At 45.4% G+C, this 128,979-nt stretch overlaps 2 protein-coding genes across 8 annotated transcripts in view; both read right to left on the bottom strand.

Moving 5' to 3' along the window:
- Positions 1–29,010: 29,010 nt before the first annotated feature.
- Positions 29,011–77,110, bottom strand: TFCP2L1 (transcription factor CP2 like 1). 2 transcript variants are annotated; one of them, XM_032763644.2, is made up of 15 exons: positions 77,018–77,110; positions 70,322–70,473; positions 49,093–49,169; positions 47,580–47,685; positions 47,206–47,312; positions 46,376–46,528; positions 45,043–45,153; positions 43,147–43,238; positions 41,581–41,629; positions 41,389–41,482; positions 39,551–39,641; positions 37,866–37,966; positions 36,496–36,638; positions 34,004–34,055; positions 29,011–33,059 (listed from the first exon to the last, which is right to left on the bottom strand). In XM_032763644.2, the coding sequence occupies exons 1-15, from the start codon at positions 77,077–77,079 to the stop codon at positions 33,022–33,024; spliced, it is 1,428 nt and encodes a 475-aa protein (XP_032619535.1). In that variant the 5' UTR covers positions 77,080–77,110; the 3' UTR covers positions 29,011–33,021. The 2 variants fall into 2 exon arrangements, with proteins under 2 accessions (XP_032619535.1, XP_032619536.1); XM_032763645.2 differs by lacking the exons at positions 49,093–49,169; positions 77,018–77,110 and having other exon boundaries at positions 70,322–70,434.
- Positions 77,111–127,390: 50,280 nt separating this feature from the next.
- CLASP1 (cytoplasmic linker associated protein 1) overlaps positions 127,391–128,979 on the bottom strand; it is a 325,682-nt gene continuing 324,093 nt past the window's right edge. For all 6 annotated transcript variants that reach the window (XM_032763657.2, XM_075070303.1, XM_075070304.1 and 3 more), the window contains one exon: positions 127,391–128,979. This exon is cut by the window's right edge and continues 2,068 nt beyond it. The gene's annotated coding sequence lies outside the window, so the exon portion shown is untranslated.

The following is a 128,979-nucleotide window of genomic DNA, read 5'->3' as shown; positions in this document are numbered from 1 at the left end:
TTAAGTCGATATTAATGACGACGTCGTGTGAACGGATACAGCGTTAAATCGGTATATCGGCCATTAAACCGATTTAAAGTCGCAGTGTAGACCTGGCCCTAGTTACGTTGGCATCTTGATCTGCAACTTGGTTCTTAGATAGGTCAGATTCTGATCTCAGTGACACCAATGTAAATGCAGAGTAGCTGCCCTGAAGTCAGTAGAGTTAGTCCAGATTTACTCTGGTGTCACTGAGATCAAAAATTTGCTTTGGGGGGTTCAAAAAATTCAGAAGATTTATAAAAGTATAAACAGCCTTAGGGACAGCAACATAGAAAAAGAAGGAACAGATTAGATCCTGGATAGCTATATGCAACAAAATGCTGGCCAGGGAAGACACCACGGAGAATAGGGGATATACACCTCTACCTCGATATAACACAACTCGATATAACATGAATTCAGATATAACATGATAAATCAGTGCTCTTGGGGGGCAGGGCTGCGCACTCCGGTAGCTCAAAGCAAGTTCGATATAATGCGGTTTCACCTATAAGGCGGTAAGATTTTTTGGCTCCCGAGAACAGTGTTATATCGAGATAGAGGTGTATTTATAAAACCATTAGCACAGTATTCAGGAGCAGTAAATACAATCCTAGGGATCTGTAAATGCTGGAATTTAATATAAGCTAGCAGGCCACATCATGCTGCCCGCACTTATGCCAATGCAAATCCCCACCACCCACCCACATCGCCTTCTCTGGAGGCTCCCCCTGCCCCACCAGCATCACCTTTGTTTAATCTGGATTCAACGTCATTCAGCTCAGTTTGCCACTGCCCCATGTCTATCCACATTGTTCTGAATTGTACTGCTCTCCTGCTTTGTACTAAGTGGACTGTGGCTTCCTCCACCCCATCACGCTCAGTTTGGTCTCATCAGACAAAGTACCACCTCATCACACACTCCTCCTTCTGAGCTAGCTGTATGTGCCCATCAGAGGTCTTTGTGGCCATGCACTAGCCTCCTCCCTCTGAATGAGCCAGACTTTGGGAAATAGCTTAGGTGATTTATAAGGCCAACTCTAAGCCCCCTAGGGCAGAGACTGTCTCTTTGTTTTGCGTTTGTACAGCACCGAGCACATTGGAGTCCTGGTCCATGACTATGTTCCTAGGAAATACAAATACATCAGATATCTTTGCTCTTATGTAGTGCCAATAATGTCAATTAGGGGTGTGATTTTTCATTTAATGGCTAAATTTTCTACCTTCAACCTTTCCTTGTACTATTTGTGGGTATTGGGACAGGTTGGTCTAGGCCTGCCCAAAACTAAATGCCCTCCCTTCAACTAAGGGGGTGGGACCGTAGGCCCAGTTCACAAGTGAGTACCTGGAACAATGAAACAGGAAACGTGCATGGGAGAGTGGTCAAAGGTTAAAAATCAGGGAACCAGAGGGGCCACTGAGCGGACAGCTGCAACCTGACTCACCCTATACAGATGCGCGCCAGGGTCTCCCTCTCGCCACAGAAGGGACAGGTGTCAAGGAGTTTGTGCACCACTTCAGGTACACACCCATGCTCACAGCTCCCTGGAGAAGCCTTAACCTTTTCTTGTATAGACCAGGGCTAAGGGGCTGGGCTTCACGATGCTCTCTGAAGAGCTGGTTGGATAAGCTGAAGCTCCCGGTGTTATTTCATAGCCTCACTTGCAAAGCTGCTTGGACAAAACAGTTGAAGGTGATTGCAAATGGCTTGTGCCCCTTTTGCTTCTTTATGAGGTAGAAAACAGACCTGGAATCCTGGTTGTAAATTGATTTTTCCCCTACTTATGTTATACATTGGAAACATCAGGAATTTCAAAGCCTGGCTTTACTGCAGAACCCCTAGGGGCCTCCAAGTCTGTTTATTAAGAGTTTTAATATCTTAATGGAAGAGGCTGGTGCGTGGAATCATTTAACAAACACTTACTTTCTGCTCAGTGTTAAGTAAGCATTGACATTAAATGGGTGGCAACAACAAACGATCCGACCAAAGAGCTCTTCAGTAGCTTGGCTTTCACTCCCTCAGTTCTCTTGGGACAAGTCCTGAATTATTTGTATTGTTTCAAAAAAAATCAGGAAAAAAAAAAGAGAGAAAAACCTTGCAGGACTCCTTTACTTATCACAAAGAAGACTGTTGAAACATGGAAAGGGTTCAGAAAAGAGCTACGAGATTGATTTGAGGGCTGGAGACCATGTCTCAGGGCTCACCTACACTTACAAGTTTTACCAGTGCAACTATGACACATGGAGTGTGATTTTTTTTTGCTGACATAGCAGACCAGTAAAACTGTAGAAGTTATCTCAGGATTATCCTGCCTTAGACCAGCATAGCTTATTTTGGTTTCCAGCTAACACAAGTTGGCTGATTGAGTTAAAGACTATGGGGAGAATAGGGCTTACTTTTACTGCCAACTCGTGAGGAAACTACACACTGCCTTTCCTTCCACTAGGTTTTTGCCTCATGTTAAGTCACTCAAGTTACGGACACTCCTTTTTCCTGGTGAAGACAAGGCCTCTGTAACACTGAGTCTTGTTTTGACAACAGTTGCTGGATGTGTGATAAGTCAATGTAATTGCCAGTTAACTTGAGTTAACTAACAGAGTGTTGAATGCTAATCTAGATACAAACCTTTGTTCCTGGTGATGGTTTACCCAAGAGTTCCTATCTCTACCATCCTTTGTCTCACAGATCTTATCTTTGAGATCCTATATCATTTTTGTTGCCTTTCTCTGCAACATCTTCCTTAAGATCAGAATTTCATGCAGTATTTGAGGGACAGCAGGACCATGCAGGGTAGTACCTCTGATTGTATATAGAATCCCTCAGGAAACACACAGAGCATACCATTGTCCATTTTGTAACAGCACCTCAGTGAGATCACATAGTTTATATGATATCGCCCCTTGGTCCTTTCAAGATCATGTCCACACTAGCCAGGCTTTGGAGCTGTGCTCCGGCTCCACTCCAGCTCCATGCAAAAACCTGCAGCTCCAGAGCTGCTCCGCGCTCCAGGCTCCCCTCCAAAGCCCTGTACACTAAGAGCACTTTATTGGTACAGGAATACCAATATACTATACCAGCAAAGCACTCCCAGTGTGGACGCAGCTACACCAGCACAACTGCACTTTGTACCAGCATAGAAAAACTCCCTATCCCTCCAAGAGAAACAAGCTATACCAGTAAAAGCCAGTATAGCTGTGTCTACACTATGATTTCTGCCACCAGAGCTGCCAGCACCTCTTTATTTATCTGACTGACAAAGCTATGCCAGCAATAGTCTGTAATGTAGACCTGGCCTCAGACCTCCTGCTTTCCAAAGCATTTCTCCTAGTCTGGGTGTATGCTATGCAAAACTCAGTTATGTCAGTTTGAAAGGGCTCACTGGAACCTTTCCTTTGATTCTGAGCTGTGAGTAGTTAATTTCACCTCCCACCCCGTGAGATTTTGTCCTGGGTGTGAATGAATACCAGTGCTCCCATGAAACAGCTGAAGATAACAAGATCCACTCAGTTTCACAAAGCCTTGAGTACCATCCGACTTTGATGTGAAACTAAATTGGCCCCAGGTTCATGAAGCTTTTTGTGAGCTCTATTCTCCTCTCCCCAAGAGTGTGACTATATATTTAGGACCATGTTCTGGCAGTGCATGAATATGTGTGAATGCCAGGGTGGGGAGAAAGGCCAAGACACTCACAGCACCACCAGAGATGCTGGACATCCCAAAAGAGGGTCAGGCCTGCTTGTAGATGGCTGTGATCCTGCAACCTCCCCTCCCCTATATACTAGCTGGCATCTGCAGGAAAGCAAACACTGCAACCTTTTGAAGAGTGGCGCAGCCACACTGCAAGATATTCCTCCACAGACAGGCAGGAACTAGTCCAGTGCTGAAATTCAGTACTCCTGTCTCTGGCTTTTCCATTCACTCCTTGTTGGAGGGCTGACAGTGCATTTTTAATCCTTGCTTTGGTATGCTTTAACTATTTGGTACTCATCCAGTATTTGTCTGAGTTTTCTTATGTGGCACTAAACTGAATGCCTGTCGGTGATCCAAATATATGCTGTCTGCTGTATTCCTTTAACTCCCAAGTCAGTAATTGCTCCAAAGGAGGCTATATGATTGAAATCAGCAGAAACACTTTTTTCTCCCCAGCCATTGTCCTTCAAGATTAAAAAAATGCTTCAGATGACAGTGTGGGGAATGAAAAGTGCTTGTAATGTGTGGGAATGGAAGGTTCTGAATACTGGCAAGTGCTTATCAGCCTGTGAGTTGTAATAGCATCAATTAAATCGCAATCAAGGTGGCCACATTAGACAGGGGAGGGGTAATATTACACAAAAGAATAGATTAGTAGATTTTACAGCCAGAATTACTCTGATAATCTAGTCTGGCTTCCTGCATAACATAGGCCAGAAAATTTCACCCAGTAATTCCTGCAGTGGAGGGAATTATTGTTCTACAACATCTCTAAGTACTGACCTGCCGTAAGGCATATGAATGGAAACACTGAGTATTGATTCAGGGTGGCTCATATAACCTCTTTCAAGCAAACTGTATCCCATTGTTAGCAACGACTGTTAAAAGGTTATGAAAATATTTTCATAACTAATTATTTTAATCTGCTTGAGGTCCAGGCTCTACCCCCAAGAATGAAGACGAGGCAGGTATCTATCATGGAGAGAGTATCTGATTAAAAATATAATGTGGAACTCTGCTTTAGCATGTGTGTGGTTGTACACAGTTTATCATCATGGGTCATAGAGTTTATGGCCAGACGGAGCCACCACATTACCTAGTTTGACCTGCACATCACAGGCCACCAAATCCCACCTACTGAGCCCAATAGCCTGGATTAGACTAAAGTATTGAAGACCCCAGAAGACTAAGCTATTGTGTGCCACAGGCAGAGAACACGATGAGCCGAAGTGCTTCTCATGTCCAAGGCTTTGCTATCAGTTTCAGGTCTGCAGCAGCCAGTGTTTTATCTGCAGTTATTCAGTTTAATTTATATGCACATTCCCATAGTATCTGAGCACCTCACAAACATTGCTGAATTTTGCCTCACATTTATGAAGTAGGGACATACTAGGGTGACCAGATGTCCTGATTTTATAGGGACAGTCCCGATTTGAGGGGCTTTTTCTTATATAGGCACCTATTACCCCTCACCCTCGTCCTGATTTTTCACACTTGCCCTCTGGTCACCCTAGGACATACTAACTCTATTCTACTAGAGCCTCCTGAAGACATGTTGTCAAAATGTGGCAGTGAACGATGTCTTTTCTACAAAAGGGAAGTTTCCATGAGACAATGTGTGTTTTGTCAATATCTGTCAAGTTTTTGATGTAAATATGAGAAAGCTAATAAAAGTTTTAACAAAAAAGAAAAATATGTATTATATAGAGCCTTCAAAATCTGTTGAAGTGAGCTGCCTTTCCCAACCAGATCTACATCTTACATGTAAGGGAAATGGGGGTACTGATGGGTTAAATGACTTGCCTAATGCCTCCCAGGAAGATTGGGGCAAAACTGGAAATCACAAGTCTCCTGACTCCTAGTCCAGGGTTTTAATCACTGAACCACCGAGAATAACATCTCTTTCCTTCATGCCACGGTGGATTATGAGCCTTCAGGTGCTTGTAAACTAAGTGGCCTTGGGTCTTTTAGTCATATTTGGATGGAAGAACAGACAGATGGTGGAGAATCAGTCAGTACAAAACCAGCACTTCCATGTGATATTAAGAGGCAGTAGTGGTGATCTCTTTCTAGTAAGGCATTTTAAGGTTGAAGTCCTGACTACTTGTGGGTCTTTAGATATCCTGTGGTCCTTTATGCGAAAGAAAGAGTCTTAACTTCAGTGACCTAGCTCAGGCCAAATTAATGTTTGGCCTGTCCTGTTTTATCTAAAATTCCCTACAGTTTCAACTAAATAGGAGAGATTTCTTCATTCCCTGTTCTAAACTTTCCTGAAGTGTTACTGTGCACTGATAAATAGCTCCCATATTCCACACCCCAGAGTGACTGCATTTCAGTGTGAGATAAATGGTCTCTATTTAAAGTGCATGGTGAACAGATCAGCTTGATTTTGTAGAGTACTTTATAGCATTGTTTAAGTTATCATTACCCACACTGAGTGTGGGAGAGATTTTTTGTTTTGATTTGAGCTCATGTGGTACATTAACTTGGCTCACAATAGCAGTCACATTTCTGCCAGCCTTATCCTGCCTTGCTTCTTGTGGTAACTGAGCACCTACCTTCAGAGGCAACTCCAGAAGACAGAGGACAAGAGCGTGGGCCTGAGAAGGAGACAATCAGATTACAGTAGGTCCTCGTTAGTCGGTGCCTTTGCTAGTTTTAGCACTGTATCATTCAGACAGCGGTCTGACTCCACATCTCAGCGAAGACTGAGGAGCAAAGGATACAATTCTGAGGCCTCATATTATTACAACTTTTGTATTTTTACAGAATATACCACAAAACATTAATTAACACTAAATGTCCCCTGCCAGAATAAATGAACAAAGAACACTCTATATGGCATTAACTTTTTGGGCGGGGGGGAGGTGAGAGGATTGTTTCAATTGACCCAAGACAATTTTTTTTTAGGGGTGGTGGCAGTAGACTTCTTTATGACCTTTAGTCCATTGGTTATGGCACTCACTGTGGGATGTGGAAGACCCAGGTTTGATTCCCCCTGACCCAGTGATTATTCATAGTCATTCAAAATGGCGGTTCATCAGGCCAGGGAAAGATAGTGAAAATGGTTATGGTGCTCCCCCAGAAGGTAGGAGCCCCAAGTCCATATCCATGCTCCAATGATATGTTATAAAAAGAGGAACAGCTTCAACAGGAGAAAAGCCTTGTCCTAAAACATCCTGTAGCCCACTGGTTAGGGCTGCCTCCTGAAATTTAGGAAACTGAAATTCAAATCCCTTCTCCACATCAGGTGGAGGGGCAGGGGGATTCAGCCCCAGGTCCCCTGCATTGTGGATAAGTCTTCTAACCCCTAACCAGTTATGGGGAGCGCATTTAGGGTGACCAGATGTCCCAATTTTATTGGGACTGTCCCAATTTTGGTTTTTTTTTCTTATATAGGCTCCTATTACCCCCCACCCCATCCTGATTTTTCACATCTGCAGTCTGGTCACTCTAAGGGCATTGCTGTGCAAAAGGAGTCTGAGTACTGAAAACAAGAATCTTGGTCAAAACTATTCAGCACATTTTTGTCAAATTTGAATACTTTTGGGTTAACCAAAACAGCATTTTTCAGTGATCAAACTATTCATCCAAGAATTCCATCCAGCTCTACTGCAAGCACAGAAATATGGATGGCTACAGTGCAGCTCTGCGGGGATGGGGGGGCTTCCCCCTCCACCCTGCTTAAAGCTCTATGGGCTGAAGAAATGACATTTCATATGACTGAACATATGACCACCTTGCCATGACGAAAAGGCAATTAAATAATAACACCTTATCAAATCATGATTTTTCATAGTTTTCCTTTGGAACTGGGTCAGCTCTTTCCAAATTCACGCGGCTAAATCAGCTAGCAGTAAACAGCTGTGGTTTTTCCCTTCAGTTAATATGGTGAGGTCCATCACCTTCACAACCCAGAGGGACAAATCCTTACTGAATCCTTATTCAGACAAATTCCCAAAGGTGCTAAGCTTTGACCAACAATACAAGTCTATGGGAAATCTAATCATGGGCAGATACATTGTCACTGCTTAATCCTGCACCTAAAAAAGGGATAGTAGCTTGTTTTCCCCAGATATATGGCAAAGCATCCTAGGGACCCACTTTGCAACTAGCCCTGTGCAGATGCACTAGAAGAGGAGAGGACATGGGAGTCCCTTCCCAAGGGTATCCATGCAGGAGGCTGTCAGAATCTGACTGCAAATCTCTGGGGAACAAAATGCAAGGACAGAACCATCAGCCTTACCAGGGGTGGCTCCAGGCACCAGCGCAGCAAGCGCGTGCCTGGGGCGGCAAGCTGCGGGGGGTGGCCTGCCAGTCACTGTGAGGGCGGCAGTCCAGCGGATTCGGCAGCAATTCAGCGGGGACGACACCGATGGTGTGGCACCAGCAGACCTCCCGCAGGCACGCCACTGAAAGCCGCCTGCCTGCCGTGCTTGGGGCAGCAAAAAAAAGAGCCAACCCTGGCCTTACGCATGGGAGCAGTCCCCAAAGATGTAGGGAGAGCCATCGCCCACTGCATGCTCCCATCATGAACCAGGAGCCATTCTGATTTATACAGGCACAATGCCTCTTTTCACTGCACTCAAGAGCTGAACATGCCCTCCCCACAGCTAAAAATGAACCCAACATACGCAAGGGCAGGACTGTGTAAACTGTTCTGCTCGTTTTAAAAGCCATGAAGTCATGTTCTGATCATGGCCACTTTGAAAAATGTCTCTTCTGCTTATATAGGAAGTAGGGTTTTTTTCCCTTTCATCCCTCTGCCCTGCCCATGATTGGACAAGTGTTACAATCACTTCACCTTGAAATGTGTGCTAACTCCTTATGCTAACCGATCTGTTCATCTTGTATTTATCTGTGATACACTGAGCACATTCCCCAGACTTGAAGAAGAGCTGTGTATGTCATCAATGGAAGTCAGTCCAATAAAAGATATTACCTTACGCATTGGGTTTTTCTCCTGCTTATGTTACATTTAAAGTGGCATAAATTATAGCTGTGTATTTAAAGGGAGAAAGGTATGTATCTTTCTACTTTTCTGCTTAAGAATATAATCATGGAACACAGGCTTTAAGAACTCTGTCAGAAAACCCTCCATTGAGGTTAGGGCACTGGCAGGGGACCTGGATTCAGATCTTTGCTCCACCTCAGAATTCCTGGGTGATCTTGAGCAAGTCACTTAACTTCTCCGGGCCTCAAATTTTCCATCTTTAAAATGGGGCCTTAGCACTTCCCCACCTCACAGGGGTTGTGCCATGAAATACTGTGAGGCACTTAGATATTATGGAAATAGGGTTCCCACAAGTATCTTTGATAGATAGCTATTACTATTTATTATGCCCACGATCCTCTGCAGTACAGAGACAGAACATGATTAGAGGTGGGCAGGAACTGGCATTTCCAGCTGTAAGAAATTTCACATTTTCAAAAAAATTCCCATTCTAATTCTGAAAGAAAAGTCAAAAATGCAAGATTTCCCAGGGACTGGGAATTCTCAAAAAATCCATTTCAGAAAAAGCAAAACAGAATGTTTCAAACATTATCTGGGCTGGCTCCCCACCCAGCTCCCCAGCGACTTTGCAGAAAGCCAGTTGCGCAGCCCACCCACATGCTAGGCAGGCAGGCCAGGGAGCCCTGCACCCAAGGGAGCACGGCAGACAGACAACCTAGGGACCAACCCTGCTGGGGATCCAACCTGGCACCCACCAGGGCAGCTGTGGTAGATTCAGGGAGCTGCAGACATCTGTAAGCTGCCATGGACCTGGGGAGCCTCCAGATCTCAAGCTCCTCAGCAGTCCAATTGGTGAGACCCTGGAAATCCAGGCCCACAGCAGCCTGCCAGGCAGGTTGTCAGTGCAATGGATTCTTCCTGACAATGTTTCAGTTCCACTGAAATCAGCATATTCCCATGGAAAAACGCTGCATCAGAACATTCCAACCAGCTCGAGCCAGTGACACAAAACTACCAGAACCAATGATAAGTTGTACTTTGGCCTGTCCTCAGGAGGAGGTGGGAGACAAGCCTTCCTTCTTTGAGAACCTGCCTGCAGCTCCAATAAAGTTGCTTTTACCAATCCGTCATTGACAATGATTGACTAGCTAGTCACAGGCTTTGCTATAGAATGGCAAGATCATCATGGCAGTAATCCTGTTCCATTTTAATTCACTAAAGTTTGCAGAAACATAAGTGTGTCTCCAATGAGGTAAAGAAAATTACCTCCCTGGCCTGATGCAAAGGCCCCCGTTGATTTCAATGGACTTTGCATCAAGCCTAGAGATTAGATGCTTTTCAAATGACACAAGTTCCTTTAGAACTCTAGCAACCTGCTTTCCTTGAGTGCAGCTGGTTTCACAACTTTTCCGAGGACAGGTGAGAGTCTTCTAATGGTGGTGGGGAGAGTAGATGGGCAAGGGAATGTGGGACACCAGTTTGTCAACAAAGCAGCCAATAAGCAATTTTTTTTATGAGGGCCACAAGGGGAGGCTCTGGACAGGAAGATCTAGACAAACCTGTTTGCCCAAAGTTCCTGAAGTTGTGTGAGCGATGCTCCTTGCCTTGCTTTTTATAGCTCTTCCACAGCTTAAGGCACAAAGAACCATCCACCCACCCTCTCCAAAAATATGTCCTTTCCAGGTCAGAACTTGTTAGAGTCGCAAATAAAATCTGTCAGGTACCCTGGTCAAGTCAATAGCATTTCAAGATGACAGTTTACATTTTGAAAGCAATGAGAACAAAATGTCCAGATTAAATAACTTAATAAGCAAGAATGTACCTTAGGCTATCCATGTTCTCCCCTGCTCCACTGCCCTTCTTGTACTGAAGTGAACAATGAATTAAATTAGGTCTTGCCAAGGGGAAAAAATAATCTGCTGTACTGTTATGTCATAAAAGCCTAGTTAGGAAAGGGGGCAGTAGTATTTTGGGATGGAAAAATGTGTACATCTGGGATTGTTACATGCATTTTTAAAGCGGCTCCTTCACCCCAGATTGATATGAGAGAGAGAGAATCTTTCCTTGAAAGGCTTCCTTAAAAAATTATAGTGGAAACAGGTGGATTATTTTGGGATATTTTAAATGGGTACACATTCCAGGGCAGCGTTTGCAACTGCAAAACTGACATTAATGGAGGGAAAATTGGATTATATGGGGCAAAATTAATTACATGTTTCAAAAAATTAAACTCCTCATCCAACCCCTCAAAACCAAACTATTTTATTATTTGTATTGTCGTGGCCCAGAATCCAATTGTGCTAGGCACTGTACAAACTCAGAACAAAAAGACAGTCTGTGCTCCAAAGATCTTACAATCTACCTACTTAAAGACTCTCATTCTTCAAACACTTACAGATGGGTTTCAGTGGAACTGCTTGCAGTAATGAAGTTAAGCACATGTGGAAGTGTTTGAGGATCAGGGTCTAAGCAACAACACAGCTGTGTTCTTAGGACTTGTCTTCCCCTCCCTTGCTCTCCCTCTCCTGTGTTTCTTTCTTTCTTTTTTTTTAAAAGACTCTGAGCAAATTGTGAACTCTGGGGGACAGGGTCTGTCTCTTAAATTTGGCTCTGCTCCTGCAAAGGGAGTCATCTCTGCACGTCCCCTTTGAAGTGAGTGGGATGCTGAATGGACATAAGAACCAGGCCTTTGCAGTCTGCAGAGTGAAGAGTGTTGTATATTGACAACTGTGTTAATTTTACAAGCTATCACTTTAAATTTAAGGGGTTTCTTGGTCCTGCTTGCAGGTCTAAGGGGCTCTGCAGGGAAGCAAACAATCTGGCTCTTGTGCAGTTAGACTGAAAAGAGCCAGCCTCTAGCAACGTGGGATGAGTTGTGCCTTTTTAGCTAGGGAGCAGCCTGCTTTCTCTCTCTCTGTTTTTTAGGTTGTTATGTTAGGGTTCTCGATTCTAAGAAATAAAAATAGTGTTACACTGGAACCTTCAAGAAAGCTAAAAACATAAAATACTCCAACTTCTCTGTTTGTATGCTGTGAACAATTTATAAAATAACCACCTGCTGGGGGATCATCACAGACCCCTGCACTCATGTGGAGTCCCCTTGACTTCAGAGGACAGAGGGCTGTGCTAGAGGATCTCAGGGCCTTTGAGGTAAGATTTGGAACAGATTAAAAAAATAGTTTAAATACCCAACAACTTAAATGCTATTTGATTTTCAAGCTGAACAATTGTTCTCCACATTTTAAAAATCAGTTATTCTATACATTTTAATACAAGGTGATAACCATCCTGTAGGGTAAAATCCCACTCTGGGTTCCCATATACACTTTGTGTATGTTTTGCAAGCTCCCTGGGACACTGGTGTTGGGCCCTGCACATAATGGAGTACATCAGCAGCACTAAATTAATAACACTAATAGTGAGAAACACACTGGAACTGACCCTCTTCAGTGTGCCTATAAGTAGGGCCCAGCCAAATTCATGACAGTGAAAAATTCATCACAGACCGTGAAATCTGGTCTCTCCTCATGAAATTTGGTCTTTTGTGTCCTTTTACCTTATACTATACAGATTTCATGGGGGAGACCCATGTTTCTCAAACTGGGGGTCCTGACCCAAAAGCAGGTTGCTGGGAGGTCGCAAGGCTATTTTAAGGAGGAGGGTCACAGTATTGCTATCCTTACCTCTGCACTGCCTTCAGAGCTGGGCAGCTAGAGGGGAGAGGCTCTTGGCCAAGCACTCAGTTCTGAAGCCAGCAGTGCAGAAGTAACAGTGGCAATACCATGCCATACCGTCTTTACTTCTGCGCTGCTGCTGGCAGCAGCTCTGCCTTCAGAGCTGGATTCCCGCCAACAGCCACTGCTCTCTGGCCGCCCAGCCCTGAAGGCAGCACTGCTGCCAGCAGCAGCACAGACATAAAAGTGGCAGTACCACAACTCCCCTACAATAACTCCCCAGAACTCTTTTTTGGGTCAGGACAACAACAGTTACAACACCATGAAATTTCACATTTAAATATCTGAAATCATGAAATTTACTATTTTTAGAATGCTATGACTGTGAAATTGACCAAAATGGACGATGAATTTGGTAGGCCCTACCTATAAGCAAGGCAATCATTTTTTCCTGAGACTGGGCCCTCCCATTGCTTTGGGATCTCTCTTCTGAGTTATGGCAACTGGGCCAAATTCAGCCCATCTATAAACAGATATAACTTGTGTTCTTAGCAATGTGGACTCCTGTCCATTGTAACATGGATCTGTTAGCCAACATATATGTTTGTTATGAATGTGGCACAGCACCCTAATATCTATTACATGCACAGTGTTAAGACCATGCATATTATATCGTGTATGAAGGTTAGCTAGTACCATTAAGCTGTATAAACAGAGGAATGTATTATGCTTTTCCCAGAATGCTGGTCACTCTTGTTCACACATGCTAAAGTATGTCCCATAACACTTTGTAATGCATGTAGCTGAACTCTGCTCTTGGCACAAATACAAAATCTGTCAGAAATAAGATGTATGAATAATATGTCCTGGTATAGTTTGGAGGTGTCTCCATGTCTCCATAGAAAACAAAGATAAGGAAGATAATGCAAAACAAGAAACTGATACAGATTGGTGGGTTGAGTCCTGGGTAATGTACAGAGTCCTTTTAGCTTGCAAACAAGTACAGTATAAAATACAGGTAAGCTGAACGCATACTTTTGAAGCAGACCTTCTGTATAAGGTGAACGCTGCAAGATTGCTTTCGAGAAAGGATGGTACGTATTTCTCTTTTTCACAATGTACAGCTTTGACTTTAACTAATAAACAGACTAAGCTTCACTATTTGGTTTCTCAAATATTCTTAATATTGAACCAAAAGTGTAATCAAGTAATTGGCTATACCAAGTTAACAAATCCAAACCACCAATATCCTTTCACACAGGTCAGAGTGCCATCAGAGAAAAATGACTTTCGCTCACATTGAATTCAAACCAGTGACTTAGAGTTGAGAATCTCTAGCTCCCACTAACACCAAGGTATCAGGTTCCACCCTCCCCAACCACGTATTCCTTTTCCAATCAAGAAAAATGCAAAGATGAGTTCGCTCAGTCATTAAGCCTGATGTTATTTCACATCTGTCATTGTATAGTGACATCACCAGTCAGTTCAACCATAGATTTTCCAGTTGCCATTAGCCTGTGTTCATGCTTCTGAAAAGACAAACTGCCAACCAATGACTGTGTCCTTACAAAAACTGCCAGATTTAGAATGAAGTGTTTGTCAAGTTACGTTCCTTCCATTTACTGAAGGAAGAAAATGAAGTAAGCAGATACACCCAGTTTTTGTTTTAAATGGTCATTGCTAAGGATAAGATTATGTCACAGAGATCATGGCTTCATCCCCCTTCCCCCGCACCCCCTCTCAGACTTCAGTCATCCCCCGCTCAGCCTGCCACCCCCCACCCATTATTTTTAGTAGAAGTCACAGACAGGTCACGGGTTTCCATTAATTTTTGTTTATCACCTGCAACCTGTCTGTGACTTTTCCTAAAAATAAACATGACAAAATCTTAACCTTAGTCATTGCCAAAGAATGAGCTGGTCTAAGTGATTATACCTAGACACTCTTATGTTGTTTTATCCTTTTCCTCCCACCCAACCCAGAAGATGCACAAATCTTCCTTAATTTTTATATTCCTAGATTCCTTAAGGCCAGAAGGTGCCATTATGATTATCGAATCTGACCTCCCGGATAACACAGGACGTGGAATGTCACCTAGTGATGACCTAGGCCATAACTTCTGGTTGAGCTAAAGTATATTGCCTAGAAAGACATTCAATCTTGGTTTAAAGATTCCAAGGGATAGGAATTCACCATATCCCTTGCTAGCTTCCAATAATTAGTGTTGTGGCTCAGCTTAAAATCTCCTGCATTCTATTTATGTTGTGTAGGGATATTTTATGGTGTTCTTCATTGTATCACAGTAAGACCCTGTCAATACCATTTCATGACCAACAGTTAGCAGCTCAAAGAATCAGAAGTCATCCAGAGACAAGAACAGCAGGAGATCCTTGCAGCTCAGTTGCTGGAAGGACATAGGTAGCAGCACACTGCATCAACTCTATCAGCCGTTCCTAGTCCCTGTGTTTACTGTGTTGGTTCTGGAAAGTATTTGGCTAGGTTACCATTACTGTCCCCTAGCCAATCTTGCAGAGGTACGGTTTTTATTGAGACTGGGTTGTTTGGGAATCATCTTTAGCTTGCAAGTCTAGTCATGGCAAAGTCTTACAATGTTAGACTTTGCTCAGACTGGCTAAGCCAGGCTTTTAGTAGCTACAAGGCAAAAGGAGAGATAGGAAAGAGAAAGAAGAGGATGGAAATTGACACACCAGGAAAAGATCAGCAGGAACCTTAGATGTTCTCATCTCAGGAGCTGTTCAGGACATAGTCCTGGAGACAACGATGCCATCTGGTTCCTTCTCCTCATCCGACCTAAACCTATTTCATGATGCAGAAGATAAGGCCCCATGATGTGATGGTAAATCCCTTGGAGAACAGTCAATAGCAGTGAGGATACTGCTGCCTCCTATGGAAATAGGGAGGGGGGGGAAGGACAGAGATTTTTTTTTTTAAACAAGGGTTTGGGATTTGTTTTGGTTTTTTTACACAAAAAGACAAAATAAAGACCAGCACCTAGTCCAGTCCCTCAAGGTACAAAGTAATGTCAACTCAAGAATACCTAAAAAACAACGCAGTTAAAGTTCAAAAGCTACCCACAAGTAGGTGACCCTCCTGTCCATTCCTCACAAGCTCTACCTGCCAGGACGTCTCACCATCAAGCAGCTGCCGCCTCTTGCTTTGGCACTGTCTTCTCTACATGAGAAGTGAACAAGTCGGTATTTTAAAGGCACCAGGATCCTCCCCTTTCCCAGCATTCTCTGCCATGAAATGAGTGAGAAGGCCAGGCCTTCCCTTCCCTGACTAATACTGGAGGGTTTAGCCAGCCTTGAATGATTTACTCCTGCCACTGCTCTGCACCGTGGTAGTAAATCCAAGAAAATAAAACTTTCCATAACCCTCTTCCCAGTCCTTTCCCTCCCACTAAAGCAGTCTTCCAGTTCTTGGGGGAAAGGGAGCCCCGACCCATCCTTCTTTCACAGTTCCAGTCTCAGGCCCCTAAAATAACAAAGATGGGGAAAACAAATGTCACTTGTAATTAAGCACAGAATCATTGTTTCCCAAGAATGCTCACGAAATTGGGGGTTGGGATGCAGGAGAGCATGGGCTCTGGAGTGGGGGCTGAGGAGTTGGGGGTGCAGAAGGGTGGTCCTGACTAGGACAGAGGGGTTCAGAGAGTGGGAGGGGGATCAGGGCTGAGGCAGGAGGGTGGGGCATAGGTGAAAGACAGGGGGAAAGGCTCCGGGCGGCACTTACCTCATGCAACTCCCGGAAACAGCAGCATGTCCCCCCTCTGGCTCTTGCCTGGAGGCCTGGCCAGGCAGCTCTGCGTACTGCCCTGTGCACAGGCACCACTCCTGCAGCTCCCATGGGCTGCAGTTCCCAGCCAATGGGAGCTGCAGGGGCAGCACTCGGGGTGGGGACAGCATGCAGAGCCCTGGCTGCACCGATGTGTAGGAGCCGGAGCGGGGAATGTGCCACTGGTTCTGGGAGCTGTGCAGAGTGGGGTAAGACCTCGACCCTGCTCCCTGGCTGAGGTGCCGGAGCGGGGCAAGCCCCAGACCCTACTTCCCAGCAAGAGCTTGAGGGCCAGATTAAAATGTCTGGAGGGCCGGATGTGGCCCCCCGGGCCATAGTTTGCCCACCTCTGAGCTAGTCTGAGTGCTGTCTGTGTCACTGCTGACCCACTGCTATTTTTAGGTGCTACCCTGAGCAGAGGTAGCACAGGAACATCTCCACGGGATGGGAATCCCAGCTCCCAGCTCATGCTCTTGGAGTCGAACACAGAGCCCAAAGCCAACCACAGCTATAGGAAACTACTTGCCCTGCAGACATATGTGTGGTGGAAAAAATCCCCAATGTTTTATTAGCAGATCAAAAAAGGATGGACAAAAGTAAAGGTGGTGGGTCATTGAGGCTTGTGGAATGAGGGGCTCTTCGGAGCCACAGCTTGAAGAGAGGTCTCATAGTAGGAGGGTTGCTGAGGCAAGGAGATGGCAGCCAAAAATGGAACAACCTGGCCATAATGTTCCCTCCATTTTTCTCTGTGTGAGACAATTAAATAGAGCTGGTTGGAAAATGAGGCTCTTTTCCCCAGCAAAAAAATTTAACTTTTTGTTAAAAAGCCAAAAATGAAAAATTTCATCTAATATCTGCCAGAAAATAACAAATTTTGATTTGCAGACCAAAATAGTCTATTTTGGGTTTTACATTTGCTGCCAAATATGTAAATTTTTCTAGACAAGTGGACACTTTCCCACCAAAAAAGTTTTGACAGATTTTTTTCAACCAGCACTACAGCTGAATAATTGCATTTGCATGAGCCCAGCCTCTCCCACGCCTATTCGCTCCCTCTTCCCATCTATGTCCCCAAATGCCTCTCCCACCACAGACTCCCTCCTTATTCACCCTGTCCGCTCTCCCCCTCTGTCCTGTCACTCATCCTCTGCTTCTCCCCCCTTTCTTTCACAGTGGAAGAGAAAAGAATAAGGGTAGGAGGGAGAGAAATAAAACCAGGAGAAGGAGAAAGTAAAAGAGAGGGAGGAATTAAGAGTATGGGGAAAGAGGGGGAAGGAGAATCAGAGAAAAGGCGGGAAAGAAAATAAGAAAGAGAGAGAAAAGTGGAACTGAGCCTTGGACACAGTTCCCCTCTCCTGCCCTCAGCCTGACAGGAACACCTTGGAAAGGAGTATCACCACACCCCTTTCCTACCTCTTGTTCGGTCTCGCCAGCAGCCCTCTGTCTCTCCTTTTGAAGTGCTCCACAGGGACTAAATCATAAGTCACTGGAGTGGAGGGACTGGCTCCTGAGTCTCCCTGGTGTGTGCACTAACCACCTTGCTTGCCCCTTTCTCTCTGATCCAGTGATTCCTTCAATAGTTATTCACAGTGAAACCACTTCAGCAGGAGAGACTGGGGGCTTCCCCACAACAGAATATCCCACAGGCCAAGGCACTCCCCTGAAAGGTGGCAGTGCCCTGCACAAATCCCTTCTCCTCATCTGGAGAAAGGGTTTGCATCCAAGAGAGGCAAAGACAGAATTTAGGCCTTGGCATCTCCCATTGGCTAGCTTAGGCAAGTAGCCACCTAGCATAGTGGCTTTTATGAACCCCATTCTGAGGCACCTATCAGAACATAAGAATGGTCAGACCAATGGTCCATCAAGCCCAGTATCCTGTCTTCCAGCAGCGGTCAGAACCATACACTTCAGAGGGAATGAACAGAACAGGGCAATTATTGAGTGATTGATCCCCTGTCATCCACTCCTAGCATCTGGCAGTCACTGTAACCTAGTCGCCTAACTCAGTCTTTGTGAATCTCGATGATTTTCTAGGTACCTAAAAGCTAGGCAAGGTCACACAAGGCATCATCTTGCCTACATTTCTTTGTGAATCTAGCCCTAACTCTCTGGTGTTTCTTGTTTCCCTAAAGCCACGTGGCACTATGCATGTTGAAGACAAACTCCCTGTTTCAGTGGGGAGAGTTCTATTTCAGAATCCAAGGCATGATCTTCAAACATCAGGAGATGCAACTAACTGCAAATCTTGCTCCACTTTTTCAGATCCTCTGAATTATTTTGGATGAAGGTCATCTCAAAGCAGTCTCCTCTTGTGCACCAAGGATGAACCCGAAGCCTTTGATCGTTTGTCATACCTACTAAGGTAGGCATGCTCTGTGAGAAAATGGACAAATCCTTTCACCTCTCTGTGCCTAAGGTCACCCAACAGACCATGAATAGAACTTAGGTCCCCTGCCTCTCAATCTGGTGTCCTGTCTATGGGGCTATGCATCTGAAGAAGTGGGTTTTTTACCCATTAAAGCTTATGTCCAAATAAATCTGTTAGTCTTTAAGGTGACACTGGACTCCTCATTGTTTTTGTGGATACAAACCAACACGGCTACTCCTCTGATATGGGGCTGGTATCATTCTTTTGCTTTGTAGCTGTGGGGAACGGAGAAAAAGAAGGAAGACCTTTGAGCCATGATTTTAAAAAGCAAGGTACCTGGGGCATGGACAAACTGATTTCAAGGAGACTAGACTGTAGTTTATCAGAAAACAAGATTTGGCAATATCCTTAGCTAAAATTTGGATAACTGAAAGCAATTGACCAAATTCTCCCATGATTTTGCAACATCATAGGATTCAGTGAGGTTATAACAAAATTGTGAGAGTTAGAGCAAAATTGTACTCAGTATTTTCAGCTACTTTTTGGTGTATTTTTACACGCTTTTAGATCACAGTGTTTTCATCAGTTATAAGAAAAGAACACTGTGTTAAAGTTTTGACAGCTCCACACATTCTGTTTAAGGAGTCTGCATCTCTAGGTTCTCCATCTGAGACCACATGCATACACAAGGAAGACAAGACTACGCATTCCTGATATTCCTTGGCATTTGTCTAAACTGATATGATAAAGCCAGCCACCTACCCTGACTGCAAAGTTGCAATCAGCATTTCATTAGCTAACGTGACTCTTCAAGGGCACATTCTAACTCAGAGTAATTTTCTAATGAAGGCAAGCCCCACAGTAAAAAACAAAAGCTCAAATCCTGTAAATTAAAAACAAAACATAAACCTTCCAGGTGTTCCTTATAAAATATAAAGAAGAAACAAAAGCGATCACAGATTATTTGCCTCTTCGGTTCACCTTTAATTCTGATTCTATCGCAATTAAAATTTGCCACAGCCTCATACCACTTTAAACTGTTTCCTGTTGGAATTACATGAATTAATTCCTAAGCTGGCACTAAATGCCCAGAAATTGCTTATTCTGGGAGATGTCATGACCCTCCAAGGTGACCTTTAAAATTCTTTCACATGGCAATGCTTCATAATTTTGCATTTGCGCAATCGCATCTAGCATGTTCTTACTCCAACCAAAAAGGTCACATTCTTAACCTCCTTATTTAATTAAACTTGAACCATAGGAAAGTGGTTTCTCAGTTACTCACTTTCTCCAATCATTCTATATTGTTGTTTAATCATCATGACTCGAGATACATATTTTTAAACATCTGACTTGAGCCCATGACTGCTCTTTATAATCTTCCTTTTCATGTCATATTTCATCCTTCTCCTTTCAAAAACAGAAGAGCCAGGAAAAATCTGGGAAGACAAAGACAGACATTTTCTTTTGCCATGTGGGAAAAATACTATACATTTTTATAATGCACAGAACTTTTCAAAAGAAGTATGATGTTCTTGGGCAATTTGTTTAGCTGCGCTATGCTGCAGTTCCCACACTGGTGTAATTGGGATAATAATGGTTAACCAAAGTTAACTGTCTTTTCAGCTAAATAGCACTATATAAATCATAAGGGTTAGTAGTAAGCCCATTTTTCTGTAATTCTTTCATTGCAATGTTTTGTGCACTGCCATTTACTCTGAGGGTATCATTCATCCAAGTGTTGAGAGCCAACATACCACCCTTAAGGACAAAGCCATTATTGGTGCCTAGTCTTTGTGCTGGTTCACAGGAGTGTCCAACCCTGAATGTATTAGCCCTGTCTTTTACCTATTACTGGTTTCCATTTTTCCCCCCTCCTTAGGCAAAGGCCAGGAGAAACACATTGTTAACGATCAGTCTTTAGGTTGGCCTTCAAACTGGGTTTTGTTTCTTTTCTGTCCTTTAAACAATGTGTATTAAAGTTGCAGCACATAGCATCAGATTTGCAGCCACTTGGCTTGAATTGTATTAGGCTTGTAAGAAAATAGTAGGAAGCACTGTCTTTTGGTTGAGGGGCTGGAATGAGCCTTGAGCACTGATTATCCATGCTGGGAGCTGCAGATGCTCAGCACTTTTGAAAACCAGGCCTCCAGTGGTTTTGGCACATTGCAGCCAGCAGTGTGAATGGCAGCTCATGTAACATACCTCCACTAATGGTACTCTAGTTAGCTCACTAAAAATAGAAGGGAGGATGCCAGGGTTGGGGATATAAATGAGTCCATACCCAGGCTTGTAAGCTGGCACTGAACCCCATATCATGCCATCCTTGCTAGATACACCCTCTATAGCTTAGTTCCCAATCTGTAAAATGAGGCTACTACTACTGTCTTCCTCCCACCTGTTGTATGTCTTACCTATTTAGATTGTAAGGTTTTCAGAGCCCACCTCTGATGTTTGTACAGCACCTAACCCCGTGAGATCTTTATTTGGTTAGGCTGCCTAGGCTCTACCATAATATCTATAATAATAGAAGGGTATAACCCTTCTTCTGCCAGTACCTATGGAAGCTGTTATTCTTGGAGAGAGAGTGAGAGGTTTCCATGACTGTGCCAGTAATCTCAGCTGAAAGACTACATTGTTCTATACGGTGGAAAAAGTCAATTAAAAAAATAGTTTGCTTGTTGTTGTGGATTTAAATGAGATTAGTCCAATGCTTTGACTAAGCCGTTCTAACCTCAGCACTTGGCTTGCCTCATGCATGAAAGGTTGTTTTCAACTCTTGTCCAGCCTTAACACAATTACAGGTATTGTTTTCTGGTGAATTTCCAGAGGGTTTTTTTGTTTTGGTTTTTTTAAATCTGTTCTTGTGGGTCATTTAGCAAAGACCTCAGACTTACCTAAGTTGACTCTTACTCTAGTTCTAAATCCTCCTTATTTAGCTAAAAGAGAGATCAAGAATTCATCTGTGGTTTTAACTAAACCCTTCAAATCTGAGCTTCGGTCTTATCACAGAAAAGAAATAGGTTTGCTTCAACTTGGTGATGTGAAATGCTGGTCTCAACTGAGCCTGGAGACATGCACCCCTCACCTTAATAATGTGGGTCATGCTCCATTTGACCAATTAGGCTGCTCTCCAACCATACTTGCCTTGTACCATACTTCGTTACTACTGCCAATATCTTACCTTTATGAGGCTCCTACAGTACGTTACAGACTTTATCTATGCAAGGAGGGATCATTTCATCCATTATTAACATGTAGTCACCTCTGGAGAAGGCAACAGTGCATTGCACGCTACTGCATACCTGTTCAGGACAGAGAATGAGGGGAAATATCTCCAAAGCCCAGCTACACTAAACTTTATTTTCATAGAGTTTCCCACCAGCATTACCTTCAGTGCAGCTCCACTGGTAATAGAACCAGGGGAGCAGTAGCCAAGAGAGGCTGCCATGTCACCTCAGGCTATGTCTATGCTACAAGCCAGGGCTGTGATGCCACTGCTCGTGTACATAGACTCAGGCTCGGTCAATGAGAACTAACGTAAGTACAAATAGCAGGGTAGCCATGCTAATGGCACTAGAGGCACTGCTGAGATGTGCCAAGTACAAACGTGCCTGAAACTGGGCGGGGGTATGTGCTCAGCACAACTCAGCCATGCCACCGCTACCCTGCTATTTATGCTCATGCTAGCTCAGTGAGAGCTAGTGGGAGTAGGGGACTCATGAGCAGGCGAATTGCACCCCTCGTGTGTAGTAGAGATGTAGCCTTAGTGTAACCTGCGCTTACATAGTGAGTTTCTTGCTTACTCACTCCTGGCTAAGTCATGGACAGGGGTTGGTGAGTCTGCAGCTGCTTATGGGCAAGTTGTTCTCATCCTTTAGCCGAGGCAATAGAGGCTTATGCTTTTGGAAGCAGAAGTGCTGGGTTCAATCCCTGCAGACAATCCAGCTGGGGATATTATGATTTGTACAGTATTACCATGTCACCTACAGCCGTAGGCATGGACCAGAACCCCACTGTGCTCAGAACAAAGAGCTGTCCACTGCCCAAAGAGCTGACAATCTACACAGAAGACAAGGGACAACGGATAGACAGACCAAGGGAACAATGAGACTGTCTTGCCTAAAAAGCCAAGACGCAACCAGAGGTAGGGGTCCAACACACACAGTGAACAATGTGGTGGCAGCAAAAGGGTCAGGGGGTTAGAAGGGAACAGGGGACAAGGCAGGAGAGAAAAGGGTAGGAGAACTGGGGTAGATGTTTAGGGAAGCTAAGATGAAGAGACTGTGAGGGAGGGGAAAGAGAAGGGAGTGAATAGTCAAACCTGCACAGGACAGAAAATCAGAGAACTCTCTACAGTTTTGACTGGGATGTGCAAGGATCAGACCGAAATTCCCAGCTTTGGCTTGTTTCTGTCATTCTAGGGAGAGTCTCTGGCCAGCTGCTCTCTGCAGCTCAGATGCTGTGGGGGAAGGGATGTCCTGCATGGATCCTAGCACCTGCAAAGTGCCTGTGGGGGGGTCTCCCCTGCCCAATTCTGGGGTCAGAAAGGTGCTGGGACGAAGAAGTGGCCCTTGCTAGGCCTCACTAGTGCAGCAGTTTCTGCTCCTGCTACATAACCCTGCTCCAAGTGGCTCGAACTTCGCAACAGTGGGAGCCATGCACAGACTAGAAGCTGACTCCATTGGAGTTGCACTCAGGGACAGTGTCAATGAGAAATTTTAAAGGACAAGATGGCTAGTATAGACAACCCTCTCCCTCCCATTTCAGAATGCACTGGTTACATTCATCTATTTCCAGTTCTCTTTAGAGAACTAATTGGGGCCTTATCATTTTCAGTTCAGAAGCTGCCATCACGGAACCTTGTGAAATGTTTTCTGTGCCACCACCCACACGCAGCCCTAGGTTTGTAATTTAAATACTTCTAACTGGAGGTCAAAAGAACAAATTGAAATTGCTCATGGATGTTGCATGACAAGATGAGTCATTGAGTGAGTCTTGGAAGTGTCTGCGGACATCAGAAATCCACAACCTTTGCAGAAATGTAACCAGCATCCCAAGCAGTATATAAATAACAGAACTCTACCAGGAATTATAATTGATATGCTTCATCAGGATATCTCCTTCCCCTTGATTTCTTCTTTCTTTGCCTTGATCTGGCACCTCGTGTTGGTGAAAAGTATTATTTGTATCCAATTAAGAAACAGTTTTCTCCAACTGCCTGTTATTAATATGTCCATGTTTCAATGTTAGCTCAACAAGTACATATTTATTAGAGATATGTATCAGCTCAGCTCATGATGTACATACTAAAAGACAGTATAGATCAGTTTCAGTTTCTCCTCTCTTGCCAACACTTCAATATGTTCCACCACATAAGAACTGTCAAATGTGAGATGGCTTTACAAGTGAAACAAATGCTTTTTCTTTGCTGGACTTTTATCTTTTAGGACAGAGGTCGGCAACCTTTCAAAAGTGCTATGCCGAGTCTTCATTTATTCACTCCAATTTAAGGTTTCGCATGCCGGTAATACATTAACATTTTTAGAAGGTCTCTTTCTATAAGTCTATAATATATAACTAAACTAATGTTGTATGTAAATAAGGTTTTAAAAATGTTTAAGAAGCTTCATTTAAAATTAAATTAAAATGCAGAGGCCCCTGGACTGGTGGCCAGGACCCAGGCACTGTGAGTGCCACTGAAAATCAGCTCGCGTGCCGCCTTTGGCACCCGTGCCATAGGTTGCTTACCCCTGTTTTAGGGCATAGGTTCTCAAGACTGAGAAAAAGCCATTGCATCTATTGATTAACAAAACTGAAGTCAAATGTTGTGCACTCCGGTTGAAAGCACTGATATGTTAAAGACATTGGTATTTATAATTATTTTTACATGAAAGAGGTATATATTTTCCTACTCCTCAACCCAGATTAGATGTGAATATTTCGCTACATTGTAGATTCACTTTATTTCCCTGGCCAGGTCTATGCTATAAACTTAATTGGTATAACTACATTGTGCAAGGGTGTGAAAAGTCCACCCGAGTAATGCAGTTAGACCAACCTAACCACTGGTGTAGACAGAAGAGCTTCTCCTGTCAACATAGCTACTGTCTCCCAAGGAGGTAGAGTAACTACATTGATGGGAGCAGCTTTCCCATTGGCCTATTAGTGTCTTCACTGAAGCGCTGCAGCTGCTGTATCATTAAGTGCAGACTTGCCCCCAGGAAATAACTTTGTTTGCAACAAACCAAAATGTCCTAGTGTAGTTTAACATGACTGTGATTCTCCAACACCTGCGCTCTGACAAATAGCGATGGCGCTTTGCGGGGGGTTCTAAGCTCCCTACCTTCAAGTTCAGTTCTGGAGGACTTCAATCCTCTCATCTTTAATGGACTGAGGACAGTCAGCACCTTGCAGGAGGTGGCTCCTGTTCGTGTGTTGTGTTGGGCACCCGTCTCTCAGTCACTTGGTTGTGCATGTGCTACTCCAACCTGCAATGGAGCTCAAACAGCTCCAAAGTGGAGGGTGCAGGCCCACACTCTACTGCAGGTTAGAGCTCACTAAGTAAATAGGAGCTGATGGACTCGGTGGTGCAACCAAGGATTTGGCACCTGATGCTCCTTTCAGTCACAGCATTTTAAACACACAGAGCATTAAGTCATCAGCATTAAATAGTCTAGCAAGAAAAGAGCCAGGCCATCAGGACCAAACTAATGGCTGTCCCATGTGGTCTCTTGACACTGGCTCCAGCTACTTAAAGTGGCATCCAACCACTCTCGAGTCCCCCTGGGGAGTTCCCCTGATGCAAGTATCAGAGGGGTAGCTGTGTTAGTCTGTACCCACAAAAAACAACAAGGAGTCCAGTGGCATCTTAGAGACCAAGGGATTTATTAGGGCATAAGCTTTTGTGGGCAAAAAACCCACTTCATCATGTGCTGACTCTGCACAACCACCACTGCCTTCTGCATAGAAGACATGTAGTTGCTCCTGGGAAGAGGAAGGGGAAGAGTGGCATGGCCTACAATCTTCCTATATATCCCAGTTATTCCCTGCTGCTGGAATGGGCCATAGGGACTTTTGGCAACCAGGTGAAGTTAGAGCCACCCCAGCAGAGGAGCAACCCTAAGCATAGCAGAAGAGTGAAGGTAACCAACCCAATTTTGCCCACTCCTTCCAGGCTCAATCCTGCAAACATTTTGGCCCTGCTCAGAGAAAGCACTGAAGGGCTAGAGCAATCAGCATGTAGCAGGATCAAACCTTTGGTCCTTACACAGAGCTGAGCTCAGGCAGGGAGATGAATCTAAGCCTTTGCCTGGCAAACTGATAGTGCCGTCTGTTAACAGTGCCGCAAGATATCCTTCTGCATCAAAAAGGACCATCCATCTCAACCCAAGTTTAAAGGACAATACATTTCTTGAGAAACAAAACATTTCTTACAAACAAGTTTATTTGCATTTTGACTGGAGCACAGATTCTAGATAGAGATTTATTTTCTTCTGCACAACAGTACAATAGCCAGTGCAAAATATGCTTTTTATTTCATGTACAAAAAAAACCAAGAAGTGTGGCAGTATTACTCACAACTGGTATGCCTCAGCCTCCATTCTACCCACCTCCATTTGCCCTTTGCTAATCACATAGGCTTACTGGTCAATGACTGCATTGTCAGTGAAGAGGAGGGATTCCAACAGCCCTTGGAAAGAAAAACACCTACCCCAATCAAACTGGGAAAACAAAGGATTACTTTAAATTGAGAAATACAAGCCATTAAAAAAATGGAAAAACCTTTGGGAAGGGGGCGAAGGGGGGGAGAAGAGCTGAACAAATTTTAGGGAATTACCAAAAAAAGGGTACAAATCTGAAATGCACAGAAAATTAGGCACCATCTTAACCCATTTTTAAACAGACGGGTGTATTAAAATAGATACGCCAAGTCTGCCTTTTCATATGTATCCATATAAAAGATGTCAATCCCAGCAGACAACTTTTGCCCCATTCGGAGTACATTGTGCTGTCAAACAGAATATCATAACCTAAGCAAAGTATTAAGGAGTATTGGCTTATTACACAGAAAGTTAACCATTTCATAGCTGAAGGAGGAGGAAAATAATTACAATCTGAGCAAGCATATCTTTGAAAGTACAGTCAAATTAAACCCCTAGCACTGTCATCCTTTGGAGGATTGTTGGAATTGCAACAAAACATTTAAGCAATACATCATCAAGCTACCATAGTTGCTGTGTGGTTGTTCTGCTCAGGGAATAGCTTTTATTTCAAAGCTTTGCCCAATTTTTTTATTTTTTATTTTTTAAACTGCCTTTAACTCAGTCTTCCAGAAGCTACAATAGAGTAAAAGCATTAGTGTAAAAATATGGTTGTCTTTACCAAGGCACTGTGTTTATACCATAGAAACGCAACAAATTTCAAGCGTACCAAGCTTAATTCAAACCACAGCAATGATTACATACTTTCAAATTTCTACTCGGTGAGATCAGTTGGGCCTCTAAGCTTGATCAACCAGAGTTCATTATAGTGAATAGAAATTAAACAAAGCAGAATGCCAACTAAAGCCAAAGGACACAGCAAATACCTAGCTCATATACATGTCAATATACACAGTACAGTATACATTGTTACATGATTAGGAAATTGCCCTCCATAGATATTTGTCAATGTGTTTAACATGAGATTTTATATCCAGTTATATCCCACTCAGTACAACTAGAGCTAAGTCTGAAAAGCATTAGGAGATATCTCAGACTGTTTAAATTCTGGCCAATTAACATAACAAAGAGTGGGTACCTGGGGAAGCAAGTGGAGTTTACATTTTGACTAACAGCAACTGTCTCATTTTAAGAGGATGGTACTCATTCAAATCAGCACATTTGTACCTTTTCCTCCAGAAGCTAAATAGATGCATATTTAGGTGCTTTCAAGACTTCTCTAACCACCACCAATTAGACACTAATTGTCCCAACACACTTACTCCTGTATTCCTGTTGATAAGGTGATTTATTAAATAATTTCAGCTGTTGCTGTGGCTCTGTTTTGGGAATATGTTCCTGCCTTGTAACCCACTGGGAGGTGTCAAATTGCTTTCATTCACACCCATCTATCCTGCTCTGAGCCAGAAATTGCATTGTGACTGTTGCAGATCCCACAACCATTCAGGATACAGTGTGTGTTTTCATTAGACCCTCCAGGAATCTAAAGTTCTACTGGACGAAAAGCTGAAGAGAGGCAAAGTACAGAAATCTCATTCTCCTGAGGGAGTGAAGCAGAGCTTTGGTTCTTCTGGTTTAAAAGCACATCAGAGAGGGCAAAATCATAACAGGTTTCAGACATTTAGGCACTTCTATAGATTCCAAATCTGCTATAAATTAAAACTAGGTTATTCCAAAGTAATTTGAGCATAGTGGAGATTTCTTCATTTAGACATTTAGCACACATAAAGAACAGCCAAGAGGACAAAACCTGAAGTCTTTACTCGGTCTTTACTCAGGCAAAACATCCATAACTGCAGTGGGAGGTTTGTCTGTATCATGCGCCTAGATTTGACCCAAAGATATTGCTCTGACCGGTGCCCCTATATGAATTGGCAGTGTATTGATAAGGATTTTTAGTCTATGCATCCATCACAGCACAGTCTCTGGATTATACAGCATGATCTTTTTAGTCAATGCAAACTCCCATATGGCCTTTAGGACATACTATATTAAATAACCTGCCTATGTAGGTGTTCTAAAAAAACCCAGTAGCCCTGAAATTAGGCAGCAGGAAGTTCTTAAAATGCACCATTATAGCCAGGATGCACCCACACAGATTTGTACGGCTAGGTTTTCATTACACAAGTGCAGTCTCCCAAGCGTCCCATTGAGTCAGTGTAATCCCAGTAGAACTATAATTATTCCTTCACAAGTTAGGGCATTTCTATACATAAAAAGTTTTATCACTAACTATATGAGTACAATTAAAGCAATATACTCCTCCCTAGTATTGTACTGGTTTAAGAGTGCTTCTGCCAGTATAGCTTGTTCCTGTATGAGAAAGGAACAAAGCTAAAATGGTGTATGGCACCTTTATACTGGTATAACTACATCCACATTGGGGTAGTACCTGTATATATATTTCAGCTTTAAAAAATAATAATCATACCTCTACCTAGGACGAAGGCAGAGTTGACCAGAATTTCTTACTACTTGGTAACCGTTTCTCCTACACTTATGGGGAAATTGTTTTTAAAATAAACCAGAATAATAAACCAATCTGCATTTCATTTAGTTTTTATAAATGATCCCTGTAAAAACACGAGTGAAATTTTCCAGAAAATTCAGAACTAAGGCCTCTCCAGCTCCTGCTCAGAGTGTTGTATTTAAGCATTGCTGTGGTCCCAGAGCTTTAGGACAGTAGGATTTCTACTGGAAAATGAGAAGTCCAATTAGTAATTTTTAAAAAAACAAAAACTATTCAGATTTGCTCAACTATTATTATTAAGAGAAACCAAATGGGAACTTCAAAGAGACTAAAAATTAACCCAGTGTGAAACTTCACACCAATTAGGTACCCACTCTTAGATAAAAACTAGAATGTTTTCCTCATTTTAGAACACAGTCTGAAGTATGGAATTGCTACCTGACATCTCCATGATTAGTGGAAGTTGTGCACCATTCATCAAGAGGAAACTAACAATGCAACACACAGAGTATGTGCTTTAAAACTAGGGAAGCTACATGTAAGTTAAGAACAGAACAAGAAACGTCAACTCTAAATTTCTTGGTCCCAGTTAGACTCTTGACATTCAAGTATCAGAGGGGTAGCCGTGTTAGTCTGGATCTGTAAAAAGTGACAAAGAGTACTGTGGCACCTTATAGATGTCGCATGCGTCTGACGAAGTGAGTATTCACCCACGAAAGCTTATGCTCCAATACGTCTGTTAGTCTATAAGGTGCTACAGGACTCTGTCGCTCTTGACATTGTTATTTATGCATTTAATGTCTTAGGATGTAGGGCAGTATTAACTTGCCAGGTGCCTAAACTGGTAGTTAAATACAGTAGTTTCAAATACAGGCCCTGATCCTGTGAAGTAGTGCCACTGAAGTCCGTGCATAACATTAAGCACATACAGAAGAGCAGAACTTACAAGTCTAAAGCTTCAGTGGCTCATGAACATTTTGGCTGAGATTTCCAAGACACCTCTGGGCCTTTTAAGTTGGATTTCTTTTCTGGCAACGCTAGCAGAATACCACACATTTCCTCCCGCCTCCACTCATTTCCAAACATTCACACACTGTAATGCAAGGGATTTTGCAAGCCCCAGAAGAATCTGATTGTAAAGTATTCTCAGGCTCTTTCTGATGAGTTAGAGGAGTAGGTTCTAACCCGTTACATCCAGATTCTTAGCTGAAGTCATATCTACTTTTAACTATAGCTTAGGATCCCACATCCCAGCAAGACCCGACTTTAGTTCTAAGAAGTTCCTAAACCCCCTTATCGAGCAGGAGAAAGTCTCAAGTGCACGGCACAGAGAATGGTTGTCTCTATGAGAGCTGAGCTTAGGATGACCCTCAGCATACAAATGAATGTCTTACCTATGCTCTCCCCTCTTTGGTCCCACTGCAGCTAGCAGGCACCAGTAGCCTCCTGGCCACACAGCAGAGCTCTTATACAAGGAATTTTCCATCCCTTGCCCCCTCCAGGAAAGAGTGTTTTTCATTTCAAAATCAAAGACATTCCAGCCCCCTGACTTGTGCCCAGAGAAGTTCTGTGGCACTGCCTCAGATTCACACTTTATTTAATCAAGGGGTCCATATAAGGGAGTGGAGCACTAAGACTGATAGAACTAAGTGGCTCAGATCTCGCACCCAGGAAACAAGGGGCACAAGCAAAGTGCCCTGCTGCAATTTGAATAAAATTCATTTAACCAGAGTTTTGGCCACCTTTCTGCACAAAGTTTCAGCTGCTGCAGCATACAAAGCAGCCAACTGGGCAAGAGCAAGGCCTGTATTTGAAATGTTAATTAGCAGAGGGGGCTGGGAAATATCTGTAGTAACTGTTTGTTGCGGGGGGGGGGGTGTGCCTGAGGGGGGCAGGAAGAGGCAGTTTCTGTTAAATCCTTCCATCGGAAAATATTGATTTCCCACCCCTCCATTTTATTTATTTGAAAAAAATCATAATTGTTGTGTGTCCATTAGAAATTAATCAATCAATCAATTTGCCAGAGTGCCCTGTATCCCCATTTTCTTCTGTGGGCTGGACTCCAGCCCACATTACATCTTCCATAATGCACTATGCCACGAGGCATACCTCCCACTTCCCCCCACCGGCTAGGCTACTACACAATGCATCATGGGAACTGGAGTCCAGCCCACAGGGGAGAAGTGGAGCAGGAGGCACTTGAACTACAACTCATTTTGACAATGTTTTGACACTTCCAATTTGAAACATTTGTTTCAACATTTCCAAAACGGCTGTTTTTCAAAACTTTTCATTCTGTGAAATGTTTTGCATTTCAACTGTTCAGACCAACTCAGGGCAGAAAAACAAATGGCAAAGTCTCAATTGCCCACAGGAAAGAAATTCTCATTTTCAATCAGCCTTCCTAATTAACCACCAAAAAGAGTGAAATGCAACAAGGACCTGATCCAGCTTCAACTGAAATCAATGGGAGCCAGATCAGGCCCATAAAGATGAAAAGGAGACTGGCAGATACAGGCATGCCAACAGGAAGCAAGAATGACACAGCAGATGTCTGTGAGGAGCACGTATTCTGAGTGCCCCCTTACCTGATCTTAGATTCAAATAAACTGATTGCATAAACTAACACGGCTACCCAGACACTTGATTGCATTTGCTACAGCAGATAGCTTATGTAGAAAACAGAAGCTACCACAACTAAATCCCAACATTTACAGCAAGTATCAATTACCAAAAGCTTTTGTTGAATGGAATAAATCCAGAGTTAAGTTGTCAAGAGATTTAAAGTCAGTCTACCACTTCAAAAGCACTCTCCCAAAATACAATGCACTTGACTGAAGCTATTCTAAGCTAAAAAAATATAACATGGTGTGAACAGTTTGCCTCAAGTTGATTTGTCCTTATTTGTATCCTCCAAAAAAAAAAAAAAATCATTGGATTGTATGTGCGTATATTTCCATCCATGTGAAGTCCTTCTGGGCAGCATGCTAAAATGGAACAATACACATTCACCTCTAATAGCAACAGTGGAACAGATGTAGCTACCAAAAATTATATATATTTATTTTGAAAGCAGGTCTTACAGCTGAGTGAAAAAAGAGAAGGGACAGATGGAGAAGAGGTCTAGAGAAAGCTTAGCAGGGTACCAAAAATGGAAATTAGCCCAGTATCTGCTGTATTGTCAAATTGACTGGGAAGGCAGCAGGACAAAATGCTCACCAGGAGCACTGAGACGGAGAGGAAAGTGTTGGTTGGTTGTTTAAGATGAAAGATGGAACAATGCAGTGTGAATCACAAACCGCCATGACTGACTGGTTATAGGAACACAGGATGGGATGCATGCAGATACTTAAATAGTAATTGGGCCAGAACACAGACTTAGGCATCTAAAGATTCCACTTTAAACAAACAATGGAACAACTTCAACAGGAGAAACTGAGGGAACACTATCTCAGAATTTTCCATAGCCTGGTGGATAGGGACCTCACCTGAGAGAATCTCCAACAGGGATCTTCCACATTTGTACTCCTCAGGATGCGGAGGCGGGGGCACACTTGCACTGAGGATCTCCCACATCCTGTGAGAGTATCCTATCCACTAAGCTAACGATAAGGGAGGTCTTCCTCTCCTTCCTCTCCTCCCCCCAGCTGTTATGTTTTGGGTCCCACATGAGCAGCCAAGCACCTGTGTTCCTCCAGTTTGTGGATCACTAGCCAAGACAGGTGACTCCATGCAGCATGTTGACTTTGTGGATCGCAGTCAAAGGTGCCTATCTCTCCCCATTCATTGTACAGGGAGCCGAGGTGTCTAAATTGGCTTTGTGGCTTGCGGTGTTGTTCCGGGGATTTTCTAGGCACTATGACCTTCAATGTTGTTACACCTACACCCGTTTGTGGATCCCACCCATAGTCCTCTGCCTAGAAAGAGGATAAGAGCTTGTATCTGAGATGAGACTGGTGCTGAATGCAAGAGTACTCAGAAGGCACTGTAGATAAACCAGTTCCAGCCATGAGAATTGCTTTTCATTTTGCATTTCCCTTTAGAAAAAGGCAGATGTATCTGAGCAATAAAGCAGGACCCTCAACAACTTAAAAGCCTAAATAGGAGAGAAGGGGTAGAAAAATACAGACTCTGAAGATATTCTCATCTCCATTCTCAGAAAACCACTTGTCTACAAAAGTTTCTTTTTCCTTAAGATCTTTGGTATTTTGCAGTTCATGGGAGCGCTTTATCCAAATGGGTCTTCATGCTTCCAGTCTGGGTTGCAGCAATCTTGGTGAGGCATTGTAGTTTTAGGCTGTTACAGTCCTGCTAGGCCGAGTGGTCATTTTAAAATGATGTGGTAGCCATCATTGCTTTCAGCTGTAATAGTGCAAAGATTATTGCAATTTATTTTAAGTAAAGAAGATGAAAAAATGTAACATTCTGCACTTTCCTCTAATGCAGCTTACATTCTGCTACCACAACTGATTAATAACGATTAATAGCATTCTAACAAAAGCATTTTTTTAAATGATTCTAATAGGAGATTAAGGCTAAATTCTGATCATTTACACTACTGAGGTCGACGGGCTTATGCCAAATTGGCATCAGTATAAACAGAGAATATGGGCCAGATCCTCATCTACTGAAAATTGGCTTCCATGGAGCTAAGATGGTTTACACCAATTGAGGTTTGGGCCTTTGAATTCAGTGGCTTTATAATCCACCTTAAATTCAGTGTAACAGAGCAGCATTTATAGTTTCAGATTTGCACTGGTGTAAGGGAGAGCAGAATTTGGCCCTAGTATTTATTTTTATGCATTCAGCTACCACTCCAGTTCTGCTTGATGCTAGAGATGCAAATCAGAAAAAAAGTCAGCCCTTTCCAGGTAGCTTAGAAGGGATTCTGGACTTCAAATGCTTCATGAAGAAGCTAGTCTGAGGATTCATTTACCTGTGTATTCACTTTCAGATTCTTATCTCAGAGGATACAGTGGTTGTTCATAAAATAAAATCCTTCATTAAGAGGAATAATTACTTTACACCTAAGTTATGTGTAGGCTTATCAGAATATGGATTTAAGTGTGGATGAGAGATTTTAGTCAATCAATGCATTTGACTTTTGCAGTGTTATTTGCTACATATTACTTAAATTTATATGGTCAACAAGGGAAACCAAAGTTTCATTTACAGAACTTTTGGTTATTTATATCTGCTATATTCCACCTTTCTATTTCTTAATTTTCCCCTCTATTTTTTCCCTGAAGTTCTTAGGCAGTTGAAACCAATAGTATAAAACAGCAAATAGCATCAGAATAGCATACCTTTTAATGTGCTGATAACAAAACAAGACTCATCCTGGAAGTTTTGCACCATCTGAATGGCAGGGGGGAAAAAAAATAAGAAAAAAATTCTTCGTAACAGTTGATGTCTTAACATTTTGAGCACAACAAGTTTTAATTCAACGCCCAATATAACTTTTAAAGGGAAGGTCAATCAGCTGAGCATCTGATCTTACAAAGTACCGAGCATTTTGCCCCAATACAGCAAAGCAATTGAATATACGAGTAGTCCATTAAAGCCAATGGGACTAACTCATGCTTAAGTGTTTTTCTGGATCAGATCTATAGTGATCCGCATTTGCGGGATCGAGTCCAAAGATTACCACACAAATTCATTTTTTCCTGCTACATCAAGTCACCCAGTGCATCCCCACTCTAGATCGGGTGAGCATCTGGCCCTCAAACTGGCCTACCTCCATTGACTTCAACAGGTTTAGGCCAATTGACATCAGCTGGGGCCAGGATCGTAATGCAGGCTTATTACACATTTACTAGTTTTTCACCAGCCGATTTTTAAGTGTCCCAAGCACCAGGGCTTCTATAACTTCCTTGGGGAGACTATTCTTCCTCTCCAACAAGGCCTGATCTTGCACTAAAGTCAGTGGCAAACACCCTTTGAAGTCGACAAGGCCTGACAAGGGCCACAGATGTTACTGTAAGGAAGTTAAAAGTCATGGATCATGTCCTAAGTTGGTGTAGTTCCATTGACATCAGTGGAACTATGCCAATTTACAATTGCTGAGATATGGTCCCTTCTTTAGAAGTCTACTAACAGATTTACTAGTGAAATATTTGTCCAATCAAAAGGACGTTGATCAGTTAAGAGTAGATCATTGCTATCATTTCATACTTTTGAATACGAGAGGACGTTTGCTCCTAAAAAAAGGAAAAATGGAGTCCTTCCTGTACATACAGAATATCATTAATGTCCTTAAATAAAATAAGCTAGACAGCATACATCTGATTATTTTGTTTACACGTAACATTTGCCTGTTTCCTCCTCTCTGCAAGTAGACAATACACATACACCTTAACCAAAATCATATGAGAAACTCAAAAGAGAAAAAAAAGAGTGAGATCTCTGCTGGTACAGTTCGTAGCTAACCTAAGCAGAGCTAGTTACTCAAGAGAACTAATCAGATTTTAAAGAAAAGTCCAGTTTCCATTTAAATCCCCAAATAACTGATCAGGTTGGGCACAGAGTTAGGAGTTCCTCTGGAAAACTCGCTGAAAGTGTTACAAGGGGAGCTGAGGCCCAGAGCTTGGAAGGCAGTTAAGTGCCCAACTTTTTGAGCTATTTTGAGAGTTTAGCTCCCATTGTGTGCTGAGCACTTGAAAATCTGGCCCCTACCTGTTTAAACTTGACCCCCAGGGCAAGCAGAGCAATTCCACTTCCATTCTCTTGAAGTTCTCATGCTAAGCTCCCTTTCCACCTCTGGTTCCCCTCAGGCTAAGTTAACTCCCCTACTCTCTCTCTCTTCCCCTCCTCCCCAAATTGGACTCCACTGCACTGGGTGTGTGTGTGCACCTAATGATGCATGAAGTACATTAACTCAGTGCCTCTCCTTTGCATCACTTGTGCCTCTCTGCCACTAGAGCACAAAAGACCAAAATTAAAGTAATAGATATTGTTAATAAGTAACTTAAGTATTTAATTAAGGCCTCTCACACCAGAGGTAGTTGAGGCAATTCCCTCCCTCACGGGTTGCCTTAAAGCACTTCATGCTTATTAAACGCTGAAGGTTTCTGATTTAATCAGGGTGAAATGGCAAGGAGACTTTCAGAGTAAGCATTACAGGTTTAAATTTAGGCCCCACTTGAGTCCCACTCTCTGCTTCATTTGCTTTAACAATGTTCCTTTCAGGTGTAGTGCCAGTCCATCTAAATGAAGCTCCTTAAGTGATTCTGGCGCATGAAAAGAGTAAGTCAGTTAGAGAAAAAGAAGACTGAGGCAATTCACTATTAACATGCAAAATGGAACAGACCAAATGAAATGCTTGTGTAAGCAGGGAACTGCCAAGAATTCAGAGACATTGTTACATACACCTAGCAAGCAATGGCTTTGGCTCAATGTCTCCAGCCTTTGGCTAAGTGACTGGCAAGTGATTTCCAGGTGTCCAACCTTAAAGGGCCTGAGTTTCAGATCCGGTACCCAAAAAAGTTACCACTTTTGAAATTCACTAATTCATCAGAATTAAGATATATTTCATGCTACAGCACATAACACTTAAAAGGAAGTTCTCTCTTTTGTTCTCCTTAAGAGTTGTATGGCTGAATTCTTTGATTTAAGACTCAAAAACATCTTAGACAAGTGTGATAGTTAAACAAAATTTTTCAGGCTTAGCAATCTTGACTAGTTCCCTTGGAGACTCTTGCATAGTTTTAAAGGTCAGCCTAAATATAACAAAAGAAAGTCAGGAAGCTGTCTTGAACTCTGATACTTCATACCAGATGTGTTTGCTTTAGCCCCTTACCTCATTGCTCACTAATACATGGATCCCTGTAGGTCCTTGTCGATAGATCCGATTTATCTGCTGTGGGGAAATGCTATACAAGTTTGCAATCTTCTCAATTAATTCCAGGGTTGTCAGCTCTTCCAAGAAGACTGCATGATATACTGCAATAATTAAGGGAAACAAGCCTTTATACATACAACCAAAAAGCTTGACTTCAATGAATGAACTGGATATAAAAGATCAAGCGCTAGATCTGGAGCTGGTGTAAGTTAGCATAGCGCCTTTGAAGTAGTGCCAATTTATAGCAGCTAAGGATCTGCCCCCAAATGTCTAATATTTCTCTGCATGTAAGAAGGCAAGCAAAATCTAGATAAGTTTTGGCCCAGGTTTGCCTGCATAAAGACTCAAACTGCCAATAAAACCACACATTGCCAGACACTAAATGAAACACCCTTTATATGAGTGCCAGTTGATTTTCTTAGAGAATTGTGTGGTTCTGCTGACCCCATTTTGGCACTTTGGATACATCTGAAAGAGAATTAGTTTGAGCTACAGGAAGATGAATGAGTTTCTATATTAACAAGAAAAAAGCCTAGCACATGTGTAGTTTTTTGCATGCATAGATCTCAAAGCAGAACCCAGAACAGAACCTGAACCTCCTGATGCTCAATCCTGTGACCTATCCTGCAGGGCCCACTACCCTCTGGCATTTCTGCATATTCCATTCTCAAAAGGGAAGAGTCTTGCATCTGTTCTTCAAATTCTATTAACTGAAACAGCTGATGACTTTTTAATGGCAACCATTGTACTTTAGTCATCTCCTATATGGTGTTATCAGTTGCTTCCTATTTTACATGCAAGGTGATAACTGCAGTAGGTCAGGTACCAATGGGTGATAATGTTTGATAATGCTGATTTTTAAAAAGGGTAAAGGGGCCACAATCTCCCTTCCATCAAAGGACTTGAAGGGGGCCAAGGAGAACCCCTGAATTGGGCAGAGCCGGCTTGAGAGAGGGTATGGCCAGGATGGCTGGGAAAAGATGCAGATTCATTTGGTGGTTTCAGTGGCATTCCATTGGAGGGGCTATTGTGGAGCCACGGGCAGAAATTAAAGCTGCCCTGTGTTGATGGCTCCCTTAAGGGAAGGTGGCAGTGTAAACATCACCTGTCTTTCCCGAATAACCCTCAAGTCAGCACAAGTTGCATCCCTGTGGCAGGCAGGATGCTGTCTGTGCTCTATGCCCTTGTGGAGCTGAAGCCAACTCAGCAGAGTTGCAGTTGGGGTGAACCACTGTTAACCTTCAGACATGAAGCAGTCATATGTGGAGCTCAGAACCAACGCATCTCATCAGACTAGCACATATGGGAGCAGAGGTCAGGAAACTTACCACACAGATTACCATCTCCATTCTCTCGTTTTTGGTGCAGATGAGACCTGTTCTGCTCTGGTTCTTGACAGACATAAATTGTCATTTTAGGCCTTACGTTTCTATGGGTTTAAAAACAAAGGCAAAAATTCTTTATTATTAGATTGTGTTGTTGGTGTGAACCGGTCCACAACGCACTGGAACAGCTGTTGTGGACTCATTTAGGTAGAACAGAGGTGGACAAATTTTTTGGCCTGAGGACCACCTCGGGGTTGCACAACTGTATGGCGGGCCGGGTAGGGAAGGCTTTGCATCCCCAAACAGCCTGGCCCCGCCCCCTCCCACTTCTCACCCCTTGACTGCTCCCCTCAGAATCCCCAACCCATCCAACCATGCCCCCTGCTCCTTGTCTCCTAACCACCCCCTCCCAGGACCTCCACCCCTTTTCCACCCCCCTGCTCCCTGTCCCCTGACTGCCCCAACCCCTATCCACACCCTCACCCCCTGAACGCCCCCCCCGGGACTCCCACCCCCTATCCAACCACCCTCTGCTCCTCGTCCCCTGACCTGCCCCTCTCAGGACTCCCCCCACCCCTAACTGTCCCCTGGGATCCCACCCCCTTATCCAGCCCCCCTGATCCCTATCCCCTGACTACCCTCCCAACCCATAGCCACAACCCCACCCCCTCAACAGGCCCCTCTGAGACTCTGACTCCCAAACCCCCCGTTCCCCATCCCCTGACCACTGCCCCCGAACCTCCACCCCTCCAACAGCCCCCTCCTCCATGACTGTCCCCCAGGATTCTCTGCTCCCTTATCCAACCCCCCCTACACTCCCTGCCCCCTTACCAGCAGCAGGAGCTCACAGCCACAACACCCGGCCAAAGCCAGCTGTGCTCCCCACTCTGCCCAATGGAAGCGGTGGGCCACAGCGCAGACTGGCTGCAGGGGAGGGGGGACAGTGGGGGAGGGGCCGGGGACTAGGCTCCCTGGCTGGGAGCTTGGGGGCCGGGCAGGACAGTCCCATGGGCTGGATGTGGCCCGCGGGCCGTAGTTTGCCCACATCTGGGGTAGACCATAAATAAGCAGTTAAGGGGAATCTTGACACTAGCTTTGCGGGAGAGGAGATGCACCAGGAGATTTGGTAACAGAAGTTTCCCAACCCTGGGAGATGATGGAATTGATGCTGAGCAGCCTTGACTCCTATGAAGCAAATAAGATTGAGGGTGCTCAGTGCCACACAAGAGGCCCTTAGTACACAGACGGCTAAAGCCCTCACTGATTTGAACCCAGCCCAGCTGGTTAGCAAGTGTAGCCAATGCCTCCTGATGAGGGTTAGGAGGCATTTGTGGGCTCAGTCTTTTTAGTCCATTAAACCTTGGTTTCTGCTGATACAGGCAACACAGGTACCAGATGGGATGTCAACATGTCTCTGCTGGGAAGCACACTGAGACCACTAACTGATTCCAAACAGACCACTGAAGAACCACATTATGCTAATGACTTTTCACTCATCTCTGACCTAGGCAGTATTCAAACTCATACCTCAGAGTGAATAGCCCACTGCCAACCCCCTGAGCCACCCAGACTTGAAGGAGACCCACTTCAAGGACTTTACAGAGGCACTGCAACCAGAGACGCTGAATTAACACTGGAAGCACCAATGAGTGCTGCAATAGTAGTATCTGGAAGAGATAGGTACAAACCTTCCTTTGATTGCATTAAAGAGCCGAATTCCATCAGCAGGCCCACAGATCTGAACAAAATCTTCTTTGGACATCTTCAGTAAGTCAGCACCTAGACATTTCAAGGTTATTTTTAGAGGTTAAACAAAACAAAAGAGCTTCCAAATAATCAGAAACATGTACAGCTGGACCTGTTAAGAGATGCTGGATGAACAGTAACATTCCCAGGGTGTGCACTGCAATCGATCCCTTCACAAAAGTTTTTCTGCTAGTCCACAGAATGGCGAATAATGAGCAGTGGTCCAGAGGAAGTGCTTTTAACTGCCACATGTACAAGCTAGACTGAGTTCCTGGTCAGTGGACCAAAATCTACTCTTGACTACACACATCAATGCACTTTTAATGGAGTAACACAAAACAAAAATTGGCCATGCAACCCTTGCTGCCCTAGATGGCTAGGGCTGGTCATGAGTAGAAGACCTCACTTTCCTGCTGCACGGGGACGTTTTAAAATGTCTTGTTGACCAAGATTGTAGAGGCCTTAAACTCAACTTGATGACATTTCTGTTTCTCTGTCTGCAACATAACTTTTGAATGTCTCATCTGACTAATTTCAATGTTTCAGAGAACATGCGTTGTTGGGGCCATGTCAGTCCCAGGATATTGGAAAGAAAAGGTGGGTGAGGTGTAATCTCTCTTATAGGACCAACTTCGTTGGTGAGAGAGACAACTTGTCTCTCTCACCAACCAAAGTTGGTCCAATAAGAGAGATTACACCTCACCCACTTTGTCTCCCTGGAGAAAGTACTAGGCAACAATGGATATTGGATTTCCCCTATGGATTTTGGGGAAAATGGGGGACACATGGAGCCCCTGCCTTCTGATTACCACAGCCATAACTTCAAGCACCTCTGCAATTGGCTCTAGATCAAACATTGGGTTGATGGCACCCATTAATACCATCCAGCATAACAATTCCCAATCTCTCCCCAGCTTCCTAATAGAGTTTGACTCTGACACCTTGACAAACTGAATGGTTTTATCTCCCAGATTAGCAATGGTGGAGAAGGGGAGAAATGGGGTGTACACACAGGCAGTGGCACATGGGGAGAGAATGGAGGATTGCATGGGAGGCACACAGAGCCCCTCATATTGGAGGTAAGGTTCGAATAGAGGTGCACACAGAGCTGCTAGTATAAGGGGTGTGGGGGAGAGAAGTGGGTGACCCTGATATGAGAGAGAGAAAATGGGAGGCACACAGAACCCCTGTCGGTGGGGAGGAAGGGAGATGGGGAGAGAAGTTGCAGAGAGACCCTGAAACAAGAGTTGGGAGGTTGCCACACAGGGAGCTTCTAGGTGGGGAGACAGAGGGATGCAAGGAGTCCCGATGTGTCCAATAAGCTCAGCCTTCAAAATGCTGAAAAGTGTGTCATCTCCTAGTATGTACCTTTAAGATATTCACGGTCAGTTCCTTCCTCAAAAGCATGATGAAAGTTAGCTTAATTGGAACAACCCACATACATTTCATGCACCAATGAGAGAGAGTAGAATTTCAGTGACCAAGATTTTCAAAACCAAGTTGCCCAAAATTAGACTTCAAAGCCCATATTTTGGCACCAAAATGAGTGGCCCAGTTCACACAAGAGCTGATTTTTTAAGCAGCTCCTATTAAGATTATATAGGGACTTAGGAACTTAACTTTAGGCATCCAGTTTTGGAAATCCTTACCAATCTTTAAGAGGTTCCTCCAAACCCCAGCTCACCATTTTCTTTGACAAATGCTACCAACCTCCAAAGAATGATCCACACGTGTACCAGGAAGAAAAAAAGAACCAAAAACACGGACCACTTAAACTCACCCGAGAAACTTGAGAAGAGTCTACAGAATGGAGAAAACCTATTACGATGAAGCCACTGCTGGACATCTTGAATGGAAGCAGAGGGAAGGAGGTGCTACATTGCAAAAAGAATAAGAGGGTCTTGAAATGAACTGTTCAGCAGTGTCCTAAAAAAAGGAAAAGCACCACATTAACATGATCCCAAATACTTACATCGTTGCTGGGAGGCAGGAGCTCCACTTGGTGGGTTGGAGAACTGTTGCTAAAAAATTGTATAAAGCAGGGAGAGAAAAAAAATGTTATTTTAAAATTGACAATGAAAATTGTTGGTTGTCTTTCCCCACCCCCCTCAACCCCTTGTCTTGACTGTCAAGAATTTTATGTCAAGTTGACATTTTTTCCCCTGATTGGATCAGTTATTTTTTAAATCAGTCTGGGCAAAATTCTGCAAGTAAACTTCCATTGACATTGTCCCTTTGTGTTGCTTTACAAATCCATCTGGATGGAAAGCAAGCAGACTTTGTGGGAGAAAAAGTTAATGCCTTCTAATCCCTCTCCCCAAGATCTTGCATTAACTCCTTGAGAGGAATGTGCGCCAAGGAAAAGTGGTGAAGGAAAGTGAAGGGAAGAGAAGTCCATCAGATTTAATAATCCTACTACCATGGAATTAATCTTCAGCAGGTTGCAGAAAGCAATCATGTTTACTCATCACTGTCACATTTACAGAATAAAGCTAACCTTGACCCTGGACATATCATCAGTTGCACACATGCACTCCCATTGGCTTCACTGGAGTTTGCAGAGGTGCAATGGAGGGCGTGATCAGGCCCCTTAAGCTCTGTCCTGAACCAAAACACACCACAGCAACTGTGAGTGCACTTTCAGGTCTCCCACATACTCGCAGGAAAACTGTGCTTACCACATTGAGTTCAAACTTTTCAGCTGGGCAAGTGTCTATCCTCAAACCATTCATGCTAAGAGGGTCTGACCTGCCAATGCAGGCTGGGCACAAACATTTTACCATCCCTGGGCCAAGCCATGAAACTCCCAGAGATGTTCACAGGAGTTTGCCTGCACAAAAATGGAGTAAAGAAGGACCCCATGATTTGACCCTGGTGTTATTATTTTAAACAGGGCAAACTGTATTTGAACAGTGTTAGCCCAAACTGGTTTAAACCATGTTTCAAGTAAACACGTTTTATCCTCCAGGGTGGACTGGGCCTTAAAAAAATGCTAAAGATTTGCCTATAGAGCTAATTATTTACCTTTGAATAGAAGCGGGCATTCAGAAGAGTTATCAGCTAGCAAGCTAGTGTCTATTTTTGCAATCTGAATATTTTCCCCTGCCTCACAGGCCAAGTCTGTCAGTGCAAAGTGAGATGATATCAGGCCTGTTTACATACATTAAATTTAAAATGAGAACACTAGATATCCGTTACAAACACTTAAGACCCAACACTGCCCTTACTGATGTACAGAGCAGAACTTTCACTGACCATCCCACAGTGTCTCAGTGTAAAATATTATTCCTTTCCCCTGCCCAATACAGCACACAGATCAGGAATGTGTAATCAGACCATTAAACTGCAAGGAGGTGGGAAATGCAGCCCGTTCCTTCCAGGAATTCTTGTGGGAAGAGTGGACTTTAAAGCTGGAATAAGCACTGAGCTCCAGCTCAAGTGCCAGGCTAAGCTGGTTCTTGATCTATTATACGGTATCAAACCAATTCATGCACACACGCTACACATCAAGTGAGAAGAGAAAGCATTTATTACATACCCATCTCCAAGGCTGAAGCTGTTTGGAGAACTGTTGTAGCTTGGAGACGGAGCATTGTTCACTTGATAAGGCAAATCTGGCCATGGAGAACACTGTAAAAACAAACCCAATGGGGACACTGAGCAAAGCAGGCTTTCATCCAATTGGAAATAGGGGGCACTGTCACTCCATTATGGTCAGTAAATGACCCCTGTTGAAAGGAGGAGCAGGCCCAGGGATCTGTACTCTGCATTGCAAGAGGACTGAGGTGGTACCAAATTGGTTCTAGTTGTGCTTTCTCCATATATTCCTTTTCAGAAAGCCTGTCTCAAACCAACACTGAGCTGAACTGTGCTCTTCCTTACATCTGGGCAACACCAATATACCAATTCTCATTGAAGGCAGGATTTGACCCACAATACAGAAATATCCCAGCTGCCAGTTTCTGGTCTCAGTTATAAATCCCAAGTAACTCCAGACTAGAATGACTAATTAGATAAGCCACAGGCACATCTGTGGAGTTACCTCAGGTTTATACCAGCGTGAGAGCAGAATTTGGCCTGGTCCATGCAGAAGTATCAAAGGAAGTCAAGTTTATAAATACAGGCCATAGGAAAACCTAAAGCAGACACACAAAAGGCTACCAAAAACCACTGCAAACATAGGCCTGATTCCACACTCAGTTGCGCTGGTGTAAATCCAAAGTAACTCTACTGAAGCCAATGGAGCTGGTTACCATGATGTAAATCCAGAACAACAAAAGGAATATGGCCCTGTAGTCAACCTGTTACGAGCCCATGATTATACTATGCAGTGTCCCTGTTTGCAGTGATAAAGCAGGGGACGATCTGTGGCATTCACTTCCACAAATACAGCTTTAAGCAAATATTTAACTCGTTGGCAACCAGGGCTAGAGGATTTCCTGATTCAACGTGTTAAAAGGGCACTAGTACTAACAGCAAGAGCTCTGTATCTGCCCAAGCTGTAAGATTAGGTCTCTTTGCAGAGCAGGGTCTTGCTAGCAAAGGCTATTCGATTATAAGACAAACTATATGGTGTCTGATCATTCCAGGTAACTATAGACCAAAAACTGTTCTCTTAGGGAATGGGGAGAGCTTATTTAAAACAAGCAAAAAGAAAATCAAATCATCTTAAGGCATTCCAGTGAGACACTGTTTAAATAAAAAACTAGATCTTCCCATCAGTGGCAGTTCCAGGATTAAAATGCCAGTCTGTAGAACATTCCCATAAGGAAGGTGGTACCTGACTCCTAAACAGATTATAAAGGTGCCCTTGGCTGGTGCTTCTGCAGCCCAATACGGGTTATGCACAAGCTTTAGAGCACAGTGTAATCATGATGTTAAAAAAGAAAAAATAGATCTCATATGACCCATATCACAGACGAAACATTCTTCGAACATGAGCCCATTGTAGAGTGAAGCTAGCAAAGACCAAGCTCACTATAATGGCTTGTTCTAAAGGACATCCATGAAGGAAAGGAAATTGCCAAGTGGATCAGACGATCTATTCCAGCATCCTGTCTTTGACTCCACCTAGTACCAGATGGTTCAGAGGAAAGCATAAGCCACATGTATAGGACACTTATTTGGAGGGGACAGTTCAGGGATGGTGGGAGGTGAAAGACAATTGTTCCTTAACCCAGTTAATGGCTGGTTTATGCTCTGAAGCATATGGGTCCAATATTCCTTATAAACTTTAGTTCCTTCTAATATCGCTTTTTATGAAAAGTCTAATCCCTTTTATAGAGTTTCATTAAGCTCTCCGTCTCAATGAGACCTTGCCGAATGGATCTCCACAAACTAATTCAATCCAGTGCAGAAGTCATTCCTTTTGTCATTTTAAGTGTGTGGCCCGACATATTAAACCAGCGTGCTGTACGTTACTGAAGCATCTTACCTCTGTGAGAATGGTCGTATCATAGGAGGGCTGGTATTTCTCCTTCTCTTGGGCAGTCTTCTTCTCCATTTTTTCTCTGTCTGTTTTCTGCTTTCTGTCAGCTCCCTTAGGCTATAAGCACAGAGAACAAGGGCAGAACAAGGGCCTCTGTTTTCCAAGCAGCAGTTCATAGAAAAACCCTCTACTGTATCTACAACATCCTTTGTTAATATTGCCATGTCTGTAGCATTTCCTAAATATGCCGAGTGCTACACAAGCTGTATGCGTTCACAGGATTGGATACTATTTTAGAGCCTGAATCTCTGATGGAGGAACACGCTTCAATGAACATCTGTGTTATTTCTCCAGGGATTGTGGATGTTATGAAAACTAGAGGTGTCGGAGTGGATTATCATATCCAGTCCCCATGCCCCCCACCAGTCTATGGAGAAGTTTAGATTCGGATCTAACCAAAACCCTGGTTACCAGGCCTGAAATGGATTAGAGTACCTGCTCATTCCAGGTTTCCCAAAAAGCTTCAAACATGAACAGAGACCGAGAACTTGACTGCCCATCTTTCTCTCCATTGTATGGCATAGAGGAGAACTACTTGCAACATTTAAGGCCTTTCTCGAGGTCTTATCTGAGAGAAGTCTAGGGAGTCATTATTCTCCTCCGTTACTCAGGAACAGCTAACTAAAAACGAACTAAACAAAAAAAGGAGCCAGATTCTGCTCTCAGCTCTATGGGTGTAAATCCAGATCATGCCACTGAAAATACTCTGGATTTATACAAAATGTAATAGAGCAAAGGTTGGCTTCGGTATCTTAACAGGCAGTGACAGAAGTTACCAAGTGCCAGGACTGGAACAGATAGAATAGACGCACCATCTCTATGGCTAACTCTTTCCCACTATTGGTGACTCAATGAGCAATCTCTTTTACGGTTGAAGAGACTCTGATATGAGAGCTCTATTCTGTGCGTTGGTGCCTTCCCAAGGAGCTGTTATCCCCTCCAAGCAGAGCTGATTGTTTAAAAATCCAGATAACAGAGAGGACTGAGATCTGGGCAGACCTCAGTCTGAGTGCATGAAGCTGGTCCACTGAATGTAGCTAGCTGTGCAGTGCACTTTGAGATCTCTGTTGCTAGATGTGCTAGGATGTTGTGCCTTTTCCATAACGGGTACTACTGATAACAGTATGAGCACCACCTGTTTAATACCTTTATTCTTTTGCTTTAATTGTAATGCTTGAAATACTAACAAACATTTTTTAAACCTTGTACGCAGCAAGAGCAACATTACCCGGGTCTCAAACTCCAGAGAGAATTTGGGAAAAACCGAACTAGCCCATACCTTGAACACTTTGATTTGGCAGCTTGCAGAATGCAAGTGTTCTGTATATTCGCCATTCTCATTCTGTTTAAATGTGTCGATTTGTATCCTGAAGGGCACCCCTTTCTCTCCACCATGTTTCCTTGGTGTAAATTCTGTGCTGATACAATGTACCTGGAAAAACAGAAACTGTCATTAAAACTAGAGATGGCTCAATGTTGCAAAAGATCTGAATTTCAAGCCCCCAAGTTCAGGGGTATATGCAAGTGGGGGTTTCAAGTTTAGTTCTAGCACATCTCTATTTTCTGGAGGAAACGTAGAAAGAGTTCAGAACAAAACAGAGTTCAGAAGAGCGACAGGACAAGCAGCCTAGAGAAAAACTGAACATATAGAAAAGCAGGCTTTAGCCTTGTGTTGCATACATACAGATTTAAAAAAAAAAATACTTAATATTAAGGGTGGGAAAGCCCCACGAAGTCTGAGATTTTGCAGACACTGAGCCATTTGCGGTGTTTGCAGAACTAGAGTTTATGGCCTTCCCCCTGCCCCAATAAATGAAACCCATTTTTAAGAGGAGAGTGGATATTTAAAGAGACATACAGGATCATTCTACCTACAACAGGGCCTGTGCTATGTGTTAACAATAGAAGATACAGCCCCACCCCCATAAGCTAAATTGGCACACGTGAGTATCCTATAAATAGGACATCAATGCACACACTCATCGATGGAGCACGGGTATTTTCCTTAGTATATTTCTTTCCCACACCTCAGATACTTTTTCAGTCTCTGTGTATCCTTATTGCATCATACCATTCCATTTACTGCCCGCAAATCCATTCATTCCTTACCTGAATGAATGCAGATGCTCTTTTGGATGGATCCCACAGAAATTCAACAGTGTTTAGCTGGGTTGGGCTGGCCCTGGGATCCAAGATACCGACTGACAGTGGGATATCTGTAGAAGAAAACCCCTAAAATTTTAAAAATATTAAATTGAAGACATCAAACCAAGTTTTCATACAGTTACCAGACTCATTTGAAAAGCCAAGACAACCAATGAGGTATCCAGTTTAAACCAATGCAGCTGTGGTTTCTTTCACCCCTCCCTGCACATGCACACACCATTACAATTTTTCTAAAAAAGCAAACTCTGAAAAATCCTTCACTCAGCTCACAGCCAGCTCCAAAACACTTTATGGGAACCATAATGAAATAATCTCACCTATATCAAGGATGCGGTCCCCAGGCCGGCTCCATCTCCAGCCCTCCAGCTGCTGGTGTTCTGTGTATTGCAGACGCCGATCATGGAAAACCACCCGAAGGATGCTCTGTTAAGAGAGGAGGGCAAGATGAATTAGGGGAGCCAGAAGCCCTTTTCTGGAGATGATTTTGGTTTCTCAGTGTCTGATCTGTTCCTCCTCCATGTGTCCAGCTCCCATCAAGGAGGAGATCAGAGTGTCTCAATGAAAGCCACCCATCTCCATTTAGGTCAAATTCCATTGAGAGATGGTTCATCAAGGCAATGCTCTCTTTGAGCTTCAGAGGCCTTGTCAGTGGGAATTTGCCTTGATTTCAGCAATCGATGGCCAAGCCACTGATGTAGGGTTTGCTCCAGTGCACCTCATCCAGTCTAGACTAGGAAAGCCTCTGTTTGCACCAGCAGAGCTTGCTCCCCTTTCACTTCAGGCTTGGACTGGTGCAGTTACATCAATGGCCAGAGACCAAACGGCCAGAACCAGGGCAAATGCCCAATGCAGGCAAAGCCAAAGAGACTTTGTACTAATGTATTGCTTTGCATATGCAAAGTGCTGCACTACCACAAGCTAATTATCCCTCACCTCCCAGTTTCCAAAGGAAGTCCATTGTCTTGCTGTTGCCATCCAATCAGAATGGAAGTGAGAGATTAATTTTGCATATAAATTAGAGAAACGCCCAAACCAAAACCTAGATCCAAGCACTTGCTTGGTCTCCTAGCAAGAGAGTGTGTGTGAAAATCTGAACCCAGAGCCACATTTTATAAATCCTTCCTGTAGTGGGCTGAATAAAAACATGGAATTCAAATATGCTTGAACTTTGGAGATGGTCTTAATCCAGATCTGGATCCAAATTTTGCAAATGGTCCTTCTCTAATGAAAATCCCTGGATCACAACCACAAGAATTTGGGCAAGGAGGGCTTGAAACCAGAACCAAGATCTGGATCCAAATTTTGCAAAATCCCTGTATTTGTAAAATCCAAACCCCAGAGTCAAACAACCCAGAACTCGGGATGTACGTTGTGGGTTGAGTCCACCACTAGTGTAAACTTGAGCTGTGTAAGATCTGTGTGAGAAAGCTATGTGAAAAGCTGGAGTCCTTCTTATGAACACGTATCTGAGCCTAGGTGCGTTGAACCTGGGGTTGGTTTATAGCTTTGCATGGGTTAAGCCAGTAGATGAAGTGATGCTCAATGGTTTCAGCCCAGTTTAGCTTTGAATTTTGGGATTCATCTGAACCCAAAACTCAGAGTGAAACTCTTAGGGCACGATTGTAACCAAAGCAAAGGTTTAGATGAACCCCTGCAAAGCAAAACTGCACATGCAGCTCTAACCAACTCAGGAATTAGGCCTTCAGTCCTGCTCCCATTAAAGTCAATGGCAAAATATCTCCCATTGTCCTCCATGATAAGCACGGTCAGGGCCTTGATTTGTGTCTGTATGTAGTAGCAGGAAGAAAAGAAATCTATATTTCTCCTTACCTTTACATATTTTGTGTTTAAATCTTGAAACTCTCCCAATTTCCTATTCTCAAGTAGACGGATTTCATAAGACTGACCTAGAGTTTAAGGAAACATTTCCAAGGTGTTTAACATGTTGTAGCAATGAGAGAGTCATGCTGGCATTCATGTTGCTAATAAAGCATAAGACTGATCAGGGAAGGGTCATTCTTGGCAACATAACTCATTTGTCCCATTAATGAGTGGGCATTAACACAGGGCAGAAATTTGAGAGGAAGATGGTCCTGTGGTTAATGCCCTGGAGTGGGCATTAGGAGATTTAGGCTCATTTCCCAGCTCTGCCACAGACTTCTTGTTAGACTCTGGGAAAGTCACTTAATCTGTGTGCTCTCATTCACCACATAAAATGGGGACAATAGCTCTTAATCCTTTATCTGTCTTGTCCACTTGGTCTAAATATTGAACTCTCTTACTATATGTTTGCACAGTACCTAGCACAATAGGGCCTCTGCGCTCTACTAGAATGCCAGGGATAATAATCTGGACCTGATCTTGCTTTCCTTATTACAAGCTTCAATAGGATTTTTGGGTGCCCGGAGATCACAAGATTCGGCTTGATTGTGGCTTTCCAACATACAGAAATTAGCTCTGACGCTTGTTCGTGCAGGACCAGCAGTGATGGTTTTCTATCACTGTGAGGGATTCAAATCCAAGTATTGGTTTCTTCCATATTAAGAAACCTGCTGATAGTCATATATGCTGATGCTACTGTCTGGACCTGGTAAGACACCTGGACATCAGATACCAGAACCTGGACAGTGCAATGAACCTTTTGTGTATAACCCACTCTTGTGTAGTAAACTAGTGCCTGAACAAGGGCAGAACACTATCAATACAATAAATGAAGGAAGTAGATACACAATATCTGGTTTTTCCAGTTGATCTTGCTGTCCCCTACCCACCCCCTTTAGTGAAGAATGCAGATCATCCCATAACAAGGCAATCTGAAATGGTGATTGGTTCAGATTTTCTAGCTTAACCAAGGTCATTTTAGCACTGATCCGCCAAAAGACTGCATAGCAGATACATCTGCCCCCAAGCAGCTGCCACTGGTAAAGGAAAAATGCTACATTTCTGGATCCAAATCTGTAAATAGCAATAGATTTATGACAGCAGAACTAATGGAAAGATATTGCATTAGAACAGGGTTCCTCTTGGGAATAGCAGCATTGCAGGTTGGCAACGGCAGCGTAGGCAATGTCACTGGAGTGCTGGGATAGTCCAAGCTTATTGTGCTGTCTGGAAAAGAGAGTAGAGAGGCCATATTCTATCTTCAGTGTTTGCACACCACTCCCACAGATGTCAATGGGAGTTCCACAAGCAGGCTCTGACCCTTGAATCCAACAACTGGCTAAAGGAGAAAAGGAAACCACATGTAGCTACAGATTAATTACTAGGTGCTAGAAATATATATAAATCTCAGCCCACATTTTGCAAAATCCACCATTTTTACTTCCAAGGAGAACTATATTTTGTGGCAAAACAGACTGCTGGACTGAGAGGACACTGTCTGTAAACCAATAATCCCAGCACACAATGCCATGGGATGTCTTGTGTTCATACCAAGGAAATATTCCATTGAGTATTCTCTTGATCAGGAATGTACATATATTCACATGGCAATTTCAGAGAAATGTAGTTCACTGAAACAGAAAATGCCGTACGTCTTGAACAGATTTCATAAAGCTACATAAGCATGTGCTTGACTTTAAGAATGTGAGTAACTCCACTTCCTTCACTGGAACTTAAAGCACTTAAAGTTAAGCACATGCTTAGTGCTTTGCATGATTGAGGAAAGTGAGGTCCCAGACATTTCTGGAATTCCAACCAGACCAAAAAAAGCCCCAAGGTTTATTTACAGAAAATTCAGTAGTTTACTAGAAGATACAGACAAGTGATTGCACATGGGAGGGAGATGAGGATATGACCATAAACGGAAGGGGAGATGAGCCAAGATGATCTTTCTGTTAAGGGGAATTCTATTCGAGTGTGAGAAGCCTCAGTTTAAGTGTCCTACGGAACCTATCAAGTGTTTACGCAAAGGCACTGGCTCTGCATAATCCAAATTCTTACACAATAAGAACAAAATACTCACAGGGGCCAATTCAGATACCATTTACACTGGTATAAGTCAAGTTTATCCCAACAAAACCCATGGTGTTACACTAGCGTAAGCCCAGGCTGTTCCCACTGCTGTTATTTCGTTACAAAAACAGATTTTTGACAAAGCCAAATGGAAGTATTTGGTCCATCGAAGATGGCTCCGTTTTGGTCTAACTTTCATTGGTAGCATGATTTTACACATCTCATTGCCTCAATGGATTTAGCTCCTCTCAGACCCCTCTTGTACTTAGAGCTTTACTGTGCAAATATTAACCCAATTAATCACCACACAAAGCCTACTTTATTATTTGAGAGACCACACACTTCTCTACAGGTAGATGGGTCTTTCCAGCCTCATTCCACATATGGGGAACAGCGACAGAAAGGTTAAGTGACTTGCTCAAGGCCACAAAGTAACCCAGTGCCAGAGCCAAGACTAGCACTAAGTAGTTTCCTATTCTCAGTCAAATGCTCAGGGTACCTGACAGCTTGACACTTGGTGGAATATTTGCTATAGGTTCTCCCATCAGCATTTATTGTCCAGCCTTGTGTTTAGCATTAGCTGTTCACATAAAACAAAGGCGCTTACTCGGCGTAAGTTGGCCCCACTCCCTCTAGGCTGTCTTTATTTACCAGATAAACCGACAAGTCACTGTGCACCATGTACTTTCCTACCAACAGGCAAAATATTCACATTCTGGATACAAAATGGAGGCCTGAACTGGCAAAATTCCACACATGAAGTCAGGTTCGATGGATCAGACCTCAAACCGGCTAGAAACAGAGGTTCAGCTCTTTAGTAAATGCTGCCTCCAAGAAGGGCTCTGTTATTTTAATATTATGGAAGCCAAAAGGCATAAAATGTTTTGGTTCAAAATATATGTGTCAAGTGAAAGAAGCCATTGAACTTAATATGGATTCCCTGAAAATCATCATTCAAAAGGCTAGTCATACACTAGCTGGTTCTCCTCCAACCTGAGCATTAAATACAGATTTCATCACAAAATAATTAAATATTAAGAATGTTCCTAGCTGAGCTTCCTACACAAATTATTTCCTATGGAAAAACACTTCCCTTCCATACCCACCTCTGAAACCAAGTTTTAGAATACAGGTCAGGTTAACATTCCTACCAGCATTCCCATACATATCATTAACACTAGAACAGAGCACAAACAGGACCTGATTTAAGGGCAGTGGTACCAGCACAGCCATGTCAATATAGAAGCTGAAATCCTCGTTCTCTGCTTCTCCACAAAACCTTCCCTCAAGTGTCACAACTAAGGAAAATCTGAATTAACCTGGTAATTAGGGGTTACATTCGCTTCTAAGTTATATAGTGCAACCCCATTGTGTGAGGAGAATTCAGCCCTATACCAACAAGCCAAATATTCTCTTCCGTTGATAGTACTTTGGTACTGATAATACTTAAGGTATCACATTCTCAAAAGTACACCTCCCCATGGTTTAATCCACTGTATCAACTTGGAGGGGGATTTCTTTGTTTCATGACTGATGCTCTGCTAGCTTTCACCGCTGTTGATAGAAATTGAAGTATAGATGGAGCTGAGGCCTTCATGCATTTTTACCACAGCATAGTCTAGACTTCCTCTGAGCAGAGCTCGATAATACAGTGGCAAAGACACTCGAGCCCTGTCTGCACTACAGCTTCCACCAATGGCTAAGCTGCACCAGTGGAGAATTACATATGGTCCCACTTGTGCTATTGTGGACATACTGTTGAAATGGTTCCACTGTATATAAATAATTGTGGAGTCATTAGGGCCAGAGAGGGAGAACAAGTCTAGAGACCAGAGGTTAGCGCACCCACCTGGAAGGCGGGAGACCCAGAATCGAGTCCCCCAGGTCCTGTGACTCTTTATATCCACTGGAACAACTTCAAGAGGAGAGACGGAGGGACGCCAACATCAGAATCTCTCAGATTTATGATTAGACTAGAGCACACTCTTCAGAGGTGTGGGAGACCTTCTAGTCTAGTCTGGACGATACCAAGCTGGGAGGGGTTACAAGTGCTTTGTAGGATGTGATTAAAATTCAAAATGATCTGGACAAACTGGAAACATGGTCTGAAGTAAACAGGACGAAATTCAATAAGGACAAATGCAAAGTACTCCATGTAGGAAGGAGCAATCAGTTGCACACATACAAAATGGGAAATGACTGCCTCGGAAGAAGTACTACAGAAAGGGATCTAGGGGTCATAGTGGATCACAAGCTAAATATGAGTCTGTGCAAAAAAAAAAAAAAAAAAAGCAAACATTCTCGGATGTATTAGCAGGAGTGTTGCAAGCAAGACACAAAAAGTAATTCTTTCGCTCTACTCTGCATTGATTAGGCCTCAGCTGGAGTATTGTGTACAGTTCTGGGTGCCACATTTCAGGAAACATGTGGACAAATTGGAAAAAGACCAGAGAAGACCAACAAAAATGATTAACAGTCTAGAAAACATGACCTATGAGGACAGATTGAAAAAAATGGGTTTGTTTACTCTGGAGAAGCAAAGACGGGGGGACATAACAGTTTTCAAGTGCATAAAAGATTGTTACAAGAAGAAGGGAGAAAAATTGTTCTCCTTAACCTCTGGGGATAGGACAAGAAGAAATGGGCTTAAATTGTAGCAAGAACGGTTTAGGTTGGACATTAGAAAAAACTTCCTAACTATCAGGGTAGTTGAGCACTGGAATAAATTGCCTAAGGAGGTTGTGGAATTTCCATTGTTGGAGATTTTTAAGAGCAGGTTAGATAAAACCCATCAGGGATGGTCTAGATAATAGTTAATCCTGCCATAAGTGCAGGGGACTAAACGACCTCTCCAGGTCCCTTCCTGTCCTGCAGTTCTATGATTCCATAATCCTTTCTACCACTCAAGCAGAGGCAGGAGACAGCATTTGGATACCTAGAGTTTGGTAGCAGTGCAAAAGGTCGGGGGGAGAAACCTAGGCACCAAGGGATCTGTTACCCTTAACTTTTAGCCAGGGGTCAGCAACCTTTCAGAAGCAGTGTGCTGAGTCTTCATTTATTCACTCTAATTTAAGGTTTCACGTGCCAGTAATACATTTTAATGTTTTTTAGAAGGTCTCTCTCTGTAAGTCTATATATAACTAAACTAGTGTTGTAAGATAAACAAGGTTTTCAAAATGTTTAAGAAGCTTCATTTAAAATGAAATTAAAATATTGATCTTACGCTGGCCCGCTCAGCCCACTGCTGGTCTGGGATTCTGTTCACCTAGGCCGGCAGCAGGCTGAGCAAGGCCTGTGGCGGGACCCCCGCTGGCAAGAGTCCGTCAGCCAGAACCCCAGACCAGCAGCGGGCTGTGCGGGGCCGGTAGCCAGGACCCAGAGGGCTGGGGGCAGGCTGGAGTCAGGGCAGAGGGGGGGCTAGGTATGGGTGGGGGTGCCAGAGTCAGGCCTAGGGTTGTGGGGGGGGAGGGGAATGAAGGAGTCAAGCAGAGGGCTGGGTGTTTATGCAGGGAAGTACAGGGCTCAGGGCAGGGGCCGGGGGGTGTGTGGGCTGAGGCAGAGGCGTGGGTGTCGGTCAGGGCTCAGGGGGACGAGGGCTGGGTGAACTGCCCGCCTAGAATTCCCAACCCCGCTGCTCTTTCCCCCTAAACTACCCCCTCCTGGACTCCTGCCCACCAAACTGCCCCCCAAGACCCCACCCCCTATCTAAACTCCCCTGTCCTTGTCCCCGACTGGACCCTACCCCCTACCTGTTTCCTGACTGCTCCGACTCTTATCCACACCCCCATCCAGCCAGACCCCCGGGATTCCCATGCCCATTCCAACCTACCCCTGCCCCCTGACAGGACCCCCAGAACTCCTGACCTCATCCAAACCCCTCCCCCACTCCCTGCTGCCCAACTCTCTCCACACCCCTGCCTCCTGACAGGACCCCAGAACTCCAACTCATACAACCCCCCAACTCCCTTGTCCCTGACCACCCCTCACAGAGACCCCCCTACCTAACTGTCCCCAGGACCTCCTTGCCCGGTCCCACCCTGACTGCCCTGACCTATCCACCCCTACCCTCAACAAACTCCAGGACTATCCCATGCCCCATCCAACCCCCTGCTTCCTGACTGACCCTCCAGAGACCCCTGCCCTAGCCACCCCCTGGGATCCACCACCCCCCCATCCAATCCACCCTGCTCCCTGTCCCCTGACTGCCCCCACCCCTTATCCAACCCCCCCAGTCCTGGGCCCTTTACCTTGAGGCTCCACACAGAGCCAGACACACCGCCCCGCGAGAGAGCACAGCCCCAGCCCTCAGAGCGCTGCGCGTGGTGGCGGCATGGCTCCAGTTGAGCAGGGAGCGTGTCTGCCTCCCCGCACAGCCAAACGCTGCCCCGCGGGAGCACGCAGCCCAAACCCCCAGAATGCTGCGCATGGCGGGAGGGCTCCAGGGGAGGGGAGAAGGCGGGGGAGGGGCCGGCAGCTTGCTGCGCTTGGCCCAGAGCTCCGGCCCGAGAGCGCGGACCCCAAGGCTTGCTGTGCCGGGAGAGTGGGGCCATTTGCCCACCCCGTGTGCACAGCTATGCTTCTGCTCCCTGCTCCCGCGGGGGGAGCAGAGGGCAGAGGAGAGTGCGCCAGGCTAGGCAGGATTTTTAGTGGCATGCTGGAGTCCCGGCAGGCTCCAGTGTACCATTAAAAACTGGCTCATGTGCCGTCTTTGCCACGCGTGCCATAGGTTGCTGACCCCTGGTTTAGGCAAATACAGAGTTCAGCAGGAACGTTGGGATCACAGTGGAGCCTAAAACTAGGACTTGCCACGTAATTCCCTGTAGTGGGATAGTTGCCCCACTCCTGGAGAACAGGGATTGAGAGCAGCTGAGGGAGCAGCTTACCACAGGTGTAGCCAGCTCATCAGGGTCCAGCTGGCCCTGATAAGAGGGCTGGAGGCCAGGTGCTTCTCTCTCTCACACACTGTGGAGAGAGAAGGACCTACCTGTCTGGGAGTAAGGTACCTGAAGCGGAGCAGTGCTGGGGAAGAGCAAAGGGAACTGGGAAGCTCCAGACTGGTAACTCCCAGGCTGCAGGACTTGGTGAAGGCTTAAGAAGATACTGGGCTGTAGAGGTGTAGCCCGGGGATAGGCAGAGGCAGCAGGTCCTAACCTCCTTGCTAGTGATGAGTGGTCATTACAGACTTCGGTCTGCCCCAGTGAGTGGGGGCTAGATGACGACTGGCAGTAGCCACTGAGGCAAGATGGGTTTAGAGGGTTGGGGGGGTTCCCCTTCTAGAGTAAGGGGGTACTGCTGGGGGCAGAACCCTGAGGAAAGGGGCACCGGGGTCTGGGAGGGGCATAGGGCCTAAGGCAGGCAAGACTGGCCAGAAGGAGGCATTCCTGGGAGCTGGAGTTGAGCTAATTCCCAAGATAACGAGCAGGAGGTGTCGTGCCAGTGAGTATCACCTCGCTACAGTCCCCCTTTGGGTATGTCTACACTGCAATTACAAAACAGCAGCTGGCCTGTGCCAGTTGGCTCAGGGGCTATTTAATTGCAGTGCAGACATTCCATCCAAGGTGGGAGGGTCACAGAGCTTGGGCTGCAGCCAGAGCCTGAACATCTATACAGCAATTAAACAATCCCTTAGCCCAAGCCAGCAGGCATAGGCCAGACAGGTATCTAATTGCAATGTAGACATACCTTCAGTGGATCTGGGCCAAAATGCCTGGTCTTCACTGTTATTTTACCTCAGGCTAGCTCACACATGTTTGTTAGTCTGTGGTAACAAAAAAATACACATGCACACTTACTTTTTTTAAGCAGTGAAGAAAGGCTAAAGAGACAATTTGCCTCTCACTTCACTGAACTCTTTATAGGCACTAGCCTAGCCTCTGACCTAGCTTTATTATAGCAAGTCAGTAGGGAGGATGTTGTACGGAAGTTCATATTTAAAAAGGGCAGTTCCTGAACAACAGACATTTACACAATCTCATTACTAGGCAGGAGTTTATGCTCTGTTGCTGTACAAACAGGACTAAGATATGACAAAGTAGTAAACCATCCAGGCACACAATGTTCCTAACTTCTACTTCATGAAGCAACTCCACCTGCCTTAAAAAGAGATTTATGGGGAGTTTACTTTTGTTACTTTTATTTTCCCTGACAATTAATGCAGCATAAAATTTAATTGTTGCTATCATTAGCAAACTTCTGACATCCATGTTCTTTTGTCCCAAAGGTAGGGATGACAAAAATAACCCTGTCACTTAAGAGGTCATTAGACTAGTTCACATGCTAAACAGGTACGCACGCACGCAATACTTAATTCCACTAGGCTTCAGCAAGTTCACTGCTGGGATTTAGCCATTAGCGATCGTAGGAGTTTTCTGATTTTAAGAAGAATTGTTATTTTTATAATCTAAGGTTACATTTTGTAAAAACACTAAACTCTTTCCCACACAACTACAAATCCTATTGCAGTTACCAGTTTGGCTTTACATTTCTAATGCCATTTACTCTGCAAGGTCTCTGTTTTCTACGCAACACGTTAACATGTTACGCTGATTTCCAGCTATGACTTCAGTATGCCAAACCAATAGGCTCCAGGCTTGTTTAGAAAAGTAACTAGCTCACCTAGCTAGAATAAAAGATTAGGTTTTATGTATAATATGTTCACCAACTCAGTGGAAGCCAGAGACAGAAAAATATACCCTTCCTTAATATATGATCCTAGTGACACAAAGAGGGCCTAGAAAGATGGAATCAAACTTGAAACTGTTTAAGGATTAAGCCAGAGGTGGGCAAACTATGGCCCATGGGACCATCCTGCCCGGCTGAGGAGGCTAGCCCCCAGCCCCTCCCCTGATGTCCCTCCTCCCCTGCAGCCACACGGACAGCGCCCTATGTGGCAGCGTGTCTGGTGCCAGGCAGCGCGGCTGCCAGACATGCTGCTCTGAGTGGCAACGTAACGAGCAGGGGGGGGGTCTCAGGGGACAGGAAGCACCAGGGGGCCTGTCAGGGGGTGGGACTCTGGATAGGGGTCAGGGAACAGGGGAGGGGGTTGGATAGGTGTGGGGTCCTGGGGGGGCCTGTCAAGGAGCAGGGGTGTGGATAGGGATCAGAGCAGTCAGGAGACTGGGAGCAGGGGGGTTGGGGTCTCAGGAGGGGGTGGTTAGGGGACAAGGAGAAGTGGGGGTTGGATGGGTAGGTAGTTCTGAGAGGGGCAGTCAGGGAGCGGGAAGTGGGAGGGGGTGGATAGGGGGTGGGGGCAAGGCTGTTTGGGGATGCACAGCCTTCCCTACCTAGCCCTTCTTACAGTTTTGCAACCCCCTCGGGCCAAAAAGTTTGCCCATCCCTGGATTAAGCTAAACTATGGTCCACAGCAATAAAAATTCCATTTAGCAACTTAACAAGGACATGCAAAATGCAGCATTGATAAAGGTGAAAGAATGTGCCCGGCTGAATACAGCTTGGAGGGGAAGGAAGGGAAAAGCTGTTCTCCAAAACAAGCCCACAGGAGGCAGGCAGGCAGAACACCTTAATGAGACTATTCAGAGGGATGGGTATTCAGAAAGACTTTCAGCAGGTTAGTCAATAAATCCTCAGGCTAAACCAGCAAGATATTTTCAGGGCATGGGGCCACCTGATCATGCATAGTTTATGCCACACACGTTCGTCAGCTAGAGACAAGCAAAAGTGAAACCCTGCTCCCTGCACACACAGGCATTAGCAGCGCCAGGTGGGTGACAATTCTCCCATCCTTGACCACAAGTGGCACTGGAAGCTGCTCTGTGGTTGCTTACTGTAGCCTCAGGGCTAAGTAAGCTCAACAGATGCAGCATGAGATATTTAGCCAGTGGATGTTGGGGATCCACTAGCTACATGAGAGGCCACCCTCAAACCGTCCTCCTGTGCTAAGAGGATGAAACCTGGGGGTGGGGGCAGGGAATGACATGTGGGTGCCAGGGAATGCAGCCCCCACATGGCTCCACTCTGTCCAAGGGCCTTGCACAGCCCTTCCTTGGATCAGAGGATTATGCTCACAGTCAGTTTCTGCCCTGATTTTCATTACAGAGGGGTTGGAGGAATATAATGGAGTGCAGTTCAGGTGTTCAGCTGAATACCAATCTATATAGCTGCCCTTCCAAAAGCTCTCTTCCTGTATTTGTCTCCTCCTGTGGCTTCTTCTCTCTTCTTTTCAACCCTTTGTCCCCTCCTCCCTCCCTCTCTTCCATGCACATCTCTCCCCTCCTGTACCTCTTAACACACTCAAGAGCCAGGTTTGTTGGTGGGGAGGCTCAGCACTCTACACCAGCACTCAGCTCAGCTTGAGTCTGCTCAAACTTCTGCAAACAATCTAGTTCACGATGGGCATGCTCAGAGGCTTACAGGTATTAAAATTACATCATCTTATTTGCATGGTGACACAGACCCTTTGTTCAAGTTTTGTTAAAAATCCCTCTGCGGCAACACTTCCAACTTTGAACTAAGAGCACGTTCTGAAGCACTTTACAGATCCTAAATTAGTCACCTGGACTTAAATCCAGCCCTGTGTATAGCTGGCTCATTTCCTGGGGTGATAGCAGACATGAGTTACTCTGGGTTGATTACAGTATGGTGGCTGTTACTTGGCCTCGGCTGGCATCTACAATGATTTTACTACCTGGAGAATGAGGTAGTTCTCTATTCCTTGGGGAATAGATTTCTCCTTTGTCGCCTCAATCAATAAGGATCTAGCATGTTTCACATGTAATGAGTAAATCGCGATGATGTGTTCAGTATCTCTGCCTGTCCAGATCCAAGCATGTAATCACATACTCTCTGCCGGTGAGGTAAAGGCCCTTGCTGGCTTCCAGCTGATATTGTCTGTCCTAGTATGCAGCCGACACCATCTGTTGCCTGGCTGCAAGGTTTGACGCTGGGATTTTTAGGTCTGTCATGGTAACATTTGTTTCTTTTGTGGCTTTTGCAAGCCTAGTATTCGCTCATGTTTCCCAAGTTACTAAGAGGAAGGATGGTCTTGTGGCTGCGGTGCTGCAGTGGGACTCAGAAGAGCTGGGGTCCAATCCTCAGCTCTGCCATGGGCTTCTTGTGTGATGCTGGACAAATCACTTAATCTTTCTCTGCCTTAGGTCCCAATCGGTCAGATGGGGACAATGCAGCCTGTCTCCCAAATTTGACTGTCTTGTCTATTTAGATTAACTATTTGGGCCAGGGGCTGTCATATGAAGTTTGTCAAGGACCTTGTACTTTTAGCTCAGTTGGGACCTCTATGCACTACTGCAGTACAAACAACAGTGAGGTCTAGTGGAAAGTCAAGTCCCTACTTGTCTGCTCACTAGCACCTGTGCTGGGAAAGCTGTTGTAGCTTCCTACTCAGATTTGAACCTTAGCGTTCATAAACTGAGAAGCTAGCATGAACCCTCTAAGCTTAATTACCAGCTTAGATCTGATATCACTGCCACCAGCCAAGGATTCCAGGGCTTGGCTCCCTCTCTGGTCTCCCAAAAACCTTTCTCTGGGTTTGACCCCAAGACTCAGAAGCCCTGAGTCTTACCACAAAGGGAAATACGCCTCCTCCCGCTGTCATCCATCTTTACCTCTCCCCAGGCTACCCCTGGAAGATACAGCTTCAAGTCCTTGAACACAAGCCACCAAGAGATTAAGTATCTCTCCCCTCTCCCTCTCTTCCCCGAGGCTGTTCAGATTCCACCTCCGTAGATCTACACCAAAGAATTTCCCTTCCCTTCGTCCTTAGCCACCCAGAGAAAACCAACAGGTCTTAAAAAGAAACTTATATAAAAGAAGAGAAAAAACCACAAACATAATCCTCTGTATCAGGTTGAACAATACAGGGTCAATTTCTTAAAGAAAAAAATGAATAAACAACCTTATTCAAAAAAATACAATTTAACATTCCATGCAACTACACACATGTAAAATAACAAAAAAAAAAAAAAACCAATAAAAGCTATTGTTTTTTCTTACTTTTGTAACTCACAACTTGGAAACTGAAGATTAGAAGCTTGAAGATAGAAAGATCCTCTCATAGCCAGAGACAGACAAAAAGACATACAGACCCCAAACCCCATCCCGTCCCCTGAGCTTTGAAAAATCCGGTTTCTGATTGATACCTCTGTCAAGGTGTCCTGGTTCCCTTTGTTAACCCTTTACAGGTGAAAGAAACATTAACCCTTAGCTATCTGTTTATGACAAAAGCCAATCCACCTAGTAGCACACTTTGAAGATACAGTAGGACAGATCGGTGTCACGTTAAGCTTTCATGGAAAGTTTTTCACTGCCTGAATAGCTCTCATACAAGCCATTACTCTGTGATTCCTAGGAATAGTGAACTAGGATGGATTAACAGCCTCAAACACAAAAAGACAAAGCACATCATTACAACATTGCAGGAGATGGCCAGTCTTCTATTTCCAGAGAGAATAGTCTTTTCTATTTAAGCACAGAATAGGTGCAGTATGTTCATGTCAGCAGCAGTGCAAACTTCCCTGCATTGGTCCATCAGAACTCCTTAACTCTGACCTGGAGGCTTCTCACCTAGGGATGAGGATGTATTTCTGTACCCAGGGCTGGTCATTCACTCCTTGCTCTCTGCTAAAAATAACCAATTCAGAGTGCCAGTCAGTGTCTGACGTGCTGTGTAGGGGAAGAGACCTGTGCCGTGGACAGCTGCCCATTAAGAAGGAGACAGAGACCCTTAACTCATCTCTCATAGCATGTACAACCCACGTGACGCCAAGCTACAGTACCAGTTGGTACATCAGCATGAGGAGCATCCCCTGGGTTTCCTAGAACACCCAAACTAAACAAATGCAGGGAAGAAAGTGAAGTAAAGGGGTCCCCTAAGAAGGGCCAATTCCAAACATCTTTACAGCACACAGATTAGGTATTGGCATCTCCTTCATTGATCTACAAAGTCAACAACCAGTATAGAGAGCTTGGTTAGAGCAAGGATCCACAGCAGGGGCGGCTTCAGGCACCAGCGTACCAAGCGCGTGCCTGGGGCGACAAGCTGCAGTGGGCGGCCTGCCGGTTTCTGTGAGGATGGCAGTCAGGCTGCCTTCAGCGACGTTTCTGCAGGAAGTCCACTGGTCCCGTGGTTTCAGTGGCACTTAGGCGGTGGGTACGCCAAAGGTACGGGACCGGCAGACCTCCCACAGGCGCACCGCCAAAAACTGCCTGACTGCCACGCTTGGGGTGGCAAAATACATAGAGCCGCCCCTGATCCACAATGCCCTCCAAACTGCTTATTCATGACCTAAAGTGCAGCTTTTGAAGACACTTCATGGTAGAAACAGCTAATTGGTAAATGACTAGCGCCTTGGATTGACAGGTGCTTTAATTCAGAAATCAAACACAGTAGAACTATAGGAGAAATTTCAATACCAACGTTACAAACATCCAGAAAAGTACCAAGTGCAAATAAAAGAAGGCTCATGTAAATGTTCCAGAAGTCTTGCTGAGTATCACCAGTGAGAAACAGAGTCCAATCATGAAGTCTACACACAGCCCTGGACCTGGTCTTATCTACACCAGCATAAATCCACAGACTTCAACAGTCACTGCTGCTTTGCGAGAGTAGAACCAGGTCCCGTGACCTCAGCAGAAGTTTTGCCTGAGTGAGGACTGCAAATTCACTGACTTCCATTTAATCCAGATGGGAGTAAAGAGAGGATATCAGGAAGGATAGAAAACAGTCTCTCAGGTTAAGGGCAGCCAGGAGATTCCTGCTTCCTATGGACAGTTGTGCTCTGATGCTCTGCTTATTCCGAGCCCCTTGTCTCCTGAAGCAAGATTGATGGCGACATTAGCGATGGTGTGGTTTGGAGACAGCACTGTGTATCCCGCACTGCCATGTGGGAGTAACGCTGCCAAATGTATGTGAGTGGCAAGAAAAATGCTCCTAGCAAAATGAAGGGGCTGGAATATGACACCCCAAGAACCTATCCAGACTTGCTTGTAACTGAGGTAAGAGGGCCAGCTCCATCCCCTGAGCTTGAGGCTGTGTCTACACTATCACTTATGTCAGCAAAACCTACATCACTCAGGGGTGTGAATATCACACAGGCACCCCGAGCAACAAATTACACCAGTATAGGTGGCAGTGTGCATAGCACTATGTTGGCAGGAGAGTTTTTCCCGCAGACATAGCTACTGCTGCTTGTTGCGGTAGATTAATTATATCCATGGAAGAGCTCTCTCCCATCAGTGTAGAGTGCAGCTGTAAGCTCTCTAATGTAGATACAACCTGAGAAGTGCCAACAGAAGGACAAAAAGTCTCAACAGCTGGTCATGAAAGTGAAGAAAAGGAAGAACCAGCTTCACAAACAATTCTTAGAAATGATGGGAAACCGGGGACAGACCAAAAATGTGTCAAGGAGGAGAGATTCTAAGGCATCTGCAGAGCACATATTAGCAAAGGGTAGGCCAGAAGGGAACTTAATTCTTTGGAAGGCTCAAGATCTTGTCAATAATTGCAATGACCATTAGAAAAACAGCCAATTTCTCTGAGTCACGCAAAATGAAAATAATATTCTTGCAAATGCAGCTATAATTAACCAAGAACCACACCCAGTCAGAGCTGGTCTCCCAGCTTTCTGTACTCTTCCTTTAGGCAAATAAAAGACTGTTCCAGGAAACATACAAATATTCAAGCACAGTCATGACCCTATAAAAATTTAGTTCCATGAGAGTTAATGTCAATACAAAACAGCTTTCTTCATTTCCATAAATCTCCAAGCATAAAATCCAATTCTCCAGCTACAGAAGAGTCCTGTGGCCAGATCTGAAGACTTAAAATTTAACCAAAGCAAAGGATTTTTTTTCTACTTTCTCCTCTAGATAGCTCCATCTCCTCCCCAGACAACTAGGATTTCAGGGTGTCTTCTTCAAATCACCTCTCACTTTCCTGTACTTCCCATGCCTGCTCTGCTTACACTACTCAGGGTCACCCAGAGGATTCAGGGGGGCTGGGACAAAGCAATTTTGGGGGCCCCTTCCATAAAAAAATTGCAATACTATGCAATACTATATTCTTGTGGGGGCCCCTGTGGGGCCCGGTGCAAATTGCCCCACTTGCTCCCCACCCCCCACAGGTGGCCCTGGGAAAAATAAACCCTCTGTATCTCGGCACAAACCCAGTTTTGAGAAAACTTCTTTACAAGGTATCACTGGTTCTCAGCATCAGCTAGTGCTAAAAGGCACTAAAGCTCATTAAAATGGTTGGACAAATATTTGTCCGTCAAAACTTTTTCTGGATCGAAAACTAGGGGTTTTTAAAAAGCAGAAAAAAAAATCACAGATAACGTCCGCTTTCCTTCAAAATTTGTTGTTGTTTTTTTTTAAATTGAAACGCTGAAATTAGTCTGCCAAAACCTCAATATGGTTTGGGGTTTCAGAAGTGTGTGGCCAAATATTTGCTGCTTGCTGTGTTTGATTGTTTAAAGAAAACAATAAAAAAATTCTGCTTAAAAAAAAATCCAAAACTTTTGAACCACCTCAGCTTGTGACCAAACGCCTGAGCCCATCCAGTCAGAGATTTTTCCAGGTTTCTGATACTCTGCTGGCTTCCTTGACTCATATCTGTCTCCATAACTTTGGGTTCATTTAGGTTAGAACATAAGAACAGCCATACTGGGTCAAACCAAAGGTCCATCCAGCCCAGTATCCTGTCTACCGACAATGGCCAATGCCAAGTGCCCCAGAGGGTAGTGACCTAACAGGTAATGATCAAGTGATCTCTCTCCTGCCATCCATCTCCACCCTCTGACAAACAGAGGCTAGGGACACCATTCCTTACCCATCCTGGCTAATAGCCATTAATGGACTTAACCTCCATGCATTTATCTGTTTCCTAGAGACTGGCTCCATGGGGTCCCTCACAAACTGGAGAGGTTACTGTGGGTTTGTCTTTAGTATAGCTTATGTACATACTCCACGAACTGAGCATTTGAGCTTGTTCCAGAATCTGGGATGAGCCTATGTTGTGAAAACTGAAATGCTCAAAATAGCACATGCATGTGAATGGACACAGGGTGCTAAAATTAAATTAACCCAGGGTTCTCAAACTGGGGGTCAGGACCCCTCAGGGGGTCACAAGGTTATTACTGGGGGTCACGAGCTGTCAGCCTCCACCTCAAACCCTGCTTTGCCTCCAGCATTTATAATAGTGTTAAATATATAAAAAAGTGTTTTAATTTATAAGGGGGGGGTTCACACTCAGAGGTTTGCTATGTGAAAGGGGTCACCAGTACAAAAGTTTGAGAACCACTGAATTAACCCCTCTGAAGCCTCAGGGAATGCAGGGGAGGGGGGTCTCCCTTGGTAGGGTTGGGAAGGAGGTAGGTGGTGTAGGATATTGCTCTTCTCATGTGATCCCTCCCCCAGTGGCTAATTTTAAATGAAGCTACCCTCCCCTGACATGAATCTCCCTATGGCACTGAAATTAAATATAGACTATAATTTGGCATTTGAGAAGTGAAAGGGATGGTAGCCCTAATGGAAAAGCTAACAGCTTGGCTCTTCTGCAAGCCTCAAACTGCTGAATGAGCTTTAGGGTAGGGAAGGCTGTGCCTCCCAAACAGCCTGGCCCTGCCCCCTATCCGACCCCACCCACTTCCTGCCCCCCACTGCCCGCCCCCCTCAGAATCTCTGACCCATCCTGCTCTTTGTCCCCTCACCGTCCCCCAGAGACCCCACCCCCAACCACCACCCTGCTCCCTGTCCCCTGACTGCCCCGACCCGCTCTCCACCCCCTGCTGAGTCCTGACAGACCCCCGGAACGCCCACAATACAATCCCCCCATTCCCTGTCCCCTGACCGCCCCCCCCACCTCTGCCCCCTCCCTGTCCCCTGACTGTCCCTGGAACTTCCTGCCCCTTACTCCCAGCTCCCCCCTCACCCGGAGCCTCAGCGGATCCAGCAGCGTCCCTGAACAGCTGCAGCGTGGCTCCGGCTGGGGGCCTGAGCTCCGCCCCTCTCAGAGCCACGTGGTAAGGGGGCAGGGCTGCAAGCTCCACACCGAGCGGAGCTCAGGCCCCCCACCAGAGCCACGCTGCAGCTGTTCAGGGATGCTACTACTTGCGCTGAGGCTCCAGGAGATGGGCAGAGACGGGGTCAGGTCAGCCTGGGGCCGGGGAGGGAGCCTCAGTCATTCTCGTGGGGGCCCCTGCGGAGCCCGGGGCAAATTGCCCCACTTGCCCCCTTCCGGGCAGCCCTAGCACTACTTCCTGCTGGCACAATGGCTCGAACTCACCTTCATTTGCCCTGTTTCCACATTCAGGATGGTCACCATGTTGAAAAGTGTTTGAGCCAGGGACTGCCGTATTAAGTTTGTACAGGGCCTTGCACCTTTAGCTTTGTTGGGTCCTCTAAGCACTACTGGAATACAAACTCGGCTTTTAGATGATTTGCATCCACACTCCCTGTGGGTACAAACCACGGAATACAAACTGTATCAAGACACCTTGCTAATGGGGTAATTTGTAGAAGAGTTGCTGCTCAACAAGGTTTTTAAGACAATCCACAAAAGGCACTGAAACAGCACTTAAAAAAAACAGGCTAGTTCCAACAGTGTTTGAAAACAGTTGACCCCAAATGGTTCCACTTTAGCAGGGTTCTGGCTCCAGTTTCACAATGAAATGAGGGAGCGACGGGGAGGAGACTGCGAAAGACAAGAGTAAGGAGTCAGTCACTGGAGCTCAGACTGTATGGATCTGACTATTCAGTTATTTGACCTGTAGGCTGGGTCTCCCAATGCAGCCAACAAGAATCTAGGGTTTCAACCTTTTGCCAATGAGCTTGGTCTCTTGTCAACTTAATACAACCGTTGAGACTAAATGCCTCAATGTCCTTCATAAACCCTCCCCACCGGACACACGATCTTCTCATAACCTCAGAGTCCTCTTCAACTCCCCTCTTCCCCCCATCCCCTCTGCTACTCCCATCCAGGAGAATCTAGTCCACTTCTCCTCCTCCAAAATATTTCACCTTTTCTCTGTCTGCACAGCTAAAAACTCTTCCCAACCCTAGTAATCTGTCCCTCGGGTATATATCCTTTCCCTATGTGGCCTCCCCAGCCACCATCTTAGCAATGGCTGCATGGACTGGAGGGGGCTAAGATCTTCCTAGACAGTTCTTCAGGCCATATCAGCCCCGTTCAATTCCCTCTACTGGCTCCTTCCTCACTACACTAAGTTCAAAATTATTTCTATCACCTTCAAAAGCACAACTTAGTTCTGCCCATCCTTTCTTACTGATCCTCCTTATTCCTTCACTCAGTTAATAATGCCAACCTCAAGGCCCCATGTCAGACTCCTGAGCTTTCTTCCAAGCTTGCCCCTACACATGGAACATCCTTCCTGAGCTGGTCCACAAATGCTCTCCCCTCCACATGCTCCCTACCCATGTCCTTCATTGAGTCATATCTGGCATTGGTTTGTGAGCGCCTCAGGGAAGAGATTAGGTCTTTTTAAACACAAAGTGGAAGTTTTATGGTGCTGAAGACTCAGGAATAGTTCCAGTCGAGAAAGACATTTCCCCTCAAAACAAAATGGTATTTAGACTAAAAGACTTTAAATTTTGTTTTTAAATTAACAGATCCTGTCCTACTTTTCTACTCCAGAGAGGTCAATGCTCCCACAAGACTTTTGACATACAGGGAATGGGAAGGAGACATTTATAAATTCTCCTCTCTAGGAGTTTACAAACACAAGTGCCCATTTTAATCAGACCTCATCATCTGCCAGTTCAAAGGGACTCTGTCATGGGACTACAAGGCAAGTTAGGATTTATTTTTAACTTAGTGCAAAACCCTTGCTTAGACACTCACAAGAGAAATGTACCAAATCTGATTGGAAGGTGGAATTTAAAATTGCTTCTCCCCACCCCACAAGAAATTACCCCATAAATATTATTTTAAAACAATCCCTAGACCAATATAAGCTTTGGCTTTTGCTCAGAAAAGGCCATGTCTATATCAAAGCAAGAGACATGCTGGGAGCGCTCTGGCACCTTTTCCCAAGCCATGCCCTACCTAGCAGAGTAAGGCTAAATCCTCACCTTCCTATTGGGAGGGGCAGGGTATGGAATGCAAAGCAGAGCTGGCTGCAAATATATCCCAAGAGACCACCCGCTGGAGTGGGGCAACTTAGCTTCAAGCAGGTGCACACTTTGAGCATGGGTGAAATTCATCTGCATACACAGATCCAACCATTTAGGTAGTGCACAGACCTCGATTTCAAGGCAACGTTCTAGTCATTTTGGGTATGTCCACCTACAATCAGACACCCGTGGCTGGCCTGTGCCAGCTGACTCGGACTCGGGGGGCTGTTTAACTGCAGTATACACATGCTGAAGACAGAGCAGGATTCCACACTTATAGTATTGTTGTTTTTTTTTGAGAATTATATTGACAAACTTTCATTCTACTCTAGTCATGCTCTTCTGCATTGTAGTTCAATCTAGCTAGCCACAGCTGCAGCCAGCTTGCTTGTGACGCACTAGAAACAAGGCCAAAACTGGACCTTCCCCTACTCCTTTAGGCAAATCCATTCTAGGTGGGATTGTCAGAAATGCTCAACTCCAGCCTAACTCTGCTCCCATGAAGTCATTGCTAAGAGACCCATCCATTTCCATGGGAGCAGAATTAGGCCAAAGCAGAGCACTTATGAAAACCCCAGTCTGTGCGCCTGTCACACAGTGCAAGCCTGTTGATTTCCCTATTATAACAAGGGCAGAAGTTGGCTCCTTGGCCAGGTCTACATGGGGATACTCAGGGCATGTCTACACTTACCTCCAGAGCAATTGATCCAGCAGGGGTCAATTTATAGCGTCTAGTGAAGACACGATAATGGACTGCCAAGTGCTGTCCCATCGACTCCGGTACTCTGGAGAGGCGGAGTCGATGGGGAAGCGTTAGCAGTAGACTTACCGCAGTGAAGATACTGCAGTAAGTAGATCTAAGTACGTTACTCACATAGCTGAAGTTGTGTAACTTAGACTGATCCCCCAGCGTAGACCAAGCCTCAGGAGAGGTCAGGCAAATCAGTGATGAATGGTATGAAGTCAATGCCCCGGCACTGGTGTGTTAAACACCCCATGTGGATGCTCTCTGTAACTTAATCGTCCTCCACACACTCCTATTTCCAGCTTTGTTTAAAAAAATCCAAAGATTAAATTACAGCAAATGAAGATCACTTTACTCCTGAGTAAAAGCATCCACGTGGTGGTTCTGATGCACTTTAACTTACATGCATTGACTCCAGGCCTTTAATTGATCTGCCTTAGTCTTCCTGAGAGTCCTCATGTAGCCAAGCCCTTTGTCTCTTACCAACACGGGGCAGAAGATCCCCCATTTTCAAAGCTGTTGACAGACAACAGCGAACAAAGCCCAAAAGACACAATGGAATTTATCTGGAGATGTTCAAACATGATCCGTCTCAACTTTACAAAGGGAACTTTAGACTGCCCCATTCATGGAAACCTGATGGTTAGCCAGGAGCTCCCTTCAGCCTCTGTCTGCAGAGCCTAAGGAAGAGCCGCAAATTAGCATCTCCAACCTTCTCTGGGACTAAGGCTGAGTTGGAGAAGAGAGCAGTTTGAAATGGGCTTGGGTATTGTGCAGGCAGAGACGTTATTTTGCTACTGGTTGCTTTTAATGGTAAAGGATCCCCATGCCCTCCATGTCTGGAAGATCTTTTCACAGAAAGATTCACCAGTTCTTTTACCCTCCCTTTGATCACGTCAGATATTGAGCAGCATAACCTCTCCAGCTCTGGTTTGCTCCTGCTCTGGAGTGTGTGCGTGTGTTCATCTGGGAGCCGAAGTTAGCCTACAATCTAGGCAATACGGAACCTTGCTAAACTGTAGCTCATTAAGCTGCCAAGTTAAAGGCATAGCTTTTCATCTGCAGAAGCATGGAGCAATGACATTCCACCACTGTGATGAGATAGGGCCAGCATGAGTGAGGTCACACTCTTCATGGAACAACACAGGAACATCATTCAACGTCCCTTCCACCCTCCCCCAGCAAACCAAAAGAGCATAATTCAATTGTTTAATCATGAGCCATTTCCAAGAGATATTCCTTCCTTTAGTTTCTTACCTTGGTTGAGATAGGTAAGGGTTTCTTCATGCAGCTTTACAGCAGGGGATGTGGCTGTGCAGAGAACATACTGAAACGGAGGCAGTTTGGTGTCACTCTCAGGAGACAGCTGGGGCTCCTCCTGTTTGAAGATCGGCAGTGCAAGGACATCACTGAAACATAGAATAAACACGTTTACTTACAGCAACTTAGAGGAACACAAGGCAAGAATCCAAATGTAAAATTCTCTCACTCTGGACTTGTGGGTGATGATCCAACAGAGCAGACGAGATGGAGCAGATTTCTCATGCACAATGAGTTATACGCACTGGAGCTGGAAGGTGTGAATTACAACTCAGGGTAGACATAAGAGCTAGTTCTGATCAAGCTTGTGTGCTAAAAATAGAAGTATAGCTGTGACATGGTGAGCTGCAGAAGGGGATAGCAGTCCCCATTACATACCTATGACCATGGTAGCTAGTCTCCCGCCCCCCACCCCACTGTGGCTACACTTCTATTTTTAGACCACTAGCTAAATTAGAGCTAGCACAGGTATGTCTCCTCAGTCTGGAATTTACACCTTCCAGCTCTAGTGCAGATATTTCCTCTTAGGGTACAAAGAGTTTGGCTTGTGCAGCGTAACAGTGCATGGAGTCCCCCTGTTCAGTAAGTTAGTATCAGGCACACTTTAGCACATAGCATCAGTACAATGGAAGGTCCTCAAGAATTACTTGAGTTAGTAAAAACTAGAGCTGGTTGAGAAGTGGGTTTTGTACCAGGGGAGTGATGGAGGGAGGTGGGTGCAATGATGAAAACTAACATTGCAACAAAAGCGAAACACCTTTTGAAGAAAGTTTTGGGGTTTACATCCAAAAGCCTGAAAAAAAAAAAAATCAGAAGGTAAAAATAAGCCCTGGATGCACTCTAATAAGAACACTGAGATGTGATTTTTTTTTAAGTGGAATTTGCTATCTACCCATCAAGGATTGCTTGATTAATTCTGCACAACAAAGCAACAGCCCCTTCCCTCAAAAGTAAGGCATCCTCCCTTGCGCCTACTAATCCCATCCATCTGCTCCTCACAGAAAAAAGCCTTCGCCCCACCAATCTATGCCCTTCCTTTAACTCTTCCCATCAGGGCCGGCTCCAGGCCCCAGAGCACCAAGCGCGTGCTTGGGGCAGCATGCCGCAGGAGGGCGCTGTGCCGGTTGGCGGGAGGGCGGCAGGCAGCTCCGGTGGACCTCCTGCAGGTGTGCCTGTGGAGGGTGGAGCATCCGCAGGCACGCCTGCTGGAGGTCCACTGGAGCCGCGGGACCAGCGAGCGGCAGAGCGCCCCCCGCGGCATGCCACTGTGCTTGGGGTGGCGAAATGGCTAGAGCTGGCCCTGCTTCCCATGCCCCCACAAAACCATGCCACTCCCTCCTACAATATAGACACACTCCCTGTAAACTGATCCCATCCTCCCAAAGCCAATCAGCTCACCCTCCGCTCATCACTCCCTCAAAATTCAGCCTGCCCCGCCCAACAATTGGTGTGACTGACTAACAACTCAGGGCTGGTCAGGGCATCTCAGGATAAAGGGTGTGGAGGCTGGGGGAGGCCTGGCCAGAGTTAAGCAATACAATCGTAGGGTTAACAATGATGGCTATTGAAAATGAGCTTTCTTCCACAGCAATCCACAGTCACTCTGACGTGCAGCCAGTTTATATGGCCTGTTGGGATGTGGATGCTTCATGCTACCATGTTAAATAGCTTCAGGATTTGGCCCATATTGAATAACATGCTTCTGTATGTACCGTTTGCACCAGAAGATAGTGCTCAGCCTTGGAGTTCAGCTCAACACATTGTGGCTTGGTCCAGGGTTTTGTTCTAGCCCATTAGAGTCGCCAGTCACCAAAATGGATCCAGATATCACAGTTTCTCCAAAATAGATCAGATCAAGCCATTTGGCCTAGGCCCCTCTCTCATTCTAATTTAAAAGCCTTTAGAGTTTGAGCTGTCCACAATATAGGGTCAGGTTCTGCCCTCAGATGCATCTGCACAACTCCCGTGGACCCAAATCTAATGTCCTTTCCAAGTTTCATGCTGGCATAACTCTACCAACTTAAATGAAATCAATCTTGATGCAGTCAGAGAACAAAACAAAGCTCATACACATTCAAAGTGCCCAAAGCATGACCAGCAAGGGCATCCCTACACTGCAGCTGAGGGCATGCTTCCCAGCACCAGTCAACAGATGCACCCGGAAAATAGTAGTGCAGACGCAGTAAGGCACAGGTACAGTCTAATCACCCAAGCTCAGACACAGGGGGTCAGGCAGCTTTGGACTCAACCGCTAACCCAGGCTGCTACTTTTAGCATGCTAACTCAAGCATCCCCACCCGGGCTGAGGGGTTCTCTCCCAGCTGTAGTGTACACATACCCTATGAAAATAGATCCCAGTGTTAGCAGCCTTATCTCACTATGCCTGAGTACGAAGAACCACAATAGAGAAGCTGGGAAGACTAACACAGAACCCTACTTCTGTTCATTCTGTACTGTTTGTAAGACTACTAAAGGCTAACCTGACCACCTCCTGGCTCACAGCAGAAATCTTTACAGCCACCTTTTGTCTCCACCGGGCACATGAAACCTCTTGACTTTCAAGTTATTGAGGCAGCAGCTGCATCCATTGCATTAATGCTTATATGCACAAACAAGCATCAAAAAAAATAACTGTCTAGGCACATGGAAAGGAGTGTTGGCATGCTTGCGCAGTTAAGAGCATTACGGAGTTTGCTCTGCCCATGCAGGTTAATGATCCACTTGTTGTTGGCTTTTAACTCTCAGCACTACAACCTTGGGGAGTTCTCTCCAGGCCATTAAATCAAATGGTACTCTGCAGTAAAGACTCAAAAGTTCCTGGTTCAAAAACAGTCACTCCTATTTATGGAGAAAAAGCTATGAAGCAGATCAAGCAAAGCGTTGGGAGAGTCAGGAGTTCTCATCTATAGCCACCATGAAAAAGTCCAGCCCCATTCGTTTCACTGGTATTAGACGCTATCACAATTCTTGTCTAACTGAAACACCAACTTTTTCCTATATGATGATGAAGACTTATTACAGTAAAGAAGATCCAAATCCCTACGGATTAATTTTGAAAACATTATTTCTTCTACAGGGGCCTCATAATACTTTCCACACTCATATATAGGAATCATTCTCCACTGAAATGCAGTCACCTCTGCTGCCCAGGAACACTTATTCATGCACTATCTACACAATGCCATGAGGATGCACGTTGCTTTACAGAAAATATAACACATGGTCCCTGTTCAAAGGCTCTACAATCCAAGATCCCGATTCTGCAAATGCAAACAGCCAGCGGGCCTATAATTAACAACTTTGGGCAAATGATTCATTCCTTATGTGGCTGAAATGACACGGGGAAATATAGGGAGGCAGAAGTCAAGTGGCTACAGTACATTCCATATATCATAGTCCAATTTAATTCCTCTAAACTTGCAAAGAGTGTTTTAGGATGGTTAATGACCACAAGCATTCAAGGACCCTTAATTTCATCTGAAAGGTTAGTGGAAAGTCTAATCATAAAAAACAATTGGGAAACTGCACAAAAAAGTACTATCGTATAGAAGCAAACAGAATTTTTATTCTCACAGGGCCTAATCCAAAACCCACTAACAATAACGTGCTTATGATCAGACCCACAAACAACATTTTACTTTATGGTATTTGGCACATAGTGTATCAAGAGTCTGGCAAAGAGACAAGGTTTTAGCAGCCGGTCAAGGACTGAGATGATATATGTGGCAGGTATATAAATTCAGCCACAGCAAATAGAACTGAACAAAGATTGTGAAGTGCTGTCCTGTCTACCATTTTGGAAAGCAGTTTTTTCCATAATGAGGCTCCATAACAGTTCCCATCTTAGTTCACACAGAACTTTTTGGCTGAAGTTTTCCAGGACTGGTCTCTGCCTGAGGTCAAATGCACTCACCATATATACATATTTGGAGGTGCGGGGACGGAGTTTGTTGAACTGATTCCACCATTTGGAGAATAAGAAGAGTGAAACAAATTAACACTGTTCCCATGAGGAAGAATCAAGAGTCTCCCCTCCCCACTCCAAACCCCCCCCACCAATTTTAAGGCCAGTCTATACTACAGACTTCTGTCCATATAGTTGGCCGTTAGCGATGTGAACAGCACACCAGCAGAAGTCCTTAGTGCAGGCAGCTCTACATTTTTACCAGTATAGCTTGCTTCACTCACAGGGCATGATTTTACTCTAGTCTTTTTTGACGGAGACAGCTGCATCCACTCTAGGAAGGCTTTGCAGGTAAAGTATTGCTAGACCAGTAAAGCACTCCATCTCCTAGTGTAGACCCCACTTCAGGTCCTGCTTGTACTGGGATTTTTGGTAGTATCATACTTACACCAAAATACACCCCCAGTGCAGATAGGTAGCACTGGGGTAAAAGAGGTATTGGGCTGATGTACTCTGGTAGACGATCAAAGTACATCACACAAGACTCTTTTGCACAGCCGCAGTGTTTCTGCCTCAGAGATTGCACTGGTGCTATAGATACATCCATGTAGGGTGACTAGATGTCCTGATTTTATAGGGACAGTCCCAATATTTGGGACTTTTTCTTATATAGGCTCCTATTACCTCCCACCCCCGTCCCAATTTTTCACACTTGCTGCCTGGTCACCCTACATCCGTGTAGTTGTCTGTGCACCTTTTCCTAGTCTAGACAAGCCTCAACAACTTTGGCAGAAAAGTAGCCCTCACTGAAAACAGGTGTCTTCAAATGTTCCAGTGCAAACTGGGGGTTTTATTGAAGAGCGTTAGGAGGCATCCAAAGTCTTTTGCGTTGTATACCATCACCCAGCACTGTACTATAAGTGAATGGCATGCTCTCCATGTTCCCTAACAGCCAAGGCAGCCTGCACACTGTACCAACCCTTGGGTTCATGCAGCCTGCTTCACCCATTTACCAGCTCCACATGGAGGGAGCTGCGCGACAGCCCCATTTAAGTTATTAATACACATACTTTGGGGGGCGAGAACATGTCATGTAGACAGTTTAAGATACACTGGACCTTCATGGCAATGAAAAAGTGGCCTCTATGTAAGGGAAGGGAGCGGGGGGGAGTTCTCAATGTGAATATCGTTCCACTGGAGAACAAGGGATTTTGTACTTAAAGCATCCTATGCATATAGGGACTACTGTTCAAGAATGCATGTCTAGCAGCCTAAAGGAAGATATTACCAGGCTTGAGTGCTTAAATGGGCAAGCTGGATGTTCTCAGAGATAGCAATTACACAGAGATATGCTTTGTAAATGACAAGACATTTGGTTGTGAACCAGACTCTCTGCTGGTGAAAATCAGTACTTATCCACTTCCACTGAGTTGTGCCATTTCCCACCAGCTGAAAGTCTTCCCCTATATATTTGAAACAATCTTCATAAACATTCAGCAAAGTCAAAAATGAAATTCCCAGTTGTCTATTAGAGGGGTGCAAATACAGGGTTCTTCGACATATATTGCCATGCTGCAGCCTATATTGTTTAGCTGCCCCTGTGCTTAAATTAGCGATGTAATTCAATGTGACTGGTGTGAAAACAAGACAGGATATAACTGGTTTGGACAAGTTCCCAACCAGACGTTGGAGCCAGTTAGCCATCCTCCAAAAAGAAAAAAAGAAACATCTTATCCTGAGAAAATCTGATTTCCAGTGCAGCATTTTCTACAGCCACTTGACAGTGCTTTGCAGAGAGTTGTAACGTCTCCCTTTGAAATGCTCTTGTTAAATCTCTACAGAAGGCGGCAACCGGCAAGGGCACTAGTCCAAAGTTCAAAAGCCAACAGTGTCTAATAAAGACCCTCTGAAGCGATTTAACTGCCAGCTCTGGCAAGAAGTGGGGAGATCCCAGCCGTCACCCCCAATTTAGCTTTCTATGACTCAAAGCCAAGGCTACACAAATTCCTTAAGCCTGTCTGCCTGTTCATAGTTATAGGCCGCAAAGGTGGGACCGTTTCCAAGGGAACCCAAAAAGAAGAAAGCTTTCTAGGAAGTGGATTTCACCTGGAAACAGCACGAGACAGCTCAAATTAAAAGAAACAACCCGGGAAGTTTACGGGCAGATTCGCCTCTCATTTATTCGGATTATACTGGTTTCACACCAATGTAACCCGAGTGGCGTTACTCCGGATCTACACCAGCCACAGGAGATCCACGCGGTGTAGCTTTGCACGCCAATACCTCTGCCCCTCGCCCTCGCCGAGGGGATTTTTCTTTAGACAACACGCGTTGGGACGGGTGCCGGCCGCGCCAAGAGCCAGCGGCACACGCGGCGCGGCAGGGCAGTGAGGAAGCGCCAGCTGGGTGACAGGCTGGCGAGAGTGGGACGCGGGGCCCCCAGCACAACACAGTAGAGACACGGCGGGGGGGCGCCCCATCCCATAGCCCCCGCTACGCCTGAGCGCCCCCCAGCCGGAACGTGCCGTGGGGCAGCCTGCGCCTCGCCCCACGCTGTCCCAGGCAAAGGGCACTGGGCTCTCCAATGCGCCTGGAGCGCGCCAGCGCCCGCCCTTCCCCGATGCGCTCCCCTTCTCCCCCGGCTTCTCTCTGCCCCTAGGGCGGCTGCCCTGTCGGGGAGCACCCAGCGCAGCGCCCGGAGCTGCACCCGGGCAGGGCGCCGGACTCACCGCAGGTAGCTGCCGGTGGAGTGCTGGTTGTAGTGCTCGGGCTGCGTGTGCCAGAACAGCATCTTGGGGAGCCCGGGGGAGCCAGGCGCTCAGCCTGGCACAGCGCGCACCGCTCCGGACCGCGGGCGCCCGCGCCGCTACCTGCGCTTTTATTGCCCAGCCCCGCAGCCGGCTGGTTGGCCGGGCCCTCCCCCTGCCCCTCCTCTCCGCGGCCCGGCCCGGGCGCTCCCCCCGGGCCTGGCGGGGCGAGCGGGGCGCGCAGGTGGATGTGTCGCAGGGGTTTCCCTGGGGAGAGGGCAGGACAACTAATCCTATAGGTGGCCCACAGTAGAGGAGCAGGGCAACCAAACGTGCCCCAGAGAAGGGGAGGCAGGACACACAATCCCATAGGTGCCCCAGAGAAGGGGGGCAGGACACATAGTCCCATAGGTACCCTGGGGAGAAGGGGCAGAGCTCCCAAACCCATAGGTGTCCCAGGAAGGAGGGGGGCAGGTTGGTGACCCAATCCCACAGACACTGCAGAGAGGATTAAAGTGTCCATGTCATAAGCTCCCAAAGGTGCTGGACTAGAGGCATCTCTGTGGAGAACAGCCTCTGAGTCCTCCCCCTTTGCCTTAAGCAGCAGTTGAGTTTCCAGGAGGAGCCCTGTGGGGTGTCTGTGTCCCTACCCTCTCCCTGTGGCTCACTGTCTAGCACTTCAGTCCAGGCAGTAGGCTAACCCCTCACCTGCCCACGTCACCCAGGGCTTGGTTTTCCCTTCCAAATGACTGTGAGTGCACATGCATCCGTCCACACACGAGTGCAGAGCCACTCCCTTTGCACCGAGACACAGGCAGCACCAAGCGAGCAGGAGCCTCCCACAAGTCCCCTGCTAGGGCCTTCTCTGGTGTGTGGGTGTCCCTAGTTGGGCTATAGCCGGCACTGGCTCCTACACTATGCACTCTGCAGCCCCAGTAAAGGGCCAGGGATGGTGAGTGGCAGGAGCACAGTGCACTCCAGCTACCCCCAGCTCTTGTGTGGTCTTCAGAGGACCATAACCAGCTAATGTAAATTAGAGCATCTGGGGCTGTTCTAACCAACTCCAACCCCCTGAGATCCAGCTGCCCCAGGGAAGGGAATCGGCCCCATAGACTGACTTTCTGGCACTAGAAGGTTTAAATCCACTCTTTTTACACAATGGTCCTTTATGTGAGTGAGTTTGTCCCAAAATTTCTCCTCCCAGTGTTTTTGTGATGTTTACTGTCTTTGGCTATCATGAGCCACCCCAGAGGCAGCTGCATTTAAATGGCACTGTGTGCTAGGTATATAGTAAAGCCCTTGGGGATTCTTTGTGATGAAGGGCGTTGTATGTATGTAAGGTATTATCAGGGCCGGCTCCAGGAACCAGCTCAGCAAGCAGCTGCTTGGAGCGGCCAACAGTGAGGAGCGGCACGTCCGGGTCTGCGGCGGCAATTCGGTGGCGGGTCCCTCAGTCCCTCTTGGAACGAAGGACCTGCCGCCGAATTGCCACTGAAGACTGAAGCGGGGGCGGTAGAGCTGCAGGTCGTGATCCCGGCTTTTTTTTCTTTATTTCTTTTTTTTTCTTTTTGCTGCTTGGGGTGGCAAGAACCCTGGAGCCGGTCCTGGATATTATTATTGTAAATGACATGCTCTGTAAAAAAATGTTCTTTATTAAATAGCACCAGAGGTGCTTGGGGCTTGGCCTATGTTACCACCTATATACCATTGATGGTTCTCCAAAAATAAAGTATACACACTAAAAGCCAGGTAGCCGGTGCTAGCATAAGCAACAGCTGTATGTAAATAGTTGTATTTGTTTACATAAAATAAAAGGTGTGCCTTTTAAAACCATAGGATCACTCATAGATTTAAAGGGAGTCTGTCAAGTATCTTTCACCACAGACCATTTATAATGTGAGGAACAGCATGTGCTTCAGATATTTTTTCAAAAACAGCTCTCTTCCCATCATGCCCTAGGGTCATGCCAGCAACTCCCATTGATTTCAGTGAGGGTTAGATGTGTGGACACGCGATAACCGTTCAAGTTTATTTTAATGTATCTGTTCTATTATTTAAGGTCATCGGATTATTGTAACTGCATCTCTGGCCTATGGTATGTGGCCTGTCTGGTACACTAGACCCTCACTTTTGCGAGGTGGGAAATTTATCCCCATTTTACACATCAGGAGCTGAGAGGTTCAATGACTTGCCCAAGGTCACACAGGAAAACTGTGGCAGAGCAGAACACTGGCCCAGTCCAGTCTCTTAACCATGAGAGCACCCTGCCAGTCCCCCACAGCTTATATCTCCCCTTCTAGTCTGACCAAAATGCTGCTGCTAAAGTCGTCTTGCCCTTCCCCACCACCTATGCCACACCAGCCCCTTCCCTGCATCCCTCAACCTACTGCATCAAATTTGAGCATCTCATCCAAACCCACAAAGCCATATAGTCTCATCCCTAGCTGCAGCTGTGCTTCATTTTCATCCCTATGTCCCCTAGGCTCTTCACCGTCCTCTCCATTTAGTTTCCTTTTTTCAGTCTCAGCCTCAGGCCCGCTACCAGGTCCTTCAGATGAGATGTAAAACGGAGCTCACACTCCCTGTGACTATTAAGGATCTCATGGCACATTTTTGCAGGAGTAGGCCTGTTAACTCCAAGGATCCTAGTACAATTTGAATTAAGGTAACTACAATCTTCTCACCTACCTTCCTCCTTGCAGTTTCAATCAGAGTCACTATTCTTCCCTTCCTCTTCTAAGCTGTTAGGTGGTGTTTCTGTACGTTGTTTAACAGCTGCTATATTCCACCCCAGAAGTGACTGCATTTCAGTGGTAGGTAAGGGTATTTTTGATTATTAATATTTAACATTTATACTGTATTAGCACCTCAAGACCATGAACAGCTTGACCTCCATTGTTCTAGGTGCTGTACAAACACAAATAGATACCAGCCCCTTTTCCAAAGAGGTTACAATCTAAAAAGATACTTGAATCCTATGTATTTGTTACCTACTACACAGAGGTGTTGGAAGGCTAAGACAGCTAATATCTGTAAAGTATTTTGCAAATATATTTATCAATATTTATTGTTTTCAAACTAAGAAGGTGTCACAAACTGAGAACTTTAATAGAAGAGAGAGACAGTATTAAAAGTACTTTGTAGTGTCTCTTTAAAGTAGCTTCTCTTTTTTTCCCTTCTATAGTGCAATAAGAAAGCTTGCTTCATTCAAAGCAAAATTATTCATTCTAGATTGCATTTTTAAAATGCTTTTAAAAATATTAAGCAATAAATGCACAGATCAGTTCACACAAGTCAACATCTGAGAAACACAGCTGTTCAGGTACTTGCTGGAGCAAAGAACCTAAATATAGTTTTTGGACAGAGACTCAGCACTACGTTTGTTGAGGTGTCCAGAGACTTCTGAAATAGAAAATATCCTTCCACGATTCGGGACCCACTGCAGCATTGGCTGGTAAAATACATGATTTGGTCCTAGAGTGCAAGGCCATGTGAATGATCCAATCAGGTCTGGCCTGTCAATATTTTGTTTGCTTGATTTCTAGAAATTTAATGTTGGAGGTCAAGTGAGTTTAAAATAATTCTTTTTATTTCCTTTCCTGTTTCGTTATTGTCGTTAAATGCACAAAGCAAAATACCGTTTGCTGACCATCTTCTCCTCCCAGCATCTTTCTCTTCCGACCCTACCTTTCTCAGCCAAATCTGTGGGGAAAAGACATCTCTGTTTTTCTATTCCTCTCCTGAAACCAATTCTGCTTCATTCCCAGTCAAACTTCTGCTCCTCTCACAGTGTGAAAACTCTCCCACAGAATGAAATCTGCTCTCCTGGTTTTCAAAACTTGCCCCAAATTATAGGTCTGGTCTCTCTTTCTCTGTGTGTCTGCTTTTTTTCCCCTCCCCCTTTCTTCTGCTCGTCCAACCCTCACCCAACCCTCTGCCCCTTACATAGTCTCCAATTCACATAAAAGTCTTCCCCTTCACAGCTTCTGTCACCTGGATCCTCATTCCACCTTATCTCACTTCCCTCTCAGATGCAAGTCTCCCACTTCTGCTTTTCCTGTAGCTCTAACAGGGCCGGCCCCAGCTTTTCTGCCGCCACAAGCAACCACAAAAAAAAAAAAAAAAGACGACAAGCGGTGGCACTCAGGTGGCAGCTAAATCACGCCGCTTCTTCGGCGGCACTTCGGCGGCGTGTCCTCCCTCTCTTCCTCTTCGGCAGCGGGTCTTCCCTCTCTTCCTCTTCAGCGGCAATTCAGTGGCAGCTCAAAGAGGAAGAGAGAGAATGAGGGACCTGCCGCCAAAAAGTCGGACATGCCTCCCCAATACCAGACAGAGTGCTACCATTTTGAATTGGCTGCCCCAAGCACCTGCTTCTTACGCTGGTGCCTGGAGCCGGCTCTGGGCTCTAATCTCTCTCTCTCCCCCTCTCCTTAGTAACTCATTCCTTGTTCTGCTGCCAAAGGCTTTGTCCATACGATTAAAAGTGGGCAGGATAAATATTTAACTCGGTTTGTTAAGTCAGGTAACTCTGTGACACATTTGGGGATACAGTTTGTAAGAAAGATTTGGTACAAAGTAAGGATTCAGGCCTATGGACACAGCTGGGCATGACGTTTACTATAATAATTAGTCTGGTTGTTAGGCCAGACTACTGCTAGGCCTTCTTCTGTAATGGAGCCTCCTTGCCTGAAGGTAGGACCAGGAAACCCCCCTGGAGCATATTTAAAGCTGACAATTTCAGTACCATTTTCAACACACCACACTTGACTTTCAATGCAGCTTAGGAGCCTTAACTCACTTTTGAAAATATGACAGGTTCCTAAATCAGTTAGGCACTTTTGTATGCTAGGTGCCCCCCAAATGCCCTGTGCCCACTGGCAAGTTTTTCCAGGATCAGGTTCTAACATATTGTACTGTACAGAATAGCTTCCAAAACGTGCCAATTGGCTCAGACCTCAATGGGGGTTTTTTAAGCTGCCTCGTGAGATATGAAACAGGGTGTCTGATATTGGCACTGATCCCACAAAATATAATCCACTATTTAAAGGGAAAGAATTTGCTCTCCTCTTTTTTGTTGTCATTGGGATCACACGGCTTCTTTACCTTCACTCTTCGAATGTCCATGTAATTGCTCTGTTCCTGGCTAAGGGCTAGTGCAGACAGACATGCTTGCTGGTGGGAAGGCAGTCGTGATAACAAAGGCAGTTCCATCTGCTACATGAACTATCTACAGTAACAGGCAAGAAGAATATTGAAGAATATGCCATGTGGATGTGAGGGGGATTTTGTTTAGGGTCCATGTCCACGCTCACATGCAGAAATTCTTCTAGGACACTGGCTCAATATCCTGATGGCAATTAAAATGTCGGGCTGAACTGCAGGTATTTTGACATTCAGGGAAGCCAGAGCATTAATCCAAACACTGAATATCATTTAAGAAAAATCAACATGGCGCCTTTGTGTGAAGAGCCCGACATTTGTATTACTTGTATTCCGTATAGCCATGCTTTAGTCAGTTGTAGGAGGTTTACAATGTTCCTTCATATGCATTTATGTGTTATGGTAACTTAATACAGAATTATGGAAAGAGAAAGAATGCAGAGTTTATTTCCTCTCAGTTACAGATTTTTATGCATTAAAAAACAATAACTTGCATTGACGTACTCCCCATCTTTCCAAAGGATGCCAAAATGATGGATCAACACTAGCCCCAGTCCAGCAATCTGATTCCTCATAGCAGATCCCTGTGCCCACCCAAAGCCCATTGACTTTAGAGGGTTACTGCTCAGATCCACCTGTAGGACTGCAGCCTATACAAACAGGATCACATCACCTGTCACTCATACACAGTAATTTGGGGTGGAATGTTTGCTTAGCAGCTCACAGCAACATTACATAATAGCTAAAGACTTGTGTGTCCAGCTGACACTGTATAAAGGTATTGGACAAGCAGAATAGGATTACCCATGTTGGAGTTTTGCCAAGACAGCAGAACTACCAGCCCTACTCCGGCAAAAAGCGCTTTGAGCTATTTCTAGAGGAGCAATTAGTCATCAGTCAACCCTGTCACTGGGCTTAAGAGTTAGACACAGTGAGCAGAAGGCCCTCCTCCATCTCAGAGAGCTGTTGACTCTGATACTTAATGTCAACATTGATAACTATTTATTGCGGAGGAATTCCAAACCACCTCCTAAGCCTTACTGGGTGTCCAGTGGGGGCCCCCCCATGTCCCTTACCCAACAGCCCAAACCTCCAGAAATTCCGTCATCAGCACAAATTCTGGTGATGCATTGAAAACTGAATTTAGGGGCAGAGTAAAACCAACCTGATTTTAATATCAAAGCACATAACTGCCTACCACACAGATTGGATTATTTTCTTGTTCCGTTAATTAAAAACAAACATTTTCTCATTTACCAGAAGCTGCCACCAAATATCCGCTGTTACCAAATCTTCAATCATTGCTGCAGAATCTAGGTCCAGTTTGCAAGCCTGGATCAGTATTATCATTAGTAATTACAACTGCCCTGATTTTATCAACTGAATTGAACTATGTATTATTTTTCTTCCCAATGAACATTTCTTTTATAATCCTGTTGTGAAAACAAAGATGTTTATACAAAGGTATGATTGATGATGGGACAACAAAGAAGAAGCTTTTAAAATGCTGATACTACATCTACTGGAACTGGATTTCACATTGCAGTGCCAAGCTTCACTCGCCAGAAAGACGACTCTAGCCCCACCAGCAAACTTTTTGGTTAGTTTTGTGTCCTGTGCAAACACAGTGTTTATTGTTTACATTGCTACAGTGCTGGAAACAGAAGATCCAGAGAGCTTATGTGACTCACAGAAACAAGATTTAGGAGATGGTTTAAGAAAGGACAGGCAGCACTTTTATTGCTTTAAGCAGTTTGTTTCACAGCAAAAGGTTTCCTCAAACTCCAGAACTTTTATTAGTAATTGTGGTTACTATGGCAGTGCCTAGGGACCAATCAAGATCAGAACCCCTGTAGATGAGCGCCCCCTGGTGGCCTCAAGGCAGCCCCGAATGCCATTCTTCACCTCAGTTTCCCTTCTTGGATCCCCAGATAAACTCCTTGCAGGGTTCTTCCAGTCCAATCACAACAAACCTCCTCAGGGTCTGACTTATTAACTTAAAGTTCAAAACTAAACATATAATCCTTCTCTCATGAGATTGGTCAGAATCAGGCAAGGCTCAGCCCTTCCTAGCTAGAGCCATTCCCTTGGTCTCTGGATCTTCACTGCAGAGGCCTCTCTCATTCTCACCACAGCCACCTTCTGCTCTTTACAGGACACTGCCTGATTCCCCTCAGGTGGGGGTCATTCTGTAATCAGGATTGGTTGGCCTCAGGCTCTCCAGCCCAAAGCCGCCTCGTTACAGACCCATTGTGCTGAGTGCTTACAGACGTATAGCAAAAGACAGATGCTGTCCCAAAACCTAAATAGACATGATACACACAGGGTGGGGAAAAAGGAATAAAACACAGGAGCAGAGTGATCAGTGTGGTGACGACAGGGGACATGGTGGGGTTTAGGTCAGGAGGGGGTTTGCTGACAAGGGAAAGGAGGGAGTGAAAGGGTGAGAAGAGGGAAGGGAAGAAGTTATGAAGGTGAGGTGAAGAGACCTGGGATGGGGGAGATTTGGAGCAAAAAGCCAAAGTACTGCAACTGACATTAATTTGGGGCCTGAATGGCAAATGCCAGCCAGTCACATCAGTGCACACTACACGTATCCGTAATGGTTTGCAGGACCAAGCCCTTCATTAGTCTCTGTGCTTAATGCTCTACTTCTTAACATATGCACAACATGCCTCAGGTGGCGCATGATCAAGATTCATCACCACATTTGGTCCGCTGGTTGGATCATTAGCTTGCCTGGGCCAGGTACTGATAGAGCACAACATGAACGCTGATCTGTGCCCCTCCATGCTCCACTCCCTTGTGTAGTTATTTATGCTTGTGGAAAGTGAGTGTAATATGTGTCCAAATCTGGACTTTCTTCTCCTTTGGTGTTTGACCACCACTTTCCCCTGTAAATGGCAATACATGGCAGTGGAGAACAGGCCCAGTCCTTGTAAAGGGTTGTCAAGATGGCAGGTTCTAAGTAATCCACATGATAGTAGAAGACACAAACTACATAATGAACATCCTGTGAGGTCTGATGAATGCCAGGAAAAGAAAGCTACCCCTGTTCAGTTACAATGGGATCATGCAACTGAAAGCAGAGGGCCCAATTCTCCGCCGCCCTTCTCGATACCCTTTGTGTAGCCACTTATAGATGTGAAAAGTGATCAGAATTGTAGCATTTGACACCCATTTGGCACAGGTGGATTACAGAAGGAGCTGGGCTGTACAGAAGTGGGTATGCCTACACTAAGCTTTTTCCCGCCAGTCAACGGATTTCTCGCTCACTGGAAGCAGTTCACACATTAGGAAAGGCTAGTCTGGAAATTGCCCAAACCTTTGTGCTAAAGTAAAACCAAGCGGTTAGACGCCTGGAATCCAAATGTGTGGAGCGTCCAGACCAGCCTTAACAAAAATCTTACCTCCTTTGAGTTTCCTGGCAACTGGGTAAAAATCTCCAGCGAAGACAAGCTCCCCTGGGGAAACACTGGAAAGAGAGGAGAATTGGGCCCGACTGATTCTGTTTCTACAGAGTTAAAAAAAAAGAGGCGCAGAAAAAAAGTATTTGAAGAATTAAGCCAGTACACTATCCCCACCCCTGTTTGTGGGCACTGTTATAACAATATAAAGGTGCTCATCCCCGTCTAGCTGATTCCTATCAAGGAAAGGCACTAAACTAGGCCAGAGTAAGTGTATCCATAACTGCACCCATACTTGAGGATATACCAATTTCATTAGTTCAGTAGAAAACTTACATCCCTAACCAACATAGTTACCTTGGTACGAATGCTGGGGTTAGACCAAAACTTTGGGCGTATTTGCATGGGGACATGCAGGGCTTATCTATACAGCACAGCAAAGCGCACCAGTGGAGTGCAATTTATAAAGTGCTCTAATGTTCTACACTTTAACTGCCCTGTATAGAGCCTGCTGGCATGCTCTGAAAGGTACATATAGGATGATGTTAATGAGAATGAGGTACCTTTTGGCATGGGCTGGAGGGTCTCAATAGGGCAGTCTGCCATGCAGACATGCCCCCCAGGAAAATTAATCTGAATTACTCAAAGGTGTGAATTTAAGGAATAGTAAAACCAAATCAAACCTCTGTGTGGACGCATGCATTCAGAATTAAAGTGACCTAACTTGGTTTAGCTTAATTCACTTCCAAAATTCCAAGTTAGTCTTCTCTGCTCGTGTCTCAGCCTGTATCACTCACGGAGTTTATGCAGGTGCTGGGTGACTTCCTGCAAAACCTCTGAGCTGGCCGTTTCCCCTTCCTGGATGGTGAAGACCAGTGCAGAAGTACTAGGTCCACTGATGGTTGAGGCATTCGGTGGTTCCCCTTAGCAGTGACGGAAGGGTAGAGAAGAGTGCTAGTAGCTCTTGAGGAAGCCATCATGAGGCCAATGCTCAACCCAATCATTGATGCTTAGCATTACTCCTTGATATGATGCCTTAAAAAGTTTAAGTTCATTCATAGATTTTGAGGCAAAAATAGAAACATTTCCAACACATACATAGATATATACACACACCTATGCACAGGAAACAGATCTCACACAGATAGCGTAAACCAAACCAAAACTGGAACAGAGATTTAAAACAATGAGCAAGAAGTAGGTCATGACAGTTTACCGAAAATAAAGCCAGTGTTGTGTTTTCATACACTACAGAGAGCTGGGTGGGAGATGAAATTTCTGACCTATGAAAAATGTCAAGTTTTTAGAATTTTTCTAATCCTGAATCAGGACAAAACACTCAAAAAATTTCGTGAGACTAAAAAGCTGCAATATTTCTATTAGAAAACACTAAAATATTCCTGCAGTGGGAAGTTTTCAGTGTTTCTGAAACAAAATATGTTCCATGAATTGCTCCCTGGAAGCCTGTCTGTGGGCTGCCTGTCTTCCCAAGTTCCTAGGCTCCCTGGACTCTCCACCTCCCCACCTGGCTGAGGAACTGGGCAGCCCAGGGAGCCGGGTGCCTGCCAAATCTTTTTCCACTCAGCATGTGTTCAGACTAGGGAACCCATTGCCACAAGATGCCATCAAGACCTAGAATTTAACAAGATTCAAAGAGAGATTGGATGATTATTTGGACAACAAGAAAATCCAGAGTTATAATAATTGATGCCAACAGAAAAGGCTAGTTTGGGAAGGAATGCATAAAACCTCATGCCTTGGGGTTTAAGACAATCTCTATCTACTAGGGATTAGGAGGAAACCCTCAAAGTTGGCAAATTACCCCATATCTGCTGTGCCTACTATGGGGTTTCCTGCACCTTCCTCTGAAGCATCTGGTGCTGACCACTGCTGGAAACAGTTCACTGGAGTAGATGGATCATGGGTCTGATCTTATATGGCAATTCCTATGTGCCTATGCCTCAGCATGACAAAAAATCCATTGCAATAGTGGTCAGGTTAAGGTTTTCTTTAGGATGCAGAGACAGTATACTTAACACCCAACTGCACCACTGCTGTCAGTCAAATTCCTCCGTCAGCCCATATTGATCAATACAATGTGTGCACTGGTTGACTTTTTTACAGCGGTCCCCTAGTGAAGGTGAGTGTTTGGGCGCAGAAGGATTCAGAGGGTTAGATCCGGAACCAGCATAGTAACAATGACATTTGTGTAGGACACAAAAGGAGACATTCCCGTGAATGTAAACCCACCATTTGTGAAATGATTCCAGTATAATAATTAGACACAGTTTGGCATGTATAAAGATCTGAAACACTCAACCCCTTAAGACATGCATATCACTGCAGGGCAGAAGTAACCATGAAAATTTGTGTCATGAAGCCTTTAATCTTAAATCCTTTAAAGACAATTTAGCGCCCTGAAAAGAGAATGTTTTAAGTTTGTGTCCATAAATTGCCATTGAATGGTTATTTAGTGCACCCTTTGTACTGTATTGTCATTATTCATTGTAACCCACAAAAAATACTGGGTTCTGTAAAAATAAATAAGATGACTTTTAAATAGTGCTGAAGTCAGATATTCCATTCTATGGGAAATTCTGAAATTGGGGGGGGGGGGGGAAGGTCATTTAATTTTGGAACAAAAAGTAGAAACTTCAGAATTTCCCACTAAAGGGAAAATCAAAAAAAACCTTCATTTTGAAAGTTTCAAAATGAAATTGAGCTAAACTAGATGAAGTCAATGGGAGTTGGCCCAAGTAAGGACTGAATAAAAACTCTCTCTCTCTCTCTATATATATAAATAAGGCATTTATATGGCACATATCACTATAGAATATCAGAGTTGGAAGGGACCTCAGGATGTCATCTAGACCAACCCCCTGCTTGAAGCAAGACCAATCCCCAGACAGATTTTTGCCCCAAATGGCCCCTTCAAGGATTGAACTCACAACACTGGGTTTAGGAAGCCAATGCTCAAACCACTGAGCTTGCCATTAGTAGTTAGGAGTCAAATTAAGACATGCATTAAGACAACCTTCTCGTGATCTGCCCTGTTACATGCTAAGGGCCAAGCCATGTAATCAAGCCAGGGTCCAAACATGGCTTAGCAAAGTCCTGGATCAAACAGCAATGGGAAAAAGTGGGGGGAAAACTGGAAAAAGTGATTTTCCTGAACCCACTTTAACAGACTCATAGGCCCAGCTCTACAAATTTGCCAATTTAACATTGAAGGTAAGTCTTGCTCTAAAAGGGACTAGCTAGCTAGCATTACGCTAGACAGGGTGACTGATGTCCTCACCCAGCAAGAAAGTCAGATCAAATAATGATGCCCGAGACTCATGCTGCTATACTGCCCGCTACAATCTTGTTGCTTCCCTCCAGCACCCAAAACACATCATTGTCATGTGCATCAAGCAGAGAATTAAGGATTATGAATGATAGACAACAGGAGCAATTCCAGAACCTTTTCCATCTTAGGCCACGTCTACACTACGCGATAATATCGAATTAGCTAAAATCGGTTTAATAAAACTGATATTATAAATTCGATTTCACGCGGCCACACTAGGCACAGTAATTTGGCATTGTGCGTCCATGGTCCGAGGCTACATTGATTTCTGAAGTGTTGCATTGTGGGTAGCTATTCCGTAGCTATACCATAGTTCCCGCAGTCTCCCCCGCCCCTTGGAATTCTGGGTTGAATCATTGTCGCGGGTGGTTCTGGGTAAATGTCGTCAGTCATTCCTTCCTCCGGGAAAACAACAGCTGACAATCCTTTCGCGCCATTTTTCCCTGGATTGCCATGCAGACGCCATAGCACGGCAACCATGGAGACCCGTTCAGCTTTTTTTTTTGCCGCACCGTATTGTACTGGATCCGCGACAGAGGCGATTACTCCAGCGCTACACAGCGCATTCATTTGCTTTGCTGATAGCAGAGATGGTTACCAGTCGTCTGTACTATCTACTGCCAGAGTAAAACTGGCAATTGAGATGACGATTATCTCATCCTACCTCTGACTGTGCACGCTATCATGGCTTGCCCTGGCTGAGATCTGCTCGGGGGTTCAAAAGGCAAAATTGGGAATGACTCCCCAAGTCAATCCCCTTTACGGTTAAAAAATAGAGTCAGTCCTGCCTAGAATAAGGGACAAGTGTACTAGAGGACCACTGATCAGAGCACAGCTGCTCCGGGTCAGTATTCACAGGGGGTGCCCTGCAACAACCACCATTGCTCCCTCTCCCCCAACCTTCCTGGGCTACCATGCAGTGTCCCCCCCCATTTGTGTATGAAGTATAAGAATGCAAGGAATAGAAACAGAGACTTGTTAGTGAGATAAATGAGGGGGAAAGCAGCCTCCCGGGCATGACAGTCCAGGCAGTACAGAACTTTCTTACACAGAAAGGGAGGGGGCTGATTGACGCCAGCCCCAGTTGCATGAGGAAGATGGGTACCAGCCGTTCTGTACCACTACTGGAAAACTGGAGTCTTCCCATTTTTATCCAGGATCCCCAGCCAGCCTGACCTAAGCCAGCCAGGAGCACTCACGGGCTGATGGCCGACGATGGATATCAGTCTATTGTACCATCTACCACCAGGGAGGGGAGAGGAGCGAATACTGCTCTCACTGCTGCAGCATTGCTCTACCAGCAGCATTCAGTACACATAGGGTGACATTGAAAGAAGTCAAGAAAGATTTCTTCCTTTCTTCATGGTGCAGGGGAAAGAAACTGAGAGCTATCCCTGAACCACGCCAGACACTGTGTTGAACCTACAGACATTGGGAGCTCAGCCAGAATGCAAATACTTTCAGAGACTGCTGTGGACTGTGGGATAGCTGGATCCTCAGTACCCTCCCTCCATGAGCGTCCATTTGAGTCTCTGGCTTCCCGTACGCTTGTCACGCAGCACTGCGTAGCCTGGAGATTTTTCGAACGCTTTGGCATTCATGTTCGTAACGGAGCTTTGATAGAACAGATTTGTCTCCCCATACAGCGATCAGATCCAGTACTCCCGTACGGTCCATCCTGGAGCTCTTTGATTTTGGGACGCATTGCCACCCGGCTGATCAGAGCTCCACGCTGGGGCAAACAGGAAATGTAACAAAAGTCGCGGGGCTTTTCCCGTTTACCTGCCCGCTGCATCCGAGTTCAGATTGCTGTCCAGAGCAAGTCAGTGGTGCACTGTGGGATACCGCCGGAGGCCAATAACGTCGATTTCCGTCCACACTAACCCTAAATCTGATATTGTTTATAAAATCAATTTTAGCGCTACTCCTCTCGTCTGGGAGGAGTACAGAAATCGATATAAAGTGCTCTTTATATCGATATAAAAAGCGTTGTAGTGTGGACGGGTACAGCGTTAAATCGATTTAACGCTGTTTAAATTGATTTAAACGCGTAGTGTAGACCAGGCCTTAGTAAGAATCGACAAGATGATGATGGTTAACATGTACAAACCACTGAATACAGACTGGCCTTCTCTTCCATTACCCACAGCCTGTCACCCAGCTATGTATGTCAGTGATTTCAATAGTCGCCACATAATGTGGAGCTATATTAATAATTATTTTGTGAATGAGGCACTTGTGGAATGGTCAGCAAATGAAGACATACTTTCTTTTTTATGTGATAAATAGCGGCATTTTTCATTTCGCCTGTTGCCTAACAGACTCCACCCGAATCTCTGTTTCCCACCAAAGATCAGTTCAGAATTCTTCAAAATGCCTCCAGAACTTTTCTGGGCTACTTTCCACACAGTCAGCACTGGCCAGTGATAATCCACCTGGGACTGAACTCCCGGTAATTATGGCATCACCCAAACCGCGATGGAACTTTCAAACAACAAACTGGCCAGGAGGCACTGCAACAATTGAGACCACATTGATTAAATTCCACCAAGCATGTGTCACTTGGCTTATCTAAATAGCTGCAAAGAAAAACATTTTCAGCAATCCAAAAGGACATATCTCATGCAGGAAACCAGAAACAGAAAGGCTATTAAAGGAGTACCAAACATCTGGTGACCCAAACACTGCATCATCTCTACTAGAATCACTGAAACTAGCACATCAACGATCAAACAAGAAGGTTCAAGCTCCGGACTTCACTCCTTCCAGATACAAAGCTTGTTGCATCAGCTTGGGGCTGCAAACCCAGTGAAACATCGAAATCCTGAAGTCTCAGCTGATCCAATTTCAAGAACACAGCTCCTTGTGAACTCAAAAACACCGAATCTATTAAAAGTACAACATGCACAGAGAGCTCCAACAAAATATCAGTCCAGGGAGGAGGTAAAATGGGAGGAGGTAAATGCACTATTTACCTCCTCCCAGCATCATCCTTCACTGCTGAGGAGGTAAATAGAGCCTCTCACTCACAAAAGCCGAGACGGTATCTTTCCAGAATTTCTTAGGAGTCAAATGATGGAAGTGGCTGGCAAGACTGTCCTCCAATATCCATTTCTCAGGGCTCTTCCTGAGGATCTGGGACAAGGCTATTGTTACTGGAAGTCAACTAATAATCCCTTATTGTACAAGCCCATATCACTCCTCTGTATGTTGTGCCAGCTCATGGGGAGAATGTGATTGGTAAGGATTATACCACTTGTAGAAGCAACATTACCAAATGAACAAACAAGTTTCCAAACAGGCCACAGCTGCACTGACCAAGTATTAACCTTCAAAAAACCCACTGAGGTAGGATTCCAGAGAAAACTGAAAATCAAGGCAGCTTTCTTAGACTTATCTGCAGCCTATGACACTGTGTGGAGGAATGGCCTTCTTCTGAAAGCCAGCAAAATTATCCCATGCAGTACAACAATAAAATTCTTCCGAGAAGTTCTGACCAACCATTGTTCTTGTGTTTTCTTGGTAACCAATAATGGCCTACCACAGGGATCAGTCCTAGCACCAATCCTGTTTAATATCTACACTTGAGACTTTCCCCAAACATCATCACAGAAAATTGCCTATGCTGATGACATTGTTCTGACTACATAGGAATGGGATTTACCTACCATAGAACAAACCCTAACCCAGGGCGTTAAAACCATGGGAAAATATTTCCTATATTGACATCTAAAACTAAACCCCACTAAAATTGTCATATCAGCATTTGATCTAAACAGTTGAAAGACTAGCATGTGCCTTGCTATGATCAACAGATAATACACAATCCTACCCCAAAATATCTTGGTGTAGAGACTGAAGCTTCACAGACCACCAGCACTTGTAAAATATCCATGACAAAATAAATGTGTGTGTAAAGCTCATCCGGAAACTGGCAGATATGACCCGGGGTGCCGATGCAAAAACCTCTTCACTGGCCCCTGCCTGCTCTATCACAGAATACTGGATACAGTGTCCATACATTACTTGTTGATTTCCAACTTAACACTGTCATGTGGATCATTACAGGCACAATAAAGCCAACGCCACAATCATGGCTTCCTGAACTGGCACACATCTATCCAACCCAAATTCGTCACAATATGAGACTCCTTCAGGAGTTCCATCATATTCAAGGGAATAAGAATCTACCGATACATGCCGATCTAAATAATATACCAAGATTCTGACTCAAATCCAGAAAACCCTTCTGGCTTGCAGAGCAAGAGCTCAAAGACTTTGGGTTTTCCCCTGAAGATCAATGGCAAGCAAGGTGCAAGGGATCAAATGTCCTGAACAAACACCTCATCAATGACCCAATCAAAGAACCCAGCAGCTTTTCATGCCCAGGGAAAATATGGTCAACTTTGAACCACATCCATACATCACATGGCAGGTGCACCTACTTCCTCCATAAAGGTCACAGCAGACAGACAGTGGAAACAGACTTCAGACTATGGAATACCTCATCAACCAGTGTCCCAGCTTGTCATAGCCTGGTGGTAACCCAGCCATCCACTCCATGTCACCGAAGCAATCAACTGGATCACCAACCTAGAGGGGGACATCTAGCATTATTGTTTTTAAGCCATTCTAAAGAAGTCTGCAATGGACCCTGCTTTTGGTGAAATGACCTGTAAACATTCTGCTGTAGACTACATGGGTAAAGAGCTTTCAGAGGTTCATAAAGTATTAGTAGAGCTTCAGGTCACCCAGCGTGAGTCTGCCTAGCACTCAGTCCCATGTTCAATTCAGACCTCCCTCTAGGGTCAGAGGTCCCCAAACTGTAGGACTCATAAGTTCATAGACTTTAAGGTCAGAAGGGACCATCATGATCATCTAGTCTGACCTCCTGCACAATGCAGGCCACAGAATCTCACCCACCACTCCTGTAACAAAAACCTAATCTATAACAACATAGAGGAAGGTTTAGGGGGGAGGTGTAGCAGGGTAAGGGCCAGCCCACATAGGGAGGGAGCACCACCCAGTCCTACTCTCCCCCGGCTCTGCTCCAGCACTGGCCTTAGCCCTGACCCGTGGCTCCCGGCCTGGCCATGGCTCCACTCCTGGCCTCAGCCCCACCTAGGGTGACCAGACAGCAAGTGTGAAAAATCAGGACAGAGGGTGGGGGGTAATAGGAGCCTATATAAGAAAAAGATCCAAAAACAGGGACTGTCCCTATAAAATCAGGACATCTGGTCTCCCTAGCCCTATCCAATGTGAAAGGTGCCTCCGGGTGGAATCTCTCAGGCAGCAGGTGGGAGAGCTACGGGAGGAGGTGGCTAGGTTGAGGAGTATCCATATCCATGAGCAATTCCTGGACAGTGTCCATGTGGAGACTGCTGAGGCAGCTGTCCCAGTTCACAGGACTGCTGACCCTCCACTGGTGGGGGAGGAGATGGCTCAGGGTGGACACTGGCAGCTGGTTACTTCTGGCAGCGGGCAGTGCCAGGACCGGCGCCAGGGTTTCTGGCACCCTAGGCGCTGGGCCATTTCGCCGCCCCGTGCTCCAGTGGAGCTGCCGCAGGCTCCACTGGAGCCGCCTGCTGCCCCCCCAGCAAAATGCTGCCCCCCCCCATAATGCTGGTGCCCTAGGTGACTGCCTAAGTCGCCTAAATGAAAGCGCCGGCCCTGGGCAGTGCTCCATCCCTGCTGCGAACCCTCCTGCTGTGGTAATAGGTAACTGTTATGCTCTTCTTGATACAGGAGAGAAGGAATCACCCCCTACAGTAAAGGAGAAGCCTCGTACTCCTAAGGTTGGGAGGTCTGCTGCCACCACTGAAAATAGGAAACGTAGGGTAGCGGTGGTGGGAGACTCTCTGCTGAGGGGGACGGAGGGGCCCATCTGTCGCCCTGACATTTCATCTCGGGAGGTATGCTGCCTGCCGGGGGCCCGTATCCAAAATGTTACAGAGGCATTGTCGAGGATTATCCGGCCTTCTGAGTACTACCCCATGCTGCTAATCCATGTGGGCACAAAAAATACTGTGAGGTGTGACGCTGAGTGCATCAAGAGTGACTACAGGGCTCTGGGAGTACGGGTGAAGGAGTTTGGAGCACAGGTGGTATTCTCTTCAATTCTTCCTGTCAAAGGTAGGGGCCCGGGCAGAGACAGATGCATCATGTAGGTGAATGCCTGGCTGCGAAGATGGTGTCACCAGGAGGGCTTTGGCTTTCCTGGACTCATGGAATGTCAGTGAGGAAAACTGCTAGAACAGACGATGCGTCACCTTTCGAGGAAGGGAAAGACACCTAGTTGCACACAGACTGGCGTAACCCTAGTAAGAGGGCTAAACTAGGATTCAATGCTGGACAAGTGAGCCAAAGCCCACAGATAAGTGGGGAACAGAAGAACCGGGAGATGGTCGAAACAAGAGAACTGTGGGCTATAATGGCAGAGAGAAAGAGAGGTCAGGGCTAACCTGAGGCAAAGATCAAACCAGTATCTAGATGCTCTATATACAAATGCGAGAAGTAGGGGTAATAAGCAGAAGAACTCGAATGACTAATAAAGTAAAATTACAACTATGACATTGTGGCCTCACTGAAACATCTGGGATAATACGCATGATGGAATGGTGTGAATGGAGTTTAATAGGTTGCTCAGAAGGATAGACAGGGGAAAAGGGAGGAGTGTGCCTTATATACAAAAATTGTACAACATTGACCGAGTGGTGGAGATGGACATAGGAGACAGAAGTGGTTTGAGATCGCTGGTAGGAAAAAGGCAAAAAACAAGGGTGATTGTTCTTGCTAGGACTCTACTACAGGCCACCGAATCAGCTAGAAGAAGGGGATGAGGCTTTTTTTAAAACAATACCAAAATCATCCAGAAACCCAAGACGTGGGTGATGCGGACTATCAACTATCCGGATATGTGGTTGTTAAGGAATAGCAGCGCAGGGCACAGACTCATCCAATGCAGTCTACTTGACGCATTTGCAGTATAACCTTTATTCAGAGAGTTGAAAAGCTACATAGGGAGAAGCTTCTCCTAGACTTGAGTTAAACAAATAGGAGGACTCAATTGAGAATGATGAAAGTAGAAGGAAGCTTGGGTGAAAGGTAGCACGAAATCATATAGAGTTGGAATTCTAATGGTAAGGGCAGAAGGGACAGTACGGCAAAAATAGAGAGACCAATCGGATTTCAGAATGGGGGTGGATGAAGCTCAGAGCAGCTGATAGTAAGTGTCCCATGGCAATCAAGCAACTGAGGGGGAAAAACAACTGAGAGAGTTGCAGCAAGTATATCAAGGGACCACTATTAAGGCCCCAAAAGCAAGCTATTTCCAATGGTAGGAAGATAGAATGTGGCAAAGACCACCTGGTTAACCACGAGATCTTGCCATGACAAAATAAAGAAAGATCATCATAAAAAAATGGAAACTAGAATCAGATAACAGGATGAATAGAGCAAATAACCACAGGAATGCAGGGTAAGATAAGAAAGGCAAGAGCACAAATAGAGCTCAACTAGCCTATGGAAGAAAGGGAAACAAGAAGACTTACTTGTCAATACATTAGAACAAGATGAAGACCAAGGACCAGGTAGCGCCACGCTCAGTGAGCGGGAAAAACATAACCTTAACTTGAAATGGCAGAGATGCTAATGACCTATTGTTCGGCTTCACTGACTGAAGTCTGAGAGCGAATTCTCAACAAGTGAATGTTTATGGGAAGGGGTAAGTGTTAGAAGATAAAATAAAACAAAAGAAGCAAGTTAAAAAAAATTTCAAAACCTTTAAGGAAATAAGAAAAGGTTACAGCTGCAAGTCACAAGGCCTGATCAAATGCATCCTAGAATTACTCAAGGAAGTTAATAGAGAGAGGCACTAAGCCTCTAGCTATATCTTCTGAAAGTCATGGGAGATGCGAGAGATTCCAAAGACGGAAAAGGGAACTATAATGTCCCATCTATAAAAAGGAAATAACAACACAACCCAGAAACTACAGACCAGTCATAGTTTAACTTCTGGCTCAGAAGATAATGAGCAAGCAATAAAAATCATTCTGCAAAACAACTTGGAAGGGTAGTAAGTGATAGAATAGCCAGCATGGATTTGTAAAAGAAAATCGTTGCTCAAACATCGTGAGAAGCTTTCTTGAGAGATAACAAGCCTTTGATAAGAGAGAAGTGTATGTGATATACCTATACTTTAGCAGCATTAATCCGGTCTCGCGCTATATCATCTATCATAAGTAGGCAGAATCACAATTAATGCTACGAAAATTGGGTGCATAACTGCTGATTAACTACTCAGAAGTAGTTATTTAATGGCTCCCAAATCCTCTGAGAAAGGTGAACAATTCGGTTCTGCAAGGTCTGTTTGCCGCTTCTGTCATATCTTCTATCAATCGACTTAGATGTTGATTAGATAAGTATGCTTATTAAGTTGTGACGCTACCATAACGGAGGATGCAAATGCTTGATACAGGTCAGAATTCAAAATGATCTAGACAAAGTAGAAAATGTTCTGAGGTAACGATGAAGTTCAACAAAGACAAAATGCAAATACCCACTTAAAGAACAATCAGTTATCAATACAGAATGGAAGAGACGTCTCAAGAGATGCGCAGAAAGATATCTAGTGTCATAGTGGACACAGCTAAATATGAGTCAACAGTCGTGATACTGTATGCAAAAAGCAAACCTATTCTGGGATGCATTGACAGGGTGTTACATGTTTAACAAACACGAGAATCCATTTTCACACTACTTTCTGCTGGTTAGCCTCAACTGGAGTTGTGCCAGTTCTGTGCACCACATTCCAGAGAGATGTGTGAGACTTGGAGAGTCCATGAGGAAGAGCCAGAAAAGCATGGACTGATTATAAGTCTTTGAGAACAAATCGACCTATGAAGGTAAGGCTGAAAGAATTGGGCTTTATTTATTGAAAAACGAAGACTGAGAGAGGTCGATGATACGTTTCATGTATCTCAAAGGGTTCATCGGAGAGGAGAAAAACTTGTTCACCTTTAGCCTTATAAATTAGAACCAATAAGCAATGGACTTAAAACTGCATACAGAGGACGATTTTAGATTGACATTAGGAAAAAACTGGAATAAATTGCCTAGGGAGGTTGTGGAATCTCCATCTCTGGAGATATTTCAGAGTAGGTTAGATAAATGTCTATCAGGGATGGTCTAGACAGTATTTGGTCCTGGCATGAGGGCAGGGGACTGGACTCGATGACCTCTCGAGGTCCCTTCCAGTCCTAGAGTCTATGAATCTATGGTCTCATGCTACACAGGACTGTGACTCTTGACCATGTGCAGGACATAGTGGATGGGTTTGCAGGAGTGTAATTCTCAAACAGTTGTGGGGCAATAGATGGACTATCTATCCCTATTTCAGCACCAGCCCACCTTGCTACTGAGTACACCAACAAACAGGGTTACATTTCCACTTTTATACTGGACGTTAGTGGATCACCAGAGACGTTTCATTGCTATTAATGTGGGTTGGTCAAGGAAGATGCATGAGGCTTGCATCCTTAACAACACAGGACTGTTCAGAAAGCTGCAAGCAAGGACATTCTTTCCCAGGCTGTGGATTGCCATTGGTTTTTCTCCCCTGGCTCATGAAGCCATAGACTGGCCAGCACCAATGAAAGCTTCAAGTACCAGCTCAGTAGGTGCAGAATGACCCTAGAAAATGCTAGTGGTAGATTGAAGGGCTGCTGACATTCTCACTAGATTGGTTATAGCTGCATGTTGTATCCTGCATAACATATGTGAGGCAAAGGGTGGGAAGCTGCCATCAGGGTGGAGCTACTGTCTGCTGAATTTGAACAGCCAGACACCAGGATTGCTACAAGAGACCAATGTGGAGCTGTGTGTTTGAGGATGGCTTTAAAGCTTTATAGTCAGTCAATTGCAATAGCGTTGTCTCTTGAGATAGTATCTGTCTTTTTTTTAAATTATGTATATTTTGGTTTCTGCCTACTGGAATCTATTCTGTTGTGTCTCCTGCAAATTATGAACACTTCTGAGCTGTGGCTTTGGCTACTGCTATGAATTGCATGGTGCTTGCTACCCATTTATAACTGTGGCTGGAGGGGGGTTCCTGGTGCTATGAATTCTGTGGTGCTTGAAGTGTCCTTACAATTACCATTTGATTTCTTGATGGCTGCTCTGCACTCTGTAATGTTTGCTGTGAACTAATCAAGATCCTTTGTTTCTCCAAAAAGAGAACTTTATTGTTTGCAAAAATTCAGTGCACAAAATCAAAGCACAAACACACACATACAACATCACACCAACCTCTAACATAATTTAATGGGGTGAAACTTCCAAAATGCCTGCTGAAAAGAAAGTAAACATTTATGTCCATTTGTGTAAACAAAAAGATAGTTCAGGGTAGTCCATTGTGGCAACATAGACACTCATTTGTGATTGTCACAGGTCAGGCTATGCAAAACTGTTTTTCCTTGCTGTCCCCGGCATCGGGTGTTAGGGGTAAGGATGCAGGCCATGATGCTATGTGGTATCTTGGGGGGATAAGGGGAGGTAGGAAGCAATGCCTATGGTTAGAGGTGTGTGCAAGGCGGGGGAGGTCAAGCAGATGCACAGGTCATGGCGGGAGATGACAGCTCCTCTGGCCCTGGGGCTGCGGAGGGAGATTTAGCTCCTCAGGCTGCCAGGGGAGAGCGAGCACCTCCATCCATGGGGAGAGGGGTGGAGAGCCAAGTTTTCCGGCCACATGGGGAGCGGAGGGGGAGAGCCAGCTCCTCCGGCTGCGAGGGACACAAAAGTGGCCAAATTTTTATTCCTGTGCATGCCCCTGATGATGATGTTCTCCAAGGAGTGCAGAGGCTGATAAGTCCAGGATTTTTGGTCACCGTAGGTCAACCAGGATCTGCGGCATTTGGGTTTGCTGCCTGAGAAGACCCATTATGTCTTGATACATTTCCTGCTACTTGTCCTGCTGGGACTTCTTGGCCTTTTCCCTGTCCTCTCTGTCCTTCTACATGCTCTCAGTCATCTTGGCCCTCCAAGCCCTTTGCTCATGGGCCAGTGCAGCACTGGCTTGGAGGATCTTGCAGAACGTTGCCAGGGGATGTTGTGAAGGCAAAAGTATAACAGGGTTCAAAAAAGAACTAGATAAGTTCATGGAGGATAGATCCATTTGGTGGCTCTTAGCCAGGATGGGCAGGGATGCAACACCATGCTCTGAGTGTCCCTAGTCTCTGTTCAGCCAGATGCTGGGACCGGACGACAGGGGATGGATCACTCGATAATTGCCCTGTTCTGTTCATTCCCTCTGAAGCACCTGGCACTGACAGGACTATATGGACTGGGCTATATGGACCATTGGTCTGACCCAGAATAGCTGATCTTATGTCCCCCCTTAGTCCTCTTCCTTCTCCTCCCCATTAGGGTCAGGCAATCAGCGGGGATGGGGGGGGAACCCCTCAAAGCTGCTGATAAAAGCAGGCAGATGTGCCATTCGATTTACAGTCACAACAAAAAGGGAATGATGAGTTTCAAAACTCCCCTTATTCCCATATATACTTTTAAGAAGAAATACTTATTGACACTTCAGCTTTGGAGTGGCTCAATACAGCACCACTCTCCATCTCCAACCACAGTGAGTACAACTTGGCAGGGGAAAGGTAGGGGAATTTTCTGTAGTATGAAGCAATAAAATTTCAGCTCTGATCCATGGGTTCAAGTCTAGGGCAAGGACAGTGACTATTGGCATGATTTTCCACAGGCACTGGTGATTTGGGCTGGTATTTCACTCCTGAGGTTCACAGAGGCACAGGGATCTCAGCTGCTACTGGCATCCCAAAGCCACCCAGGCCTGTATCCTTCTAGCCTATTTGCTGCAATGGTGCCAGATGAACTCAACACAGCATGGCATAAGAAAGCATCCTATAGAGGAGGAAGAAATAAAGTAGTCACCCCTAGAAACCTTTGGAAGGGGATTGCAGAGTATCTCTACGAAAGTTTCATCAAGATATCTCAGGATGATAAAAGGGACATCCCTCTCCACACAAAGAAAGTGCACCACATTCTGCCCATCCAACAAAGGAATGAAAATCAGATGCCAGCTCTCCCTCTGTTTGTTCTATCTCTACCTGAGCACAGGACACTGAATTGATGTGGCTCATGAAATCGAACTGCCACAGTGCCATTCAAGAATTTGTTTTGAATTTACTTCCTAACTTTCCATTTTCTCATAATATACCAGGAAAGCAATGACAAGCTGATACGCTTGTCTTGTAAGGTTGGGGATGTAGCGGGAGAGGACAGAAAAGCCAAAAGAACATTGCATGGAAAAATGCACATCCACACACACACCCCAGCTCCCTTCCCCTTCATCAGAGGGCTCATCTGCACTTGCCTGGCAGAATCATCTAGATTCCTGTAGGGTTTCAAATAGGTCCTGACTTGCAGCATGGTTGGAGTCACCCACCCTATCCCCTTCTCCGCCTCCTAGCTGTTCACAGCAAGGGTTTCCATCTTAGGCTCCTCCAAGGTATCCCCAGTGGTCTGTGGGGTCCGGGTGGAGTCACCACTAAGTACAATATGCAGTTTGTTGAAAAAGCAGGAGGTCTGCAGAGCAACATCAAATTTATTGTTGCCCTCTCCTACCTTGTGGTATCCCTGGTGGACAGGGCAGGTGCAAGGATGTTTCACGCCCTAGGCAAAACTTCCACCTTGCGCCGCCCTGCCCGAGCCCTGTGGCAGCTCTCCAGCCCTCTCCGCCCTGAGGCACCCCCCCCCGTGGCAGCTCCCCCCTCTGCTCTGAGGTGCCCCCCGCCAACGGCAGCTTCACCCTGACCCAGGGAGCCGCGCAGCAGCTCCCCACCCCAACTCACCTCCGCTCCACCTCCTCCCCGAGCAGCTGTTTGGTGCCGCAAACCTGGGAGGGAGAAAAGCAGAGCGGAGCGGCGTGCTCAGGGGAGGAGGCATAGCAGAGGTGAGCTGGGGCGGGAAGCGGTTCCGCTGCGTGCCACGCCCCTCCTTACTTGCTGCAGGTGGCCCTCCCCGCGCCCCCCTGCCCCAGCTCCCTCCGCCTAAATGCCAACTACAACCGGGGCAGCCGAAGATCCGGCCACCGCGGTCACCGCAGAAGGACCTGAAATGCCGCCCCCGAAATGCCAGCGCCCTAAACAACCACTTAGGTCGCCTAATGGGTTGCACCAGCCCGGCTAATCGAGTTGCTTAATTTTCACAAGACACTGCCGGTGATCCCTGTTATACCCTTTAGCCTGCATCCCCTGTGCAGCTGACTTGTAGACAGCCACATTTCTATGGCCAGTCTGTAGCTTTCCCAGTCTCTTCTCTCCACAGGCCCAGGAGATCCAACAGGTCTTGCCTCCTCCTTCAGAAATGCATTTAGTACCTCTGTTTGCATGGAGCTGTGGTCAGTGGGATGCAGATAACAAAGGTGAGCTACTTGGTGTTCTTTCTAAGGTGGGCAACAAGGAAAGGCCATTTCAAAAACATGTGGGAGTTTTAAAAGCAGGGGAGAGGCCTTCCAACCTCTGTGGCTTCTGGGCAGTGGAGTTTTAAATGGTGAGCAGATTGGTCACTGTCACGGGGACTTGGGCATTGTGGGACACAGGCTGGAAGACCATTACGGTTGACATGGGTCATGCAGTCTCTATACTCGGAAAGCATGGTAGGTCAACCATGGCTCTATGCCATTCAGGGAGGTGTTTTTATTGTGCCACTGTAATTGGGCACTTACATTGGCCAGAGACAAATTTCAGTGTAGACACATGCACAAATAGGTAGATGCCAGATGACTTACAACAAGTCTAAACTTTGTAGTGTAGACCAGGCATCACTGTAGACAAAGGGCGTCATTTTGTCAGCCTGTGTTTCTACAATAGGGCTTTGTGCTGCTGCTTGTATCCCTCACAGCTGCCAAAACGGTTAATATGCATCTGCAAGGCCAATTAACACCCTGGGCTGCACCTGAAGGGATAGCCAGGATTAAGTGAGGAGAAAGCCCAGCTGGGGAGGAGCAGGGAGAGGACTACAAAGGGAGGAGAGGTGGAGAGCAGAAGAAGGCTGCCAGAGAAATGCCTATCACTCTTGGAACAAAGCTCCTAGACTTAACCTTTTGTGCTAATGAACTGGATAATCGTGAAGATGATAACACTAAGCTAATATACACTGATTGTTGGGAATAAGTGGGGACCAGGTGGGACAAAAACTCAAAAATTCCTCATGTAAGGAGGATAAAGAAGAGGATAAAGGATCTTAGTGAACAGAAAGTCTTAAAAGCAGCCAACATCTACAGCTATGGGAAAATACTCTATCACTGGAAAAGCACTACCCCTGAGAGAGGCATGGAATCATATCACAAAATAAACAAAAGGAGATGAATGATAAATATACAAGCTATAGAAAATCAATCTCTCCTTGAAAAGTGCAGACAAAGAGGAAGGAATGGGTAGAGTGGGAACAGCTTTTTGCGTGCCCGCATTCAGACTCAAAAAAGCCATAAGACTAACTAACTTTATCTCTGTCTTTATGGCTATTGCTGGCGCTAACTTGGGCCTTAGATGTATGGCCAGCTGCCACGGCCAACCTGTCTGATTCCTTATCAGGGCTGCCAGCACTATACAATGGCAAGTTTGACAGCAGAAACTATATCCTTAATGAAATATGACTTCTAAGAACCGAACTGGAGCAACTGGATGTGACCATAGGCCTAGCATGGATCCCAGCGCATGCAGGGATAGCTGGTAACAAACTGGCAGACAAAGAGGCAAAAAATTCTCTTAAGCCTGACCAAATTGACCTTGAGGTTCCCTCAAGCAAACTAGGATTTAAACACTTAAAAATGAGCTAAGGAAGGAATGGCAAGAATTGCAGGCACATGAAATAAAGGAGGCATGCGGGTTGCGGGGGAATCCATGAAGTTTGTCCAGCAGTTGAAAATGCTGATATAATCCAAGGCCCTGTGAGGAAGAGTGAAGTGGCTCTATTCAAAATTTTAACAGATCATGGTGGATTAAACAATAATCTATTTCTAATAAACAAGTGTAAGGATGGAGTGAGCAAAAAAATGTAAGGTCCAGGAAATCATAAATCATCTCCTATGGAATTGTAAAGACTGTACCAGTAGAGGAGATATTTATATGGAAAAGTCAGAAGAAGAAAATTTCTTTGCAACACCTACGCAGAATATAAGGAAAATAGGGCCAATGTGATTGTTTAAAAAAAAAAAAAAAAAAAAAAAGGCTATTCTGCAATTCTTTAAGAATATTGGGAAAGATGACAGATTTTAAGTCATAAACTATTGATGAAGTCCACTGAATGGCAGTCATGGACTCAAGAAGTGAGTCTGCTGTACCACAAAAGCCAAGGAGAAGGAGCAGCAAAGAGTCCTGTGGCACCTTATAGACTAACAGACGTATTGGACCATGTTGCATCTGACAAAGTGAGTATTCACCCACGAAAGCCCATGGTCCAATATGTCTGTTAGTCTATAAGGTGCCACAGGACTCTTTGCTGCTTTTACAGATCCAGACTAACACGGCTACCCCTCTTATACCTAAGGAGAAGAAGGAGGCTGCAGGGAGAGATTCCGCAGTCATTCACTGGGATTAAAGAGTGTGGAGAGAACAGGAGGGTCAAGGAGGAAGCCCGGGGGGAGAATTGGTGAGTGGAGAAGTCTGGCAGGAGGCCAGGAGAGAGACAAAGCAGCCATTGGGAGTGAAGCAGGCTTCAGGGTAAGCCCTGATAAAAAGGCAGGAACTGGACTTCCAGGGAGAGAGCCTGGGAGGTGTTCAGTGAAGGAACAGCAAAGGGAATTTAAGAGTCATGAGAGGCCAACCCTAAGGAAGATGGAAGTTGGTTTGAGATTGTACCTTTAGTTTGGGTTTGTTAAGGCATTACAGGGAGGACTTCAAGTCCTAGCCCTGAGTGAATGGTGAACCCAGAAAAGTGTGGAAGGAGAATGCCTGAGAAAGGCTGAGGAGGAGGAAGCCCAGGAAGACAGCAGCAAAGAGTTGGGTGAAGCAGTTCTCTGTTCCTGGTTATAGGATCCCTGGACTGGAAAATGTTGTAGTGAGGGCCCAGGTTCCCCTACCAGCCTCTGGTATGGTGATATGTGGCTGGAGAAGGGGACAAGGATGTCAGAGAGCCCTGAGAAAAGAAGATGAGGACCATGGGGCCTACAGTCAGAGCAGAAGACCTGATACAAGGTCTTGGAACTTGCTTTGTTGGACTTTTTGTTACCCTCAAAGGAATGGACTTAAATTGAGACCTGGCTGGAAAGCCACGTTGTGGGAACCGACGGGCCACTGGAGAACCAGAGAGGCTGTGAGCAAGGGGCGCCAAATCGGGAGAGAGCCGCTATGCCACACCCAGGCATAAGGAGGCATTCTAGAGGTGAGCCGCCCCTTCACAGGAGGGTTGAACATTTTCCATCAAAACTGGTTTTCGATGGAAAATTGGGATGTCATCAAAATGACATTTTTCACAAAAAGTGTCTCCTCCTGCAGAAAATGTGAGCTTTTGTAAAAAAATGAAAACTTTAAGGGTTTTGGTTTTTTGATAAAAAGTCAGAATTTTCCACACTGGGGGCAGGAAATGGAACCCACTTGCTGACCCTCTCTGTTCTATAATAATGCCAAGGACTTTCATAAGGCTATGCAGCTGCAGATGTCAATGCATTTTACAATGGAAGGGAAGCATCTTAATCCTTATTTGAGCAGATGGGGAAATGTGGCAATTAAGTGATTTGCTCAAGGTCAGACAGAAGTGGCACAAGCTGGTTTAGAACCCAGGTCCCAACATGTATCCAGTAGATCATACTGCTTTTATTGTTCACTAGCTCTTAGAATCATGGCATCCTAGGATTGGAAAGGACCTCAGGAGGTCATCTAATCCAACCCACTGCTTAAAGCAGGACTAATTCCCAGACAGATTTTTGCCCCAGATCCCTAAATGGCCCCCTTATGGATTAAGCTCACAACCCTGGGTTTAAGAGACTAATGCTCAAACCACTGAGCTATCCTTCAGTTCAATGCTGCTATATGCCAGCTGAGGGTCTGGCCCTAATCATTTCCTATTCCAGAGCTCACACCTCCTTTTCCACATTAAGAATTGTGCTGTTAAATCCAGTTGTAGACAGCACAGTTGTCATCTGAAGCCTTAGTCAGGGCTCAGCCGTCTACAGCGCAGTGATTTAAAAAACAGCAGATGTCAGAGTCCCAGGAGATATAATTTGGCAGAGATAAACTATGATCTGTTAGCTTGAAGACCTTGAAAAAGTTGACAAATGGCTGTACAAATGTCTTTTCTCTGTCAGCCCAGCCATTGGTCAAGGGTAGTGACTGCTGAATGATAGGCTGCATGGTGTGTCTTGATCTGTAATCTGATTGGGAAGCAGCCAATTCTTACACACACAGTGATAAGAGGGATTTTCAAATACTCATTTGCAGAGATTTTTGCCAAGACCGTTCACAGTATTGTCCAGTTCTCTCTGTCCCAGAACAGCCTTTCATCAGCTCTTCTATCAGCCGGTGCCAACAGCAGACAATCTGTGTCCATGTGCTCTTTGGGCCAGCTCCTCAGCCGGTGCAAGGGGGCACAGCTCATTTGGCCCACCTGACATCAATGGAGCTATGACTATTGACACCAGCAGAGGATCTGCACTTTTTCTCTAATAACCCTCCTGCTCCCTCTCCCTCCATACTACTAGGTAAGTGCTGGTGAAAAGTGCCAGATGGACAGCCCTGAAACAGACATTCTCTCTTTACCCACACTGAACCTACACTGCAACTGTGCAAGATGTAAGCTCTTTGGGGAAAGGGCCATCATTTTACCCTCTTTGTGTATGTAACGCTGACAGACCCCGGTCTTCTGTTGGGTGAGATCAAACTTGGGATGTCTGGAGCTAAATGCATGAGCCTCTACTGCATGAGCTAAAAGCCGTACGGATCTTAGCTAAGGCTGTAGAGCAGACTCATTAATCTCTAAGTGGCCTTGGTGCCACTAGAGGGGACAGAGCAGCACCCCCAAGAGGTGTGTAGATTTCATGTACAGCACCTACCACAATGGGTCTTTCCCCTGAGTGAGGGCCTCTGATTACCACCGCAGTACAAAAATAACACTAATTCTAATCCCACCCACACGTCGCCTGAACTGAGGAGCCACCTATAGACATTGGGTCTATGTGGCCCATTAAGCCTTCGGCATCTCTGCTGCAACTCCCAACAAGGGTCAGTTAGGACCAACTGCCATGCTGGTTTTTGCAGTGTCCACTGGACTGAGGTGCTCAATGCATGGCAAGTTGCCCACTGTCGCAGCCGTGAACATAAGAACGTAAGAATGGCCATACTGGGTCAGACCAAAGGTCCATCCAGCCCAGTATCCTGTCTTCTGACAGTGGTCAATGCAAGGTGCCCCAGAAGAAGTGAACCTAACAGGTGATGATCAAGCGATCTCTCTTGTGCCATCCATCTCCACCCTCTGACAAACAGAGCGTAGGGACACCATTCCTCACCCATCCTGGCTAATAGCCATTAATGGACTTAACCTCCATGAATTTATCTAGTTCTCTTTTAAACCCTGTTATAGTCCTAGCCTTCACAAGCTCCTCAGGCAAAGGGTTCCACAGGTTGACTGTGCTCTGTGCGAACCAGCTGCCCATTAATTTCATTTGGTGGCCCTTTGTTCTTATATTATGGGAACAAGTAAATAACTTTTCCTTTTTCATGTTCTCCATGCCACTCATGATTTTATACACCTCTATTATATCCCCCCTTAGTCTTCTCTTTTCCAATCTGAAAAGTCTTAGCCTCTTTAATCTCTCCTGATATGGGACTCATTCCAAACCCCTAGTCATTTTAGTTGCTCTTTTCTGAACTTTTTCTAATGCCAGGATATCTTTTTTGAGATGAGGAGACCACATCTGTATGCAGTATTCAAGTGTCAAGTTCAAGGTTTCAGTCCTTATCTTCATGGCCCTCGGTGGCCTGGGCCCAGGCATCCACAAGATAACCTGATGCTCTGGGATATAGGCACTGCTCAGCAGCTCCGCTCCTCAGGTACATGGAATGTAACTCCCTGTCCAAGGGGGCGGGAGCATGTGCTTCAGGTTTATAAAGCCCTATGGGATCCTCAGGTGATAGATGCTAGGGAAATACTAAGTATTTTGGGTTTTATTCAGAGGCGGGGTGGGCAATGCAGCCCCATGACTTACGAGTGGAGGGGCTTGAAAGACATAAACAGAAGATTTTCTATTTCCCACAGCATGAAAATCAAAAGTGTATTTACACTGACCCACCTGCCCCGTCGTGAATCCTAGCTGGTGGGACTGTACCTTTACATAGCCAAGGCTAAGCTGCTGCCCCAGTGATGATGGGAGGACATGGCTGAGCCTGCCTGCTTTACCTGGGCACCTGTGAACATCAGCATGCGTTTGCATAAAAGACCTTTCATTGATTTACCTTGGACTGTATCACTGGCCTCAATTAAACAGAATCTGAGGAAACACATGTGCAGCTCAGAGATGGCTCTTGCATCACCTCTCAGAAAAACTGGGCTTGTTCCTGGTACCACTGTTCACCTCATGGGAAAACGATAGGGACCCTGTTCATGCAGTGCTACGTAAGTGCTGGTTTTGGATATTTGCAGAGTATCTACAGTTATGGGACCAGGTGCAACCCTTGGGCTGTGCATGGGCATGTGTCCAAAAAACTGAGCTGGGAGGGGAAAGGCAGGGTGCAAGTTTTCTGCCCCACTCCCTATAAGCCTTTGGAGCTCACACAGATTCTCCATGGCCAGAGCCGTGTATGTGGCAAGTCCTAAGATCAAGGCTGTGGTCCATGCAATTTAGCATACACGCCCTCAGATCCAGCTGCCCTTGTATCTTGCACAGGCTACTCTCACTCCTGGGACACATGACCTGGTTGGAGGACTGTAGCCAAAGGTAGACATGGAGTTGTATTAATGCTGCCTTTGCTGTGCTGAGGTGCCCCCGTATCCACGCTCTGAGGGAAATCTTTCTGCTGCGAAAAACTGAGTACCGGGGCTGTGAGGAGGACCTGTGTGAGTGATGGGAACATAGACACCTCCTCCCCAACCCTGTCTGTGGGGCACTTCAGTGTGTGGGCTACAGTAGCATCTGTTTCTACACCCATGAACTCACTGGCCTCTCAACAACGGGGTCAGTTGCTGGGCTTGTTTTTGCATTGGGGCTATATGCCCATTAGGAGCTGGGCTGAAATCAAGACAATCCACAAAACCTACCTGAGATTTTGAACTGACGTGGGGTGGATTTTAACCTGTGGCCGACAGGAGAAAGATTCTGTAGCTGACCAGCTCCTGGCAGCTTTTACATGGTGTTTTGGCTGATACAGCTGTACCTACCAGTAATGCTAAGCATGCAGCAGTAGCCAGCTGACTGAGACAGTCGGAAAACCTTGTCTCAGTCGGGCAGATAAGACGGGAAGCTTAAGATACCGTCCCTTGCCCTTTACCCTCAAAGTAAGCAGAGCAGAGTTAGCTTTACCAATGGAGCAGAGATGCCCATTTGAAAAATCTTCCTTTTGTAATAACCTCCAGGAGCTGTTTAAATCCCATAACCTCCCAGGATTACGTCCTGTAGCCCTTTAACCAGCAATTTCTGCATCCAGATACTCAGTGAGGAGTTTAGGGATGATGGAGGGATGATAAATGGGAATGAGGATATGGAGGTGGATATTACCGCATCTGAGGTAGAGGCCAAACTTGAACAGCTTAATGGGACAAAATCGGAGGGCCCGGACTGGCCCGACAATCTCCATCCAGGCATATTAAAAGAACTGGCGCATTGAAATTGCGAGCCGTTAGCGAGATTTTTAAGCATTCAGTAACTCGAGGGGTTGTACCGTAACGACTGGAGAATTGCTAAACGTAGTTTCCTATTTTTTAAAGAAAGGGAAAAAAGGTGATCCGGGTAAACTATAGGCCTGTTAGCTTGACGTCTGTAGTATGTAAGGTCTTGGAATAAAATTTAAAGAGAAAGTAAGTTAAGGACGTTGAGGTCAATGGTAATTCGGGATGAATTGCAACATGATGTTACTAAAAGGTAGATCGTGCCAAACAACCAAACCTGATCCCTCTTTTGAGAAGATGACTAGATTACTTAGACAAAGGAATGCGGTAGGATCTAATTTACCTCGATTTCAGTAAGGCGTTTGACACGGGTTCCACATGGGGAACTGTAGTGAAAATGAGAAAAAGATGGGATGAATATGAAGTGGTAAGGTGATAAGGAACTGGTTAAAGGGAGACTCCAGCAGTCCCGACTGAAGGGTGAACTGTCAGGCTGGAAGGAGTTACTAGTGGAGTTCCCAAGGATCGGTTTTGGGACCGATCTTATTTACCTAATTTATTACTAACCTTGCACAGAAAAGAGCTGGAATGTGCTAATAAAGTTATGCGGATGACACGAAGCTGGGGGGTTATTGCTAACACGGAGAAGGACCGGGATCTATTCAGGAAGATCTGGACCACCTTGTAAACTGAGTAATATAATAGAGTGAAATATAATAGTGAAAAGTAGCAAGGTCATGCATAGGGGATTAATAAAAAAATATTTAGAAAATACATGGGACGCATCAGTTGAATGCAACAGAGGAGGGAGAGGACCTTGGGTATGAGTTGATAGCAAGAGTATATGAAGCCGCAATCCATATGGCCGTAATACAAAAGCAAATGCGGTTTTAGGTGATCAGGCGAGGTTATTCCAGCAAGAGGAGAAGGATGTTTTAGTCGCGTTATATAGTGCTGTCATACCCCACCCGGAATTGGACAGTTCTTGTGTCCATGTTTAAGAGGATGAATTCAATACGAACAGGTTCAGAGACGGGCTCTAGATGGATCGAGGAATGGAAACCTGCCTTACGAAATGGAGACTCCAAAGGTTGGCTTGTTTAGCCTGGCAAAAGAAGGCTGTGGGGGTAGCTTCTCTATATAAATATATTCAGTGGATTTAACGTTAGGAGAGCAGAATTATTTAAGCTTATACTAATAGCACAAGGACAATGGGTAAACGTGATATTAGGAAGTTTAGACTAGAAATTAGACGAAAGGTTTTAACCATCTAGGGGAGTGAGTCTGAACAGCCTTCCGGAGGACATCGTGCGTGGGCAAAAAGACTTATCTGGCTTTAAGACTAAGCTTGATAGTATATGGAGGGGTGATTATGATGGTAGTTTAATTTGGGCATGCTCTTGGATATCAGCAGATAGTCGCTCAATGGTCTGTGAAGGATTGTGGATGGGGATGGGATCTGCATTAGTGCAGGAGCATTCTTTCCTGGTGCTGGCTGGTGAGTCTTTGCCACTTGCCAGGGTTTTAGCGATCGCCATATATTGGGTCGGGAAGGAAATTTTACTCTCAGGCAGATTGCCAGGGCCCTGAGGTTTTCGCCTTCCTTGCAGGTGGGGCATGGTCACTGCTGTGGATCTCTGCAGCTTGAGGTCTTCAAACCACAATTTTGAGGACTTCAATAACTCAGTCATGGGTTAGGGGTTGTTATAAAAGTGGATGGGAAGGGTTCTGTGGCCTGCTTTGTGCAGGAGGTCAGACTAGATGATCATATTGGTCCCTTCTGACCTATGAGTTTGGTGGATGTAAATAAAGAAAGATATGAACTGATCTACCCATTGCATGCACTCAGTGTGGAAGCAATGAAACAGTGGAGGAACGGCTGCAAACTTGGCTTCGTAAATTGTCCAGGGGTTATTCGGCCCAGGCTCAAAGACACCACAGCCTATGAGTGTTTCCGAGTCTTGTCCCTTTGCCTAGGAACCAACACTAAGTAGGCACAAGCCATTTCCCCCACATTTGCTATTTATTATCCTTTGGTCAGTTCAGTTATAAGGGGCTTAAATCAGCCTCTCATTCAGCCAGTCACACAGTGCAGAGAACTTACATACACAGTGCATGCCAGTCAGGGCGTGTCGCACTTCACTCAGAGGTGGGACTGCGGCGAGTGTAGACATACACAAGCTAGCTTGCTAAAAACAGCAGTGAAGCCACAGCAGCACCAGTGGTGACGCAGACCCAGGGGAGCTTGCAGGCAGGCAGAGGGCACTGCTATTTTTAAGCAAGCCAGCTAGCATGGTTACATCTACATGTGCTGTGTAGACAATACGCGAAGGCTGAATGACTTACCCAGCCTCCCACAGGAAGTCTATGGCAGAGCAGAGAATTGAACTGAGGTCTCTACAACGCCAGGCTAGTATCTTAACCAAAGTACTAGCCTTCTTCCTTTGATAGACTTGCCTCCAGAACATGCTGACTCTGTGGGTGCTCCGAGGCTGGAGCACCCATGGGGAAAATTTGCAGGTGCTCCGCACCCACCAGCAGCCAAGCTCCCCGCTCCTCGCCTCCTTCTCCCCCACCCCACAGTGCGCTGTGTCCTGCTCCTCTCCCTCCTTCCCAGTGCTTCCCACCCCCCGCCCCACCATCTAACAGTTGTTTGGCAGTGCTAGGACTTTCCGAGAGGGAGGGGGAGGAGCAGGGACACGTCATGCTCAGGGGAGGAGGTGGAGAAGAGGTGGGGCAGGGGCGAGGGCTTAGAGGAAGGGGGTGGGAAAGGAGCGGGCTGGGGTGGGAAAAGGCAGGGTGGGGCAGGGACTTGGGGTGGAATGGAGGTGGGGCGAGGACGGGGCAGGGACAGGAAGAGGCGGGGCCAGGGGCAATCGAGCACCCACCGGGCAGAGGGAAAGCCAGCGCCTATGCCCCAGAACACGTAACCCAGGTTTTACAATGAGCCCATCGCATGCTGGGGCAGGGCTTTACGAGTTTAGCAAGGGAAATGCAGACCTGATCACCACAGATCATAGTTCTGTCCCTTACCGCAGAGCCTCAGTGCCTTGGTTTAAGGAACTCCCAGGAGCATGGGACACAAAACAGGCTGGGTACCCAGCATGGCCTTCTGCAGAGTGAATTAAGGTGAGATGGGAAGGATAACTTCACTGTAAGGGCAGGAGCCACATGCAAAACGCTAAAGGCTGAACGATCTCTGCCCATGTGCAGAGGTATTTGGGGAGGGATGTGCAGAGAGTGCATTTGTTCCCTAATACTCCTGCATGGCAAGCATCCATCATGTGGCTCCTAGGCTCCCAAAAGTGCAAGGAGTGAGAAGGGGCAATGCTGTAGAGGACATGATAGGGGAGTGACTAGGGCTCTAACCACACTGTGGTCACTGGAGAGTGTACACAACAGCACTATCTCAGTACCCACAACACTGCAATGGGTGCATATATCCCCAGTGCTGTTGGAGTCTACATCTACTCTGAGCATCTTCAAGCAGGACCCTGTTGCTCACATGCCTCTTCCTTTTCTCAGGCTCCAAAAATTCCCTTTGGGTAGCTGCATCCCAAGGAAGCAAGCCTCTGGCTCTGGTCATGAGCCAAGTGCACTGTGTAATGTATGGACTAAAACGGACAGAAATCTTTTCTACTTCACCATAGGAAATCCAAAGAACCACCAAAGTAATAGTGTCTCAGGCTATGAGACAGCATAGCCCTGTCTTAACAATGGACCCCAATCCAAGACAGACGTATTTTCTAAAAGCTTCCATCTACCTCACAGGGACCATATGCAGATACAGCCACGTATTCGTCTTGGGGAAGCACATCTTTATCTGACTATAGCAATAAAGTTATTGAATGTGATGTATCCTATTATGGGTATTTATATAACGGGGATTATAATTTCATAAATACTACATTATGAAAGGAGGGAGCTTATCAAAACCCCTTCTAAATTTAAGCACAACCACAACTGGTTGTGTTTTTAAATCCAAGTGCCCCTGTTCTCTCTGAAGGCAAAACCATGTTTAACATCATGTTGGCTGCATTTCCCCAGAGAGATTAAGGGCTAGTCTGCACTACTGTCTGGTGAAGACACACTAGGCTGATGGGAGGCCGCTGTCCTGTCAGCATAATTACTCCACCTCAGTGAGAGGCGGGAGCTATGTTGGTTGGACAGTGCTGGTGTGGACAGCACTTTGGTCGATGTAACTTGGGTCACTCAGAGAGGTGGCTTTTTCACACCCCTGAGCGATGTACATTACATTGACTTAAGTGGTAGTGTAGACAAGCTCTACGTGAATTGACCAAGGTGAGAGCCAGGAACTGAACTCTGAGTTCCTGAGCCATGGAGCCGGACTGGTGTGATCACTCTTCACCTCTCTGCCATGTGCCTGAATTTTGGGCTCATCTGGGCTCTTTAGTTACCCAAATATCCATTTTAGGCACCCAAAAGGGCTGATTTGATCATGCAGCTTCAGGATTTAGGCACCCAATTTAGATGCCCAAGTTGGGAAGCTGGACTTTGGAAGAAGAAAGAGATGGATGAATGGAGGGAAATGAGAGGCAGAGAGGTGGTGTGGATGGCCCCCAACTATTTTTCTCCCTTCATTTGGATCTGATCCTGAGAAGTGCTGACTACACATGGCTCACACTGACTTAAGTGTGTATTTCACCTTTCGTACGCCCAGACCTCCAAACATCTTGGAAAACTGATTTGGAAACAAGAACAAATAAGAATAATCTTCTTCTTGCAAAAAGGGTGATGGGTTCTCTAATGAGGCAGTCAGCTTTAAATCTAGCTCTTTGGAGCAAGGACTGTCTTTTTGTTCTGTATTTGTACAGCGCCTTGCACCATGGGGTGCTGGCCCAGGACTGGGAATCATAGGCACAGCTGTTAATTCAAATGATAAATAATCATACATTTCACCCAGATAGCCCCAGTCCCAGCAGCAGGGGTTCAGGCCTGACTCACAGGGTTTCCCCTCAGATGGTCACTTGCTGTGACAGTTGGAGGATCTCCTATCCAAGCACTGATTTAGGGCTACACCATCACTTGGGATACACCAGGCAGTGAGAAGTAGAGCTGTGCAAATAATTGATAGTTCAGTTCTCAACAATAGAAAAAATGTTTTGGGTCTGTCAAGACAGCTGGGCCATGGTCGGAGCAGGTGACTGAGCAGGCCCAGACTAGAGCAGGGGCAGGTAGAGGCTGGAACAGGAGTAGTCTGTCAGAACTATCAGGCAGCTGGAAATATCCCCTAAAAGGTAGCAACATAGAGCAGACTAGAGTGGCTGCTTCCATTAGGAACACATATACCTGCCTTGGGATCACATGGTTAGGCCCTAGCTAGTGGAATGGCTGGACTGTTAGGACTCACAGGTATTTACCTCAGATGACTCATCGGGCTCTGAACACACATCACAGGGTCAACTGGAAACAAAACTGTTTTTTGACAAAATGAAAAAAACAAAAAAATTGTTTTGTTTTCATGGAGTTTTGACCTGTTGGTTTTTTTGTTTATTTGTTTGGTTTGGTTTGAAAAAATAAAACTGAAACGAATTTCTAACCACAAACTTGTGTCAAATGGAAAACTCAAGATGTTTTAACTTTTTGGGGAATGTTTTCTTCTCTTCTTTTTCAGATGAAACAGTTCAGCAATACTAACCTGAATTCGCTAAATGGTTCAGTCCACCCAAATGTCCATTTTTTTGGCCAGAAAAAGGTTCATCTGAAGAATTTTGAGCAGCTCAGGTGAGAATCCCCTTTGTGTCTCAAGCAGGGGTCCAGGTGGGTAGGGATAAGTGGGACTACTTGCCTGGGTATTCCTCACCAGGAGCAAGCAGGTGAGAAGTGGGCGGAGCTTGTCTCCAGCCCCTCTGCTCACTGACTAGAATAATTGAACCAGTCCAGAGGGTTAATAACTTATCACTGGTGTAGGCTGGCAGAAAATTACTACGCCTCCTCCCAGAGTAAGGGGGACTTAGGGGAGGAACGGAGACCCAGTGCCTCCTGGGGCTGCTCCTGGAATGGGGCAACTTATATGTGGCCCTTAGCTCAGGGCTGTGTTGAAAGGCAGAATGAAGCCCTGAGCTTGTGAGCTGACCTGCCAAAAATGCATCCTGAGGGGGTACAATCAGCAGGCTATTCAGAAGGAGCCACGTGATTAATAACTGTGGCACATTTCAGGATTTTTTGCTCCTTTGGTTTTCATTGCTTCCTGGACTCCTTCCTAGAAAATGCTCTTTTGCAAATGTCTTCAAACATGGGCTGCTGCTGCAAATGAAACAGGATCTATTGGGTTTTCTAAACTACTTCACTGATGGGTTTTTCTTCTCCCATTCAATCACTAATTCACTGATAAAGAAACATCCCTTCTCGTCTGGGTATTTGATCTAATCACAACTCAGCGCTGCCTGTCATGCCTTCCATCAGAGGATCCCAAAGCTCTTAGCAGCAATAATGAAACAAGCATCAATCTGGGGGGGGAGATGGGTTATCGACCTCATTTTGCAAGTGGGAAAACTGAGGATCTGCCCAAAGTCACACAGAGAGTGCCAGAGTGGGAAACAGACTCCACATCCTCTAACTCCCAGTGCGCCATGTTAACCCCAAGACCAGCCATTCTTCCTCAAGTGGAAATATTTTTACAGCCCAGTGGTTCCAAATTTTATACTAAGGCAACCCACCAGCTGCAATATGTCATTTTTGGGGACCCACCATGACACGTATAGAGTGCCTGTGCATGTGTATGTGTGCATCTGTGTCTCTAAAATAATATTTACTATTTTTAATTTAAAAAAATATTCAAACATGAAAGAAAAAAGTAAACCACAAAATTGCATGCTTTTCACATGGCTAGCTCCCCTCTCCAGCACCCTGCTTCCCCCTCCCCTCCCCTCTCTGCCCCTCCCCACTACCCTGTTCTCCCCTCCCATCCTCTCCCCAGCCTGGCTTGGCCTCCAAGCCCCCTGCTCAGGTCCCCCTAGGCTCCTTCCTCTCAGCCCCCTCCGTGGACAGAGAACAGTAACAGGGCTCCTGCTAAACCCCCGTAGTTTGAGGTCCTCACTCCTTTCAGTGAGAGTGGAAGACAGGCTACACCAAAACAAGAGCCAACACAGAACAGCCCCGCAGGCTGCCTGTCTCTGTGCTGGGAGACAGTTCATCTCTCACAGTTCCTTTCAGGTCAGGGGTGCCAAAGACAGAGACCAAACAGCACAGAGTCCCCTCTCAGCAAGGTCTTCCCCTATGTCCAGGTGCAGAGAGCACCCCTCTTGCCACCACTGCTCCCCTCCTTGGCCTCATGGGATAGCCAGGCCAAACCTGAATGGTGCTGTGTCCCTGTGCACCCGGCCACAACACCACTCAGTTTGGGAACCCTCTCAAACGGAGGGGCCTGGGACAAACTGTCCTCCCTAGGCAGCCCTAACAGGGGAAAGCATTTCTGGAGCACACAAAGGGTGCGGAGTAGTGACGTGTGACCCATCTAGACCCTTCCCAGGACCCTCTGGTGGGGCAGGACCCAACGTTTGAGAAACACAGGAATAGACATGGATTTAATGGGAATGGGGATGAAAATTCCATTTGGAACGACAGGATTGTTGTATATAGGTGCAATTCCAGTTTCCAGGTTTCAGTGGGTCAGTTGCTGGCCAGGTTTATTTATTTTATGGCACGTACAAATTGGGATCTCTAACTCTTTGCTAGGGTTTCCTTCCTTCCTCCCCCCTTTCTTTCTTTCCATCAGAATGAGTTACATAAATATTGACAACATTTCAAGTACCGTACAACTGGATTCAGCTGCTAGAATCTCTCCCCAGCAATATATTATTCTGGAGTGTCAGGGTCACAGACAGTTCTAGGCTGTGGATGCCTCTTCGCAGGAAAAAGCAGGAAAAAACTGGCAGGGAGTGGAAACTAGTGGCAAGCAGATTAGAAACATAGCCTGCTATTTATAGACTAGCAGCAGAATTGTCAGTGACTGCCCCTGCGGTGCATCACAAACAGTTTAACCTTTTCAAGTCCTGACCACAAAAGAGTGATAAATGGAGAGAAAAGGAAAACAAACCCACAAGACATACAACATCAGAAATACACAGGCATTTCTCTGTAGCGTTAGTGAGTCATGCAGCTGTGGAGTAGACAGGCAACAGATGTAATTACTGTCTCCATGACACACACACACACACTGAGCAGGGATTAGAACCCTTTGTGTTTCTGCCCCACATTTCCTTTAGCTGTCACTAGTAGTAGATCCCATAGCTGCTCTGTGGCCTCAGATACCAGGAGATAACATTGCACATTCAAAGCCAATGAATTCTATTGTGGTCGGAGCCTGGAGATGGAAGTCGAGTTCTGGGCTCCATTCGCAGCACTGCTGCGGGACCTGGGGCAAATCATTGGATCGTCTGTATCTCAGTTTGCACTGGTAGATCATCAATGCAGGGGCATTGTATAGAGGAACTTTTGGACTGAGGAAATCAGCAGACATGGCACTTAAAACATTCCCCATTAAACACAAAATTGCCCCAGGGTCTACTGGGATTGTGGAGTAAATTGGGCTCTGGACGCTTTCACCTCTCCCTTGCCATCTCAACTCCAGCGCAGGTTGGTGACCAAAGTGGTTGCTGGCTAGACTATTTAGTATGCTATGAGGGATGAGTTTCAAGGTCTCAGCCCCATTCTCAATCTGCATCACTAAAGCTATTGCCATCGCACCTGGTAGCATCATTGTTGGCCAGCTCAGTGAGGCCAAGGTTGGAATGGTCCAGGGAAACTGAACTAATGCCATCCGTACCTTGTGTCAGGTTGAGGCATCTCAGCAGGTGGGGCTAAGATAGGGTGACCAGACAGCAAATGTGAAAAATCAGGACAGTGGGTGGCGTGGTAATAGGAACTTATATAAGAAAAAGACTCAAAAATCGGGATTGTTCCTATAAAATCAGGACATCTGGTCACCCTAGGCTGAGAAGTTTTCACTGCTGTCGCTGCTTTGTTAATAAGCAGAGACCACACAGTCTCCAGGCCTGCAAGCTGGCTTCTGTCAGCAGCTACCTGCTGAATTCACACAGCCCTTTCTTCCGACCTGTTTGCTCCCTTTCTAAGACATGGTAGCTGTGTTTTCAAACAACAGCTCCCTTGGGCCCCTCTCCTCTTTCAGCACCCTGTGAGTGAAATCATTCCCTCAAACACAGTAATTCACAGTGAGTCAAAGCTGCAAGTGCCTTGTTCCCCCCATGCCTTCCAAGCCAGGACAGCTCATCCCCAACACGCAAAACACTGCAAAACTAAGGCAGCAAAACACAAACCACCATCATCAGGGAACTGGAAGAGGCAGCACGGTGGCACTGGTAGTGTACGGTAGCAAGTCCACATGGCAAGTCAGCACATGGCAGGCTAGTGTGCTGCAGAGTCACTCCCCAATTGCCATTCACTAATGCACCATGTAGACAAGCCCTGAGGCCATAAGCATCATAATCATTAGCACATTCATCCTTACAACACCCCAGTGACATGGGGCAGAGCTCTTAGCCCCATTTTGCAGATGGAGAACTGAGGCACAGGGAGAATAAGCAACTTGCCAAAGGTCCTGCAGGAAGCCTGGGGAAGAGCAGAGAACTGAATGGAGGTTCCAGCCTCATGCCCTAGCCACCAGAAGCCCCTTCCTTTCATAGGCATATGACGGCGATGAGCTTGGCTTAAATCCTGAGGAGAGTAGATTGGTGCTAGGACAGAGGGAAGAGCGTGCCTATAAATCCAGTTGAAATCCATCAGGATTCCAGTGATGGTGTCAGTACGTCTCCCCACTGTAGCCAGTGAATGACATTAGTGACGTACTGGGGTGGTTATTTATGTACTAATGCAGGACATCATGTGGGGATGAATGCCCAGCTGTGAGGAGTTCATGGTTTGTGGCACAGCCGAGGAATCCCTACTGGTCATCAATAGGCCCCTAACTGCTAGTGAAGGCCGGGGACTGGACTCATCTACCTTTTGGGGTCCCTTCCAGCTCTATGAGATAGGTACATCTCCATATATAAAAGAATGGGTGCCGCCTGGGGGGTGGGTGCCACACACCTTTGCAAGGCCTACTGAATAGGATCGCCTGGAATACAATCTGGAAAGGGGCAGAGATCCCAATGAACTCCAGAAAGGCCACTGGACAGGCATAGGTCCCCAGTGACCCGCTGGCAACCACTTGAGGATACTCCTGTGACAGGATCCGTGGAAGGATGGGGAGGGGTAGCGAAAGCTGCTCCAAGGATGGGAAATGTGAGACCCAACCTCTAATTCGGCAGAAGACAACTCTCCTTCTGCAGACTATAGATGGTGCTGGCAATCAGGCCAACTTGGAGATGCCGGCATTGGAGATTTTCCCTTTGCCAGTACCGAAGGACAAGCCATCAGGGGTGCATGAGGCTGGTACAGTATTGAGCACTATAATGATCCTGCTGGGTCTCTGGTGTCTGCAGGCACCGACACTGCTGACTTTCGGGCTGCCAGGGATAACAGCATCAACAGGGTCAGGAAGTTCTTGGCAGCTGCAAGCGCCTCCGCCATGGTTGGTACAGAGATAGTGTTGGTACAGTGCAGTGCCTCAGATGTGGAAGATGCTCCTTCTGGCTACGGAATCAATGGAACCTCCCCCTTTTAGCAGTCAGCTTCATATGCCTCTTCTGGTGAGCAGTGCCAGGACACAAGCACGGTAGCAGGCGCATTCCTTACCCACGCCGAAGCACTCAGCGCCGAGTCTGACCAAACTGGCTCAGATGGAAGTCTCAAGGCTGCCTTCATGAGTAGAAACTTTAACCTGGCTTCGTGGTCTTTCTTCATGTAATGCTCAAAGTCTCTGCAGATTTGGCCGCACTCCCTGATATGCACTTCCCTGATGCACTTCAAGCAACCTGAACATAGGTCACTCATGGGCCCGGCCTTATGGCAGGAAATGCAAGGTCTGAAGCCTGGTGCTCGAGACATCCCTCAGAACCAGGAATTGATCAAAACCCAGATGGGGTAAAAACCTGGCCAACTAACTAAACACTAAACTATTCACAATAAAATACAAGAAAACACGGTCCACTGAGAGTACTTGCAAAAATAAGGAGCATAGTTGTAGTGACCATCATGGGTGGTAAGAAGGAACTGACGGTGCAGGGATGGCTGGGCTCTTTATACCAACTCCTGCAGCGCACAGCAGCAGAGGGCAGCCAAGCCGCCCTGACAGCTACCACTGAGGGAAACATTTCTTCACACAATGCACAGTAAACCTGTGGAACTCCTTGCCAGAGGATGTTGTGAAGGCCAAGATCATAACAGGGTTCAAAAAAGAACTAGATACATTCATGAAGGATAGGTCCATCAATAGCTATTAGCCAGAATGGGCAGGGATGGTGTCCCTAGCCTGTGTTTGCCAGAAGTTGGGATTGGGCAACAGGGGATGGATCACTTGATGATTAGCACCCAGCACTGGCCACTGTCAGAAGACAGGATACTAGGCTAGATGGACCATTGGTCTGACCCAGTATGGTCGCTTTTATGTTTCTTATGTAAGAGCAGCAGCAACGATGATTTCCTTGAAGCTTTAATTGTTCCTCCCCAATTCCCCATCACATTTTAAAACACGACTACACAGTTGTGAAATTTTCGCTGCTTGTTCCTTTCGCTCAAGCCAACATACAAGTTCCGATTTGCTGAGTATTCCCATCCATGCTCTCCACCAACAGCTATTTTTACCAGATTTTCATTACTTCTTAATTGACCTAAATCCTTTCCCTCACTTTTCTTGTTAAAGATGGATTTAAAGAGAAGGAGTTCATTATCTCAGCCATTTTTGAGTCATTCATTTCATCCCTCGCCTGGTTAATTACTCATTACTTTCTCTTCAGTGCTGCTTTGTCCCCTGATCTATTTGTAAACAGCCTCCTTCTCACCCTTAATCCTCTCGACCAGTATTAACTCATTCTGGTTTTTGCTGCCCTTCTTTTCCCTTGCAACTTTCCACTGGCTGCTGTGCCCCCACAGCAGGTTCCATTTTATCCCCAGGCTAAAGAGGCTGGGTTTTGTTCCTTGCATACCCAAATTTCCCAGGGCCGCCCAGAGGATTCAGGAGGCCTGGGGTCTTTGGCGGTGGGGGGCCCCCGCTTCGGCAGTAATTCGGCGGCAGGGGCCCTGCTCTGGAACCCGCCGCCAAAGTGCCCTGAAGACCCGCAGCAGGGACCCCCCCGCCGCCGAATTACCGCCAAAGCGGGACCCGCTGCCGAAGTGCTGCGTCTTCGGCGGTAATTCGGCAGCGTGGGGTCCTTCCGCTCCAGAATTTAGGGAGGTTACGTCAGCCCTTAGTACCGTCAATCCCCACAGCATGTGCTCTGTATCTTCCCATTGGAATCTCTTTCTGAAAGTGCTACAGACGGCAGGTCTGATGCAGGCTGGAGTTATTACCTACGTATCCCTTCTTGTCTGTCTGTCACATGATGCCTGCAGAGCTGATATTGTGCGAGATGTGGTTGCTACGATTGCCATGGAATTGACGTGTGAGGGAAGGAGTCAGAATGACAAGATTTTAAAATGTGAGCGTCCTTGTTTTGCTGTTATTAAGTTTTCAGAGAGTCCTGAGTGCAGAGTGTCACTACACTGAAATATGAGGTAATGGCCAAGTGTAACTCTAGCATAGAATAGAACAGCGCTTGCCAGGAGGCTAGGCCAAAATCTGCACTCCCATTACAATGCTCACTTGTGACTGGAGTGCCCACAAGGCTGAAACTTTGGGGAGCATAAGCCACTGGGGACACTTGGAGGTTAGCACTGGTCTTGGGGCCTAGCTCAACTGCACCCTGGGTCGAACAGCACAAGGAGTGGTGCCAAACAGAGCATCTGCACCCCCAGAGTACAGCTGAGTGACCCTGAAATAGAGACGCTGTCTGGATGCTGCTCAGGTGCCGTTGTCTTGGTATCATAAGCATCTTTCCCAAATCTGGACCTTAGCGTCCAAAATCTGGGTGCTTAGCATGAATCTCCAAGCTTAATTACCAGCTTGGATCTTATCTCGTTGCCACCAGACAGGAATTACAGCGCCTGCCTTGCTCTGGTCCCCCAACTTTCCCTGGAGGGACCCCAAGACCCAGAAGCTCTGAGTCTTACCGGCAAGGGAAATACTCCACTTCCCTTCCCCCTCCCTCTCCCACCCAGACTTTCCTCTCTGGGCTAACCTGAGAGTATTGATGCAATCTCTTACTATCACAATACCAAGAAGCATATCTCCTCTATTCCACAAGAGACAAACCCCAAATACAAGGAAACAGAAATGATTCATCTCTTTCCTCATCCCACCAATTCCCCGGTGCTGCAGAGCTTATCTCCGTAGATCTAACACAAGAGAATTCCTCCCCTTGTTCCTTAGCCTACCAGAGAAAACTATAAACAAGTCTTAAAAAGAAAATCTTATATAAAAAAAAAAGAAAGAAAAAAAGATATCAATTTCTCTGTATCAGAATGACAATAATACAAGATCAATTGCTTAAAGAAAAAATGCATAAACAGTCTGATTCAAAAAGATATCCAGTTTGAAACATTCCAGCAAGCTACACACATGTAAATACAACCAACAACAATAAAAGCCTATATGTTTTCTACCTGTACTTACAATTTGGAAACAGAAGATAGAAGATAGAAAGACCTTCTCATAGCTGAGAGAGAGACAAAAGACACCGACCCAAGACAAAGAAGACCCACAAATTCCCTCCCTTACATTTTAAAAAATCCGGTTTCCTGATTGGTCCTCTTGTCAGGTGTTTGGTTCCCTTTGTAACCCTTTACATAAAAGAAACGTTAACCCTTAGCTATCTATTTATGACACTTGGGAGCACATGGGTCCAAGAGTTGGCTCCTATCCACAGGGAGGGACTTGGCCAGGGCTGTCACACCATCCCCAGCAGAATCCGAGAAGCTGTTCGAGTCACCAACAGTTTCTATATCCATGGTAAAGAGGCACCATATAGGAACAAGGAAGAAAGTAAAGCTTCCCAAATGGGAGAGCCATGTGATGGACACAGTTAGGAACTAGTAGAAAAGGGGGTTTTTGGTGGAAGCTAGAACTTATCCTTAATTACTGTGATACTCTGAGCACCTGAATAGCACACTGGAGTGGATAAGACGTGGATAACCTCAGTTCTGGCGCAGAGAGATTCCACCTGAGAAGATGGAAAGGGAAATCCAAACAGCTGACCTAACCTCTTGCTTAACCACAGTCCGTTTTCCCTGTATTTTGTGAATTGACTGGAGCTCTCTCTGGGCGCCCAGGAGGCTGAATAAAACACAAAGGGTCTTCTAAATGCACATATTAGCTGAAATCTGCATCTCTAGCTTGCACTGCCTCGGGCTTAATTTGTAACGCCTCAAACTTCAGAGCTTTATGGAAACCCTCCAGGTAAAAGACCAGTTTGACCCAGGAGCTGAGAATTTGCAAAGACATGGGTCAGACATAATCAATGGAACGCTACCCACCCTGTGCTTATAAAACTGGCTGTTGGCACAGCTAGAGAAAAACCAGCTGTGGAAATGCCTTGGGAAATAGATTTGAGCCACATTATAGAGGGCAGCCACAAGGCGCAATGCTCCCACATACTATTCCAATGAGCAGCATATCTGATCCGAGGACTCAGCCCTGCAAGATGCTGAACTCCCCCCACTGCACTGCAGCACCTCCCAAGAGACGGTCAGCTGAGTAGCCAGCGGGAAGAAGGGGGCGCAGACTGGTTCACGTATTGGTACTGGCACTCTCAGCAGAGAGATGGGTTAAATGGATCTGAACACCATACTCGTTTCTGGAGATAGTCTATCTAGGCAGAGTTAAAGAAAATTAGCAAAGGTTCTGGGTGGAACCCTACTGCTCCCTTTGGCTGTGCCATACCTATCCTCTGGCGGAGAGATTTCAGTCGCCAGGACTTTCAAGCCAACACTTGAGCAATTAGCAATAAGAATTCTCTTCAAAGCCAGAAGAGCTTAAAAAGAAAAGCACTGTTACACAAGGCAAGGCCAGCATTCTACAAATTAATACATTCTACAGCTTCTTTCATTCAAGGATTTCAAAGCACCAGTAAAATACTAATTACACCTCACAACCCCTCGGTGAGGCATGGAAGGGGGTATACAGAGGGGTCACAACACCCCTAAGCAGCAGGGAAAGGGGTATATAGAGGTCAATTCACTCACCACTGGAGTGGGATGAGTCAGGTATTAGACTGTAAGCTCTTCAGGGGAGGGACTGTCTGCAAAGTCAGGTTTGTACTGTCCCCAGAACAATGGGGCCCAATATTTTGTTAGTCCTTAGGCACAACTGTAACATCAGGGGTCCCTGCACCTCACTACATGGAGGCTGGATGGTGTCTTTGTGTGAAGGACTCAGAGAAATGTGAAAAGTGAGAACAGTCCACTGCTGGACAGCAACCACCTCTTTCAATCTTTGTTATGGCACTACATGGATGCATCAGAAATAAATTACTAGGCGAGGTGAAATCTACCCCATGAAAGGCAGTAGGCAGCCTGTGCAACGCTGAAGTCCCATTTAAGTGACACACATACTTTGTGCTGACTTTCTTCCAGTCCGGAGAGAATAAATGTTTTGGGGAACTAAGCATCTTACTGCTGTCTTCATTGAAAATGTCTGATGTGATTCCCCCCTCACCGTTTCTTCAAATTCTTTACTTATTCCTTTTTATTTGAGGCACATTCCTTATTTCAGATCAAAACCCTCTTCCCATGCAGGAAACATCAACCTATACCACTACTCAAATCCACTGTTAGCCAATATGTGATGTTTGAGCTTGTTAAAGGAACATGGTCAAGATAAAAATTATACATTAAAGCGATTTTGTTTATTCATGTTATTACTAATACTTGATATTATTAGAAATGGAAAGAATTTCAAATTGTGATTTCCTTTGCTCCGTTTATACTGTGTTATCTTATTGTTTGAAATTAACTCAGCTTAGAAAATGAAAACTAGACCAGCCAGTTTCACTTCCTTGTTCTCTGCCAGTAGAGCCACAAGAGAAGGTATTCCCCTTAATGCCCTCTAAAAAAATTCTTTCTGCAGAAACATTTCTAGTGCCGATATTTTGCAAAAACCATTCTGCATTGTTACTAAGTCCTGCGATTTTATTGAAAATTGTGCAATATTTGGCATTTTTCTTGAAGACCTAACTCCTGGAGTCAGGTGATTGAGAATTTCAGCTTTCATTTTAAACAGAAAAAAAAAGTTTCTAGCTCTCCTGGCTGTGAAGAAAAGCTGGAAAATCGGACCCGTAAAGGCTCAAAAACCAGAAGGTAAATTAAAAGAACCCAACATTTATTATTCTCATTAGACCTTGTGATTTTTAAGCCAAGATTTTTAATCTTGATTTTGGGGTGGGTCTGACATGTTTTTTCAATGTTTGAGGTCAGCAATACTGCTTTCTAAATGCCTCAACTAAATTTGTGCTTGAATTAATTCAGTTCCTTCCAGAGCCTCTTATTAAAGCTCTAATAACCGTAAGGCTAAATTTTAAATAGGACTATGCATCCACACAAGAGAGTAAACCCTCCCTCCCCCTCGACCTGTACGCACAGTACCCAGCTTTTGGGGCTAGGGATGTAGGAGTAAGCAGAGCTATTTGCCTACTTACTAAGAGCAGTGGATAGGAAGTGGCAGGAAATGGGACAGGCCTCGCCCTAGTCATTGGCTGCAGTAGCTGAGCCCAGGGCAGAAGGGTTAGCGATTTACTCCTGGTACTGACCAGCAGTAAGTCACTATCCTCCCACCCCCCAAACCTGGGAGCAAAGAGAAAGCAGGTGTCTCTAAGTCACGGCGCCTCCCAGGGCTACTCCTGTGGGGTGCAGCTTAAAGACCACTCCCAGCTTAGGGTCTAAAGTAGGACTCCAGGCCGTAATTCTGAACAGCACTTAAGCAAGTGCCTAACTTGAAGCTTGTGTGTATGTGCATCCCAAAGTTTCTCCTGTACGAGGAACATGGGGCTGCTCTAAGGCCACTGGGCTGACCTAGGCTCAGGTTTAAGGACATCTGCAAGAGGGACTTGAAAATTTTCACCATGACCACCACAAGCTGGGAAGATATAGCTAGCAACAGGTTGCTCTGCAGCAGGGAGTCAGCGAGGCTGAAGAGAGGGGGTTGAGAGAAGGGAAAGCAAAGAAAACTGAGAGGAAAGTACAGCAGGCCACAGAGCACCAGCAGTGCACTGGCTTCATCTTCTGGCCCTTGCCTTAAGCCTCCATTAGCTGTGACAAGGACTCGAGAATTGGACATTTTAGTCACGATGCTACAACACGGCTCCTGAACTGCTTCAGCACTTATACCGTGGTCCTTCAAAACGGACGGTTTCCAAGCAACATCCCACAATCCTCCAGAATTGGGTCCAAGGTCTGCAATTGTAAGATCTATGGGGCAGAGGCTCTGTCTTAGTATTTGTCTGTAAAATGCCTACCATGGTGGTGTTGCTATATAAATAATATCAACATTTGCTGTTATCAAACAAAAGGTAAAAGCTTTCGGTCTATCCATGTGAATGAACAGATATGAGCTGCAGGTATCAAACAGTAATTTAAAGATGGCTCAGTAGGAAATTAAACTTAAGTTTCATTTATTCTAGGGCAAACGCAAAAGGTTTTATTTTATTTTTTTTTTTAGCAAATTCTATCACATAAATGTTAACAAAAAAAATCTGTACATTTGCCATGATACACTCAAAATTTAAACAAATAAGATATAAATACAGATATGGATGTAACATGACAAAAGCCAAAAAAAGAAGGAAAAAAAGAAAAAAAATACATGCGCATGAACACTGTGCCAACAAAATCATTTCTTATGGCTGACATTTTTCAGAGCAGTTTTTACTTCCCATTTAAAACATTATTGTTAGCAAAGTTCTGCTGTATTCTACAAAGTTTTATTTTCTGTCCCTTAATATGTCAGATTATGCTTGATAAATAAAGGGATGAGGAGGGGGAAAAGATTTAGATGACAAAGATGCGAGTTACGTTACTTATACAGGTTATTGGTAAGCTAGTAATAAGCAATAGAAAAGAAGTCTGGTCTTGTACTGTAATCCAGGCAAGCACACATAGTGTACCTTATGAAAGCCACATGCCTCAATAATTCTGCACTACATGAGAGAACTACAGTACTTAAAACTGTGAGGGGAACGTATCAATTGATTTGCTCATGCCCACGGAGCACTGGTACAGCCAATGACAGAATGGCTATCCTTATCTGAGATTTAAGCAACCCCACAGCCAAAGGGTGCTGGTATTTTCACAGTTCCTCACAGTCAGACTTTATAAGCATGGTGGGCAAATCAAAGAAACGTTTTTCTTGTAAGATACCAAAAACTGAAGCCCTGTATAATGGGCAGCAAGAAAAAGGCAGCTGTTGTAGGTGGCTACTGCTGGGAAAACATTAACACCTGCCTCACTGTCGCAGTGATGTCTCGCCAACATACAGATCCTTCTCTGCAAATGTCCCCGGACACTGTCAGATTTGTAGCCGGAGAGACCTTTATGCTTGCGAAAGAAAATATGATTGAACAGCTTTCAGAATGCAGAACACTGGAGATCATACAAGTGACATTCAGAGCTAGCCCTTTGAGTACTTCAAAGGAAAATCCGGTCATGTTCAAAACTCTAAACCAACCTTACTATGTACATTATACGCAAATGACTTTATAAATAATTGAAGCAGAATGCCTCCTACTGTATACAGGTGTAACAGACATCTAGAGTACTCAAAGGCTGAACGGTCCTTGATTGACTCGTGTAATGAAACAAAGTATCACATTAATGAGCATCTGTCGATAAACAAAACAGTATCTGATTAAGAAAGTAAGGCCTGGTTCTGTGATTTGCAGCCCAAATTATGCTAATAACATCTGGAAATACAAGCTCATCACTGAAGTCTCAAAGCAGCAGCAGTAACATATTTCACATGTATTTCTAAGAGACGAGTTGTTAATTCGCACTGTAGTGTCAGCATATGCGGTAGGTCAGTTTATGGACGTTACAGTGCATTCACTCAGTGCATACTAACAATATTTTATAAAATATATAAAATTATTTCAGAAGGAATTAAATTCCCATAGATCCGCTACAGTGTGCCATTCAAACAAATAAACAGCAAACGGGGATGGAACAAGATCGGTCAGACAGCTGGAAGG

Source organism: Chelonoidis abingdonii, chromosome 10, assembly GCF_003597395.2.
Source record: "Chelonoidis abingdonii isolate Lonesome George chromosome 10, CheloAbing_2.0, whole genome shotgun sequence".
Lineage (NCBI taxonomy): Eukaryota > Metazoa > Chordata > Testudines > Testudinidae > Chelonoidis > Chelonoidis abingdonii.
This window is presented reverse-complemented; position numbering and strand designations above follow the sequence as displayed.

Coding starts and splice junctions, on each gene's coding strand:
- TFCP2L1 (XM_032763644.2), bottom strand. CDS start 77,079: ATGCTGTTCTGGCACACGCAGCCCGAGCACTACAACCAGCACTCCACC. Junction 70,474..77,017: donor TCCACCGGCAGCTACCTGCG/GTGAGTCCGGCG, acceptor TCTATGTTTCAG/TGATGTCCTTGCACTGCCGA. Junction 34,056..36,495: donor ATGTATTAGTGAGCAATGAG/GTAAGGGGCTAA, acceptor CCTGCCATTCAG/ATGGTGCAAAACTTCCAGGA.